The sequence below is a fragment of the Sorex fumeus genome, unplaced genomic scaffold, assembly GCF_029834395.1.
Source record: "Sorex fumeus unplaced genomic scaffold, SorFum_2.1 ptg000008l, whole genome shotgun sequence".
NCBI lineage: Eukaryota > Metazoa > Chordata > Mammalia > Eulipotyphla > Soricidae > Sorex > Sorex fumeus.
The window spans coordinates 41,970,062-42,114,240 of NW_026606065.1; the positions used below are offsets into that span (position 1 = coordinate 41,970,062).

General features: G+C 35.9%; 1 pseudogene; it reads left to right on the top strand.

The window, feature by feature from the left end:
• The first annotated feature begins 15,610 nt into the window (after nucleotides 1-15,610).
• On the top strand, nucleotides 15,611-109,837 carry LOC130019351 (SREBP regulating gene protein-like; annotated as a pseudogene).
• Nucleotides 109,838-144,179: the final 34,342 nt, after the last annotated feature.

A 144,179-nucleotide genomic window follows, 5' to 3' on the forward strand; every position in this document is an offset into this window, starting at 1 on the left:
ACTCAGGTTTTTCCAGGTTCTGGCTATTGTAAACTGTGTTGAAATAAACATACAAGTGCAGATGTCATTTTTACTGTATTTTTTTACATCTCTGGGATATATTCCCAGGAGTGGCATTACTGGGTCATATGGAAGCTCAATTTCTAGTTTTTGGAGGAATGACCATTTTGTTTTCCAAATAGACTGGATCAATTGGCATTCCCACAAACAGTGAATGAGAGTCCCTTTCTTCCCACATCCGCACCAGCACTGGTTGTTCCTGTTCTTATTAAAAATGTGTGCCAGTTTTGGTGGTGTAAGATGATACCTCACTGTTGCTTTGAGGTAAAATCTTAGGATTTATTTTTTTTTTTTGACTTTTGGCTTTTGGCTTTTTGGGTCACATCCGGCAATGCATAGAGATTACTTCTGGCTCATGCACTCAGGAATTACTCCTGGCGGTGCTCAGGGGACCATATGGGATGCTGGGAACTGAACCCTGGTAGGCCTCATACAAGGCAAACATCCTACCCTCTGTGCTATCACTCAGCCCCAAAAATCTTAGTTTAAGAGGGTAACATTTTCCCTATTCTCAGGCTTTTGGGGTTTTAATAAGTTTAATTACTTACAGAGCTAGAATTAGCAGACTAGAGCATCATAACTACCCACGCTGTTGGTAAGGCTAATATATTCAAACATGGCAATCACAGATTGTAAGAGAATAATAAAAAAAAATGGCCTGAGTGTGAATGTTCTCCATTTCCACACATGACTCACTCTGTGCTTTATTCAATTATGGACTTCAAGATTCAGAGCTGGCTTAGGGAATTTTTTCATATGGAGCTACTCAGAGAGAGTTATTTTCTTCCCTTTATGAAAAAAGCATGAACCCACCAGTTATATTCCCTTATAAAACCAGTCAAATGTAAGTCACAGAGTGAGAAACAAACATGATGAAACAGAAGTATACATTTTAGTGAACATTTGTTTACTATCACATTTCTGTGGATTTCTTTTAAATGAAATTAGGCTCATTTACTCTATGTTAAAGAAAGAGTCTGTGAAGAACACAATTACTTTTCATGTCTTGATGAAGGCTGTAAACATAACAGCATGTGCTTCACCAGTGAAGGAAATGACTCCAAGTGAATCCCAGACCACCTGCTGAATAGACAACTTCTAATGAATAAAACTGATTTCTGAGCTTGGGTCTTCAGGGTTATCCATGTAAATTGGAAGTATAATGTCTACTTCCTTCTCAAAAGCAATTTGACAATGCTCACTTACATTGAATTACTACCAATGCTTTGAATAAAATAGTCAAGTTTTCTACTAGGAAGAAAAAAATACTTTTTTTTTAATTTTTGTTTGCAAGTACAACTTGGAAAAATTCACACCAGTTGATTAAATAGATTGCTGGATTTAAAGCTGTTTAGAGATAATATTTCTCATCTCCCCGCCCTAGCAAATTCAGTTCTATAGACCAATTCTTAGATTCTGTTATCTTTGGTTATTTTTATCTACTTTTATTTCTTTATAATAAACCTATGAGACAGTACATTTAATATTTGTCAATCTATTTTTAGTCAAGAGTTTTATTCAATATGATACCCTACAGTTCTATCCACATAACAGTAAAATGAAGAATTTCATCTTTTAGCTGAGTAGTATTCCACTGCATCTAAGTACCACAACTTCTTGATACAACCATCTGTTCTTGGGTACTCAAGTCATTTCCACATCTTGTGAATTACTGCAATGAATAGACAAACACAAATATATTAATTGTTTTGATTATTTTGGATAGATGATAAATAGTAAGTTCTACAAAAACATCATTGTTATTTTAGGATCAATTTCTATTTCCCATAGAGGTTTAAGCAGATAATATTTTGACTGTCAGTAAGGTTATATTCTCCCCAAACTCCTAGATGCACTGGTTGTTCCTAATTTTGTTTGGATATATTTTATTCTCAGTGGTGTAAATTGTTATTTTATATTTCATTATTTTTATTTGCATTTCCCTGACAATGACAAGTGATGTAGAGAACTTTTCATAGTCCATTGATACATATGTTTATCTCCTTTAAGGAAGTATGTATTTTCCATATATTCCAAATAATATGTATTCCAGACACAGTAACAACAAAGTCTCCAATGGAGACGTTACTGGGCCCGCTCGAGCAAATCGATGATCAACGGGAGGGCCTTTACCTTTACTTAATATGTATTCCAGATTATTTTAAGTCTTGCTTGTTTATTTTGTTATTGTTAGATTTTGTGAATGCTTCATGAATCTTAAATATAAGGCCTTGGTCAAATTTGAGGCAAACACATGCTTTACTGTAATTTATTTGATAAATGTTCAAAAAAATCACTTTATTCTAAGAATTATATTGCTGTAATAATCTTCTAGGATTACCATGACATACTTGGTAGCATAAATTAATTTTAGTATAGTTATCATAAATATAATTATGAGATCCAGATGTTGGTAGAATTTTTTTCTTGAGACTTTTTACCTTGACATGTAGATCCGTTTTCTTCCTGTTTTCATTTTTATTTTTATTTATTGTATTTTATTTTATTTTATTTTTGCTTTTTTGGTCACACCTGGCAATGCACAGGGATTACTCCTGGCTCTGCACTCAGGAGTTACTCCTGGCGGTGCTCAGGGGACCATATGGCATGCTGGGAATCGAACCCGGGTCGGCCGCGTGCAAGGCAAACCCCCTACCACTGTGCTATCTCTTCAGCCCTTCTTCCTGTTTTTAATGTAGTTTTTCCTGTACATATCTGGGTCCAATTTTGTTTTTGTAGAGGTACACCAGGAATTTTTTGATCAGGGTTACCCTAATGAAACTTGTTTTATTAAATTGCCTTTTAAAAAACTATCTTGAAATACAATTACATTCTTATACACTGGGACCTGGGATATCAATAAATGAATTTCACGGACAAGTTTCAGTTCTGATTATCTAGATAAAACATTACATTTATCAAATCTGCCTACTACATGTGATTAGGTTGTAAGCTTCTGAAAAAACACATTTGTTTAAGGTTTTTGAGAAATGTTCTCAAATGCAAGAAACATATTATTTTAATGTCATAAGGAAACTAAACAACATGGTAGAAGTTACTGAGAGACAGTAATTTTTGTGTAGATTATATAAAATCTCTCTAGATGCTAATCTTCACAGTGATATGTTACTATTAAGTTATATGCAGAATAATATATGGAACATGATAGGTTATTAATTATGTTTCATTTAAATTACTGTCCTTTATGGATTGAGATATGTCTAACTAAAAATGTGTGTTAAAATTTTTAGTGGTAGCACTTTAAAATGTCACTAGATTTTCAGATTATGCATTTTAAAGGTCAACTAAGTTATAAACACTTCTTATAGGCAGTTTTTTTAATATTACTGATTTCTGTATTTAAAATGGCATGTTCATGAATTCGAAATAAAACAAAGGATGCAATAAATCAGTCATAGAAAAGCAAAAGAGAACTCAAAATTAAAAAAAAATCTTGTTGAAACTTTGCTTAAACATTTATTTCTAATTGTAGAAATTGTAGAAATTTAATTCTATTTCGTTGAATTGTAAGAAAATGCACATCTGTTGGTTAAACTATGTTTTTGTGAAGTTGCATAATGGACACCTTAGTAAGTGAAAATACAGTCCTTGTTGCAAATTGTATTCATCTGGGAATCTTTATATTTAGGAAATAGAAGAAAGTTTAAAAATATCATTTTCAATTCTGTATTATAAAAGTGTAGAGAATAACAATTATGTGGATGCATTTGAAATGTATTCATTACTTTGTTCATTTATCTGTTTTTGACAAGTAATTCAATGGCATTTTCTCTAATAAGTTTTAATATAATCATATTCTGAGAGCAATAAAGATTGTATGAAAGATAAATGTGATAATAATTTTATCCTAGTCATATTATATTCAAAATATAGGAGAAACACTTGAGAGAAATGGATGCTGTTAAAGATTAAGATAAATTTCAAGCAAGGATCAGTAGTCATAAAATAAAAGTAATTATATGTAACATGTTTATAATATAAGATTCAGTGATAAATGTGGCAAAAGAAATAACATTTCAGTAAGAGAACAGGGTGAACACCAGGTGAGATAAATTAACTGGGATGAGAAATAGCTAAAAATGTTATTACCAGAGAAGAGAATGTATCTAAAAGGAGTTTCTATTTATATAATTGCAATTTTATTGTGCTGCTTGTAGTTCTTAATTATAATATGTGCCCATGAAGAACATGTTGCAGACTCTTTTGAAATAACACATCCTAAGTGGTAGAATCCTAGGGAGGGTAGCAGAAGGCAAACAGTTGGTGATACCACCACATTCTGACCCCTAAACCCACCAGAAGTGATCCTTGAGTGCAGAAACAGGTATAAACCCTAATCACTGATGGGTGTGTCCCAAGAACCAAAGAAACAGAAAAAAACAGCACTTAAGTTAATCAATTTCAGGTAATAACCTATAGCAGAAAAACTGTAAATGAACGTACAATATGATAAATCTTGAGAAGAACAGGAGAAAAAACTAATGGCTATGTAATGCTCTATCCCACAGTGATTCAATAAAAAAGTTAAAAAAAAGATATACATATTGCTTTAAATTTCATTTTGTACTTAGACATTATTTTGAAAATTAATGTCTTCGCTGCCATAAGTAAAATTTTGAAGTATTTTGTGCTACTTTATTTTAGACTTTCCATGAAATAAATAAACCTACACATATAAAATTTAGTAAGAGCAAAAAGAATCAAGAAAATTTGAATTGTAATATATGAATAGACGTAAAAAATTACAAAAAGTTTTATTCTAAGAAGTGAATATTGTCTTAAAATTAGAAAGTACTATACTATAGGTATTGCATATGTCTTCATTTATAAGTAAAAGATTTCAATTAAAGATATCTGAAAGTAAAAAATAACTGATCAGACATAGAAAAACAATATGAGGCATTGATTCATTATTAAAATGTATAAAGTCTCCTCAAGATATACAAATAACAATATATTCCTTTTTTCTAGTAGAGAGCAATCATATTAGTGAGTGCCATATTCAATACCACATGCTGGGAAGTTTGTCCTGTCCTTTCCAAAATCTCATTTAAAGTTTATGACAAAACTGGTTTCAATGCTATAATTTTGTAAGCTGTAACCTCTTCTGAAGGGAGAACGTTGGGAACGACATATACATCTTTCAGGATTAGGTATGTGGGCGTTGGACATGGCTATTGAAGCAACCTGAGTAGAAATCATGGATAATCTTCTCCATTGCCCCTCTGGAAGATGTGATAGATCCATCAGGAACTCAGAGGGTAGTCATCTTGGTCTTGTAGTTGGCGGAGGACAGGTGGGCATTGCAAATGTTTTCCTGGCTTCTGCAGCATCTGCCAGCACTGCTGCTCTTCTCTCTTTGAGATCTTCCTTGATAGCGTCTCTGCACTGCTTTTCGAGCTAGGATGTCAGCTTGCGGTTCCTGAGGCTTGCACCAAGCCATGTTGGCAAATGAGCTTGAGAGTTTTTGAAGACAGCTGTCTTTTTGTCTTCCTAAATTGACACTCCATTTCGTCGGTAAAGAAGCAAACGGCACACAGCCCAGACAAGGTCAGACCCAAACACCTGGGGAATCTGCCATCAGTACTCATCAATACACTAGCTTGATTCTTCACATGCTTCCTGTCTGAATGCAAGATTCTGTCCAAATGGAAATCCAGCAGGACTGTTCTACTGTGCAAGAAGGGAGACATCAACGACATTGGCAAGCATCGCCCGATCTGCCTGTTGTCCATCGTCTACAAGTCGTTCACTCACGTCATCCTAAATAGGATTGGCAAGCCTGGTTCCGAAAAGGATTCAGCGCGATCGATCATATCCACACGATAACCAAGCTCATTGAGGTATCTCGGGAGCCCAAGATGCTGCTCTAACATTCATTGATTTAAAGAAGGCCTTTACTCCTGTTATGATGGAAGCAGTCATTGAAGCCCTAACCAAACAGGGCATTCAAACTCAATACATCAGGATCCTCCATGAGCTGTATTATGGATTCACTATCAGGATCTCACCATTCTACAAAGAAGTGATCATCCATGGCAAGAGAGGGGTTTGACAGGGTTACATTCTTTCACCAAAACTCTTCAGTGCCACCCTCGAGAACATCATGCGACAACTGAAATGGGAAGGAATGGGAGTGAAGATAAATGGTCGGCAACTACATCACCTCTGCTTCGCTGATGACATCATTCTAATAACACCAGATATTAGACCCAAGCGGCACGAATGTTGGCCAACTTCGACCATGAATGTGGAAAGGTCAGACTGCAGCTGAAACTCACGAAGACAATGCTCTTGAGAAACGGACTCGCTCATGACATTCCATTCGTTCTCAATGGAACAACCATCTCCGAATGCAGCAGTTGTGTGTTCCTAGGTTTAGAACTCAGCATGATGAATGACCTGGCACTTGAGTTGCGCAGGAGGAAGAGAGCAGCGTGGAACACCAAGATCATTGAAGAAATAGCTTAGAGGATGAAGAACCTTCAGTTCTGGGCACATCTCTTCGACTCCACAGTTCTTCCTGTATAACATATGCCTCAGAGATCTGAGCCCTACAAAAACACATGAGAATGCTATTCGGTTCTCCCAAAGAGGAATTGAAAGAGCTATGCTTGGATTATCATGCTTCACTTAAGTGAGAGAAGGAATTGGAGTTCCGGAATTCCGAATTATGTTGACTATGGAAAGTCAGGGACACTGTCTCATTTGTCAAGGCTTCAAAAATCAGATGGGCTGGACACATAATGTGATTTGGAGATGACCACTGGACTAGAGCCATTACCGATTGGATTTCACGCATGACCACCCTCCTATGAGATGCTCAGACTTCAATGTCAAGATCCTGAATGATCGGTCTGAGGCTCTTTGTTTTCCTGGAGCGAGCAGACGTCATTGGGCTACACTAGCACACAACAGGGACAAATGGAGACGTTACTGGCTCCCACTGAGTAAATTGATGAGTAACAGGATGTCAAGTGATCAAGTAATCAAGTAATTTCTTCTGAAGCCTGTATCATTCCTTTACAACTGAATGGTAACTGAATGGTAATTAAGCTGGAGATAATATTCCTGGTGAGGTGTTCATTGTTTTGAGTTTTTGTACTATACTCCTCCATTTTCTTCTGATTCATTCTCATTTCATGAATCTGCTGTAAATATTATGAGCTTTCCTTTGTATGTAAGTTTGTTTCTTTTTTGAATTTGTTGTTTTCAGCATCCTGTCTCTGTCTTTGACTTTTGCCATGTGGAGTGCAGTATGGCTTGGTGAATTCCTAGCTGAGTCCATTTCCCCTGGTACCCTTTGGATCTCAATGCAAGCATTTTTCAACTCTGGGTACTTCTCATTAAAGTATTGTTCTTTCATTGCATTGAAATTCTGTTCTTTAGGGACTCTACTGAGTCTTATTTTGTTCTTCTTGAAAACACCTCCTACTCTGATATGTTATTCATTTCTTTTCATATTGGTTTCCACCTTTTGCTGTCTTCTAGCTGTTCTTTCCTTTTCATCTTGGAGCAACTATATCATTTGCTCAACTGCTATTAATCTGATTGTCAGAGATTCTATTGATATAAATATATATGTATATATATGCATATATGTGTGTGTATTATAATCTCATACCATTCTGTTTATTTCTGTCATTTCTGATTGTAGTTTTTTTTTATTTAACTCTTATACTTTCTTGCAGATACTTCCTATGCTATCATTTATTTGAGTTCACTAAACATTCTCATCATGGTGTCAGCAAAGTCATTGTCTAAGGATTAAATGAGCTTCTTCATGTTGTTTGTGCCTTTTAGGAAGTGTTTAACCTATTGAAGGTGAAGCATTTCTATGCATTTTTCTTTTTGCTTTTTCAGTGTTCCTCTGTGTTTGGGGTGACTCTTAATTATACCTCTTGGGAAATGCTAAAGGATTAAGTTGTGGGTTGTTCTCTTCCTTCATCTATCTTCACCAAAGGAGAAGAAGTATAATCCTGAACAATGTGTAATTTCTGGAGTAGATCTGTGATGTGACCATGGTTGCAGCTGCATGCTTCAGGAACTGTGCTGCTGACCCATTGATATGGCACAGGTTGAGGGTGGAGCCTTCTGGAAGCTCTCTGCAAGGCGCTGGCTCTGCAATCCATTCATATTAGGCACCAGGATGTTTGCCAGAAACCAGCCTCAGCTGATTCATTATTTTTTTCTACAACAGATCATAGTTGATTGTAACAACTTTCAGCAAGCAAATCCTGAGCCAGGTTGACTATTAAAATGGGAAGTGTAGCAACACGTCATGGACATCGCTATGTTAGAAGCACTGTTTTAAGATTATGGTGTTTTTCATCTTGATATTCCAGACGTAGCAATTTCTACTTTTCGTGAGTCTCATAACTCATTGATTAGTCAACTTATGTTACAAGTAAAAAGCGACACTCATTTATTTGTTAAATGCTTTACTCAAATATTTTCCAAAATGACTAGGTATTTTTGAGTTTTAAAGTTTCCCCTTAACCCCTCTATTTTAAAAGTTTGATGAGAAAATTCGAAAACCATTAATTCTGAAAGATAAACATATTGACATTTTGAGTTATTTGCATTATTATTTGAATTTAAAACGACAAAAATAGGTTTGCACATATATGTGCTCACCAGACTTCAATTAGAACGTCTAAATTTCATTAAATGAAATGAAATTATGTAATCAATATTATTAAAAACAACAGCTATTGTTGCTATCTGATTTTTTTTTTCCATTTAGGAAGACTATAATTCTCTTTTTGGGATTGAAAATTTGCAATTAAAAGTCATCAATAGAAATGTGCTTTACTTCTGGGACATTATTAATTTGAGCAAAACAACATCTGTCACACTAAATTAATGTTAATTTTATTTGTACTGAAAATTTTATGTTTACGTGGGATTTTTTTCTAAACAAGAAAAAACATGTCTAAGCGGAATAGTATATTAAACTTAAAACAGATTTTACTAACATGTTTCTAATCACAGACATTGTTGCAATCCGATATAAGTCACTCTACGTTAGAACTATGATAGAATCATACATTTGTTATTATAATATTCCTTATTTACTAATAGTATTGTGAAGTGGCAATATACAATATATAGTACCTCATTGATCCTTCTTTGAAATCACTCTTTTACCATTTCACCTGAGTGTAGACACTGTTTCAAAAACTAGTGAATAATAATCTTTAATCACCTTTAAATTTTTAATATTTTCTTTGGTCTATATAATATTTGGTGCTGAGCGACCCTTACACTTCTCATATATGTTTATATATATGAGAAAATAATTAATTAATACAATAAAATATATATAATATGTTAAAATCCAACAAAATAAACATAAGTTCTTAATATATTTTCATAAATGTGTCCTTCATATATTTTTGTCAGCTACTAAATCTACATTTTTTTAGAAAAATCATTAATCTTTATTTAAACCATTTTTTTTCTGAGTTGTGTTTAACTTAATATTTTGTGAGAAGGATCATCTGCAGTTTGAGTTTTTATACTTTGGGAGGATTGAGTCACCCCTGGAAGTGCTCAGGGCTTACCTCTGGCTCTGAGCTAGAGCATCTCTTTTGGCAGTGCTCAGAGGGATTGACAGGGTCAAGTAAGCTAAAGGCAAGTTGCCAGTCCTATGTGGCCTTTCATAAGAAATATTTTGAATTATTCATATTATCTCCTGTAATGATTCATATTACCTCCTGGATGTTTTATCATCCTGTCCTACTCAAATAAGCAAATTTATTACAAATTATGTGTAATTTTATGCTTAGACATTCAGATTTCTATCCCACTCACTATATAATATGATTGAAGAGCTAATAACACCCTGTAATAAGTTACTAAGTATACATGTTTATGCACCTGTTTTTAAGTATATACACAAGAGTAAAACTGTACATAGTCTGAAAATTTACAGATGAGCTCATTCGGGGTGGTATGTCTGAAGACAGCCTGTAAACCTACAGAGAAAAATAATATCATTGAAAAGTTTTATATAAATATAAACCTTCTAATACTAAGCAAGGGATTCCATTGTTCTGTATAATTGCTACTCTGACAATGTCTTTAATTTTAGCTATTTTCTCAGTGTGTAATTATAGTTTACCCACATACCCTTTTTAATAATAAGTTACACTATGTTTTTCAGAGAGAGAGGAACTGGACCAATAATACAGTAGTAGGAAGCTTGCCTTGCTCATGGCTGACCCGGGTTTGACTCTCAGCATCACATATGCTTCTCCAAACCCTGCCATGAGTGACCCCAAAGCACAGAGTCAGGAATCAGTCCTGAGCACTACTGAGTGTGTCCCCAAAACACTGTCACTGTCCTCCTGTTGTTCATCGATTTTGCTCGAGCGGGCCCAGTAACGTCTCCATTATGAGACTTCTTGTTACTGTGTTTGGCATATTGAATACTCTCGGTAGCTTGCCAGGCTCTCTGAGAGGGGTGGAGGAATCGAACCCTGCTCGGCCGGGCTAGCTGCGCACAAGGCAAACGCCCTACCACTGTGCTATCACTCCAGCCAGTCCCCAAAACAAAAATAAAAAATTATTTTTCACATATATTTTTATTTTTGTACAGTCATGACTGATGAACAAAATTATTGCAAATAGGTCATAGTTTATTTAATTTTATTTTAACATAGTGTAGTGCTAAATAATCTTTGAAAGTTATTATGAACTCTCATCAGAACTTTGTGAATTTACATTTCAAGGAGCAGGTGTCATTGATTTGTGTGTGAGTATGTGTGTTTGTGTGCGTTTGTGTGTGTGTGTGTGTTGGGAAGACATATCTAGTGATGTATAGGACTTCTTACTTTTCACTCAATTATTATTCTTGGCAGTACTCAGGGACATAGCACATACCAGGGCTTGGAACTAGATTAGTCCTATGAAAGGCAAGCAGCTTACCCGATGCACTGGCTTTTCCACATAAGGAAGCTCAAATATTAAATTTTGAGATGTCTTCATACTTTTTCTATAGCCTGAACCAAATGATGTTGCCACCAACAGAAGAAGAGTCTTGTTACACAAAGCCCCCCCTAAACTTACATTTTCTACTTTTTTTATTTTTCATTTTTGGTCATACCTGGCGATGCACAAGGGTTACTCATGGCTCTGCACCAGGAATTACTCCTAGCAATGCTTGGAGGACCATATGGGATGCTGGGATTTGAACCTGGGTTGGCCTCATGCAAGGCAAACACCTTACCCGCTGTGCTATCACTCCAGCTTGACAGTTTCTACTCTTAAGTTTTGTGTATTTTACTGATGTAACATACCTCATTGTTGTTTTGATTTGCATTTTCCTGATGATAAGTTGTAAGTTCAGGTTATACTCAATAATATCCATAATGATTATCTGTATGTCCTTTTTGAAGAAACTTTTAAAGCTCATCTCTGCATTTTTTTTGTATGGGTATTTTGGGTATTTTGTTGTTGTTAAATTTTACAACCACTTTATATTCTAGATTTTAATCATATGTCTGCTGTGTGATGACTGAATAATTTATTCCAGCCCATAGGGCATATTTTTATTCTAATCACTATTTCTTTCACACTGAAGATACTTTTTAATTTGTTGTAATCCAATTGTTTAATTTTGTTTGCAAGTAGCACTAGGGAAAAAGAAGATGGATATTTGCTTCACACAACTTAAACTTATAAAGTTAAAATAATTTAGACTTAATGAAATAAAGGATCAATGGACCAGATTTGAGAGTCCAGATATAGAACATCAGGTATATAGGCAGATAATTTTCAACAACGAAACCCCTCCAACAAATGGTGTTGGGAAAACTAACCAATATGAAACAGTGAAACTTGATCTCAGTTATCAAAAGTTAACTCAGAGTGGACAAAACCCTCAATAGTACTGTTCCTCCCATTATTCATTGATTTGCTCAAGCAGACACCAGTAACGTCTCCGTTGTGAAACTTTTTGTTATTGTTTTTGGCATATCAAATATGTCACGGGTAGCTTGTCAGACTTTGCTGTGCAGGTGAGATACCCTTGGTAGCTTGTCTGGCTCTCTGAGAGGGGCGGAGGATTTGAACCGGGGTCGGCTGCATGCAAGGCAAACACCCTACTCGCTGTGCTATTGCTCCAGCCCCAAACCGTCAATATTAGATATAAATGAACAAAGTTTATTTTTATGCAAATTAGGGAATAACATAGAAGATTTCCTCTCTTGACTACAAGTTAGATAGGACTTATATTATGGACTTATAAATATCTATTAGCTTTGGATTAACCGAAACACATCTTATTTGAGGTATTCTTGAATATTGTTTTATTTTATTCATTATTATATACTGAAAAAATTCTAAAAGTTTTAGGAAAATGCAATTCACATATGATAAGATATATTGGTAAGGTGTATCATTCCAGTGTTTTTGTGCTATACTAATTAATTTATTTAATCATCGGTAAAGTAATGTTAGAAGATTGTCATTAACTCAAAAAAGAAACCTACTAATGATCACTGCTGATTTTCCAATTGCATTTAAATGACTAGGAAACCACTAAGCTAATTTTTTTACTAAAAATTCCCCTTTAACTTTAGATTACCTATTTAAAAAAATATTGCTGATTAGCATATGAGGGAGATTTTCCACTGATTTTAACTTCAATGTTGAACTTTTCTGTTTCACTTAGGGTGACCCAGAGTAGGGAGGATGAGAGCCCACTCACCCCAAGGAACCCAACCCCAGCAGCCGAAAAGCTCCACAATCCAACCACTGCCACAATCAAACTTTTAAGTTTGATCTATACTTTACTTGGAATTGATTTTGTGGTGAGATGATGTTTGTTCTTCTCTCTGATACTTATAACTTAAAAGATGCAACTTGGATTGTTTGATGCCTTCTCATTTTATGGAGAATGATATACACATCTTCATAACAATGAATCCTCCTAAAGATCTTTTTCTAAGAATGTATCCTGTCATTAAATAGTATGTATCTGACATGGCTCTTTTCTGGGAAGGGTGCACAATATGAAGCCTGCCATAGCCATGCCACTAGACTCTGCTCCAAGCTCTTTCACTCGGGGTGCCCCAAAGTGGTGGCGGGTGAGAGCCTTCCCTGTCCCAAGGGACCCAATCCCAGCAGCAAAAACCTCCAGAACCTAACCACCACCTAGCTGAGGGCTGCTCCCCACATGATCAGGCTGAACCTCACACATGAGTGAAGTCCCACAAAACCCAGGTAATGCGGAACTTTGTAACCTTGGTCTCTGGGCTCAATGGGACCAATGGTCGATATTTTCTGCCTGCTTCCCAAAGTCTCTGGCAACCCAGGGGTCACACCCATTAGCCACCTCCTGCCGGCACCAGATAATCACGTCACCGGCCACCATCCAGATCACACAGCTCTTTCTCCCAGAAGGGAGCATAACATGAAGACTACCATAGCCATGCCACCAGACTCCGTGCCAGGCTGTTTCACTTAGAGTGACCCAGAGTAGGAAGGATGAGAGCCCACTCACCCCAAGGAACCCAACCCCAGCAGCCGAAAAGCTCCACAATTCAACCACCGCCACAATCAAGGCCATTCTCCACACACTTGGGCAGAGCCTCATGCATGAGTGAACATATTCTTGGACCACGAGGCCATGAATGACACATCATAAGACACTCCTTACGCATTCTCCCAGAGCACCACACCACATTTGATGGAATTCAGATAGTAGGCAACAAATCATAGAGGGAAATATATATATGCATATATTCACATTTTCATATGTATATATGAAAGCTCACACCACTCAACCTTTAACAACATACTAGTGATATCCTAAAGAATGTCTTAATGACCCCTGTCAAAATAGAGCAATCTTCAGACTTTTTCCTATATAAATACTTTTCATAAGCATTTTCTGTGGTTCTTCATAACAGACAATACAAAATATATTATTTTGGTTGTACTTTGGGACAGGGATTGGAGCTTAAGATGGAAACATCCCAAATTTGGTGGTGGGAAGGTGTAATGGTGGTGGGATTGGTGTTTGAATATTAAATGTAATCAAAAATTGTGAAATACCTTATAAATAAAAACAATAAAAATAAATAAATAATATGTATCCTTTTTCCCACATGCACAGAAGCATGGTAACTTATTGTCTTTAAAGAAGCCTTCCCACTTGAAAGTGTGGATTAATCTTAGGATATTAAGCTAAATAAAATAAGTAAAATATAAAATTACTAAGATACATATTACTTTTATTTGGTATATAAGTAGTCAAAATAATAATCAGAGAGATTAATAGTCTAAAAGACAAAGACTTGATGAAAAAGTAAAATTTCAATTATGCAAAACAAACAACTGTGGGGATATAAACCATAACTTCATGTCGACACATAACTTTAGTACATCACATTTTGGTAAAAGAGTGCTCCTTAAATCTTTTCATTGTACACACACATTACACACACACACACACACACACAGATGCAAATAAAATAGTAACTGGAATCAATTACTTAGTTTGATTGTGATCATTATTTCATAAGATGCAAGTAAATTAAAACTCATAATCATTTTCCTTTTACAGACACATGCACACATATATAGATAGTTTAATTTTTTAAATATAAGTAACTTGTTTGGAAATATACAAAGAGTTCATTTGTATATGATATAAATGGTATTATTTTTACATCCACAGAGGCACCTTATGATATTCACCAAAAGTCTAGTTTCTATTCGGATCGTATAATAAATCTCCTTTATACATTTTCTACATCTTAGCTCTTTCCCTTATGACTTTTACCAAGCTCTACTTTACATCCAAGTGTGTGTGTGGATATATATATATATATACACATATATATATGCACACACACCATATATATACATCCAAAATATATATATACACATCCATATATACAATTATTAAAAAATGATCTTGTTTCTCATACCTCTAACTGTTTGAAATGAGTATTGAAAACAAGAGATTTTCTACCTTAACTATGTGATTTTAACATATAACTAATACAATTTTTTGTGTGGTATAACATTTCTTTCTAAATAATGGTAAATTCATATATGGCATATTGAACTGTCTATAATTGAAAATATGTTAATTCTATATAATTCAAAAATAAGGAATCCTTGAAATTCAAGTGTGTATAACAAAGTGAAAGTATGTAATAATTTTGAAGTGTTCCTCTGCCGGGAGCCAAAATGTCAGTACAGCCTGACCTGCAATTTAAGAACTAATCTCTTCTTGGAAAAATGTTAAAATACATTGTGTAAGTTTCTAAGCTACGCCTGAGATAAGTGCCATGAGTCCACCCTTAGGGCTCACACCTTGATTCACTGAAAGTCTGCATGCTTTGTTAATTCCCCATTTTTCCTACTTCCTCATGTAATCAATTATAAAAAGCTAGCTTGGGAGAAATAAATTTGGAGCTTGATCAGAGTCTTGTCTTGTCTTGTCTTGCTGACCATCCTTCTGTGTCTCTCTTTTTCCCACTCTCACAACCTCTTCCACTAGTCCGGCGGGATGGGGCAGGTGGAGCCCAACTTCAGGCCCTGTGACAAATACCACTGGAAAGTGGTCACGCTCACAGGAAGTGAGGGACTTCAAAAACAGGTAAGCGGCGATTCTTTTCAACCTTGCTATTTTAATTTTTCATTAGAAAAGTGCATTATATAGAATGAGGTTGGAAAAACTTTAGTAAAACTTCATAATTCTTAAAATATGAATAAATTCATAATTCTTAAAAATATGAATAAATATTAGAGCATTGAAAACATATAAAGGTTTGTAATCTTATAGCCAAGAAATCTTTTTACCATAAGCTTAAATTATCTTTTTAATATAAGTAGCACTATAGCACTGTAACACTGCCCTCCCTTCGTTCATGGATTTGCTCCAGCGGGCACCTGTAACATCTCTATTGTGAGACTTGTTACTATTTTTGGCATATCAAATACACTAAGGGAAGCTTGCCAGGCTCTGCTGTGTGGGCGTGATATTCTTGGTAGCTTGGCGGGCTCTCTGAGAGTGATGGAGGAATCGAACTCAGGCTGACCATGTGCAAGGCAAACACCCTACCCCCTGTGCTATATCACGGTCAAGGTCTTCCCGTTGTTCATCGATTTGCTCGAGCGGGCCCAGTAACGTCTCCATTGGAGACTTTGTTGTTACTGTGTTTGGCATATCGAATATGTCACGGGGAGCTTGTCAGGCTCTGCCGTGCGGGCGAGATGCTCTTGGTAGCTTGCCCGGCTCTCTGAGAGGGGTGGAGGAATCGAACTCGGGTCTGCTATGTTGGCCGCTTGTAAGGCAAATGCCTTACGGCTGTGCTTATCACTCCAGCCCCCCTGTGATATATAGTTGTAATAAATAAAATCTACTTGTGTCTTCCATGTGAGATCATGTGAGTTTATTTGAACTATTTGCCACTGTAAGTTAATGTGAAGTAAGTACTAAGTAGTATGTATAACTTTAATAACTCAGTCAGCATTGTTTTAGTTAAGACACAAAATATAATAGAGGCTATAGGTTGGGAAACAAAAAGGCTAAAAGTAAAGCCAGCAGTCCTACATTTTCTGAATGAGTATGTATACTGCATAGTTTTGGCAAGTATTCACTTTTTGCCACATTTTTTTGAAAATCACTCTCCTCTTTTTAATGATACCGGAAGTATACTCCATAAGTTTTTGTGGTGACTTAACACAATAAAGCTAATTAAATTTACACTTTTGACATCTATAAAACTGGATATATCACAACTAATGAAATGGTTGAACTCTGTGGCATGTGCCAATGCAAGTTAACCTTGGCAGACTGGGGAACAGTCTGGTCATCTATTGAACACAAAATCAACTCCCACCCCCCCAACAGGTCCCTGATTCAAGACATCTGAGTCATTGTTTTGTTAACTGGTAAATTAAAAACAGCACATACATTAAGGGCAAGGTCTGGGATATTTACATAGAAATGGACACAATCAGAAAGCATCTTCAAAATATAGACTTCAAATATGGAAATTTCCTACTCTTCCACCTCAAACATGCACATTCATTGTCCTGTTAGCTAAACAGTTTTATCCAGGGGACTAATGAGATCTTGTGTGCTTTTTAAAGTGGCCAATTTCCCACAAACCACATACCTTTGCGAATGCTAGATTTTATGATTATTTATAAATAAAAGAAATATTCTGGATCCAGAGGGCAATCCCTGATTAAAGAGACAGGAGTAGCCTCTAACCACCTTGTTGAGTGCTGCACCAAACCCCAAAACCAAATCAAATCAAAGCAATAAAAATCATGTTTTTATAAAATGTAAAATTCAGGAAAAATCAAGTGGTATAATGTTTCCATCTTTGCAACCACAAGAAATAAATCGCAAGAAATCACCAGACTTCTTATAGACAATAGTAGAGTGCCTAAGGGTAAAAAAACTTGAAAAATTAAGTGTCTGGTGCTTGAGAGTCCTAGGAAGGAAAAAGAAATTGCATGCCATTCTTTAGAGAACCATTTGAAACACGTTTTATGAATATGTACTAGATCAGGCCCCAAAGTATAATTTTCTGCAAAGGTATTAATTTCTCTGTAAGCCTTCATATATGAATAAGTATTCTTGTCAAAAATTAGGATACATAAAACAATACTATTTTTAAGACAACTGCATAATTATAAAAATATGTGAAGTTGACTAAACAAACTTTAGAGTAAAACATAGCTCATGTATAACTTTAATTAAGTTTTACAAAATCAGAAAAAAATAATTGAAAGTAAGGAGATTTTCTGTGAAACTTTCACATTACCATCATTTTCATTTTACCTAGAAGTTGACTATGAAAAATGCTTAAAATGTCATTATTGTGCAGTGATGTACATAATGTAGTTTATGCATATTGGAAAAAATCACTAAATTTTTAATATGTATCTTGAACAATGCAATATACCATGAAAATGTTTTTTTTAGCTAGTTGTCTTTCTTACTGTGAATTCCATAAAAGTATTCTTGCACAGAATGTAGGAGCCAACTACACTGCACTGAACTGTCATCTCATTGTTCATTGATTTGCTTGAGCGGGAACCAGTAACTTCTCCATTCGTCCCTGTCACATGCTAGTGTAACCCAAAGGCATCTGCTCACTCAAGGAACCTGAAGTAAGACTTGTTACTGTATTTGGCATATTGAATACACCATGGGGAGCTTGCCAGGCTCTGCCCTATGCGTGGGATACTCTTGATAGCTTGCCAGGTTCTCTGAGAGGGACAGAGAAATTTAACCGGGGTTGACCACATTCAAGGCAAATGCCCTACCCGCTGTGCTATTGGCACCAAATAATAACGCTAAATCTCAACTCCATTAGTTCCTCAACTGAATGGCATTAAGTTATTATCTGTCCATTTCAATCCATATATTATCATATTAAATCTTAGAAAATTTCTCTCATTTTCCATGTTTCACATATGAAATGGAAACTGCATATGATTCAATGTGATGAATAAATTCAGGTTTAAATATGAATTTCAGAAGGAATTCATAAGAATGAATCATATTGTATAGAACTTTAGGTCCTCAAAATAACTTTTACTCATAATTTGAACTCATTTGATTTCAAATAATCCCAATAAAATTTATGGGGTATATGTAAACATGTCTTATATTATGAAAAAGAAGTGCAAATTAGAATCCAGTGTGGAAACATGGTATGTGACATAAATGTATATTTTGAATATTTTCTAAGATAAATTGTTATGTTAATTCAGATTTGTGCCTGTTAGCTCTGATGATATAAGTAATTTTATAGAAAAAATAAGTAATGAATTTTACAATAAATGTTTGTGTGAGGTTTCATACATTAATTAACAGTGGATTAACATAAATATCTTTGGTATTGGAAAAATTATATGATATTGTCCCATCACATTGCTCTTTTACTAAAATGTACAAAGTAAAAAGTAAACTAAGGAGCCAGAAAGATAATACAGTGGGAAAGAATCTCGCTTTGCATATGCTGACTCAGGTTTGATTCCATATCCAAATAATTCTCTGAAACTTCCAGGACTTACCTCTGAGTACAGATCCAGTAGTAAACCCTGGAAAATTCTGGTATGGCCCCCAAACAAAAATGTAAACTTGGCAACAGTATACTTGCCTTGTATCGGCTGACCCTGGATATAATCCTGAGTCCATATGACTCCCATGTGGTCCACTGGGCATGACCAATAATGGTTCCGAAGCACAAAGACAGAAGTATAAGCTGAGAACTACACTGTGTGAGTATCACTCAATCAATACACACTAACAAAAACAAAAGCATCAAGTACAGTAGCCAAAGAGAGAAGGACAAGTAGCAAATAACTCCATTAATCTGCATTGCATAGAGAAAGAGAACAAGGTAATATATGGTATATAATAAGGATAACTCTTGGATTTTGATTATATAACTGAGTTTCACAGGTAGTAAGGAAAGATAGTGGAAGAGAATGACAAGACTTATCAGAAGTAACATAAGGATATTGGTGGAAGGTGTTGGGCAAACTTGTGGTGTTGTGATATTTTAACTGTGCCTCCAAAACAAACATTGGAGATGGAATGACACTACAGTAGGTAGGATGCTTGCTTTATATGTGGCTGACCAAGATTTGATCCCTGCACCTATATTTGATTCCTGAGATCCTACAGAAGTGATCCTGGAGCACAGATCCAGGAGTAGTTCCTGAGTACTGCCAGAACCAAAACCAAACAATAACAACGACAATAACAAAACCCCCCCAGAATAAGAGAAATTTATTATAAACCTGCTACTTTCACTAGAAAAATAATAAAAAGTAAAGTTATGATTACTTGCTTTAATCATGACAGCAAATAATTTCCCAACAGCAGTATTCAGTCATTGAAAGTGCAAATTAAATCTACAATTAGTAACTCTTGTAAGTTCAGTTAATATTAAAAAGAATTAACTACATCAAGCATTAAGAGTAAATATTCAGAAAAGATATGAACTTTAGGAATGTTTATAACTGTTTTCCTTTGCTATAAATTCAAACAAGCAAAACCTCTATACTGTGCACTTACCTGATAAAATCATTACTCTACTTCTATACAAGTAGACAGACTATAAAGTGAGCTGTAAATCTTAGAAACTTCATAATTTTGTATTGACAACTGTCAATTCTACATTATATCAGACATAAAAAGAAAGTGTATAATAACACTTAAAGGGGTTATACAAAATAGATACATTCTTTGAAATACAGATCTATGGAAATTCTAAATATCTTGTGTATCCATCTCCTTTTCAATCTTCCAGATTTTGAAACATGTTGAAATCTGTAATAACTACTATCCTAAGTTTACTAATAACTGGAGAGTTTACAGAAAAGAGTGGGGTATTTCTACCCAGTCTGGATTAACTATGCATTATGCTTATGAAGGCATACTGAACAAGGCTTCCCCCAAGCAACACTAGGGAGACTTCTATAACAATTCATTGTAATCTAGACTATCATATGCTATTGGTTTAAGAATATTAGTATACTCCACAGGCTTGGGATGAGCCTCATCCATAAATGAATGTGTTGAAAAACTCAGATATGCAGGTATTGTGACTGAAATCTCCATGGTATCGTGGAATCGGGAATGGGTAACCTCAGATCATCTCTCTGTTCTTCTGGGATCCTGGCAGTCACGTCCCAAATCTGCCTCTGGTGCCATATAAGCTTAGTAACTGGTCATAATCCATAGAGTCACAAATAAATCTTGGAAGATATCAACCAGGTGCAGAGATGCTTCCAGAACCCCAAAATCACCATTTAAGTTAAAAATTTAATTCCAACTATATCACCCTATTTAGAATTTTATAATCTCTGGAGTGTGCAACCACATGTGAAGAACCTCATACTGTATCCACTGATGTACTAGGAATAGTACTCCACAATGGATGCGATATAAAGTAGAAGCAACCAACCTTATTTAAAATAATATTAGCACACAAGGATCAACCTGTAATAGCATGTTAATAATCTCTTATATAAAGGCTTAAAGGATCCAGAGGGAGATACAACAATCTTCACACACTGTCTTTTAAGGAAATTTTATTGATCACTTTTAGAAAATTATTTATAACAAGCAATGCAAATTAAATAATTTGGGTCCTGCTATTGGGGCAGGCTTGGGTGGTTGTTGGGAAAATTCAGAATAATTTTGGTGGGAAGGAGATAGTTTAATCAAGGTGGCATTTGTGTTGAAATATCGAATGCTATGTTATTGTGAAAAATGTTATAAAATAAAATTAAATTTAAAATGTATTAGCTGATTTTAGTTCGAAGTTTGCTGCTTTATTCTATTTATTTATATGCTGATTTTTAAAAAATAATAAAAGGAACTAAGTGTGTGGATTAAATTGCAGAGCATATGCAGTGAATATATGGGGTTTGAATTAGTATTATGTATCCTACTAACCCCCCAGAACTACCACGTGTGTTCAAGCATCTCTGAGTCATACACTACTCAGTTCAGCACCTATAACCATGTATATGTCTATAAATTTTTTCATAAAATTATCTGTGGGGCCAGAGAGAGAGCACAGTGGGTAAGGTGCTTGCTTTGCATGCTGTTGACCTGGGTTTGATCCCTGGTATTCCATATGGTACCCTGAAGTCACAACATGAGGAATGGACCCTAGTGACCACCAAGTGCAGACTCTGAACAAAAAAACAAACAAAAATCTCAATTTCCAAACTTATCTAATTCATCTGATTTTTTCTTAAATGAAAAGAAGTGAGCAAAATGGGTCAAATTATTTTTTGAGAAAAGCCTCCCACATCAACTTAGTGTACTTTTAGTAATATCTGATATAACAGAATTGTGTGTTTTAGTAACTGTGATGAAGAAATACTTGAGGAGAGATAATTCACCAGTTTGAGCACTTGCTATACATGCAGGAAGCCTAGGATCCATTCCCAGAATTTTATTGTCCTCTAAGCAATGCCATGGAGTCACCCTTAAGACAGAACTAGGAGAATCCCTCACTACCAAGTATGGTCCCCAAATAAGCAAAAAAGGAAAAAAAAGCATTTGAGTTCGGTGTACATCCACTTGCATTCAATGACCAGAAACAAAGTGAGAGATACTTTGTAAACAAATAGGGGAAATAAGGTCTAAGATCTCTCTATATTAACAGTAGAATTTTTTTATTTGGTCTCATCATCCATATATTTTCTAGTTCTGTCCACTGATGTTAGCTAGATCTATAAATGTTAATATTTGAATTCAGAATCAATTTTAAGTCTTTTCAAACAATACAATCATATTAAGATATACATAAAATGTTTCAATTAATTAGATTTTGTTTCTTAAGTACCATTTGCATATATCTATGTATTATGGTTTTTTATCTATAGAAGTAGTTGACATATAAGTAGGAATAAATAACATCTTTAATAAGTTTGTGAACTTTTAAAATTTTGAATTACAATCATATTCTTTAAAATTGAGCATTTAAAATTACTTGAAAACGAATAAAGGAACAAACGTGATAACCTCTCAGTACCTGGATTACACACCATAATGCCCCAGTGCGGGGGGCGGGGAGAGAGAGAGGGAGAGAGAGAGAGAGAGAGAGAGAGAGAGAGAGAGAGGGAGGAGAGGCGGGGGAGTACCTACCATAGGAATAGGCTGGGGGAAATGTGATGGGAGAGAAACTGAGGACACTGGTGGTGGGAAATGCATACTGGTGGAGAGATGGGTGTTGGATCACTGTATGGCTGAAATCTGACCATGATCAGTTTTGTAATTTTGTATCTCATGGTGATTCAATTAAAAATAAATAAATAAATAATAAAATTATCATTTTATATTTTTATGGTCAACAGTCATCCATACATTTTATTTGCTCCTGATTTTGGGGGGATGCAGTTAATACTCTAGATAGTATTTGGAGGCATCTGAATTCATGCTTAGAACCATGCAATGTTGTCAATAGAACTCAGGCTATCATACGTGAAGCCAAGTGTTCTACCATTGAATCACATACTGAGTCCTAGCTCTTCAGTGTTTAGCATATATACAGATGTTTCCATTGTTAGCATTTTCCTCTGAAGAGCATTCCTTTGATTATTATGCACTGCTTCATTATTAATGTTAATGACTCACTGTATGTTGACAGAGGTAAATTTTGCCTAATTGAAAATTGTAATTTTATCCTAGTGAGTATAACTTGAGCTGTATACTGGTCCCCCCCCCCCCTTACAAAAAACAATAGCAGGCCCAGAATGGTCCATCTCTTGCCTGGGATATAAAGAATCAAAGTATGGGAATAAGAAATAACAAAGACAACATAACTTGATAAATGTTCTACAGATTTGAATAGGGGTATGGGACTGGAGAATGGGTTGAGGGCAAGGGAGACTGAAGAAATGGTAGAGAAAAGTGGACTCTCTAGTGGAGGGTGTGATACAATGCTTTAGTCATGAGGCCTTATCATTAATGGCACTGCAGATTATGGTATTCATAATAAAATAAATGTCAAAAATCAAAATATATCTAATTATAAAGAACTCATAAAAATGCAAACTTCAAGAGTAATTATTTTGTTTTAAAGTTAGATATCTTCTAATTATTATAGTTTTTCTGAATCTGAAAAACACTATATCAAGGAAACTGCTGATTGATGCAGTATAATGTTATTTGAGGCATATCATTACATTCCTCATAAATGTTTCATATGATTTACATCCACAAGACATGCCAGAATTGGCAGGTGTTTCCTCTGTCCTGGTTTCTCCTGCCTCACCAAACTGCTTCTAAACTAGATGTTGTGCTGAAAACTGTCACAATGTAGGCTAAATTTGAAACTCACAGACTGTATTTTGGCATGACTTAGGTGAGATGTTACAAATTGGATGATAACTTTGTCACACACATTATAACTGTAGGTGGAAGTGTCTTAAAATAAAAAAAAAGTTGGAAAAAGCAATCTAGAATGATATACAATTAGAATGCTAGACTAATGCTTTCACATTAATATTTCTATATTATAAAATGTATAACCCATTGACTGGCATAGTTACTTAAAATTGCACATGTGTGTTTTGTTAACAAGTCAACACATTAATTGCAAAATGATTTTTTTTAGTTTTATGTCATATTTAATAAGAAAGTTCCCTATTATCTTAAGATATGGTAATTGGTAGATAAAAATATTTTTACCTGCAGTGACTAAAACTGAAAAAAAATAAGTTAACTAAAGCTTTTTATAATTATTTAGTTCAAAATTTGTGGTAGTAGCTAACATTCTTTAATTTTTTATTATGCATGACTTAAAATTTAATATGCAGCCATATGTTGCTAAGAGAACAATATATGTATATGTGTGAGTATATATACATATATGTTATATGTGTGTATACATATATATATACACACACACATATATTTCCACTAAATAGTCTCATAGCTAACTATTCAAGCTAAGAAGGGGATGAAGGTGAATGGATAGTTAGTGCAAAATGTAAGGCACTTCTCTTGCAAACAGCTGATAGATTCAATCCCAGTTACCGCATGTGGTCTGCTGAGCACCTCCAGTTTGATCCAGGAACATAGAACCAGAAGTAAATCCGAAACAGTACAAGGTGTGGCCCCCAGACAAACACAAAAATTAATAAAGTAAAACTAATTTTTGCTTGGAAAAAGAAAGATTGATGATTTAAAAAAAAAGAAAAATAAATAAACGTATCCTTGAATGATGTTTCACTTGTTGAAACTTTTCTGTAATTATATGATGTATTCAAGATAATTTTCAAATGAAATAAAATGATCCAAAAATTTAATATTAGTAGGAGGTAAAGATGGCTAAATTTTATTGTATTAAACTCAAATCAATTTAAATAAAATGATTCACTATAAAGCATGCTTACGTTATATGTTGAAATTTCTAAGGTGTGTGTATTTTAAATAAAAAATAGCTTTGTATATGGCTCACAAAAGTTTCAAAAAGCATTGTAAAGAGATATCTTTTTGTCATACTTATAGCAATGTCATTTCTTATAAAACAAATAATGAAATAAGTACCCAGTATCTTTATCCAAGGGTAAATGGGCAAGCAAAATGTAGTGTAATCAATACAGGGGGAATGGAAGGGTGGAGTGTCAGGTGAACTATCGAATCATATTAATCTTTAAAATCTCAATATTTGATGGGAGACATTGTTTTGACTTTGATTGTATCAAGACAAGGCCTTATGGATATTTTTATATTAAAAACTTCCTCAATGGACAATGTTTCTAATACTGTAGGTATCACTTGATCACTTGATCCCCCGTTATGCATCGATTTACTGGAGCGGATGCCACTAACATCTCCATTTATCACTATTACGTGCTAGCGTAGCCCAATGGCATCTTTTCGTTCTAGGAACATGCAGAGTCTCAAACCGATCATTCAGGGTCTTGATGAAGAAATCTGACCATCTTGTAGGTGGGCTTCCATGGCATCTTTTTATGTCCCGTGGAATCCAGTCAGTAATGACTCTAGTCCAGCGGTGGTCTATAAACCTCATTATGTGTCCAGCCCATCTGATTTTTGATGCCTTGGCAAATGAGACAACGTCCCTGATTCTTGAGCGTTGACGGAAATCAGAATTCCGGATTCTATCTCTCATTTGAGTGAATCATGATATTCCAAGCATAGCTCTTTCGATTCCACTTTGAGAAATCCGAAAAGCGTTCTCATCCTGTTTTCATAGGGCCCAGGACTCTGAGGCATATGTTAATGCAGGAAAAACAGTGGAATCGAAGAGATGTGCTCATAGCAGGAGGTTCTTTATCCTCTTAGTTATTTCTTCAACGCTCTTGAAGGCATTCCAAGCCGCTCTCTTCCTCCTGCGTAACTCAGGTGCCAGGTCATTCATCATGTTGATTTCTCGACCTAGGTATATATAACTGTTGCATTCGGAGATGGTGGTTCCATTGAGAGTGAATGGAGTGTCAGAACGAGGGTGTTTCTCATAAACATTGTCTTTGCAAGATTCAGCTGTAGTCCGACATTTCCACACTTATGGTCGAAGTAGGTCAGCATTTGTGCCGCTTGACTGATGTTTGGTGTTATTAGAACGATGTCATCAGCAAAGCGGAGGTGGTGCAGTTGCCGACCATCTATCTTCACTCCCATTCTTTCCCATTCCAGTCGTCGCATGATGTTCTCGAGGGTGGCACTGAAGAGTTTTGGTGAAATGGTATCACCCTGCTGAACCCCTCTCTTGACATGGATGATTACTTCCTTGTAGAATGGTGAGATCCTGGTAGTGAATCCGTAATAGAGCTCACGAAGGATCCTGATGTATTGTGTTTGTACGCCCTGATTGGCTAGGGCTTCAATGACCGCTTCCTTCTCAACAGAATCAAAGGCCTTCTTTAAATCAATGAATGTTAGACAGAGAGTCATCTTGAACTCCTGAGAAACCTCAATGAGCTTAGTAATAGTGTGGATATGGTTGATGGTATTGAATCCTTTTCAGAATCCGGCTTGTTCATGTGGTTGTCCTTCATCTAGTGTTCTGCTAATCCTATTCAGGATGACTCGAGTTTCTAGATGACAGTCAGTTGGCAGAGTGGGCGATAGTTGCCAATGTCGTGGATGTCTTCCTTCTTGTTCTCCACTGGGACGGAACCTTGAATTCAGTCAGGTAGCGTGTGAAGAGCTGAGCCAGTGTATTGATGAGTATTGATGGTAAGTTCTTCAGGTGTTCAGATCTGATCTTCTCTGGGCCAGGTGCTCTTTGTTTCTTTACCGACAAGATGGCATGTTGGATTTTGGAAGGGAGAACATTGGGAACGACATATCCATCATGTGGAATGTGGTATGTGGGCAAGTGGACGTGGCTATTAAAGAGATCTGAGTAGAAGTCATGAATAATCTTCTCCATTGCCCTTCTGGAATATGTGATAGATCCATCAGGATGTTGGAGGACAGTCATCTTGGTTTTGTAGTTGGTGAAGGACAGGCGGGCATTACGAATGCTTTTCCCAGCTTCTGCCGCATCTACCAGCACTGCTGCTCTCCGGTCTTTGAGGTCATCCTTAATGGCTTCTCTGCATTATTTTGCCAGCTCAGACATTCGCTTGCGGTTGCCTGAGATATGTGCCAAGCCACGTTGGTGAATAAGTTCAAGAGTGTTTGTAGAAAGGCATTTTTTTGTGGTTATCTCTCTCTTGGCATTCCTCACACAATCATGGAGGTGCTGAATCATTTGATCATATTCCTCATCAATGTTGTCAATGATGGCATCTTCCCATGTTGCCGCAACAGAGCCAAAGAGCTCCCAGTTGGTGGTCGTTCTTGGCGTTCTCTTCTTAAACTTTGCATTCTTTTCTCTGCGTTCTGTGAGGTAGAATTTTGCATGAAGGAGATGGTGGTTCGATCCCGTTTGGAATTTTGGACAACAGCAACATTGGTTAGGCAAAACTGCCAATTGAATATGATGTGGTCTATTTCATTGTGGAACTGTCCACCAGGAGACTCCCATGTCCAACATTTAGATCAGCCTTTTGGAACTGTGAGTTACCATGGAAGGTCTTAGTTGACATGATGACATGATGACAGTCTCTCACCCTGTTCGTTCCATTCTAGGCCATGGGTCCAGATGTGGAGTTCATTGGTTGATCTTCCTGGTCCTACCTTGGCATTAAAATCACCGACAATGATCTTGTAGAAGGTGTAATCTTCTTTATAGAACTTCTCCAGCTCCATGTAGAACTTCTCAATTTCTCTTTCACCATAATTGGATGTTGGTGCATAGACAACAAAGATAGAAACTGCCGGCAGTGAGCCACATCTATTCAAGTGTAATCGTCCGATTTGTGTTGTTAGGCATTCGAATGAATCAATGCTCATGGCTAAGTTCATGTTGACAAGGATACCGACACCACGGATCCCTCTTTTGTCACATGTTCCAAGGAACAGTTCTTCTCCAGTGTCAAAAACGGCGTGATGTGACTGATGCCTTCTTGTCTCGGTCAGACCAATTATGTAGTACTTGATCTGTCGCGCTTGTACCATCAGGTCTTCGATAGATGCATCAGATGCCAGCGTACGTGCATTAAAAGTACAGACAATCATTTTTGTCTTTCTTCGTTTTGGCAGCCTATTTCTGTCTTGGGATTTTATCAGCCTCTCCTTCTATATCCTACTCGACTCTGCCCTATTCAAGGTCAGGGGAATGAGATCCATATACTGTAGGTATAAAACATGTAAATAATTTCAAATCATTCTGATTTGTTCTATACATTTTTTCTTGAAAATTTGAATCTACAGCTGTATACTATCACAACACTGAGTTTGTGAGCAAATATTGCATGCATTCATAAATATTTAAATTCCCTCTAAAATGATAAGATGTTATTTTGATACATCTGCATTTGTGAATTACAATTTTGTGAATTACAATTTTTATGTCTGTTTTACTGTATAATGTAGCTTATAAAGTTTGCTGACATTTATGTATATGCATATTATATATAGACCATATGCAATATATAATAAATAATGTGCTATATAATACATGATTGTGGGTTTAATTACTGTTCTCAGAATTATATTTGTTATGATTTTTTAACTTTCAGGATATGGATTTTTGATATTTTTACTTAAGGGATTTACATAGTATTTAAATATTCAGGATGATGGTAATAAAGATTTCTTTCTTTAATATAACCACTGTCTTTTTATTGTACTTTCTCAGAGGAAACTTAAATTATCTTGTTGATGTTGACTTTGTTACCAATAGTAACTCATTACAGTAAGCATTTAATAATCATAATTTTCCTGTCTAAGTCACACCTTGACATTTTCAAGTTTTGTTTTACAAGATAGTTGTCAAATGAATTCACTAATTCCTATTAATGTCAACCAACACTCTTTGATATTACATAAAAATATCACATCAAGATACAGATGTGGAAGTTAAGTGGAGAAATAGAAATGTGGTTATACTTTCAGTCTTTTGGTACTTTACTTTTGTATGACATATGCTTCCACAATTAATTTATATCAGTATTTATATGACTTCTACTGTTAAGTAAAAACAGCAAAAAAAGTCTGCTTTTATTTAAAATCTCCAAAAATTGTACATGTAATATAAATGCAAAACATTTATTACAATCAACTTTCTTTTTTATATCTAAGATACTTATTTTTGGTTTTTATATTTTATTTATACATTTTTCTGACACTCCTGGTTGTGCTCAAAGCTATCTCTTTGTTCTGTGCTCATCAATCACTACAGCAGTGTCAGAGAAGTGTCCCACCCTCTGTACTAGCTCTCTAGCCCTTTGAATTTTATTTTTTATGTGTTTTTATTCTCTGATTTTCTTATAGGTAGACAGAGTTGATAAATTAGTATATAACTATTTTCTTCTTATAGACTAAATAATGCTCTTTGGTAACATGGCAAATCAAATTCTCATGCTTATTTATTCAAAATCACTGTTCAATTCCTAATTATACAGGTTATAACTCCTCTATTTCTCTTAATGTTCTTCTTTGCCTGAATAAGTAAACAATTATAATTTCATCCTGTAATAAATGTTAAGAAGATTTAAAAAAGTATGACAGTACTTTCCAAACCACTGAGGCTCATAAAATTAACACAGGGAATTTTTGTTTTGTTAACTCATGACAAATCCAGATGATAATGTGTCAAATAATGGTGATACTTAGTTCCCAGGGGTCAAATGTTTAACAAACAAAATATTATAATCACCTCTAAAATATACTGATTTATATTGTTTGTTTTATCTGACTGCCTTAGTCTTTTAAAATTATTAGAGATGGTGTTTATCATCTTTAGTATAAAGAAAATGCAAAACAAAATTTTGATTATATGAATAGGAAACAATAAAATGCAATTATAAAAACTATGATTTTAAATGTGCTATCTTCAAGTTCTGCTTCTAACATTATATTTCAGTCTTTGAAATACACTTAAAATTTGCTTCTAGAAAGTAGAAAAAAAAGGTGAATTTATTTGTGTCCTGATTTATATTACATCTTTTTCACTTAATAGTAAGCACGCAGTTGGTTAATGTTACTACAATTACAAGTTGTAGTTGGCCTATGTACAGCATAAAATGACTTTATGTAGTCTCAGTTATGCATTATTTTGTTTATATATATATTTACTTTTCTTTAAAGGCATTGTTTGCACTCATATCTTTATACCCCTAAAATATTAATCCTATTTATATCGGTTGACTTTTAAAATATTTCTTAATATTTAGAAGGTTTTATAATAAACATGTGAGTGCATCAAGAATTTAATTGTTGTGTTTCATTGTTTTTACTGGTAGTTGTTTTTAGTAAATTCTCATTTTTTGCTACTGTTTACCATATTTTCATGAGTACACCTTTTTAATATTTTTTCTGTATATAATTGGAAGGTAATTTAATTTATCTATAACTTTATAATCTCTGATATATTAATACTTGACTCATTTCTGTACCTCTAATATAATCAGTACTGAACGTTTTTATTAAATAAAAGTTATACTAAGTTTCAAAGTATAGTCATAAAAAATGTATCCAAAACATACATGCATATTTGAAATATATTTTGTGATGATATTGAATTTAGCATAATTCTTAATATTTTTAGATGTGTTCATGTTTTACATGCTTGACTCTGCATACATATCAATTCCTTTAGCTAATGTTCAAATTTGTTTTTTAAATCTAATTTGTATACCCTTAGTAAAAGATAATAGAGATTAAAACTCTTTCAAAGAAAATTTTATTTTTTTCATTAGGACTTGTGAATTAAAGTGTGGGACCCCTTGATAGCCAAGAAGTGCCTCCCCAGGCCTCCCCATCTCGGGATCAAAGAGATGATGGATTCACAGATAGTCAAAATGGCATATTTAATTCCAGAGCTGAATAGACTATATACAAATTCTAAGGGGATTTGAGGTACAGGACTGCATGTAGGTGTGATTGATCATTTACACGGGTAAAGTGTTTTGACAGAAGCAATACTTTGGAGGATTAAACTCAAAAAGATCTTCTGTCTCCCAGGGACATCTATATTGTTTTTCTCCTTCCCTTACTGCTAGTATATATTAAACAATTAAGTTCACTTCTTATTAATACTTGCAGTTCTTTGGAAAAAATCAGTAAGATATATAGATTCTGAAACTTAGTTTTATTATAAACATTGTTTTATACAAAAATATGAAAATGTTAAGAGAAAAGCAAGTATTTCAATACGAATACAAAGTCCAGAGTCACCAGAAAGTTTGACTTTATAAGTAACCAAGCCTAACCTGGGGAATTTAGTCACTAACAATAAAAAGTGAAGTACAAAAGAAAGGTTAAAGATAAACTCTGTGTTCTATAGTCTACTTTCAGCACACATCTTGCAACCTGAATGCATCCTCCAAACAAACACCCTTTACTTGGTGTTCCCTTCTCTATCTGAGCTGCCTTCACCCCCCCCCCCCCCCAACATGGACTGCTGGTCAATACCTCTATTGCAAACCACAACACCCTAAAGGAAAGGAAGAAAGAAAAAAAAGGGAATGCCCTGCCACAGAGGCAGGGCGGGGGGGGGGGGGGGGGGTGGATGGGGTGGGTGAGTAGGAGGGCTACTGGAATCATTGGTGATGGAGAATGGGCACTGATAGAGGGACGGTTACTCAATCATTGTATAACTGAAACCGAAGCACAAAAGCTTCTAAGTCTAAAACTATACTTCCTGGTGTTTCACTAATTAAAAAAAAAGGCAAAAAGATAAACTCCGGGGACTAAAGGTGCTTGTAAGAGCCCTGTAAGCTTATCTGAGATGAGGAAAATGGACAATTCACTGATGAAACCTAAAACATGTAGGGTTAATATTCAACAGGACTTTACTTTCAAAAATTTGGTTTACTGAAATATTTTCTGAAATGACAGAATACAATGCTGCCCCCCACACACATATATACACACACACACATACACTTGTATCAAGAGTGAAGTACTCTATTTTTGAAGTAAAGATAGTTGTTAGAATGGTCATTGAGAATTTCAATATCAAAGAAAGGTTCAGAATTTCAATATAATTCAATGCCAGGGGCTAGAGAAATATTTTCATGAGCTGGTGCACCTGTTTTCCATTTTCCAGAAGGTTTGACTTTATACTCTGTTTAATTCCAAGTACCATCTTGTCACCTGAGCAGCTAGAAGTGATTTCCGAGAACTCTCAGGAGTTACCCCTGAGCACTTCCCACTGTGGCTCAAAATAAAAACAAAATAAGACAGAATTCAAAACTAAGTTCATAAATGAGAATTCCTTAAAAAAAAATTCTGTGCACTTTGCAGAAAAGGGAATAAATGGAGGACTGGAGAATATTGTAATAGGAAAGAAATTGACTCGAACTCTGAAACACGTAAATGACTGCAAGAATTTAAAAATAAGGCTGATTAAAAAATTATATTTTAAACTGCTCTAATGGACATTTCCCTTCATAGATTTTCTTATGTGTAAGTTATGTAGATATTTCTGAGAATTACTAATGGTTTTGCTGAAAAAATGAAATGTATTTCAGTAATACTAAAAACAAATTTGAGTTTCAGACAATCCACAAAAATTAAGAAAAAATTTTCACAATTTATTTTAAGAAAATAATTGTCTCATGTAAAAAAATTGCATGTAAATATTTTACACTAAAATTGGCTATGCAAAATAAATGTATCATGTTTTAAAACCATGGCATTTTGAGAACAAAAATTTTAATACAAAGTTCACTGGCACAATATGAAATACTTAATTAGGTTTATGTAATAAGAATATTAAATATAGCATGTATAAAAATTACTTTATATAATAATTAACCACTCCCAATGAGTACACATATTAATTAAAAGGTGCATACCAATTAAAACATTCATATTTTAATAAAATGTAAACATGTCATTTTCTACCTTAAGACTATGTATTTTTTAATGTATAACTCAAAACAATATACAAAAATTGAACATAATTAACTACAGAAATCCAATAAACACCTTAATAAAATCTGCTCTACATCAGTTGAGGGATAGATTATTTTGCTACATTGTAAAATAAAAATAAATGAAACACAATTACTGCACATATGTTATATTATGTTATAATAGGAATAATCCTGCTATCGAGTTTATATTTTCAGGAGGCAGTAAGGCCTTTTAATCAGAATACATTTCTTAGTAAACAAAATGTCCACAATTGGTTTGAAATAGAAAACTATATAAGAAATAGCTAACCCTCCATATTTATATTGACTTAATTAATTTTTTAAGTAATACAAAATTAGAAGAGAAGATACTAAGTGGAAATATAGCTCTGAGTAATCACAATAATTTTATAATCTTTAATTTATTATAAAGCATATATTGCAATTTGTTTCTTGTGAACTCCTTAATAATATCTGTCTATCAGCTACTTAGAAAAGTTTTTTATGGTAGTAAAATAACCAAATCATAATTTTAATTATTTTAAGCATAATTTAATAAAAAATAAACATTTAGATTTTATACATTTTTATTAGGAGAAATTGTTAAGAAGTCACTTGGAAAGTTTTCTTTTGACTAAACATTACTACCGTCAGTGAACAATCTTCATTTTGCATTTTCTTCATGAAATTAGATTCTGTGTGGATATGTGGTTTGTTGTGTATATTTCACTCTGTTTCTCTGTGTGTGTGTGGCATGCACTATTCTATAAAGTTCTTCAAAGGTATTGTGCTTGAATAGTTTTGTTTGCTCCTTCATTATAACATGGTAGGAGTATTTTTCACTGTCTTTTTCATTTAAAACTGCATTATCTCTCCAGGAATTCTGGAGAGGTGGTGCAGAGGGTTAAAGCACTTGACCTGCAAGATGTCAACTCAGTCCCTGAGTGTCATTCCTGTCCCTGAGCACAACCAGGAGTGACCATGAGCACAAAGCCAAGAGAAGCCTTGAATACTCAGAGTATGGCCAACTAAATAAAACAAAAGAAAGCAAAAGCAGCCTTTCAGGAACCAAAGCTGAATAGCAATTCTCTCTGACTTTATGTAATAATGAAGTGACCTAGCAAAAAATTAGAAAGCAGTAGAAAAATAAAAACAGGATATTTATTTTTGGAGATTCAATTTAGCAAATTCACAGGAGATGTTTGTGCTTTTAGAGAGTCATGGTTCTTCTCAAACTGTATAGATGACTCCACTGTCATAGAAAAATGCCCTTTCCCCTCTGCGCCCCTCCCCCCATCACTATGAGGTCCAGAGGTCAGGATAGCGCCCCTGCAGTGAACCTTGTGAGCTTTTCTATTTTATTTGTTTGTTTGTTTTATGATGGAAATAGAAGGAAGGGGCAACAGATAATCTAGTTAATCTGTTTTAAACTTCACTCACCAAGGAATAGTCAGTACAATAGATAATAGAAACAGCTGGGGTGAAAATTAACAAGATGTGGTAAAGGACTTTAAGACAGATGACTTCCAGCCAGATGGATGCCAGCTTCTCTTTGAGTCCTGTCCCTGTGTCCAGGCAGATCGTGGAAAGCAGCACACAGAATTGGAGAAGTAAGGAAAGCTGCAGGAACAGAGTCACTTGGCTATGGGCTTTGAGTGGTGGCTGCAGAGCAGTGGCAAACACAGTCAGGGGTCACGGAAACAAGGTTCCAGGCATCAGACTTGGAAGCTGTATATTGGATCAAGTACTTCATAGGTTGGGATCTGGTCTTTGTACACTGTGTACTGGAGGCAAGAGGATGGTGAAAGGGCACAGTCTGATCATATTCACTAAAATAGGGACCAGGAGGAACATCTTGCATGGATATAACTGACATCTTGCATGGATATAAGAGAGTCTTGGACATCCGTGAGGCCCTTAGAACCACTTACTTACACGATATCTTAAACACTTGAAGTTTTGTGTGGAAAGCCACTATATATTACTCACGGGCCCACATCTTCCGGTATAGAGTCAGTACTGTGATGACAGCCTCATAGACCCTTCTCTACAATGCCCAATCCAAAACTTTGTAATTTACCTCTTTCAATAAACCCTGACCTAGTATTCTTTTTTCAAATAGAGAATCTCTTTATTTTATTGTGCCGCAGTAATGAAGATTCTAGTATTAGCAAAAAGAAGCCCTGCAGAGCTTTGAGTTTGCTTAGCATTCCTTCCTGCTAATTTCCTACCTTTTCTTAAATCAGAACTTTGGCCATAAGATAGGGACCTGAAAAAATTTAAGATAGAAGTAAAATGAATGGCTCCAATGAGGATGCTATTTAGAATTGTTTAGTGATACTAAACTAACACTCTTTTACATAATCTTCCTCCCTTCTTTCCTTCCTTCCTTCCTTCCTTCCTTCCTTCCTTCCTTCCTTCCTTCCTTCCTTCTTTCTTTCCTTCCTTTTTCTTTCTTTCTTTCTCATAATGAATACTTAGCTACTCCAGTATACCAAGTGTATACCTCTTGTAGAGATGACATCATCAACACCCAGATATTTTGTTCATTCAATAAAGCTTTTGCACAGACCATCCATTAAAACACTCATGCCCCTGCTTCTGCATATGCCTTCAGTCCCAACCACACAAGTCAGTTATCTCTTTCCCTTTCCTTCAACAAGATAATTTTTTCTTGCCTTGGGGTTTTGCCAATAGTGTCTCTGTGTCTCAAACACACTCTCTCCCCTCTGGCCCCCAACCCAGTCATTTGCTTCAGCTCAATTCAAAATCCTTCTTCAAAGGGCAACTTAAATTAGTGTCTCCTTAGAGAATTCTGAAACATCTCACTGAGATTTGGGTTACATTTTAAAAGTTTTTGAAAGCATAAGATATGTCAAGAAACCACTCACAAGGCAATTAGAATGGTTTTTGACATCGAGATGACTGAGACCCTTCACAAAGTTTTCAGTCTAGGAAGCTTCTGCACTCCAATCACGGGAAAGACTAGAAATATGCTTCCTTTTCTTAGATGCTGTGAAAGAGATTTTCTCTTTTGATGGGCAAGTTGTTTCTTTATGGATGCTCATTTTATTTCTCATTCTTTGGTTTCCCCTGATGCAAAGTTTCTTTAGGCGCATCTACTCATCACTATATTTTTGTTGTTCATCTCTATAGGTGCCAAACAATAACATTGGAACCATGATGTCCTCAGGAGTTCAATATCAGTGTTGAGATTTGGGGTACTGGTCATAATTAGCCTTCTTTTTTGACCGTACCCCTCTCGGAGAGCCCGGCACAATGGAGAAGTTACTGGTGCCCACTTGAGCAAATCAGTGAATAACGGAAAGACAGTGCAGAGCAGTGCAGTGCAGATTGCTCACTTAGCTGTGTTATCATTTTCATAAATTTGGTTTGGGTGATCCTGGCAACCTCCCAAAGATTCAGACTCTCACAGGAGCCACACACAAGGCATATTGGGAAAATTATGGCATTTCTGGCGTAGCAGAAAGCAGAGTCCCTCATAATCACCATCCTCTCCCGCCAGTCCTTTTCCTGGTTATTTGTGTTTCTATCCAACCACCTACAGACTGGAAGCTTCCAGAACACGTCCTCAGATAGAAAATGCCTATAGAAAACTCAAATTTTTTATTTGTGCTTTGAACTATAACAAGACATTTGTAGGGTACCATCTTTAGTTTTGATTAATTTGCTATAAAAATCTTCAGTCGTATACTTTTTTGTTGTAAAAGATTCTAAAGTTTTTGTCTTTTTTTTAATGTACAGGTGAGGAGAAACATATAGAAAGGAACTGGGAAAAGATGATTAGCTTCCATGCTTTCTCTCAGAATCCCATTCTACCAAATCATCACAAATAAATTTAACCAGAAGATTCACAGGGTCACTCTTTTGTGTCTTTTATGGACTTCATTTTAGGGATGGGCTGATTGTATGTTGAACACTGAAAATTGCACCTAGCCAATTCTGTCTCTTCCCCAGTGTGCAGGTCTGGAGTCAGACCTGAGCATTCCAAACTCTATTCTACTTTTTATCCATGGCAAATAGCCCACAGGTTTATGTATTTGGCCAAAATTTACTTTATTGAACTATAAGAGTCACCTTTAGAGCTCTCAATACAAATTTTTCAGGCTTTTAAAAACAGGTTGTATAAATGAAGACCAAATATACATGAAAAGAAATTACAAAATCATACCCTTTTACTCATATTATTTTCCTGAATCTCAGTTGAAGCAGAAAGAGATGTACTTGAAATTTGTCATTTTCATAAGGTTTTCTTCAGCAATACTTGTGAACAACAAAAATTAAAGCAATGTGATAAAGGTTATGTAATTAAAATCTCAGTTCACAAAGCAAAATCAGTAGCTTAAACTCATAAATACTGTGCTAATGAGTGCAGAATTCTCTTATGGTTACCAACATAGCTTTGTGATGAGTTTTAAGATAGTCACACAATATGGTTTATGTAACTATAATTTATCCATATGATTTTTTAACTACACTTGAGTGTGCAGTGATGACTATGATATTAGATTTTATATTGAATATATTTAATTTCTATCTACCTCTCAATGAGAAAATTGATGAAGATGAATCTTTGTCTGTTTGGGTACCCAATACTTACATGTACAAAAACAGTAACAAAAGACAAAGGAAAAAAGGAAGTGAACTTATTTTTTATTCTGTTACCTTGGCATTGTATGACTGAAGACACCTTTGTGGTCTAGTTCTTGGAGCATTCTGCTTACATTTCCCTCAGCATATATCATAGATTCTGGTCTGATCTGAAGGTCTTTGATCCACTTTGAAAAGAGTTTTGTGTGAGGTGTGAGACAGATCCAGTTTTAATTTTTTGCAATTTTATCCAGTTTTGCTAGCACCACTTGTTGAAGAGGCTGTTTTACTCCATTTCACCCCTTTCCCCCAGATTTTAGGAGTAGAAGAAAAATAATAAAATTAACAGGAAGGGCAGAAGAGAAAGGTGAGAAGCAATAGGAGCAGAGACCAGGGTATTGAGGTACACTGGTAGTGTTAAGGAATGAAATAGCTAAAACTCTAAAACAGAGGGTCAATGACACTGAAATTATGAGATTCAAACTTTAGCAACCAAATTTAAAAGGTAGACTGGGGCTGGGATCTAGGGGGCATGGTAGAAAAGGAATCTGGGAATGAACGCTAGTGGAGGGGAGTTTACATTGATGGTGGGATTAGTGATGAAAGATTGTGCATCAAAAACACAACTTTGAGAGACACAGCAGTGAATCGTGGAAGACAGCATCTCATCAGAGATCTCTCCACACCCCGTGCAAAGTCTATTCCACCAGAGAACCTAGTATGGAGCAGGTGTTTCCTCTCTGCCCACTCCAGGTGAAGTCCCAGTGGCTAAGAGATTTCAGAAAAAAAAACCAGGTATGTGGGTTCAGAGAATAAGACTCCAGGGCCACATGGTGGCAGGAAAGACAGGCCATCCCTTCCCATTTCCCAGCCTGTATAAACTCACACAAGAAGGGGGGCACGGCACACACAGAGAGGCGGTGGCTCTATCTCTCCTGCCGCCTGCGTTTGGTAGTCTCACCCTTCTCCCACCCTGGAGAGGTCGATGGCGATGGTCAGGCGGAGGAAGGAACGAGGGCCGCCAGGCTGGTAGGTATTAGTCGTAGTTTATTCTGATTCTCTCTTCATCGGTCCTGACTGTCATGCCCACAAACTGCCTCCAGGCACCATCTCAAGGCATCAGTGTTCTTGATCCAGAGACATCCAAATGAATCTTAAAATGGATTAGCTCACTATAGAGATGCTCTCTCTGGACCCCAACCATTTGCAATTTTGGAATCCCAGAAGCGCGCAGCCACTTTTGTGTCCACACAACCTCTCATGATATTCACAATAAGCAATAGGAAATGAATTATCTGCCACTGCCCCTGGCAGGCAGTCTTCAATGGTGGTGGGAAGGTTCAAACTAGTGGTGGTGAGAAGGTGTAATGCTAGTGGGATTGGTGCTGAAATATCGAATGTACAATTACTGTGAACAACATTTGGAAAATAAAATTTTATTTTATTTTATTTTTTTATTTTTTATTTATTTATTTATTTTTGCTTTTTGGGTCACACCCAGCGATGCTCAGGGGTTACTCCTTGCTCATGCACTCAGGAATCGCTCCTGGCAGTGCTCGGGGGACCATATGGGATGCTGGGAATCGAACCTGTGTTGGCCATGTTGGCTGCGTGCAAGGCAAAAACGCCCTACCCGCTGTGCTATCGCTCCAGCCCCTGGAAAACAAAAGTTTAAAAAATTAAATAAAACACCTTTAAATCATTTTGTAATTTTGGGATTTTAACAAAATACAATTTTTAGCGGAGAAAAAAAGAAAGAAACTGATTATGCCAGATATTTTCTATTTCCATTAAGCTCTCCGTACCCATTTTTAACTCACTTCAAATTGATTTCTCACTACAGAACTCAATTATATGAGTCCAATCAATATGTTCCCAAGACTTGAAGTATCACAGAAAAACATGTTAGAACATTTTGCATACGTGGAGGGGTTGGAAGCAGGGAGACATATTTATTTTCCTGGCTTTATTCCAAAATAGTCATTAAATGACCACATTATGCATTGATTAATGAAAAAAAGTAAATTATAAAACTTTCATATATCGTGATGGTTCTTCACAAATTCTTTGATTAAAATCCAATAACATATATTAAGCAAAACAAATTTGAAATCATTGATTTTTGTAATTTTCATGTTTGGTCATTTAAAATCCATGAATAATCAATCAAAATGTTTACACTAAGAAGGAATAGGTTCCATTTTATCATTAATTTATTTTGTGACAAGAGCTGGTAACAGTAATCTACTTCAGTGAAATGTATTATTCATATATTTATCACCTGATAAATATCTAAATAATATATCTAAATAATATTTTACGAATACATTAATTCCTTTTAATAAAATTATTAATAATCATTTAATTTGACTTTTCTTATTTTAATAAATAATCTGTCATACTTTCAAAACAGTAATAACAATATAAAATGAGAAAATAAATTTATGCTATAAAAATAAATAGAATCACATAAGATAGAGTAATCCTGAAAAGACTTTTGCAAACAGTAAAATAAATATTAAGATTTAGTTAATTATGAAAAAAATTATTTGAATTACTGAACAATTCATGAAAGCAGTTGAATTCTACCATTACTATACTCTTCAATTCCATCTCTTAGTGTAGCAGACATTAACATATTATTTTAAATTTGGGACATAACTGGTTCTGGTTAAGACATACTCCTAACTGTGCCCAGGGGTCATCTCCTCATGGTGCTCTGGGGACTATGTGCAGTTCTGGGCATCCAACCGGGGTTGAACATGTATCAACAGATAGTTCAACCACTCCATTATTTCTCTGATATAGTTTGATACTTCCACAAGGTATGACTATACTAACAGTTCTTAGTGGATTTTTATTATTATTTACATGTAAAGCAATGATATATGTTAAAGATTCCTAGTAATGTGTGCTAAGTTCAGTATTTGTATGATATTTTAAGGTAAGAAAGTGTATTTGAAGAATAAAAAAGTAGCACTGTAGTACTGTAGCACTGTTCTCCCATTGCTCATCAATTTGCTCGAGCGGGCACCAGTAACGTCTCCATAGTGAGACTTGTTGTTATTGTTTTTTGCATATCTAATATGTCACAGGGAGCTTGCCAGGCTCTGATATACAGGTGGGATACTCTCAGTAGCTTGCTGGGCTCTCTGAGAGGGGCAGAATTTTCTAACCTAGGTCAGCCACATGCAAGGCAAACGTCCTACCTACTATGCTATCGCTCCAGTCTGGAAAAAATTAATTCTCAAAAAAAAAAAAAAAAGACATCATTCTGCTTGAAGAAAAATGTCAAGTTGCTAAACAAAGTCAGCAGAGATATTCAATGAGGAATAAAATTATGGGTTTTGCGCACCCATATTTTCTTAAAAGAGAAAATTAAAAAATTTTAAATCATGATAAACTTGATCCAAAGTAGTAATAACTCCAAAAATAGCTTTGTCTTTTTGTACATGTAGACATCTAAAGAATTGCATTGTTTATTTTTCCTAAATGTCTTAGCAGTAAAAAACAGAGTGATAATTTGATAATACAGTTAGCAATCTAATATAATAAAAGAGGTTGAGTTCCCACACATTAGGGAAAAATATTTTATTAAACATAGGGCTGGAGCGATAGCACAGCTGTAGGCTATTTGCCTTGCGCACAGCCAGCCGGGCCAAGCCAGGTTTGATTCCTCCACCCCTCTCGGAGAGTCCGACAAGCTATCAAGAGTATCTCGTCTGCACGACAAAGCCTGGCAAGCTACCCATGATATATTCAATATGCCGAACACAGTAACAACAAGTCTCAAAATGGAGACGTTATTGGGCTCACTCAAGCGAATCGATGAACAATGGAAGGACAGTGACAGTGTTTATCAAACATAGATTAAAAATTGGGGATAGAGGATAATTCAGTGGGTACCTATTTTTTAATGTCAGCTTTAATTTTAGTCAAACCTGTACCCTAAATCTAACAGTAACCCCAGTTCTACACCTAACTCTAATCTTTACCTTATCACAAATCTTAATCTTACACTAATTTTATCTAAGTGTAGGCATAAACTACTAGTACACATAAATTTAACAAATACAATATACACAAATTTATATCTTCTTCGGGCATATTAACCCTAATCCCTAACCCCAGCCCTAACCATAATCATAACCATAACCATAAATCTAACCCTGATTATGAATTTAACCCTGACTCTAAACTAACTCTAGGAACCTTATTCTAGCCTAAGCCAAACCAAATAGTAAGCTAAATTTAATAAACTCCCTATACATAGATGATACTTTCAATTTACATATACCTGATCCTTCACACTAACATGTACCCTAACCCTAAACCAAATATGATCCCTATAACACCCTAACCTCATCCTAGGCCTAAACTTAAAAATTAGGCTTAATTTAGCAACTACCCATTATTTATTATTTTCAACTTTATTTGGAACCGTTCACCTACATTCTAACTCTCTCAAAAACCTGGCCCTAACCTTCACATCTAAACCTAACTATGACTCAAACCCTCACCTTATACCAACCTTATCCTTGCCTAGGCTTAAACCTAACAATTAGGCTAATCCTAGCCCTAACATAAACCTAACCCTTAACCATAATTCTAGACTTATCTCTACCCCAAATGAATTCTATATCAACCATATTGTAGCACAGTCTTACATCTAAAAATTTGTTTACATTTTATAACCCTGTATGTAGCTTTCACTTTCAGCTTCAGATATCACCAAACCTATACCACATCTTGAACCAGAACCCCAAACCTAAGTGTGACTCTACGAAAAACCCTAACCCCAGTACTAACACTGATTTGAGACCTAGCTCTAGCCCTAAGCCTAAGCCTATACCAACCTTCCCCTACCAAAGGCCTCACCCAAACAGCCTAAATTTTAATAATTGCTGTATAGAAGCCTTTGCTTTCATCTTTTGACATTAAAAAAAATCTATAAACCTACAAAAAACATATAGTGCAAATACATTTGAGACTTTGATGTTAGTCCCAAATTCATAATATGCATCTAGAAAAGTGTACTTTAAAATTCTTAATGGTTTTGACTTCAGACTGCCAGTATTTCATTCAACTCCACTGGCAGAAAAAATAAAGAAAAAATAAGCAATGGGCCTACATTTTAACTTACAAGTTTCTGAATTGGAAAAGAAAGCACAACTAAAATAAAAAGGACATGCTAATTAATGGAAAACATTCATATAGCATGCATTTGACAAATCACTTAATATCCAAGACACATAAAACATTCAAAATTCAAAAGCAGTAACAACAAAAAGCCCCTCAGAAAACAGATAAGACCTAAAAGACACCCACAGATGGCCAACAAACATTTGAAAATGTGTTTAATATCACTCATTATCACAAAGTTGTAAATGAAAACAATTAGTTATCACCTCACACTTTTGAGAATGGTTTATACTAAAAAGATTGTTATTACCTATGCTAACAGGGATGAAATCAGAAAGAAACCGTCACTTGCTTTTGTTAGCAATAAAAATTGGTTTAACTTCTATTGAAAATAGTATGCAGATTTCTTTAAAAACAGAAAAATATAACTAACATTTTATCTGGGACTTACGAGAAAAGTTGTATGAACACTAGATTCTTTACATTGTTCTATATAGTAGCCAACGTATTTATTTTCTTTTTTTCTTTTTGTGTCACACCCGGCATTGCTTAGGGGTTACTCCTGGCTCTGCACTCAGGAATCACTCCTGTTGGTGCTGAGGGGACCATATGGGATGCTGGGAATCGAACCTGGGTTGGCAACATGCAAGGCTAATACCCTACCAGCTGTGCTATTGCTCCAGCCCCAGTAGCCAACATCTTAATACGATTAACATCCAAGTGAAGAAAAGTAGATTAATAAATAGTTTTATATATAGCAGAGGACTAATGAAGTATTTAAAGAAAAAAGATGAAATCTAATCTTTTGCTATAATATGAACACAACTGCAGTATGTCATGTTTAACACAATATCCAGGAGAAAGACAAACACCATATAATTTAGCTCTTAAAGCTAGAAAAAAAAATATTATGCAGTGAAAACTCCGACAACTGTACTGATTTTATCAAAATGGGGGAAAATGGCAGACAAAGATTATGAAAAAGGACCTAGGGACAGTAGCTAGAGGGATATGCCACGAAGCAGTATTTTACTAACATATTTCTAACACATAATGGCTGATACCAATATGTCAATGATAAAAAAATAAAAATTTGTCAGTGAAATAAATTAAATCTTGAGAACAAAGAAATACAGAGGTCATAGGGTAAGACTTGCATGATGCCAATTCTGTTTTGATTCGTGGAATCACAGTTTCAGACACGTCATTTGTTCCTGCTGAACCCCCACTGGACCCTCATCCTCCAATACCTATAGAGTGACCCATGTAATCTCCAGCCCTGCAGGACCCAAACAGCGCCACCACCCGGACTTCTTATTAAACTGCTGGGTCATTGCCTCAGGATTGCCTAACCTGTTGTCCCAAAAATCAGTGTTAATAGATTAAGTGTGCAGTGAGTGAAGAAATTGAGGAGAGAAGGTGGTAAGGAAAGGAGGAGACATGAAGAAGAGGAGAAAGAGGAGAAAATGCTTGGTTCATGGCTTCTGCTTCTTCTCTGGTGTAGCAAATAAGGCCAGCCCAGCTCATGCATCAACACTTTGAGTAAAACCACATCTTCAATATCAAATTGATATTGAAGGTGTTCTATATTGTTCTTGCAGAGGATGTGACTGCCCTTAACTCCAGGAGACAGACATTTGATTGCAAGTTTATTAGAAATGACAAGAGAAACATCCAGCTGCCAATTGTCAATGATCTAAGCTACTATGCTCTATGGAAGTTTGATGCATATTTGATATCCAGTAAAATCCTTGAGGAGCTTCTGAGGTTAGGGAATTGTAATGATTAGTGGAATATTATTATAAATGTCTGTGGCTTTCTTTAATAGTGACCTGTTAAGAAAAATAAATCAGAAAGCAAGAAACGTTCTTCACATGAAAAATGTAATCAGAAAAGTAACAACTGAGCTGCATATGATCCACCAATCCTGCTTCTGGGTATTTATCCCCAATACACACATCAGCATTATTTGGAAGAGTATATGCATGTCATTATCCATTTAAGCATTTAACACAATAGCTAGAGTATCAAATCAACCTAGATGTCTAAAGACAGATGACTGGATACGAAGGTGTGGTATATACAAAGTGGAATATTATACAGCTTCAAGGCATAATGAAATTATACAGTTTTCTGCAATTTAGATGTAACTGGAGATAATCATGTTAAGTAAAATAGGACAAAAGAAGGGCAAACCCAGAATGATCACAGTGTTCGGTGGTATATATAATAACAGAAAGGAAAAAAAGGTGAGGTCTTATATGGGGCTACATCACCCTTGAACCTGGAATATAGACTAGAGAAGGGTAGGGAGGAAAAAAATCAAGTGGATAAGAAAGAGTCAGGAAGTAATAGGGGAGAGGCAGAGGCCAGGGTCCTGGTATCAGCATGAGATCCAAACTATAACAATCAACTTCACAGTGTCAGTCATTAAATGAGCTGCAGGGCTGGAGCCATAGTACAGCAGGTAGTGCATTTGGGTTGCACATGGCTAACCCTGGTTCAATTACCAGCATCCCATATAGTCCCCCAAGCACTGCCAAGAGTAATTCCTATGTGCATGAGCCAGGAGTGACCCCTGTGCATCGCTGGTTGTGACCCAAAAAGAAAAAAAATAGCGAGTTGTGTTATAGGAGGAAAGCTGAGACACTGGTGGAGAAAAGTTAATACAGGTGGTGGCATTGGGGCTGGAGTAGTAAATGCCTGGAAATCAACTGTGAATAACTTTGTAAATAAGAGTGCCCTAACCAATAAAACTAAATTAAAGGAAATAATATAGTAGGCAGTAGGCAGGGGTCACACCCACCAACTGCCCCTCACCCTTCGCCCCCCCTCGGCGCCATGTAATCCCATCAACGACCAAGACCCAGAGACTTATAAAACCCAGCTCCTGGAAGAGAACGGCACAGAGTCTCCTGCTCCTGTGCCTGGCTGTCCTTGCCGGAGCCACTTGGAGGGGGCTGGTTGAGTTTCCCTCCCCGCCCCAACCAGAGTCCTGGCAGCCGAAGACCTCCAGAACCAGCCACCACCATGCAGAGACCACTCTCCACATGCATGAGGTACCTGCAGAGGAACAAAAGCATGCAGGTCCCGGGGTTGAAATCTCCAAGCCTGCTCGGGTTGGGGCTGAGCATCCTCCACCCAGATCCTCCATCTTCCAGTAGGATGGGGTCACACCCACCAATTGCTCCCCCTTCTCCCCCCACGCTGTTAAATCCCATCAACGGCCAAGACCCAGAGACTATAAAACCCAGCTCCTGGAAGCTGCGAACATTCTTGCTTTGGACAACCTGGCAGGCTACTGAATATAACCTGCCTACACGGCAGAGTCTGGCAAACTCGCTGTGGTGTACCCAACATGCCAAATATCAGTAACAATGATGGTTCTCATTCTCCTAACCCTGAAAGAGCCTTGAATATGGCACTTTTTAAAATCTCAGTGAACAAAATACAAAGACAGTCTACAGAATGGGAAAGGATAATCACCAAATACACATCTGATAATGGGTTAATGTCAAAATACAAAGACAGTCTACAGAATGGGAAAGGATATTCACCAAGTACACATCTGATAATGGGTTAATGTCAAGGATATACAAAGTACTGTTGAACTCCACAAAAAGAAAACATTCAACCCCATCAAAAAATGGGGAGATGAAATGAATAGAAACTTTCACAAAGAAGAAATCCGAATGGCTAAAATGCACATAAGAAAATGCTCCACATCATTAATCATCAGGGAGATACATATCAAAACCACAATGAGATATCACTTCACACCACAGAGACTGGCCCATATCCACAAGAACAAAAGCAACCGGTGCTGGTGCGGATGTGGTGAGGAAGGGACACTCCTTCACTGTTGGTGGGAATGCCGACTGGTTCAGCCCTTTTGGAAAACAGTATGGATGATTCTCAAAAAATTAGAAATTGAGTTCCCATTTGATCCAGCAATACCACTCCTGGGAATATATCCCAGAGAGGCAAAAAAGTATAGTCGAAGTGACATCTGCAATTGTCTGTTTATTGCAGCACTCTTTACAATAGCCAGAATGTGAAAAAAACCTGAGTGCCTGAGAACAGATGACTGGTTAAAGAAACTTTGGTACATTACACAATGGAATACTATGTAGCTGTTAGAAAAGACGAAGTCACGAAATTTACATACAAGTGGCACTACATGGAAAGTAGCATGTTAAGCGAAATGACTCAAAAAGAAAGGGATAGACATAGAAAGATTGCATTCATCTGGGGAACATAAAGTAACAAAATAGGAGACTAACACCCAAGAATGGCCGAGATTAGTACCAGGAATTTTACTCCCTGGCTTGAAGGCCAACCACACATACTAGGGGAAAAAGGAGCTCAGATAAAGAAGGGAACACCAAATAAAGGTGTTGGGAGGATCCTCCCAGGATGGGAGAAGCATGCGGGAAGTAGACTATAGACTAAACATGATTGTCACCCATTGCCTCTTTTGCAAACCACAACACCCAATAAGAGAGAAAGAACAAAAGGGAATGCCCTGCCACAGAGGCAGGGTGGGATGGGTGGGATGGGGGGTGGAAGGGATACTGAGATCTGTGGTGGTGGGAAATGGGCACCGGTGGAGGGATGGGTATTTGATCATTGTATAATTGAAATCCAAGCACAAAAATGTGTAAGTCTGCAACTGTACCTCATGATGTCTCACTATTAAAATTTTTTTAATAAAAAAAAATAAAGATAAAAAAAATCTCAGGGCTAGGGCGAAGGAGACACTACTGGTTCCTGCTCAAGGCAATCAATAAACAACAGGATGATCGTGATCGTGAATATAAAAAAAACTACTTTAGAAAGAAAATTACAAACATATTGTATTTTTTGGTACATTCTTAACTCATTTTTATTACACAAACAGGCAGGTGAAAATTACATTGATCATATATGAAGTATATATATAAGTACATAATATTTTAAGAATGGAAAATCAAGCCTAACTATTTTGTAATCAGATATTTATATTAAATGAATTGCTTAAAATGTATATACAGTTATAAATTTCAGTGTTGATTTTGCAAATGTTACAGAGCCTATAACCAATTAAATGCCCACTTTTAAAAAGATAACAAAAAATAGAAAAGATAATTAGAGAATCAAAAGCATCTTACTTTTAAATAAATAATACCTTTAATAAACATTTGGACATTTAAAATTAAGGCCTTCAGAACAATATTTAACATATTACACAGAATACTTAATACTTAGATGATGTTAGGATCTTCAAACAATAAATCATTATTTGTTTCAAAACCAAAATAATGGTGGATATACAAATCTAAACATTTTTAAATACTTTAATATAATTTTAATATTGCATGAGGTCTTTTTATTGACAGGGTTCATCCTATTTTAAGTCTTTGGATTCTTGAGAATATATTTAGCATCATAACATGCATATTCATATATCTTTTAATAATCGACTAATTTTGGTATAAGTGACTCACTTTCATGCCTTAATCAACCTTATTGGATTGGCTCATGTGATTTGCAACATGTCAGATTTTATTCTAACACTTTCCTCAAATAAAAGAAAGAGCAGATGCGAAGTATGCATTAATAATTCCTTTGGTAGAAGTTATAACAATCATATGGAAACTATATTTTGATATGTTTGTGCTTATTAACTTTGGAAGCAATTTGCACTTGAATTTTTCTGTTGACATTGATAAAGTTACAAACATATATATAAATGAACACATACAATAGCAATTTTAATTGAAAAATGTATATCTTACCAACAGAAGAAACTATAATGTCTCAATTTACATTCAATAAATATCTCATTCTAAAGCTTTGTATATGAACTTTTTAAATATTAAAGGTGTTTATATATGAAATATTGATGTATAAATTGAGAAAGTATATGAAATATTCTGCTATTTTCTAATTTCTATATTATTATGATGAAGAATAATGTCTTGATGAGCATAATACTTATTTTTGCTATGACAATATCTTAACAAATGTATAATATATAATATCCCATTTAGCACTTATAATAAACTTTGCTGATTATGCACTACTGTTACCAGAAAAATCCCTGTCAGCCATCCCCTTTCTCATTTTTACCCATAATGTTTCAAGATCAAATGTATAAATTTTGAAATTTACTTTTGTAATGATTATTCTGATTAGCCACTGAAGTCAGGGAACTTTAGTTCAAACAAAACAAAATTCTGAAGATAACTTATTGTTACTATGAATCTTGCTGTTAAAACTTTTAATACCAAAATATATAGAAACAGCAGTCATAAAATACATAAGAGGCAATTCTAATGCTTTGCTGTATTTTGAATATAAAATATGATTCATATTTTTCATCTGTACATTCAGTACTCTGTACAATTATTTCTCCTTACAACAAAGCTTTACCCTGAAAGTTATTTTTACCTTGAAAGTTATTTTAAATCACATCAGCAGTCTTCTACTTTTTATCTTCTATTTTTTTTTTGGTTTTGTTTTGGGGCCACATCCAGCAACAGGATTTACCCCTGATTCTGCCATCAGGGATCACTCCTGGCAGAGCTCAGAGAACTATTCGGATGATGGGCATTAAACCCTTGTCAGCCATGTGACAAAGCAAGAACCTTATCCATTGAGCTATCTCTCCAGTCCCACCTTAAAAAAAGAAATTCTGGGCCACATCCGTCAGTGTGTGCTGCTTAACACATACCTCTGTGCTTTCTCAGGTATCACTCCTGGTAATGATCTGGGGACTATTCACTTGGGCAGGCATTGATCAAGTTTCAGTCATATGCAAGGTGAACAACTATCAATTTTGCCCTATTTCTACAATCCTCAGAAGTATTTTATTTTTACTTTTTAAGCTCTACTTTCCCGACTTTGCCGTTTAAAAATAAATGTTTTTATGTTGCTTGTTGCCATGCATTGTGTAAGACAAATGCTAGCTGGTTATTTGGGGCTATAGGGCCACTTGGGATTCCAGGGGCCACCTCATGTGCTACTCAGTCATGGATACAAACCTGAGTTTGGTGTTCAGCCAAGTGATGCATTTCTAGGAACCACAGGGGACACTACAGTTGTGTTTGAGATGCCACATTGACCCAGGATCAAAATGGCTCTCATCTATGCATGAGAATCCACTCCTTTGAGCTACCTCCCTAGTATAAAGTCAGCTGTTTATGAGATAAATAGCAAGTAATAGTTAGACATGGGGAATTTCTGTATTTAAAATTGTTACATTTCATAAAAAAACTATAAATGCTGCAAACTTTATTTATTTTTGGGTCACATCCGGCAATGCTCAGGAGTTATTCCTGGCTCTGCACTCAGGAATTACTCCTGTCGGTGCTCAGGGGACCATATGGGATGCTGGGAATCGAACCTGGGTCAACTGCATGCAAAACAAATGTCTTGACAGCTGTACTATCTCTCCAATCCCTGCTGCAAACTTTAATTAAAGGAATCTTTATAATTGTTCAATTAAAAAAAGACAAATAAGGAATGAAAACATTTGTGACATTATGATTCGGGACAAATGGTACAGGGGTTGGCCTTGCACGTGGCCAACTTGGTTTGATCCCTGGCATCACAAAGGTTCTCGAAGCACTTCTAGGAGTGACTTCTGAGCACAGAGTTAGAGTAAGGCCTGGGAAGAGCAGAACATGACCCTCAAAACATAAAAATAGTATCACTGCATCACTGTATCATAGTCATACAATTGTTCATCTATTTGCTCGAGCAGGCCCAGTAACGTCTCCATTTTTTTTTTTTTTGAGACTTGTACTGTGTTTGGCATATTGAAGATGTCGCAGGTAGCTTGCCAGTTTTTGCCACGTGGGTGAGATACTCTCAGTAGCTTGCCAGGCTCTCCGAGAGGGGTGGAGGAATCCAACCTGGCTCGGCCAGGCTGGCTGTGGCAAAGGCAAACGTCCTACTGCTGTGCTATCGCTACAGCCCTACATACACACACACACACACACACACACACACAAATATATACATGTAGATATATATCCCTCTATTTATATTACAGAATAATATAAAATTTTAAGCTATAACTTTTTGTAGATGACCCAATTCTAATCATTGACAAATGATGTTCTTAGTGAATTTTATTGTAGACATTCACTTTTGATTGAACTAAATTTACAAATGTTAATATATTCATTTTGTTAATTTATAAGTATTTAGGATCATTAGAAACAAAAAATGTTTACAATATATACTGATTCCTCAGAGTTGCCACAAAAGTGATTGTTCACTCAATCAGCAGCATCTGTTGTGAATTAAATCTTGAAAATGTGCTATTTGAAAGTGATAAATTGAAGCATAAAAAATGCACAGTTGAATGTCATGTGTTCATATGTATATATATCCATATATGATCATATTTCTATAAACATCACTAAATGTCCTGGGTATTTTACAAATAAAAGTCATCAAAGATGACTTTAGACTAAATATTCTTTATATATTTTAATATACACACAGGGCTGGAACGATAGCATAGCAGGTAGGGCATTTGCCTTGCACACAGTCGACCCAGGTTCAATTTCTACATCCCTCTCAGAGAGCCTGGCAAGCTACTGAGAGTATCCCACCCACACAGCAGAGCCTGGCAAGCTTCCTGTGGCATATTAGATATGCCAAAAAGAGTAACAACAAGTCTCAGAATGGAGACATTACCGGTGCCCACTCGAGCAAATCGATGAACAATAGGAGAACAGTGCTACAGTGCAATATACACACAAATATATACATAGAAATGTCCACATTATTTTGATTATATTTTCTTCACAATTTTTCTATACTTCTATTATAATAGTAAAAATATCCACTGCGTAAAAAAAGTAAGTAAGTTTGTTTCTCCACAAGTCATTATTTATTTATATTCATCATCAATTCTCATAATGTAGGATTCCTATGGCTGCCATACAAATGATAACAGAGGTCATATTTACAAGCCATATATATTTATTGGTTCACAAATCTTCAAATTAGAATTTGAGAGCTCATGGAGGGGGCTCATACAGTCCTCTAGCAGGCTCTAGGAGAGAACTTCATTACCTGCTTCAAGATTCAAGAGTTGCATGGAATCGTTGGTGTCTATTGGTGAAAGTAGATACATTAAAATTCAGTCCAAACAGTACTCAAAAATCATTTGAAAAGATGTAACAAACAGTAAAAAACAATTTAAAGTCAAATAAGAAAGTAAAACAATCTACTATTTTGTTTCATACGACATACTGGTAGGGACCAAACTATCTTCTAATATATGAAATCATTTTATGATATTAATAAATGTACCTAAAATTTCTATCTGAAATTGTTTTTATTGATACAAAATTTTCTGATAAATATAAAAAATGTTTTTCTAAAATTTTGCTGTCTTTCTGATATGAGGTTCTATATATATTTGCCTTTAGGTACTTCAGTGATATGTTTTATAACACATACATACAAAAATATAATGAACATTAATAATAAGCTATTGAGAAACTTTATTTTTATTATTTGGTTTAATAGCTTAATGAGATTTACACTTCATAATTTAAGTGCTGCAGTGCCTGAAGATCTTATTTTAAAAAGCTCAATTTTATGATTATCTAAAGAAAAATATAAATCAACACCATGGCATATTTTTCGTGTCACAGTTTATCCCACATGAAAGCTGTTACCAGTAGTCTAATGGCAAAGTTAAGGAACAGTGAGCACATAAAGTCACAGTTGTTTGTTTTTGTTTAAATAGAGATTTTAGTGGAAAAAAAAAGAGATAATTTTTGACTGAACACTTCGTTGCAAACTAAGCAGTTTCAAAATAAAATTAATCAAATTCATAATTTGAATGGATTATTCAAACTTACTCACTATTGCATCCCTTTCCGCATTAAATTTTGGAAGGTATTATAAAGTAAAATTTTAGATAAGTGGGATAGTTTCACCATCTAGTCTTTTTTTTTTTTTTTTTTTTTGCTTTTGGGTCACACCTGATGATGCACAGGGGTTATTCTTGTCTCATGTACTCAGGAATCACTCCTGCTGATGCTCAGGGGACCATATGGGATGCTGGGAATCAAAACTTGGGTCAGTTGTGTGCAAGGCAAATGCCCTACCCACTGTGCTATTGCTTTAGCCCACACCATCAAGTCTTAACCCTGTCAAGGGAAATGGCAAAACTTTCTGACATCAGCAAGACTAGCAAAATTAAAAAAGGAATATTTTTAAATATTTTCTTTCTGAAGATATCATAACAATTTTTGAAAGCAGATATGCTTTTGTGAAGCATACTTCATTTTAACATATTTTCCTTTTCTCTTATTTAAAAAATGTTAATTATTTTTTGTTAAGTTACTGAATTATGAAATTATTCTTAATTAAATTTAGGACACACACTTCTTTTTATCACTGTCAATATTTCCCTCCTGACCCCCCCCCCCCCAATTGCCTCTGTGGAGAACCCTTTCCTTACCTCCTCTCAGTACCTCTTACTTCCAGAGTGAATTGCTTCTCTCCACCTACATCATTGTGTTCTCTTCCTGGCCCTGTCTCTGTTCTACCAATGGAAAGCTTCCTATTGAGGACACATTCTCATGCCCTTCATTGCTATTGCCTTTGGGATTTTGATATTTCTCTACCATGCTTCTTTTCCTCCAGCAAAGGAGAGAGATTATTCTGAGCCTGCCCCTCTCCAAATAGCTTCCCTCATCCTAGTTATCTCCAGATCCAACATGCATCAGCATATGGCAAGAAAGCCATGTTTTCTCTACATCTTTTCTGTGGAATTGAATTTCATTGTGTGTGTGAGTGTGTGTGTGTGTGTTTATGAGTGTGTGTATGTTTATGAATTTGTGTGTTTATGAGTGTGTGTGTGTGTGTGTGTGTGTGTGTGTGTGGCATAGCTCCTTTATATAGTTATTTGTTCTTGAGCACTTAGGTTTGTTTCGGATTTTGCCTATTTGTGAATAGCACTGTAATGAATACATTGTTATGTTTGGAATAGTGCCACACCCAGCTATGGTCAGGGCTTACTCCTGACTGCACTAAGGGATCATTCTTTGAGGACTCAAAGAATTGAAAAGTATGCCTGGAATTGTACCTGGGTCAGTTGTAAATGTTAGAACTGGCTATAGGTATGGTTATGATTAAAGTCAAAAATAAAAGATATAGGGTGATTATTAATTTGAGATTAATTTGCATGTTTTGGTTTAGGCTTGGATAAGGAATGGAAAAAGTGGTTTAGATTAGGGTTCAGTTTAAGGTACTTGTTAGAGTTAAAGAATAGTTTGGCTTATGTCTAATGTTGGGCTGGAGTGATAGCACAGAGGGTAGAGCTTTTGCCTTGCAAGCGGCCAACGTGGCCCACCCGAGTTTGATTATTCCGCCCCTCTCGGAGAACCGGAAAAGCTACCGAGAGTATCTAGCCTGCACGACAAAGCCAAGCTACCCGTGACGTATTCGATATGCCAAACACTGTAACAATTTTCACAATGGAGACGTTACTGGGCCTGCTTTAGCCAATCGATGAACAATGGGAGGACAGTGATAGTGACAGATGTCTAATGTTTAAAGTTAAAATTATGAGGTATTTTTCGAATGAGGCTAATTGTTAGGTTTAGGTCTAGGTTAAGATAAGGCTTGTACTGAGTTAGATTCAGGGTTAGAAATAGGTTCAAGATAAGAGTTAGGGATTAGGTTTTGCTATGCTCCAAATATAAAATTAATTGGGTCTAGGGTACTTATTATTTATTTTTAATTATTTTTATTTTTTGTTTTTATAAAGTAGTTCACAATATTTGATTATATTTAATATTTAAACACCGATCCCACCACCATAACACCTTCACACCACCATATTTGGAGTATTTCCATCCTGATCCCTAACTCTTGCCCTGAAGCAGAACTGAAATTCATTTTTTACTATTCATTATGAATAAACTCCTGAAAGTGATGCAAAAAAATTTACGTAGAGAAAAGTGTGTGAAGATAGTTGTATTTCACCCAGAGGCCATCAAGCACTTCTATAAGAGATTGCTGACATCTTGTTGAAGATTGAACTTTTATATAAAAATATAAAAATATATTTTAACAGATACAGATATATCGTATATGTAATATATGTATCTATAAATACATATTTATATTATGCATATATAATGTATATGTATAATATATATCTGTATCTGTAAAAATATATTTTCCTCAAAGTTGGTTGCCTTCTACTTTAAGCCCCACCAAATATGGTGTACTACTCTTGGGATATTAGTGGTGTGAAGTATGACATGTTGCATTTCTGCACATGTGGCTGTTGAGTACAGGAGAAAGTTCACCTGTGGATAAGGCTCAGCCAGAGCTTGTGAAGACAGGCCATGAGCCTGTCAACAGTTGAGTTCTGGAGGTTTTTAGCTTCTGGAGCTGAGTCCCTTGGGGCAGGGCAGGGCCTCACCAGACCCCTCAGGAGTGCCCAAATGAAACAGCCTGGTGCATTTCCATCGGCATGGCCAAGACAGAAGAAGGGGGCATTCTTATTAAATTAAGATCATTGATAAGTTTAGGCCTAGAATAGAATAAAGTTTGTGTGAGGTTATTATTTTAATTAGAGTAAGGTTTAGGGTTTGTGTAAAGGTTTGGAAATAGATTTGGTAATGTCCAAGTTGAAAAATAAAGTTAAGTATACAGCACTTGTTAAGTTTAGTCTAATTGAGGGTTTAGACCTGGGATAGGGTCCAGTTAGTACAGGATTATGGTTGTATTAGGGTTAAAGTTTGAATAAGATTCTTGTTCAATATATGGTAACAAATTGTTCTATTTTTAAAGTTGAAAGTGAAATCTATATAGAGTATGATCATAAAATCTAGGCTGTTAAACCTAAGCTAGGCATGATTGCTACAGTGTTTTAGAGTTAAGTTTTGTGTTAAGGTTAGGAGTCTACTCCTTGCTCTGTACTCAGTTACCACCCTGTCATGGTCCAGGGGACCATATGAGGTACTGGTATCGAATCTAGGTCAGCTACATACACGGCAAGCACGCTGCCTACTGTACTGTCTCTCTGCTGCCTGCTATCTGCCCTTTCTTTTAATTAGTTTACTCTAGTGATCCTCTCCATCTATAATTTTTTAAATTCTAATTGCCTCTGCTCCAGGTACTTAAATTGTGACTACCATTATTTCTCTATATAAAAAATGTTGTGTGTGGGGGGGGTGTGTGGGGGGGGGGGATTGTTCTTGTACTATTATTGGCATAAAATTATTTTACTATCTTGTTTTATCATTTCACCTCCTTTACTTTTTGTTGTTTTCTCTTGTCACTGCTATTTCTGCCTTTGTTTCTATATTACTACTTATCTCTTAAGATTTTCTGATATTTTGTTTTTTATTTTCATGTAGAAGTTCCTTCAATATTTCTTGTAACAGGGGTCATATGGTGACAAAAAATTAGCTTTTATTGTCTAAAAGGGCCTTTATTTTCCTATAATATTTGAATGATAACTTTGCCAGGTAAGTTATTTTTGGTTGGAAGATTTTGTCTTTTAGAAATGTGAATGTGACATTGCATTCTCTTCTTGCTGTAAGAATTCTGATAAGAAAACCAATAAAAGCCTGAGAGAGCTACCTACGTGTGTTAATATTTTTCTTTACCCTAGCGATTCAGTAATTTTTATCATTGGCTTTTCATGATTTATAAATATCTTGACGTACTGTTTCATATTAAAATAATAGTTCTTCTTTCTGTTTTATGAATATGGCTTTTTATCATATTTGAAAGTATAAACTATTATTTTAAAATATTAGCCATTATCCCTTATCTCTCTTCACCTACTAATACTCCCATAACTCTAAGGTTTGTACTTCTAACAGATTGTGATTTTTTCTATAGTTATTTTTCTCTCTTTCATAAAGATTTGTCCCTAGTGTGAATTTATCTTTAATTTGTGAAATTCCTTTCTTCATGAAATTGAGTCTACTTAGACTTTCTCTGTTAAATTGAACTATTTCACTGTTTATTTCATAGCAATAAATACTTTTAAATATTTTCAGGTTCATTGTGATGCACTTTTTGCACTTTGCATGTGTTTTTAACATTTCTACTAGCTTCTCTACATTTAGATGCTTAACTTTTTAATGTTTCTTCATGTTGGCTCTTCTCTAGTCTTTGGTTGTTAACTCTTCACATCTGTGTCTTTATGTTTGGCCACTGACACTTCTTTGAGTATTTCATCTTACATTTGCAAAATTTGCCCAGGCATTTTTTTCTCACAAATGATTTAAAACATATTTTTATTGCCCTGATGTTGAAACTTGGTCTTACTAGTTGGAATTCTTCTTTATTTCTTCTGCATCAGTGAAGGAAAAGGTGGAGGTGATGCTTATAGAGATTAAAATTCTGTAATCAATGGATCATATGCCATTGCAGATGGAGAAAAGAGCATTAAAGACAAGCATTATGTACACCCTTACCTTGTATTACTAATCCAACAATTACTCCCACAGTTTCCACCTTTTGGCCATTGGGATACAGCTTGACTGTTTCTAGTCCGTCTCAGAGGAGGCAGCTTGGGGGAAGTTCCAATAGGTGCTAATCTACTGTTTCGGGACTTGGTGTTTTACAGTTTAATTCAAGAACCAAAATGCACATCCTCAAATCTTATTGAGAGATGAACTATAACTAATACATTATTAAGACTTTCCTTAACCTAATGAGGATTGCTCACAATAGATGACTGATACACATGGCACCTGTAGATCTTATCTCCCAATCCATTTTGTATAAATATGATGTATTGTTAGATACTGACATATGGATATTTCTCAAACAAATTTTGCTGCAAATAAATGGATATTTTCTGTGGCATAAGATTGGTTTCTGGTTGTAGTTTTATTTTTAAATAATTTAAGTACTATGATTTATAGTACTGTTTTTTTAAAAAAAAACTTGAAATTTTTATTTTTTTAAATAGTTGTTTTTTTTTTAATTTTTTTAATTTTTATTAGTGAGACACCAAGAGGTACAGTTGTAGACTTACAAATTTTTGTGCATGGGTTTCAATTATACAATGATCAAATATCCATCCCTCCACCAGTGCCCATTTCCCACCCACCATGGATCCCAGTATCCCTCCCACCCCCCCATCTCACCCTGCCTGTGTGGCAGGACATTCCCTTTTGTTCTCTCTCTCCTATTTGGTGTTGTGGTTTGCAAAAGAGGCAATGGGTGGCAATCATGTTTGGTCTACAGTCTACTTTCAGCATGCTTCTCCCATCCTGGGAGGATCTTACCAACACCCTTTATTTGGTGCTCCCTTCTCTATCTGAACTCCCTTTTCCCCTAGCATGTGTGGCTGGCCTCCAAGCCATGGAGTAAAATTCCTGGTACTAATCTCGGCCATTCTTGGGTGTTAGTCTCCTATTTTGTTACTTTATGTAACAAAAAAGTACTTTTTGTACTTTATGCAATCTTTCTATGTCTATCCCTTTCTTTCTGAGTCATTTCGCTTAACATGCTACTTTCCATGTAGTACGACTATAATACTGTTATTGATGGTTTCTCATGCATATAATTCCAAAATCACATCAGTTATACTGCCCTACCTCCCTAAGGGGCATCAATTATCTTCCCTTTCAACTTCTGATTCCCACACCTCCCTGCATCCCTGCATCCCCCACTCCCAGACACACACTGACTCAATTGTGTATATCAGTTTTCTCTTTGTGTTACCTTTGTGAACACATGTATCTTTAGGTGCGTCATATGAGAGATATAATTTGCATCTTTAACTCTTTTTGATGTTACTGGCACCCACTCAAGCAAATTGATGAACAACGGGATGACAGTGATACAGTGAACTCCTTTTGAATGATTGATTTAGTATGTTATTCTCAAGTCCCATCCATGTTGTGACAGTTTGCATGATCTTTTTATTTCTTAGAGCTGCATTGTTTTCTATTCTGTATATATACCACTTTTTGATCCATTCCTCTGTAGTTGAGCATTAGAGTAGATTTCGTATTTTGTCAACGGTTATTATACTAAATGCTGCAATAAACGTTGGTGTGCATATATCTGTTTAGGTGACTGTTTGGGGGGATAGATACCAAGAATTATATCACTAAGTAGAAGGGGATTTCTATTTCAATATTTTGAGAGATCTCCATATTACTTTCCATAGAGACTGAACCATAGAGACTGAACCAGATGACATTCCCAACAGTTAATGAAGGTTCATTTCTCACAACAACCCATTAGACACAGAAAATTTCCAGATTTTTTGATATGTGCCTTTCTCATGGACATGAGATGATAGTTCAGTGATATTTTGATTTGCATTGCCCAAGTTATGAGTGATGATGAGCACATTTTCATATTCCTGTTCACCATCTGTATGTCTTTTTGGGAGGAACATGTCTGTTCCACTACTCATCTACTTTATAAATGGGATCCTTGGATCTTTTGGGGGGGGGGTATTTAGATGTTTTTCTTCTATTTTTGTTTCTCTGTTTTGCTTTGTTTTGCTTTCATTTGTCTTTAGGCCATACCTGGTGATGCTCAGGATTTATTCTTGACTCTGCTTAGGGATAAATCTCGCTGGACTCTAGGGACTAAATGAGGTACTGTGGATCAAACTTGGATCTCCATATGCAAGGCAACTATCCTACCTTCTGCATTATCTATTTGGTTCCTGTTATGTTTTGTGAATGCATTGTTACTTTGAGAACATAGGGTTGTTATTTTAGAAACTTCATGTTTATTTCCCATACATTATATTGTCAGAAAGCAATTATAGTAGGAATTCAACTGTCTAAATGTTTGTTCAAGAGTGTAATGCAAAATGTTTCAAACTAAGCAACTTTTTTACACATGATGAATTATTCTATTTTAGATATTTAGAGGTGACAATTATTATCTCTAAGAGTTGAGGATGTTAGAACATATATGATTAGTTCTATTTGATTTCATGGGGGTTTTTTTGTGTGTGTGCTAATCGAATGTTTTAGTATTTAATTTAGAAATGCTAAGCAAAAATAAAGTCAACTTATCTAAAATATGTGATTATTTTATTGAAAAAAAAATTCAAGAATCATAATGTCATTAAAATCTGATTTGGAATAAAATTGCAACCTTTAGTTCTAAATAAATATTTTCTCTTTCAACGGGGGACAGGTCATTCTTAGAGAGCATATACACAAGCACAGCAGGAAATACCTACAAAGATAGAATATCTTGAAATCAGATTGATGTAAGCTATTCTTGATCACCCACAGGTACCCCAATTATCTAGAATTACTATCTCAATTAAGTCCCTGTCTTTGCACAAGAGTGCTATAAGGTTTGGATTGATAAGCTGGGAAAGTCTCAATTAAAAGGCCTCCCTAATAAAGCAGGCCTTAAGAAGAACAGTCTGATTAATCTAAAATATCTTTTCTCTGTCCTATTTAAATTGAGTCTGATTAATTATTTCTCATATTTCACTTAAGTGGTTATGCAACAACTTTTTGTTTGAAATATTTTATAACACTAAAGAAAACTGTGTAGGCATAAAGTGTTAGTATTGTAAAATCACTCTTCTTATCACTTAGCCTAAAGCTATGTAAGTTAGATGACATGATGACATTCCTTGATATTTTTTTGTTTATACATTTAGACTTTCCTTAAGATTCTTAAACTTACACTCAAATTTTAAACTTATTCGAAATCATCAGTAGCTAATTTATTTCATACAACATCTGTAAAATTAAAACAATCATTTTTATCACGGCCATAGAGCAGTCTTATTATATGTAACAATTTAATCAAAACTGATTTGATAAATTAGATAGAACTGAGACTTTCAAACTGAATTGTACAGTGCTCTAATTAATCAGAGAGTATTAATCAGAGAGTTGTATTTTCTCCTAATGAAGGAATGTATGAAAGCCTATATTATCTCCAGAGTTTTCATTTTTGTTGTTTTTATTGGGGGTCACACTCAGTGGTGCTCAAGGGTTATTTCTGGTTCCATAATCAGAAATTACTACTGCCTGTACATGGGGAGCATATGGGATACTGAGGATTGAACCTGGGTCAGCTACATGCAAGGCAAGAAAGTATCTGCACTACATCCGTAGTCCGGGTTATTACTATTTATATTAACAGAAACATATATTCAATATGTGACATTTTTGGTTACAAGTGGGGGGCTAATATCTAGAATGAATACATTAATGTTTTGTAAACTTTTGTGTATAACATGTTTGCATAAAAATGCTTTTTATTATATGCTATTTCTATATCTTGTTCAGTTCCTATGATATATGAAACAGTGATTGACTGCTTAAACGTAGACCTGAAGAGTGGTCTGTTAGAGGGAAAATACATGAATCAACAGAAATTTCCTATACATTAGAAAGTAAATCTTAAAGTATAAATCAATATATGGTTTTTGCCTTAATTTTCACAGATATGGGCCTACTAATCAAACAACTTAAAAGAAAGTGACTTTTTTCCCCCCATTATGACACCAACTTGTAAAAATGTTGCTTCCCATCATACATACCCACGTCAGAAGTTTGTTTCCATGCTACCCTGAGGGTTTTTCCACTAGTGGGAAAAGTTAAGGATTTGCTGATATAGAAGTTAAGTTGTGAAGCTAAACTGGCAAGTTTATTTTCCTTACACTAGTGGATATGCCAATGTGCTGATTTAAAAATTGACTCTGGTCTCTATGCAAAGCTAGAATAGATATTAAATTATGGACAAGGTGAGAGTATATATGAAGCTGATGGATTTCATGAGGTGTGTCTTTGTGCTTTTAGGTTAAATTCTAATTATGAATAATAAAAACCATAGTCAGCTCCTGAGAACAGCATAGTTTTAAAGGCTCTGTGCCCACAGGCAAGGAAACAATATTATGTAAAGTGCTACCTAAGTAAGAAAACTCTGAATTTATAATAGAGAAATGATTAGCAATTTGTACTTTTAGAATTATAATTCAGCAGATGGCTCTAGCTATGTTGGATAATCCAATTGAACTGTTAAGATGGCCAATCCTTGAAGAATTAGATTTTCATTTATTCTATTGTACAGGATGCAAATGAATCTAATGTCTACAAGAAGTTTGATAACTAAATTCTGTGTCCTCAGGAATAGATTTTTATCACAATGGCCATTTTCTTCTAATGAATTTGGCTTCTCCAGTCTTTTCATCTTGGTCAATAAAATTTTTCCCTAGTGGCCATTTTAATCTAATGTTTTAACTTTATTATTACTCTCTCCAGAGTAAGAAAAAGCCTCTGTTCTGCCATGTGGAAATTAGCTAATTTCATTAGTCATGTTGTCCCTACCCAACCAGAACCAATGAACTGTTGGCTTCTAGAATGAGAAGACACATTGTATTGTGTGTAAACAATTTTACTCAAGTGCTTGCTCAAAAAATCGGAGACTTAGATAGCCTAGAAATATTGTGCAGTTAGCATACCTTCAGTAAATAATAACAAAAAAATGTTGGTGGGAAAGAAAAGAAACTGAAGTTTGTTTCTTTCCTTCACACTCTTGCTCTGATATTGTTCAGACACCTTTTTGTTCCATAATTATTCTATAGTAAAATGTATGATGATTTAAGAAACTGACTTTTATTGAGTATTCGCCAATATTGTAACATCACTGCATTTATTTTACATTAAAGTTTATTCTTTTTTTGATCCATAAGCATCATTATAGTTGATGAACTAGTGTAAATAGGATCTATAGAATACATAATAAAAAGAACACGTACTTTAGAGATAAAGGTAGCTTATAAGAATGAAGTATTTAGTTCCAAAAATTAGGTGCCCTTACTATTATTGTTATTATTAAGAATAATATATGAAATCTTATTAGTCATCACTCTTTTATTCATAACAATTTTCAAAACTATCATAAAATTAATATTCTCCTTATATTGTAGGATAAAATTTAAAGGACCAATATTAAATTCTATAAAATATCAATTTGACTTTTATAATCAAAAAAGCATCTTGCTGTGATAAAATTTTCTTCTTATTTATTACAATGGAATTGATTATTACTAAAAAAGTGACTTGTTAACTTTGAACTTCAGGTGAACATTTATTGCTCGAGCGGGCCCAGTAACGTCTCCATTGGAGACTTTGTTGTTACTGTGTCTGGCATATCAAATACTCTCGGTAGCTTGCCGGGCTCTCTGAGAGGGGCAGAGGAATCGAACTCAGGTCAGCCATGTTGGCTGCGTGCAAGGCAGACGCCCTACCCACTGTGCTATTGCTCCTATTAATTGAATTTGCTCATGTTCTTAACCATAACAAATATTCTCATAACAAAATATATTTTAGAGAAAGCTCTTTACTCTTAATTTTTCAAAGAGCATTCTGCTTTATGTTTATTCCATATGGATCACTCAATGGAATGTATGTGAAATGTTTCTAATAATATTAGGCAACTATAGATTTTTATGGAAATAATCATAAAGAAAAACCTTTTGTTTTAAAATATATGTATTCTAGGGCTGGAGTGATAGCATAGCGGGCAGGGTGTCTGCCTTGCACATGGCTGATCCAGGTTCGATTCCCAGCATCCTATATGGTACCCTGAACACTGCCAGGAGTAATTCCTGAGTGCAGAGCTAGGAGTAATCCCTGTGCATCGCTGGGTGTGACCCAAAAAAAAGCAAAAAAAAAATTTAAATTAAATATATGTATTCTATAAGTCACAGGAAATCATGACTTAGATGATGCTCGATCTCCATACATATTAAAATCATTAAATGAGATTAATCATAAATCCTGTTTTTCTTAGGTTTATTGTTAGTTAACATGTATATTGGAAATAAAATGTTTGCATGCCACAGACCATCATTAGATGGTGTTTTTAACCTGGAGTGGTTAAAAACCAGGTGAGTAACCTGGTTAGTCCAGGTTAGTAACAAAAATTACTAACAAGATGTATCCCTTACCTTAAACCTAGTGAAAAAAATCAAAACAAACATTAAGAAATTAGCCAATATATACATGACATTATTATAATACAAAAATCCAAAATCATCTATAAATAGCTATCTTATTTTTAATTGCAAGATTATTTTATACAAAATGTAAAGTATTCTGAATGAAAAATTGTGTGATTTAAAGTTATTGACAAAGGTAGAAGATCATGACTGTTTGTATGTAAATACTAGTTATAGTTCCCTATGTTTCAGATATTAGTTAGATTTTCATGACCGTAAGTGTATTTTTTATTTTTTTTTTTTGGTTTTTGATCGTTGGGCCATACCTGGCTATGCTCATTTTTCATTCCTTTCTCTGTTTTCAGGGAGCACTCCTGGCAGTGCTTAGAACACTGCAGGTTGTGTCATGGAACAAATACTTTACACGCTCAGCATATTACATAATACCTGTATAGTGGTCATATATTGTTATTGTCTTATATATGAGATGTTAATAAAATGAGTATATTGTTCTTTATTTTTATAAAGGTAATTGGATGAGAGGTTAATGCAATTAAGGTAATTCATGGCTTAGAAAATGTTCTCAATTGTTCTCAGATATCATATTAGAAGTTTTAAAACATTTACCTTATTAGTCAAAATTTTAGACATGTATTTATTTTTTGCTTGTTTTTCAGTCTATTAATGATACTGTTTGCTTTTAGCTACTAAGAATATCATTTAGAGTATCAGGTAAGTAGAAATGCAGGAAAGTGTAACCTCTTCTTCAAAAATTAAGAAAACTTACATAAATATGGTCTCCTTTATGCCATATATTTGTTATTTCAGGATTTTATTTAGTCTATTTAAAGTTAATCTTCTTTAAAAGCAATTATCACTTTCATTTCTTTCTTTTTTCCTAGGATGAAATGAGGAATGTATAAAAGAACAATGATACAATATTTGATGCTATTATTAGTAATTTCAGGGAAAATGTCCACACAGCTTGAACTTTGAGTGTTGTCCAGTGAATGTCATTATTGGTTTGACCTCTGCCTCATAATATTCTACTGCGTACTGAAATTTTTAATATATTTCTTCATAATTTCATGTTAAAATGATCTGTAAACAATACACACCAGCATTTCCCCTTACTACACTTATTCGCACATCTACCTACACTGCTTTCTGAACCTCTAATCAACAAGAACAAGCTGCAGAAAATGGCGACCATAATATTGGTCTTTTCCTCTCCTCCTCTCCTCCACTCTCCCCTCCCCTCTCCTCCCCTCCCCTCCCCTCCCTTTCCATCTCCTCTCCTCTCCTCTCCTCTCCTCTCCTCTCCTCTCCTCTCCTCTCCTCTCCTCTCCTCTCCTCTCCTCTCCTCTCTTCTCTTCTTCTCTCCCCTGCCCACCTCTCCCCTCCCCTCCTCTCAACTCCCCACCCCATCACTCCCTTCCCCTCCCCTTCCCTCTGTTCTCTCCTCTCCTCTTCCTTGCTTTATCTTGTCTTTCTTTTACTCTCTTTTTATTTCTCCTTTCCTTTCTCCTCCCCTCCTCTCCCCCCCTCTTCTCATCTCTTCCCCTTCTGTTCTCTCATTTCAGTTCTCTCCTCTCTCCTTCTCTACTCTCCTTTCTTTTCCCCGTAAATATTTTTTATCTTCTACAGTGATATTCTAAGATTAATTAAAGGCAAAATGAAAAGTTATTATGCTGGTGAAGTTATATGTAAGAACGAGACTATTGGTTTTATTCTTAAGTCTATTTAGAAATTTTTTATTATTTAAATTTTAATTATTTTAGCTTTTAATACATAAAGAATTAGGACCGAACTTACATGTCCACATATTTAAAAATGTGCCTAGAATCCAAAAATGTACTAACACAAGTAATGTTTGAAATATGCCTTACTGGAGGCCAGAGCGAAAGCATAGCAGGTAGGGCATTTGCCTTGCACGAAGCCAACCTGGGTTCGATCCCGGGCATCCCATGTGGTCCCCCAAACACCGCCAAGAGTAATTCCTGAGTGCAGAGCCAGAAATAACCCCTGAGAATGGCTGAGTGTGACACAAAAAGAAATAAAAATGAAATATGCCTATCCTTACAACAACCTTTACACACTTCCCTCTTGTTGTTGGGGGAAGATGCTCGATGGTGGGGTGGGTGCTTGAATATTATCTGTAATAAACTATTATGAACTGCTTTATGAAAATAAAATGTATAAAAATCGCAAAAAATATGCCTATCCTGCAAAATTCAATGTTTTCATATTAACAAGAATGCAGTACATTAAGTCAGATTATGATAAACTTGGTATTTTCTCAATTTCATCTATAACTTCTTCAGATGTATTTAATTTTATAACGCTTCTATTTCTTGGCAGTGTATGCAAAGGCAAATATAATCTCATTAGAGTCCTCAAAGTTTAAGAAGGTAAAATGTAATTTGACATTTTCCATCGTCAACAGGACTCAAAGAAATGGATACAGTCCAACAAGAGATTTATACCCCTCCCCTGAATTTTCAGTGAACACTGAGAACACATGACAGAAGCCATTGCACTATCTAAGAGTACTGATACCTGGGGGAAAAATTAAAGACATGTATACTAACAATTTAGGTGCTTTAAATTGCCTTTAGTAACTGTAGCACATTTCATATGGTATTCCTTAAAGCAAAGTAATACATAAATATATCAAAGATAAAATCTCATCTTTGTAGTTAGTCAAAACAAAATAGCAACTCGTGTTGGCAAGAAGTTAGACAGTTTCCAAGAAGAAATGTTAATATATTCAAATATATTCAGGTTTTCTTAATAGCAGTATATTTGTCTATTTCACTACAGAGATGAATTCAAATAACAAAATTCCCTATCTTACTTAAAGTTTGATTCAATTTGTCATTGTATAAATCTATCTTGTTTAAATTTTATAGCCTATTCTTAATACAAGGTACAAATAAAATATATATGATATAAAGCTACAAATATAACATGTATATATGATATAATATATATCTTCAACTACTTAGATTTTCCAAAGTACTCAATTTGCAAAGAGCAAAAAATAAATGTGTCATCAGTCTTGAGTTTTTCTTCTATTCTCTTTTTATATACTTCAAATATGAAGTATTTTACACTTTTGAAAACTAAAATATATTTATATTTAGGATAAAATCCATTATGTAATTTTACAATATTAAATAGGAATTTAAATTCAGAAAATTCAAATATTTATAACTACTTCTAATAGCTTATAGTAGAAGCAAATTTTAATTTTAAAAAATGTTGCTTGTTTACAATACATACCTGTACTCTTCTACCACTAACACTGTTCTTTATATTAATTTGGCATTTAGTTTTATTCTAAATTCAAATATCTCATAGTAATTTGATCTTTCTCATTTAGCTTAAATATACAAAGGAATAAATAATAAATTAATTTAAATAATATTTATCGCTTTCCATAAAGCACACATGTTGATTATTCTCACACTAGTGTAGATTTTATTGAGATTTTTATGTAGGTTTATTGAGATGTTTATTATATGCTATTCAGTTTGGCATTTAGAATTACATATGATCATATTACAATAAATACATGAAAAATTCTTAGTTTGACACTTAGCTCTATATAGAAAGCTGTAGATGTGCATATATAATATAAACATATATAAATAATTGATGCTAAATTATAGCCAAATAGGAATACGTTCGTACAATGTGTGATATCTTGTTAACATAAACATACTTAAATAAGTCACTTGAGATAAATATATACACATGCATATTTAAGTATTATTGTATTCTTTGATAAATATACATATTTTAAATGGTTAAATATCGACATTCTGCAATTGAATAGCTTTTCTGGAAGAAGATGTTTGCATTCATTAAGAGCATTTCTTCAACTTAAACTACCAAATTACTTGTCACAAATCATGTTTTTTTTTTCTCCTGTACCTCTGAGTGGATTTTGAAGAGCAAAACAAAAATTTTTACATTATCAAATTGTCATATGTTTTCAGTGTAGCACTGTAGCACTGTTCTCCCATTGCTCATCAATTTGCTGGAGCAGGCCCAGTAACATCTCCATTTTGATACTTGTTGTTACTGTGTTAGGCATATTGAAAACATCACAGGTAGCTTGCTAGGTTTTTCCCTGCAGGTGAGATACTGTCAGTGTAATATTAATAATTTTCAATAAATATGATTTCCAAGATTATTTTTGAATTACATCAATAATTGCAATAAATAATTTAAACATATATAGTGATTGACAAATAATACTCATCAATATGCCATAACTTTATGCCATAACATTAGCAATTTATCTTTGTACTAACTTAATAAATTAAAATTTCAATCTACTTCATTAGTTTTTTTAACTACCACAGTATAAAATATGTTCATCTATACCATTCTAACTATTGAGTAGAACAGCTTGATATTATCAAATTTTAGAGTAAAATTAAATCTGTATTTCTGTATTTTTATTCTCTATATCTAAACCTATGTGAAGTGATATTATTATTGATCCAAGCTGTCTTTTAGTTCTACCATGATCATCTTCGTTTTTCTTTTGATTGTCTGTTTTGGAGAAGGATTGTCATCCAGCTTTGGGAGTAGCAGTGGATGACAGCAGGTAACTGACAGTCTCTGTACTTGCAGGATCTTAGATTTTCTGTGCCAGCCTTTGAATGGAAATCCAGGTACAAGTCAGTGACTAAACTTAGTAAATTTACTGAGGCTAGTTACCTTTAGAGATGTCTAATCTTGACATCTGTAGTATGAAATATTTTTTTAGTGCTTTTTTATTCTATTAATTTAATTTTTATTAGTGAAACACCATGGGGTACAGTTGTAGACTTACAAACTTTCATGCTTGGGTTTCAGTTATACAATGATCGAGTACCCATTCCTCCACCAGTGCCCATTCTCCACCATCAATAATCCCAGTAACCCGGCCACCCCCTAATGCCCTCACCTCCCCCCTCGCCCTACCTCTGTGGCAGGGCATTCCTTTGTGCTCTCTCTTTCCTTTAGGGTGTTGTGACTTGCAATAGAGGTATTGAGTGACACCCAGGATGGGAGATGCGTGCTGAATGTAGACTATAGACCAAATATGATGGAAATATATATATTTTTAAATTCCTTATCATGGTAGCTAATTTATCAGTTCTGCATAGTCTTCAATTCTACCTGCACATCTGTTTCTGTTGTCTATTTCTCTTAATGGATTTTAGATCTGCTCAATTTACAATAATCTTTCTGAATGTAGAAGTTTCTTTGAGACAGATTGAACTGAAGTCATCTACTTTTTTTAAATTTGCTTTTAGGTCACTTCTGGCAGTGCTCAGGTACTGGCCCTGTGTTCAGGAATTGCTCCTGGCAGGGATTGGGAGTCCATGTGTCCTGGGGATTAAAGCCTTCTTGGACACCTGGAATGCAAGTTTCTATCTGGGGTGATCTCTTTCAGCCCTAACAATTTTTTATGTGTTTTGTTATAATTATAGTCCTAATTTGTCTGTACTCCTCCAATGTAAGGTTTTACAAGTTTGCTTTTAATTTGGAGATATGTGTGACAAAATCTGGAGCGATAGCACAGCGGTAGTGCGTTTGCCTTGCACTCAGCCAACATGGCACACATGAGTTGGATTCCTCAGCCCCTCTCGGAGAGCTCGGCAAGCTACCGAGAGTATCTCGCCCGCACGGCAGAGCCTGGCAAGCTACCCGTGACGTTTTTCGATATGCCAAACACAGCAACAACAAGTCTCATGATGGAGACGTTACTGGGCCCGCTCCAGCAAATCGATGAACAATGGGAGAACCATAGACCGTGGACTGCAGATATGTTTGATCCCTAGCATGACAAAGGGTCCCCCATGCTTTCCAAAAGTGATCCCTGAGTGCAGAGTCAAGAGTAAGTACTGAGCATCAACAGGTGTGAATCCCAAGCAAACAAAATTTTAAGTAATATGAAAATATTTTATTTATGAATAACTAAAGAGTAGCTTAAATCATATCATGCAATGCAATTATAGCTTTGTAAGATTCTATCTGTGCTACATGTATATAATGAAATACATTTATTTTTAAAATAAGAGAATTTTTGAATTTGAAAGATAAAAATATTTAAAAATAATTTAACCTTTTGTGCCTGAGAAATATTACAATGCTTTAGGCATTTGCCTTGCTTAAGGCTTCATTCTAGATCCATACATAGTCCCCTGAGCATCTCCAGGGATGATCCCTGAGCAAAGACTCAAGAGTGAGCTCTGAGCACTACCAGGTGCTCCCCACAAAAACAAAAAAAAAATCAATCTCAAAACAAAACTGTGCTTCTTATTATTTTCTTGAATTTTTTCTTCTGTGTTATAGTATTCAATGGGACTGGAGCAATAGCACAGCAGGTAGGGCATTTGCCTTGCACTTGGCCAACCAAGCCGATCCGAGTACGACTCCTCCGCCCCTCTTGGAGATCCTGGCAAGCTACCAAGAGTACTTCGCTCACACAGCAAAGCCTGGCAGTCTACCCATGACGTATTCAATATGTCAAATAGTAACAACAACTCTCACAATGGAGACGTTATTGGGCTCGGTCGAGCAAATTGATGAACAACGAGAGGACAGTGCTACAGAGGACAGTGCTACAGTGTGTCATATTATTCAATAGCATTACTGTTGATTGTGCCTACTATGTCTATTATGACTATTATGCTATTTTTCATATCATTAGTTATGCTTATAATGCTATTGTGCAATAGCAACCAAAGTCTGTAAATATCCCCCAGACATTATACCTATTTTTGATCCCCATACAAATCTTGACATTTAAGTTACCAATTCTGTTGCCAATATTTCAGGGTTGATTTACATTGGGGATTATCCATTAAGTCTTTCCCTTGTTTATGAATACTCTACATATGAGTGAGATCATCCAGTATTTGTCTTCCTGTTTCTTACTTCACTTGGCTTGAAGCCTAACAGCTCCATCCAAATTGAAGTCAAATGTAAGACTTTCTTTCTAATTTGTGCTTGTGGTTAAATTGAAATGGTTGCCAAGAGAATGAAATAATTTCTGCGTTTTGATCTACCTCCAATTTATTTAATGAGCACGTTTTATTTAAAAAATTTATTTTGCTAGAGCAAGTTGATTTGTAATTTACTGCATTTTTTATAGGACTTTGACTGAAAATGTAAAGTACAACATATGAATTTGATTTATTTACATATTAAGGAAATATTACACTGATTACAGATATTGGTTTATATTTTTATATTGCTAACAAAGTACCTGATTATTTATTGTGATCATATAACACATAATTTATCAATTTCAATGACATTATTGAACTACTCAAAAAGAGATTAACGCAGATATGATTTTCTTGTTTTAAGTCTGAGTTTAGGTAATATGGTAAAAGTTGCTTAGGTATCTAAGAATATTTGTTACGCTATTGTAGGCATTCATAATTAATGTTCAGTTATGTCATTAAGAAGAAGAAAATTGTATTTTAACTGGTAGCAGTTAATCATTCCAGAAATTAATTGCTATGTATATAGATATCTCTCTAAATATATATTGAATTTACATATATGTGTGGGTTAGAGCGTTAGCACAGCAGGTAAGGCATTTGCCTTGCATGCAGGTGACCCAGGTTCAATTCCTCCATTCCTCTTGGTGTGCCAGGCAAGCTACCAAGAGTATCTCTTCCGCAAGTTCCCTGAGACGTATTCGATATGCCAAAAACAGTAACAACAAGTCTCACAGTTTGTTGTGAGACATTACTGGTGCCCACTCGAGCAAATCGATGAACAACGGGGAAACAATGCTACAGTGCTATATACATCTGTGTGTAGGTTTAAAAAATCCGGAGTTCCAAGATCCGTCGACGATCAAGAATCAGGGACGCTGTCTCATTTGCCAAGGTGTCGAAAATCAGATGGGCTGGTCACTAAATGAGATTTAAAGATGACCGCTGGACTAGAGCTGTTACTGACTGGATTCCACAGGATGTCAAAAGACCTCATGGCCGCCCACCTACCAGATGGTCAGACTTCTTAGTCAAGATCATGAATGATCAGTTTGAGGCTCTTCATGTTCCCAGAGCGAACAGATGCCATTGGGCTACACTAGCACGCGACAGGGACAAATGGAGACGTTACTGGTGCCCGCTCTAACAAATCGAAGACTAACAGGAAGTTAAGTGATAAGTGAAGTAGGTTTATTTGGGTTACTGAGACACAATAGAAATCTGTTCTACAAAAGTCTGGAAGCTGTAAGTGGACCGGTTTCATACTTCTGGTTGCCTAACTTCCTTCCCTTCTTCCATCCTTCCTCCCTTCTTCCCTTCTTTTTCAGCATTTATTTTTTTCCATTTTCTTTCATATTTCCTCCGTTGTTAAAGTATAAGAAATAATTCAAGTATCACTTTCTTTTAAGTTCAACTTCTTTTATATTTGTTAGGTAGAACTTTTACTAAGATAAATGCAGATAGCTTTTTCATATTATTTTTGTCAGCTATTTATAATTTTGTTGTTGTATTTAACATTAAATTTATAACATTTTATAGGAATCATTTTTAAATAATTACAGACACTGCACACTAAATTTGACAGTCTTTCTTCCAATCCCTATTGCTGTTCAAAATGTTGCTTTACTTTATATTTTAAACATTAAAATTAAAGCCTAGATAGAATTCAGGGGAAATCACAAGCTGAAGGAGGACTTGGTGAGTTCCTGCTCAGCATGATCAGTTACCTGCTGATCCTCTGAACTTGCCATCAGGAGGCATCTACTTCTTTACCCTTGATCAGTTCAGCCTGGGAATTTACCCCTGCCTCCCTTTCTATCAGGGGAACCTTAAAATATAACAGTTTTTAACTCTTTCTACTCCAGAAAGAGATAAGATAGAGAATGGATGAAAGCAGAAAAATAAAATACGACCAGAGGTCTATTCAATCTGGATATCCCAATAATTGACTGGCTCTTTCCCCCCCAAAAATCCTTATAACATCATAATAAGGTATAAACTTCTTATTATCTGCTTGGGATTTTAAATTTCTTATATTTTCCTTCAGACAAATAAAAAACATCTTTTCTTCTTTGTATAGAATTTTTTTTTAACTGCCATTCTTACATGAGTGGATAATATGTTGCACAAATGTTACCCTCTCCCCAATTATATATAGGTGTTGGGGTTGAGTTTAATTAAAGAATGTATAAGTGAAATTGGTTAATACTTAGGATCCATAAAATTATTGCTATTTTTTCCTTTTCAAAAAAAAATTATACACTTTGAGGAGAGATGAACTAATAAAATAAAGTTGAATAGAGAGGTGCCTGGCTGAAAAATCTAGTTTCCAGAGAACAGCCACAGAGATTGTGTAGAATGGTTAGAAATTGTTTTGTTCTACATTGTACTTTATTATCTCTGACATAGCATTAATGCTATTTCATTAAAGCTAATTATATATTTTATATTATCTATATTAAAATATAGAAAATCTATTAGAACTATACTAGAAAGTCTATTATAACTGTTTATTTGCTACTTTATCTCAATAGTCTGACACTTTATGGTTGATTAGAATAAATGTTGAATGAATAATTTTCATAAATGTTTCATGTTGCTTTTAATCACATTATAGCTATGGAATATTGCATATGTTGAATCTGAAAAAAAATACAAACACAATGTTTTCTCTGCAATGAAAGAGTTTAGTATTGTATAAACACAAAAGGACAGCAGTGGTTATATCTCTCCCGCCGCCCACATTCGTTAGTCTCACCACGGGGAGGTCAATGGCGATGGGCAGGAGGAGGAAGGAAACGAGAGCCAGACTGGTCGGTGTCAGTTGCAGTTTATTCCAATCCTCTCTCCATTCACTCCCGTCTCTCTCCTCTTCTTCCCCCCAACCCACTCTTACAGTCTAATTATATCCTCCAGCGTGAGGGGTTGGGGTAATAATTACACATAGGTGTGGTCACAATCAATAGGGGTAAAGTTTGGGGAAAGCCATTTCTAGGACAGATTCTCATTAGGCAGTTTGACCCACACTAAAACAGTGTGACCCACACTAAAACAGTATCCTAGTGCCCCTGGTTATGTGTCTCCACTCCTTGTCCAACAAACATATAAGCATACATAATATTAATCATTTTTATGGACACAGTGAGAAATACATTAAGCTTATAGAATTCCCCTCCTAGGGCCATCTCAATCTCAAACTACAGTGCTCAAGCCAGATAGTCTTATCTATACCTAGGAGAGTTCTAGTCCCGTCATTACTTTTGGATCATTTGTCAATGATCAAGCTCTTAACTTATAGTTAAGAATCGTGGCACTTTGGCCTGGTCCATTTTGATGCTAGGATAGCTCACAACTTGCCCTGGGTCCATTCAGTCCCTTGTCAGGACCCTACTTTCTGGGTTTTAGGGAACTAAGGGCAACTAAGTCTTAAATTGAGAAAGCAGATGCCCGGGGAATGAATAATATTCAAAGCCAATTAAATCCCAAGTTACAAAAGCATAATATTACTTTCTTGTTTCTATACAAAAGGACATTACCTTAAACTATTCAAAAGACACAAGGAGAGGAGAAGGCAATATTAACTTACAATACAAGTTCAGTGTCCTAGAAGGATCTGACCTTACAAATTAACAGATTCTCTTTAGTGGGGAAAGCTGATTAACTGGTTGGGGAAGAGAGAATAGAAAAGAGGTAACAGATAAACAAAGCAATGGGAGTGACTCGGGGGCATTGCGATGGGTGTGACTCAATGAACCTAAGCTCCTTGTGGCAAGGGGAAAAGGACAAACCAATGTTAGGCTTAAAATATTTGAAACTATATTCCAATATCTCCCCCTTTTCTGTTTACAAAACGCCAAAGATCATAATAGTTCTGATGGGTTATGGACTCAGTATTGGCTAGTCTTTTTTGAAAGAGGCAGGTTCCTATAACCAATAGAATGAACATGATTAATAATGCCGTATCAGTACTACCGTAGTGTGAGTAATGGTTTGCTACCGTGACCTCGGGTCAAGGCCCTGTAATGCATCCACAATAGCCTGGGCTAAGTTTTCATACTGAACTCCTGGGGGTTTATCTTTAAACACTCAAACAGTCTCATTCTGAAGAGTGAGAGTATCTAAAGACATACTCCCCTTCAGGTCTTGCAAATGGTATCTAATTGTGTCCCAAGTATGAGCAGACCCATTAAATCTATAGGGGGTGACAGAAAGAAGAGCTATTCCAGTCACAAAACAGTCTCTTTAGTTGCTCTAAGATATCAACCCACCCCTGGACCCAAAGTAGTGCTTGCTGTAAAGTGTTCAGTTGTTGCTCTACATCATGACTGATGGTAGCCTGCATTTTCCAGAGGTGGTGAGAGTCATTATGCCATGTTTTGATGAAATCATGCGTCTGCATTGAGGTCTGAAGAGCTGTTCCTGAAACAGCAGTGGTTGATCACAGCAATGTGTCCCAGGATAGCTACAATCAGGAGTCCAAGGAATCATCGGGAACACAGGAGCAGTCATGTCACAACTTAGTCAGGATTCCTTCAGCGTGGTAGCGTTGCCTTTCTCTTGTCAGGTTCACTGGTAGCCATATATGTGATCTGGCCTTTAATAAAAGTTTACTGTGGGAAGAATCTTGGACTGAGTGGAAAGAATTGAGACAAGTAAATAATGCACAATCACAAAAAGAAAACTTTTTTTTGACAGAATCAAAAGAAAGAGTGTCTCGAGCAAACATATAAGGATGCTTGACACATGCTTGCATGTAGAAAGGAGTTATAACTGATATAATAAGTAAAATTGAGCTATTTAGAGCCACGCATATATCTATCCCAATAGTTGCCAGGTCTTAGGGCTGCAGCCACCTTCCATAGGTCAGTATGTTCTGGAAAGAGTGTTCCATTATGCATATCTAGAGGCAGGGGGAGGTTGTATACCCCATCGTGACATTCCAGCAGTTTGTGGGTCTGGATATGAAAGTTTGGAAGAGAGCTAAAATGAGAAGTGGTGTGCCACTTGGCTGCAGGGAGAAAATGACATTTAGCATAATCTGAATCATCAGCACCATCAGGGACCAACTTGCCTTTAGGTCCCCAGTCTCTCAACTCACAATCATCACGATGAGATAGTATGCCTAGGGGGGACCGGCATTCTGTCCACTCCCTGGGCGAATATTTCCAATCTTTTGTAGAGATAGATTGACAAAGTGGTGTGGAAGGTTGACCTAGAGCGGATTAGTTAGTAGGTGTCACATCAGTGGAAAGGAAACATGTAAAAGAAAAATCCCTTTGCCAGTGATCAGAGGTAGTATGCATGGGGGGCTTGGTATGAATCCAAGTCTGAGGGTGAAGAGAAAGACATGGAGGCACTCCAATGCAAATAGGATCTAGTGAGTGTCCTAGAGAAAAGTTAAAAGGTGTTCCTTCTTCATTCGGTAACTGAGGCATCTGTGAATCCCAAGGAGAGGGTTGTTAGTCCAAACACGGGGTCTTATCATGGTCTAATCCATAACCTATAAAAAGTAGGGGGTGAGGAATGTAAATCCAACAGACAGATTTAGCTTCACTTTCCACCAGGACTGCAGAACAAGACTGCCATTATAACAAAAAATAGGTTTTTAAGGGTAAAGAGGGTGTAGAGGGTTCTGAGGACAGCTTCTTTTCAAATCTGATCCTTGGTGTGACCCCATAATATATTATAAGGGCTAGGGCCTTTGTCTGTTTTTTTTTTTTTTCTGCTGACCTGTAGGGATCACATTTCCTTCGGCAGATCTTGTCATTGGAAGTTCCTCTGGTTTCTCCGATTTTCAGCCAGGCCAGGTTTGGCGATGGCTTGGAGTTGGGCTTTTGACGGTTGTGGAGTCTCTGATGGTCTGAGGGCCACATCAGGTGGGTGAATTCGACTCCAGATGAGATGCAACAGAGACCCATAGTTTCTTAGTTGGATTATCGTCTGTTGAAACAAAAGCATAGCCTTTTCCTCGAATGAGAAGTTTCCCTGCTACCCATTCTTTGTCAATTTTAATCCGAATAGGAGAATTAATTGTTTCCTGAGCTTGTGCATCTTCTTGGAAATGCCTTTCAGCAGCTGTATGTGGCTCTTCTTGAGGTAAATTTAAAAAATTTAGAGTAAACAATGTCAACGACAAGGAGTCAAATGGTGGCATATCTCCCCCCCTTTTTTTTTTAATAATCACGTTTTGAGGGTACTATGAGAGTGCTCAACAATCCTTGTACCTGTGGGTTATAAGGAATTCCAGTAATGTGTTTAAATTGCCATTCATCATAGAAGTTTTAAAAGCTTTACTACTATATGCTGGGTCATTGTCAGTTTTGATAGCAGAGAGAACACCCATGACAGAAAAGCATTGTAGCAGAAAAGAGCAAACCACTTTGGTTCTCTCAGAAGATGTGGGAAATGGCCCATAGGAAGCAAGAACAAGTATCTATAGCTACATGGAGAAAAGTTTTCTTAGGAAAGCACATGACATGGGTAATATCCATTTGCCATAATTAATTGGTTTGCAGGCCTCGGGGATTAGCTCCAGCCACATGGGGGTGCAGTGTAAAGGGGCACAGATAGAGCAAGCACAGACAATATGCCTGGATTCTTGCATAGGGATAAGATGGTGAATATGAAGGTGGAGGGAGTTCATGTGTAAGGCCTGGTGCTCTTCTGCAGCAGAGGTAAAAATTGGCGCCATCAAGAGATCAGCAGCTTCATTTCCCCAAGTCATAGGTCCTGGAAGACCAGAATGAAATCTGATATGAGTAATAAAAATGGGTTCAGAGCACTTTCGTAAAAGAGCCTGTAGCTGCTGAAGCAGTTGTTGAACTATAGGATTTGGGGCATTTAGAGGCGCTGTCACAATGCCTGGGAAGAGGCCAACAACATAAGCTGAGTCTGAGCGATATTTGCCGGCCCTGGCACATGGGAGAGTAGGTAAACCAAAGTGGCAAATTCCACCTGCTGGGCAGAGGTATAGTTAGTGTTCACTCTTGTAGTTAGGGAGGGTCCAGAAATTCCACCTTTCCCTGAGGCAGAGTCATCAATGTAGTATACCAGAGCATTAAGAATGGGGGAGGTGCAAATGATTGAGGGAAAGACAAATGGAGTTCATTCGGAAAAAAATCCCAAGTTTTTCCTGCTGGATAATGGGAGGAAAGTTCTCCAGAAAAATCAGCTAAAGCTCTTTGCAAAACATCACTGAGGGGCAGAACTGAGGCGCTCTCCTTCCCTGAGACAGGGAGGACAATGATATGAGGGTCAAATCCAAGCATAGCAAGGGCTGTCAGTCTTCCTTTAATTACAAGTTTAGCCATTAACTGGAGATAAGGCACCAGAGTATAAAATTCCTTATTATGCAGATAGAGTCATTCAGTCCCAGTCCGCCTGAAAGAAAGCTTGAGAGCACAACAGTGGGCCACTGGGGGGTATCAAAAAGCAGAAGTCATAATTTCTCTCTGGAGCAAACCTAAAAAGATGGGATTTCTGGAGCTGATCTAGGAAAAATTCTAACTCTCTCTTGGCCTCAGGGGTAAACTGCCTCCAACTGTTGAAGGCAGGGTTAACTTCAAGGGTCAGAAATAGATTACAGAGGTCTGAGTTGGGAATGCTGAGGGAGAGGTGGACCCAGTTAATGTTCCCCAGCAGTTTTTGAAAGTCATTGAGAGTTTTAAGCTTATCATGTCAACACAGTATGGTAACAGGAACACACACACAGATAGATAGATAGATAGATAGATAGATAGATAGATAGATAATAGATAGATAGATAGATAGATAGATACATATAGCACCATAGCACTGTCCTCCCATTGTTCATCCATTTGCTTGAGTGGGCCCAGTAACGTCTCCCTCGTGAGACTTGTTGTTACTGTGTTTGGCATATTGTATACGTCATGGGTAGCTTGCCAGGCTTTGCCATGCGGGCGAGATACTCTCGGTAGCGTGCCGGGCTCTCCGAGAGGGGCAGAGGACTTGAACCCGACTCGGTCAGGCCGGCCACGCACAAGGCAAACAACCTACCATTGTGCTATCACTCCAGCCCAGCATATATATATATATATATATATATATATATATATATATATATATATATGTATATATATACACATATATATATTTAGACAGTAAATGAAGGATATATATTTTTTTTAATAACAGGAATTGAGTTCATTGTGTAAATGCAGTCTAGTTAGTCAAATGCCTTAATGAGTATACAAAAGTTTCCACAACAATGGCTATATGTATAGCTAGCTCAGTTTTAATGACTGTCTGTCACTTGGGCAATTTGTTGTTTATAGCTCTGTCTCTTGGTCTTCTAAAACTACTTTGTTTTGAGACACTCCTTCACACTTTGCTGCACAGACACATAAGTATGGGCTTCACTGATATTGACAACTCTATCTTAGTGATTCAAATAGTGCTTCAAACACATCCTTGAAGTATTTCTTATAACCATCTGTTGTGCTACAGTATTTTTTTAATAGTTCTTCACATAAAAGTTTGGAATCTTATATTACTCACATGAATAGCTTTTCAGGACAAGATGAATAAAAATAATTTATGTTCAGGATTTTTTTCTTTTTCCATTTTTTATAATTTTATTTATTGAATTACCGTGAGAGCAGTTACAAAGCTTTTGGGTCTAAGTTTCAGTCATACAATGAAACACCCATACTTTCACCAGTGCCCATTCTCCACCACCAAAAATCCCAGTATACCCCCATCCCACACCCTCCCCCTGCCTGTGGGGCAGATGATTTCTACATTACTCTCTCTCTACTTGATCACATTCACTATTTCGATACCAGACCCACCATTATTTAAGATTTTACCCCAACACTCAGATCTGCTGAAAAGGCAACAATAGACAATTAGTGTTCTATTGCTGGTTATGAATAACATATGATGTCGTGTGGCTGCAGTAGGGCCATGTGGTTTTGAAGTTCTGAAATTTTAACACTTAAATCTGGAGGGATTTCTGCCAAAAGCCACTGGGTTTAGAGATCTGCTCCTGAGTCTCTGGGATCATGGCCGTTGAGCAGCTTGATGAGGAGCCAAAGAGGCCATTTGTGGGCGATGACTTGGGGTCTCATTGGGGTGGGGAAGACAGGCCCGGCTCCACCTCCCCCCCCATCCCGTGAGACCCAATAAGTTTCGTCACTGCAGGCCCAAACCTGACTGTCCAATGGCCTCTGGAGGATGACAGCCACCAAGTCACCAAGAGGGAGCAGGCAGAGGGACAGCACCCATTCCCCCCTGGGGTGGCCCGGTGACAGTAACCTACTGCGGGGTCCGGACACATTTCTGACAAAAGCTGCTGGGTTTCCAGATCTGTTTCTGAGTCTCTGGGATCAAGGCCGTTGAGCAGCTTGATGAGGAGCCAGAGAGGCCATTTGTGGGCGATGACTTGGGGTCTCGTTAGCATGGGGAGGACAGGCCCGGCTCCACCTCCCCCACCCCATCCCGTGAGACCCAACAAGTTTCATCACTGCAGACCCAAGCCTGACTGACCAATGACCTCTGGAGGATGACAGCCACCAAGTCACCAAGAGGGAGCAGGCAGAGGGACAGCACCCATTCCCCCCTGGGGTGGCCCGGCAACAGTAACATACTGTGGAGTCTGGATGCATTTCTGCCAAATGCCACTGGGTTTTGAGATTTGTTTCTGAGTCTCTGGGATCATGGCCATTAAGCAGCTTCATCAGGAGCCAGAGAGGCCATTCGTGGGTGATGACTTGGGGTCTCGTTGGGGTGGGGAGGACAAGCCCGGCTCCACCCTCATCCCGTGAGGCCCTGTGTGTCTCGTCACTGAGGGCCCAAATGTGACTATCCAGTGGCCTCAGACAGATGGCGGCCACAGGGCCGCCAGGGGGAGTAGGCCAAGGCACGAAACCTATTCCCACCTGGGTTGGCCCAGCACCGGTAGCCTACTGCAGAGACCAGACGCATTTCTACCTAAAGCCACTGGGTTCTGAGATTCATTTCTGAGTCTCTGGGATCATGTCCATTAAGCAGTTCAGTCAGGAACCAAAGAGGCCTTACCTCCAATTATATAGCTGAGCCAGAGGTGGTTTGTGGGTGTGTTTCCCACATACCTAACTTTTGGCCGTTTACTTTCTTGGTAAACTTTGCCCCAAGTTTTTGGGGTCTGGCCAAAGGCATAGCAGCAATTTTGGGGTATCTGGAAGTCTGAAGGCGCCATGAGGCTGCTGATGTGCTCACCTCACAGGTACAGATTGACCTGCTGGCGGCACCATACCCCCGTATGTTCAGGATTTTTAAGTATCTAATATATGCTTTGAAACTTTATATTTCAGAAAAATGTTGCTTCTTAATAATTTTTTTTATTATTAGAGTTTATTAATTCCTGATTATAGCATTATTAAAGGACAGAAAGTGTTTTTTGGTGAATCACTAACATAATTATTATCATCATTTATATGTAAGTTTTATTTTTAATTGACAACTGAAGACTTTTTAGATTACATTGCTTACTCAATGTAATTTAGTATAAAAGAATATTTCTGAGACTAGAACTCATTTTTTACATTAATTTTTACTAAGACAAGTTACTTATCCATAGATATAAAAGCAGATATACACATCATTACTGAACTAATAGTAAATTCATTAATACAATATCAATTTTGAATAAATTGGCTGGAGCAATAGCACAGCGGGTAGGGCGTTCGCCTTACAAGCGGCCAACATGGCCGACCCGAGTTCGATTCCTCCGCCCCTCTCGGAGAGCCCGGCAAGCTACCGAGAGTATTCGATATGCCAGACACAGTAACAACAAAGTCTCCAATGGAGACGTTACTGGGCCCGCTCGAGCAAATCGACGATCAACGGGAGGGCCATCTTATTAAAAATAAGGGTTTTTCATGATTTGTTCTCAATAATAATTTAGAATTGTTTTTATTTTAGAAATAAACACATTGATGAATGAATAATGAATTTACTGAAGTTAAGATTGTGGCATGTGAAAACAATACATATTATGTTAAGACTCTCCCAATATAACAAAATGTATATAGCAATGTTTTCAATATACCTAAATGTCCTCTCATAATCTTCAGAATTTGGGCTTATAATGGTTATTCTATTGTATATGACTATTTATTTACAGATAAGGAAATTATCCAGGTAGGCTTCTATACATTATATGAGACCATAGACTCAGGGATCCTTATCTTGCTGGTGGTAAAATGAATAGTCAGATAACATAGAAGTGTATAAATAATGTACATACTATCATTGCCTGAAGGTAGAATGGATCTTTTGGCTTGCTGTCTTTGCAAGCAGATTATAGCAAAAAAAGATAATGAACACCTCTGAATAAATGAGATCTAATTTCATCACAGTCTCTGATAGAGCTTTTTCCCCTAAAAACAATGTGGGTAATGTTTATAAAAATGTAATTAAAATTAAGCAATAACTCTACTCACTTCATCCAATGGCTTCTTCTTACTAAGAATGCAATTTCAAACTTCCTACACTCGGCTCAACACCATCCTTTTCTGATTTCTTCTTATCTCTATGACTATCACAGGGATATTTCTTGCTAGATACTATAGGCACTTGGTTTTTCTTCAATGCCTTTTTTTTGCCTTATATTTTTTTTCACAGTTTCTTGGCATTTTTCCATTCCTTTCTCTACAATGCTGCACTACCCTCATGCAATACAAGTCTCTGAATACTCAGAACTAAAGAGGAAAATTCATGACCATATAGTCATGAATTTTATACATCATTTATATATGTCATTTATAACCTAAGGTTGTTTATCCTTTATTGATTATAAATTAGAAAATAAAGTTAATAATGATTTAATAAACAGTTCTTAATAGTTTATTAACTTCTATGACTGATGTCCCATATAGTATAAACATAAGTAGAGCACTTTATTTTTTTTTTTTAGGGTTTTTTTTTTATTTTTTCCCTTTATTTTTTTTTATTTATTTATTTTTTTTACAGTTGTAGATTTACAATTTTTTGTGCTTGGGTTTCGATTATACAATGATCAGATACTCATCTCTCCACCAGTGCCCATTTTCCACCACCATGGATAATATCCCCCCACCCCCATCCCCCTATCCCCCCCTGTCTCTGTGGCAGGGCAATCCCCTGTGTTCTCTCTCTCCTTTTGGGTGTTGTGGTCTGCAAAAGAGGCACTGAGTGGCAAACATGTTCAGTCCATAGTCTACTTTCGACATGCATCTCCCCTCCTGGGAGGATCCTCCAAACATCCTTTATTTGGTGCTCCCTTCTCTATCTGAGCTGCCCTTTCCTCTAGGATGCCCGGCTGGCCAAGTAGAGCACTTTAACCCAGGTAAACTTTGTTTTATTATCACTCACCATTGTTTACCTTTCATTGTAGTTGTTTCTGATCACAAATTTAATATTATTATGTTAGATGCATAGGTGCAATAATTCAATTTTTTCTCTTATGAGTGATTTAGCTTACTGTAATTTCCCGGGACTATTTCCTCTTTTTTATGTGAGTGGAAAAACTTACCTTTCCATGGTTGAATAGTACTGCACTGTATATATGTACCACATTTATACTTGCTTTCATATTTTAGCTACTGTAAATGATGTTGCAATAAATGAGGACATACATCATTTTTTTGTCCGAGTTTTTCCATATGTTTTAGGTACTCAAAATGTGTGACTCTTGATCTTAGGACAACTCTATCTTGCATTTTTTAAAAAAATTATTTAGTCTTATTCATAATGTTTTCCAAAATAGTTGCACCAGTGTACCTTCTCTATACCCTAAATTACTTTTTCTCTAGATGTTGACATAACAAGTAGTTGTATCAGATATATAGTCTTATTTTTTTTGTCACAGATATCTCCTGATAAATGGCATGCAATGCTTTGCAGTTTTTGCTGCTTATTTTTTGTATTTATTATTTAAAATTACAATTTAGGTGAGATCAGACGATAGCACAGCGGGTAGGGCGTTCGCCTTACAAGCGGCCAACATGGCCGACCCGAGTTCGATTCCTCCGCCCCTCTCGGAGAGCCCGGCAAGCTACCGAGAGTATTCGCTATGCCAGACACAGTAACAACAAAGTCTCCAATGGAGACGTTACTGGGCCCGCTCGAGCAAATCGACGATCAACGGGAGGGCCTTTACCTTTACCTTTACCTTACAATTTAGGTAATGTGGCTGCATTTGTTTTAAAGCACAAATTATTAATGCAAAACATTTCTGCTCACTATCACACAGGTCCCTGATCCTCCACAAAGGTCCTTATGTTTCTTCTGGTCTAATCTTAATTCTCTCCATCTCCTTTCCCCCACTATTAATATTTTCTCATTTTCCTTATAGAGCTTAATGTCAGTTTAATTGAATCATTGTTGAAATACCGTTCATGTACATTGGATATTTCTGACTGAAAAATATTAATTAAAATCACCATATAAATGAAATAATTTTATATAATTTAAATATTAATATAGTGTGCTCCACAATCAAAAGTCAAAGAATGACCAAAGGGTAAAATGAAAAATGTAAGTATGTTGTCTACAAGAGAAGCAAGTAAACTCTAAAGATAAATACAAAGTGAGAGCAAGGGAATGGAAACTGATACTCTAGCCTTATGCTGGATAAAAGGTAAGAAATAGTGTTTTCAAATGATTAAAAATAGATTTCCAGTCAACATGACAAAAGGAAAAGATAATTATTATGCCATAATAAAGTTATTCCTAAAACAGGACATAAAAATTATTTCTATATATCATCCAACATAGTTGAAACATAGTTAAAACAAATGTTACAAAGTAATGGGAGACATTTACAGGAACACAAAAATAGTAGACCATTTTGGAAATATATCATCCAGATAGAAAATCACTAAGAAAACAAATGTCTTTAATTATACACTGCTTAAGATGAACTTAGTATATACTCAGAGAATATTTTATTCTAAGACATGAGAATGTGCATTATTTTCTAGTGTTCGTGGAAAGACTTCAAATTGGACACTGTTACATACAGCTATGACGTTTGAAATAGTATTAAGCTTCTTTTGGGTTCACAATGGAATGAAACTAAAAATCAATGGAAAGAAGGGCAGAAAACTATGCAACTGTTGATAATAAAAAACAGATATTGAAAACTTAAATGGGCTAGAGCAATAGCACAGCGGGTAGGGTGTTTGCCTTGCACGCAGACAACATGGCTGACCCGAGTTCGATTCCTCCGCCCCTCTCGGAGAGCCCGGCAAGCTACTGAGAGTATCTCACCCGACGCCAAAGCCTGGCAAGCTACCCGTGACTTATTCGATATGCCAAACACAGTAAAAAGTCTCACAATGGAGACATTACTGGGCCCGCTCGAGGAAATCAATGAACAACGGAGGACCGTGACCGTGAAAACTTAAATGTTATAACAGATACTGAAAAATTTTGTTTTCTTTAGGTAAAAGAAAACAATCACTGTATCACTGTATCACTGTTGTCCCACTTGTTCATCTATTTGCTCGAGTGGGTGCCAATAACATCTCTATCCATTCCCAGCCCTGAGATTTTAACATCTTTGCCTTACTCATTTTTCCCAACACTGCCATATTGGAGGCTCTTTTAGGGTCAGGGGAATGAGACCCATTATCGTTACTGTTCCTGGCATATCAAATACACAACAGGTAGCTTGCTAGGCTCTGCCATGCGGGCAGTGTACTGAGTAGCTTGCTGGCTCTCCGAGAGGGACAGAGGCTTTTGATTTATTGCCTGCTGTCTAAACCCCATCAAATATGTTGTAGTAATTATGGGAAATGGTTAGGGCGATAAGTGAAACCCTGAACACTTGTAAATGAAGAACAATGAAAAATACAGATTCCATATTCTGAGCTATCACAATATGGAATCTAATAAAAAAAAGTGTTAAGATGAAAATTTAATCAGTACTACATAAGAAACGAAACCAAAAATAAAAGAAAGGAAGAAAATGAGTTTGAGCATAAAAGTTCCAGCTGTCAAAAATGGGGAGAAGAGATGAACAGACACTTTTGTAAAACCACATATGGAGGTTCAATAAGTATATAGAAATTGTTCAACTTCACTTGGTATCAGAAAAAAAAAAACAGACAAAGAAATCCCTTCTCTATGCCCAACATTTGTTATCTGCTCTCATTAGCAACTCTCAAGATAGACTCATGCAGATTTCTAGTGAAAGGAGAATTCATTTTTATTTTTTATCTTTTTTTAAAAATATATATTTTTTAGGCTTCAGGACCACAAGCAGCAATGTTCAGGGCCTGCTTAACCTTACATCTATTCTCGGGATCACTCCTGGAACAGGTCTACTGACTATAAGGGGTTATGGGGATCGAACCTGGACCAACCAAGTGTAAGGCAAATGCCCACCCTTTGTATTGCTCTGGCCCCGTTAGTTCTTAACCTTTTAAGAAATGGCAATTTTTCCATCAGCAGGATCTCAGCTGCAGAGCAGGATTTGAAGTCTTGGTCTTATGGTTGCAGATGCTTCTGAGTGATGTGGCTTATCAGAGAAGAAGGAAGTTGGCAGAGGCTCAGCCAGCATGCTATCTCTGCTCAGATACCTGGAAATTATGCCTAGCCACAGTAACCTGATTTGGAAAGCAGCATGGGTCCTTTGCTCCCAAGAAGTAACTTGATTTTGGTATATCACCTGCATTTTTGAAATTCCAGGAGCATTACTACTTGATTAGAATTTTCTGAGTTATGCTCCCTCTCTTCTGCATATTCTATGTAGAATAGAACCACAGCAGGGGAGATTTCTCTCTCTTTTTCTCTCTCCGATAGTTTGAGGAGGAGAAGCTTTATCAACAACAATGTTAAAATTGTGGGAGTTTCAGAATAGTCACAACATCCAGCCTTTGGTAGGAAAGAGGCTGCCTTGTCTCCAGGGAACTGGTAAAGTATTAGAGGTTTTAGTTTCTCAGAGTTTAACCTTCCCCTTCCCTGATTTGGCTGCAGGTATTTCCAAGTCAGCACTAACCTTCTTAGTCTAAAAAGTTGTTGAGTTCTTTTTTCTACATTCAGTCAATACCTCAAATTTTTCACTACCCAACTTTTCAAATGCAGGTACTTAAATTGACCAGAGCACTCTAATACTAAAGAGATGCAACTAATATTAGATAGATAGTCGGTTCCCCACTAGACAATTTCCCTTATATGCTTTGTTCTTCCATGTTCTGTAAGAGAGAGGTTAGTAATTTTTTTTTCTGGAATAGGTCACTTTTGCATTTTTAAATTATGTCTACCCATCTAGCTCAAGTTTTTATTATACAATACAATTTCAAGAGCAATACCAGACTTGGACACTTATCAGCAATATTAGATAAACATAAACTTTATTTCTTTAGTTACAATAGTCCTGAATTTGTATAGCACGGATTTTTTTTAGCTAAAAAAACATATTTGCAGAATAATTAGGAATTTGAGTGGAAAAGGCTGGTTGGAATCATGTATAAAATTGATTAGATAAATAGTAGCCAGAATATCTAAATATTTCTATGGAACAGCAGAGTAGATTCTTAATACAGAAATTCAATACACAGCAGGTAGCATTATATGTTTTGAATTCACAAAAGGCAGTGGGAGACAAAATCTCCATAAGACAAACTCCAGCTTTACTAATAATGTCCTACAGTGTATTGACAAATAAATCTGTAATATATATGTTTATAAAATAGGGAAATTACATTGTTTGCAAAATGTACATTCCTTGACAGCTGAGAATCTCTCAAAAAAATAAAAGAGTTGAGTTTACTTTTTGTCTTTGTTATGTATTATGAAACACAGAAATTTATTGAAAAGACAGACACATAAATATGTTAGTAAAGAGAACGTTTATTTGAAATCAGACTCATGTAATTCCTAAATATTAATTATAGATCTAATTTCCACCTTTCAATAGGCATTTGTAGATATAAATTATTTTTTCAATAAAAATTATTAAACTTTTAAAGATAATTCCACAGATAAAATTGGGAAAGAACAAAGTTCATACAATATACTATTTGTATATGTCACTGTCACTGTCCTCCCATTGTTCATCAATTTGCTTGAACGGGCCCAGTAACATCTCCATTGTGACACTTGTTACTGTGTTTGGCATATCGAATACGTCACAGGTAGCTTGCCAGGCTTTGCTGTGCGGGCGAGATACTCTCGGTAGCTTGCCGGGCTCTCTGAGAGGGGCAGAGGAATTGAACCTGGGTCGGCCAGGTCAGCTGCGTGCAATACATACACCCTACCCACTGTGCTATTGCTCCAACCCATACTATTTGTATTTATTTGTTTATTTTGTATAATTTGTAAAAAATGATAACTTTTGTTATATATTCTATGCTAAAAGTACTAAAATAAAAATTAAAGCATTCCTCCACAACTTCAATTATTTCACTCTACCAAGGATATGTAATCACCATGTGACCTGGAATCGCACTGCTCTTCCTCACTGCCTATATTTGGTGGTCTCGGGTCGATTCCCCACCCAGGACAGCCACTGCCATGGGCAGATGATGGAGTAAATGAGGGTTGGACTGATTCGTGATCAGTTGCCATTTATTCCACTCTCCCCATGCAGCTGTTCCAATCTCACTAAGCCCCTCATTCCTATCTCCCTTGCTCATCTCTCTCCACTCCTGCTCATCTTCTTGATCTCTCTTCTAGTCTCTCACCAACTCCCCAGCATTGGAGGTAAGAACCACACACCTAGGTCAGGTAGCACAATCAACATAGCAAGGCCCTTCCTGATTGCCTGCAGCCAAGAAATCAGGCTCAAGGGCAGAAATACCACCTAGGGGTTTTTCCTCCTTTCCTTAGTCCAATAATTTAATTAACATCTTAATATCTTAATTCTATTTCTTAATATTAGTTATTTTGTATGGACACAGTAAGAGATATATTAAGCTTGTAGGGTGGCTCTCCTGCTCACAATAGATCTCAGACTACAGTGCTCAGGCCAGATTAATCTTTCCTATCCCTAGCAGAGTCCTAATCTAGTTGTTACTTTTTGGATCATGGCAGGATTTGTCCACTACCATGCTCTTAACTTATAGTTAAGTTATGTCGCTTTGGCCTGGCCCATTTCAATGCCAGAATAGCTCACATCTTGCCCTGGGTCCATCTAGTCCTACGTCGGGACCCTGCTTTGGGGATGCTAGGAAGTATGGGGCAACTGAGGCTTAAGTTGAGAGAACAGATGATTAGGAGTGGATATCATTCAGAGTCAATTAACTCCCAAGACTTGTGTCTATACAAAAAGGAATTTGCTCTGAATTAAATATGCAAAGGACTTAAGGAGAAGAGAAAAGCAATATTTACAGGTTTACAGAGTCTGATTAGGAGATAAAGGTGATTGACCAGGTGGGGAAGCAGAGCACAAAAAAAGAGTTTACAAATATACACAGATGAATGGGAGCACTATGATGGAAGTAATCCAATCAACCTAAGCTCTCTGTGGCATGGCAGAAAGGAGAAACCAATGTTATCATACAAAAGGTATTCTAATCCTGCCTTTTTGTATCAAAATCTAAAATTAATGATATTGCTTTAATTATGCAGTATAGGATATTGAATCCAAGACCCATACTTCACCTCTGAACTACATATCAATTACCCCACCACATCCCCATTGATAATACTTTCTTTAAAGCCATCTATAAGGTATTGGATACCTAAATGTTGATTAAAATGGAACCTAGTAGATAGATAAAGGTGTGCTAGTCATTAGTAACCAAATCTTTATCAAGTTCACATGCGGTTATAATGTTCTTTTTTCTCTGTTTTTATTGAGATTTTATCTCTATTGCTCTAAATAATAAGACTTCTTAAATAAATATTTCCAATATACTAAAACACTCAAAGTTTCTTTACACTGTTCTTAAAGCATTGTAGCACTGTAGCACTGTCTTCCCATTGTTCATCAATTCGCTTGAGCGGGCCAAATAACGTTTCCATTGTGAGACTCCTTGTTACTGTGTTTGGCATATCGAAAACATCACGGGTAGCTTGCCAGGCTTTGCAGTGTGGGCAAGATACTCTTGGTTTCTTGCTGGACTCTCCAAGAGGGGTGGAGGAATCGAACCGGGGTTGGCCAGGTCAGCTGTGTGCAAAGCAAACGCCCTACCTGCTGTGCTATAGCTCCATCCCACTGTTCTTAAAATATTTTTAAAATAATTGTATTTAGTAAGAATGTCCTAACTTCACGCCAGGCTGCCTTCACCAGGATACATCAGAGGTGGCCAGTTGAGTTTCCCTCCCAGCCCCAAGCAGAATCCCGGCAGCTGAAAACTTCCAGAACCCCAAAACCGCCATGCTCAAGGCCACCCTCCACATGCTCAGGAGACCCTCACCCAAGTGGGAATCTGCAGAAAATCCCAGGTGTGTGGGCCCCGTGACTGAGATCTCCAAGCCCATGCGGCCATGCAACCTGTTATACGTACCAAAAGTAGCACACATTTGTTTGGTTTTAACATACTTGCTTGTATTCTCTTATGTATAGGCTTAAATGGCTCCAGAATGAAATATAACAACCTTCACACACTTTCCTCTTATTGTGGTGGGAAAGTGTTCAGTGATGGGATTGGTGTTTGAATATTATATGCAATGAACTACTGTGACATACTTTATAAAAATAAAATATAAAAATGTAAAAAAGTTGTATTTAAGTCACAATGCACACTGCATTTCATTTATAATTCTAAGATTTGCATAATTTAAATCAATCAATATCTGTGTACACTCTGTTAGGATGACCATTGGAATTCTAAACAAAGTCCTTACCATAAAATTGACCACTTTTAACCAAATTACACACTGCTCTCCCCTTTCTATTCTGGTGAGCATTATTTGGGTTCTAATCTAAAATTTTACTTTTGTTTATTTAGTAAATAATTAAGGTTTATTTTCCCTTATAATTCACATAGGAGTAAAATCAGTGTTCAGCTTTTCCCACCTTATTTATTTATTTATTTATTTTAATATAGTACCCTCTATGTCCATCCATGTGATTAAAAGGTTTTGGGTTTTATCTTTTTATACCTAAGAAATAGTTCATTGTTTTCACATATCACATTTTTGTGCATACATGTGTCAATGAATACTTTATATTTTTAAATGTAAGAGAATATTGATTTACATGATTGCAAATGTTTCAGATCTAAAGTCTACAACTCTTCAAAATACTTGCTTAGCTGACCATTGTTATCCCCCAAATACCACTATCTTTCCTCATTCCTTGACCACTCTCTATTTTCTTCTTCAAGAATCCTCATTTATTTTCCCTATGTTTATGAGTTTTCTTTTATTTGGTATTATTTTTTTCTTTTGCTTTGCTAATCCTAGATTTGCTCTCAGGGATCACTCTAGACAGTGCTCAAGAGATTATGTGGGGTATCTAGGATTGAATCCTGGTTGGCTTTGTGCAAGGAAATTTCCTTGCTACTGTGCTATCTTTCTGGCCCCAGTATATACATTTCTCTTTTCATTTTACTTTAGTGTAACCTCCTTCAGTCAAATTCTGTGCTTAAAAAAGGCAAATATTAATCTTTTGTAAGTTGAATTATATTCCACTGTGTGTCTATGCTTTGATATATTAGGTACATGAGTTACTTCCATAGTTCAGTATTGTAAATAGCACTTCAATGAACAATAGAGGCTTTGTCTTTTTGAAATAGTGACAATGGACTTTTAAGATACATATTTAGGTGTTAATTTTATGAATCATACAACAGATACATATTTTACTATATATATTTTTCTGGGAGTCACACAGTGATGATCAGGGTTAACTCCCAGCTCTGTGAAGAGGAATAGTTACTGGTGGGCTCTTGAAATCATTGGGATACCAGTGATCAAAGCTCAGTTTACTGTATGCAAGGCAAGCAGAGAAAGACTGTATTATTTTACTGGTTTTTATTTTTAATATTTTTAGAGGTTTTCATTTATTTTCATTAAGACTAAATAATTTACATCTCCAGTTATATTGAGTGGGGGTTACAGTTTTTTTCATATAATTGTCGGAGAGAACAGTGATTATTTCTCTGCTTTCTAATATATGTTACCCTCACAGGTGTGAGGTGATATTTTTTTGTACTTTTTGATTTTCATTCTATTTGTAATGAATTATAAAAAAGTAATCCTACAGACCATTCATCAAAACAGTTAAATAATTGAGAATAAAATTGACATTAAAATTGTTACATTAAGTATTATTAGTAACGGTTAAAATAAATAATACACAAGAGCTGTCAAAATATTCCATGCTTTTATGTTCATGAAATAGAAGAGCTAACATTATTACGTAACCATATTCTCAAAGCAGTTGACAGATTAAATGTAATCCAGATTAAAAATCCCAAGGATATTCTTTAAGAACTAGAGAAAACATGACTGAAATTCATATAAAAACACAAAAGCCTTTGAATATCTACAGAAATACCGAGGACAAATTAATTGAAGAATCACACTCCCTAATATCAAGCCGGCAAGCTACCGAGAGTATTCGATATGCCAGACACAGTAACAACAAAGTCTCCAATGGAGACGTTACTGGGCCCGCTCGAGCAAATATCAAGCCACCACACAAATATTTATTACAAAATAGAAAAAAATTCAATTAAAGATAGGTAAGCCGCAATGAAATAGAATTGAGAAATGAGAAAAAATTCTCATAGGTACTAATTCAATGGAAAAGGTTACAAGAGCATAAAAATAAAAAAAGAAAATGTAATAAATTAGGTAGGGAAAACCAGATAGCCACATGCAAAAGAATGAGGTTGGATCATTTTTTTCAAATTATGCATAAAAGTTAACTCAAAATATACCAGGTCTTCATGTTAGAGGTGAAGCCCTTAAAATCAGTCAAAATCATTCCATGACATTGCATTCTGTGTTAGGGAATGAAGTAAAAATGCTCAAAAAACAAAAAACTGAAAACTAAAAAGGTGGGACAGCACTAACTGTAATTATCCTCCATATATAATGAATGGAAAAGCAAGAATAATATAGCTTTAATAACATACTAATTTCAAAGAGAACGGACTGTGCGTTAATCTACGCCATCATGCCTGCCCGGAGGGGAAAGGGTGTTGCTCCCTTCCGCCCTCTCCTCTCTGGAAAGAAAGATGGCGGCCGCATGGGAGCCTTGTGGAGAGCAGGTATGAGCCAGGGGTGTGGGGGCGACGAAAACCTCATGGGAAGGGGGGCGTACCGGGCCGTTCCTCACGCCCTACTGAGGTCACCAGTTGCCCCCCCACAAGCAGCTCTCTGGCAAGGCCACGACTCCAGAGCACAGAAACCAATCTCTTAATTATCTGACTTTTAGTAGAAATACTTCCAGGGTTAATAAGTAAAATAGTAGAAATCCAAAACCTCAATTAATTCTTGAACCCAGCTGTAGAAAGCAAATCATTTCACAGCGCTTTTTCAGCATGTCTGATTGGGGTGGCGGGGGGCGGGGTAAACTTTAAATAATAATGGTGCATCTTTTATCGAAACAATGAATCTAGTCAAAGTAGATAGAGTGTTAACTAGAACTCATCTGCCTCACAGGTATTGGGAGGGGTGGGAGGTGGGGTTTTATTGGGGTTCTTCGTGGTAAAAAATAAGTACTGGTAAAGGGAAATGTGTTTGATATTTGCATGACTGAGACATAAACCTGAAAGTTTTGTAACTTTTCCCACAGTGATTCAATAAATAAATAAATAAATTTTTTAAAAAAAGATACTAATTTCTTCTGTGAAGAGACCAAGTACAAGATCTTCCAACTCACCATTAAATAATTAAATACTTTATATCCACAAATTATATACTCTATCAAATATTATCTAAATAAAAGGAAAATTATGTTGTTAAAAGTCTGGCTATTATTTTTCCTTGATAGAGATTGAGAAGGGCCGTTTGAAGTGGCAGCAACATTCTATGGAATAAATTGTGTGGTGCATTCAGGTCAAATAATTCCAGCATAATGTACTCTTATGACATCTCTTCTTTTATATTAATTACACAAATTTAAAAGAATAAACATAGGTTTCTAAATTTGCTTTTTTTAAATGTAGGAGTACTGCTATTTACTCAGCCACTGATTAGCTGATTGAATTGGGCATGAACTTCCACCTTACTTTTTTTTTCATTTTTTATAATTTCATTTATTGAATCACCATGAGAGCAGTTACAAAGCTTTTGGGTCTATGTCTCGGTCATATAATGAAACACCAGCACCTTCAGCACTGCCCATTTTCCACCCCCAACAATCCCAGTTTACCCCCATTCCACTCCCTCCCCCTACCTGTGGTCAGATGATTTTCACATTACTTTCTCTCTACTTTGATCACATTCAATATTTTGACACCAGACTGACCATTATTATTTGTGATTTTACCCCAAAAATCAGATCTGCTGAAAAGGAAACAGTAGACAATTCGTTTTCTACTGCTGGTTATGGGCTGGAGCAATAACACAGTGGGTAGGACATTTGCCTCGCAAGTGGCCAATATGGCTGACCCAAGTTCAATTCCTTCGCCCTTCTCCAGGAGCCCAGCAAGCTACCGAGAGTATCCCACCTGCATGGCAAAGCCTGGCAAGGTACCCATGATGTATTCGATATGCCAAACACAGTAACAATTGTCATAATGAAGATGTTACTGGGCACGCTTGAACAAATCGATGAACAACGGGAGGACAGTGACAGTGACAGTGACTGCTGTTTATGAATAACATATGATGTCGTGTGACTGCAGTAGTGGGTGCGCAATTTTGAAATTTCAAAATTTTAACACTAAAATCTGGAGGGATTTCTGCCAAAACCTGCTGGGTTCCAAGATTTGTTCCTAAGTCTCTGGGTTCATGGCTGTTAAGCAGCTTAATCAGGAGCCAGAAAGGCTCATGGGTGGCGACTCGGGGTCTCATTAGGACAGGGAGGAAAAGGCTGACTTCACCCCATCCCGTGAGACCCCGAGTGTCTTGTCACTGAGGGCCCAAATCTGACTGTGCAGTGGCCTCTGGAGGATGGTGGGCACCAAGCTGCCTAAGGAGAGCAGTAAGAGGAACAACACCCTTTCCCCCCTGGGGTGGCCCGGCAAAAGTAACCTACTGAGCAGTCCGGACACATTTCTGCCAAAAGGCACTGTGTTCTGAGATTTGTTTCTGAGTCTCTTGGATCATGGCTGTTAAGCAGCATGATCAGGAGCTGGAGATGCTGTTTGTGGTGATGACTTGGGGTCTTGTTGGGGTGAGGAGGAAAGGACTGGCTCCACTCCTATCCTGTGAAACCCAACATGTCTTGTCTCCACGGGCCCAAACCTGGCTGTCCAATGGCATCTGGAGGATGGCGGCCAATGAGTTGCCAAGGGGGAGCAGGCAGAGGAACAATACCCTTCCCTCCTCCCTTGGGTAACCTACTGTAGGGTCCAGACACAGTACTGCAGAAAGCCACTAGGTTTCAAGATTTGTTTGAGTCTTTGGGATCATGGCCGTTAAGCAGCTTGATCAGTAGTCATAGAGGCATTCGTGGGTGGCGACTTGGAGTATCATTGTGGTGGGGAGGAAAGGGCTGGCTCCAGCTCCATCCCGTGAAGCCCCGCGTGTTTTGTCACTGCGGGCCCAGAGTATCCAGTGGCCTCTGGAGGATGGCAGCAACTGGGTCACCAGGGGAATTAGGCCAAGGCACAAAACCTATTCCCACCTGGATTGGCCCAGTGCCGGTGACCCACTGCAGGAACCGGGCGCATTTCTGCCAAAAGCCACTAGGTTTCAAGATTTGTTTCTGAGTCTCCAGGATCATGGCCATTAAGCAGTTTGATCAGGAGCCAGAAAGGCCATTCATGGGTGATGTCTCGGGGTGGGTGGGGAGGAAAGGGCCGGCTCCACCCCCATCCTGTGAGGCCTCGTCTTGTCACTGTGGGCACAGACTTGACTTTCCAATGGCCTCTGGCAGATGGCAGTCACCAAGTTTCCAAGGGAGAGCAGGCGGAGGGACAGCACCCATTCCCCCTGGGGTGGCCCAGAAACAGTAGCCAACTGTGGGCCCACACATATGTCTGCCAAAAGCTGCTGGGGTTCAAGATTTGTTTCTAGTCTCTGGGATCATGGCTGTTAAGCAGCTTGATTAGAAGCCAGAAAGGCCATTCATGAGTGGTGACTCGGAGTCTCTTTGGGGTGGGGAGGAAAGGGCCAGCTCCACCATATCTCATGAGACCCCACATATCTCGTCACTGAGGGTCCAAACTTTACTATCCAGTGACCTCTGGAGGATCGCAGCCACCGGGCCGCCATGAGGAACAGGCCAAGACACGAGACCTGTTCCCACCTAGGGTGACCCAGAGCCTGTAATCTACTACAGGGACCTAACAAATTTCTGCCAAAAGCCACTGGGTTTCGAGATTTGTTTCTGAGTCTCTGGGATCATGGCCATTAAGCAATTCGATCAGGAACCAGAGAGGCCATGCTTCCAATTATATAGTTTAATGGGAGGTGGTTTGTGTGTGTGTCTCCCACATACCTAACTTTTGGTCATTTACTTTCTTGGTAAACTTTTCCCCAAGATTTTGGGGTCTAGCCAAAGTCACAGCAGCAATTTTGGGGTATCTGGAAGTCTGATGGCACCATCAGGCTGCTGATGCACGCAACTCACAGGTACAGATTGACCTGCTCACGGCACCATAACCCCATTAAATTTGCTTTTGGATTTTTTTTTTTTTAGTGATAGAATATTTTGAATTTTTCTTTCATTTGCCTTGCACGCAGCCAACATGGCCAACCCGAGTTCGATTCCTCCGCCCCTCTCGGAGAGCCCCGCAAGCTACCGAGAGTATCTCGCCCGCACGGCAGAGCCTGGCAAGCTCCCCGTGATGTATTCGATATGCCAAACACAGTAACAACAAAGTCTCCAATGGAGACGTTACTGGGCCCGCTCGAGCAAATCGATGATCAACGGGAGGGCCTTTTTAAATTTTAAAAGATGCTATTTATAGTAATATTTTATGGGATTTTCTGAATAATATTTAATGATTACTTATCACTGAACTATTGGACAAGGAAGTGGCATTTATTTTCAAGTACATGTATGTCACAATCTGTCTAGATGACGATGAAATATAAATATCTTAATTTAACAACTCATTATTATAAGCTTTAAACCAGCCAAGTGTATAGTAGTAATATAAACAGCATCTATAGATTTACCATTGTTTTTGAAATTTTGAATGATTGGTAAATATTTCATTTTATAGACAACTTCGATTCAAAATAGGGAAACGCACAATTGAGAACTTTCTGTTTGATGAAGCAACTGCTTTATCATGCAGAACATTCTGAGAATCAGAATTATAAATCACTGAAAGAAAATTTGGCTTTAAGTCACTGAAACCTACTAGAAAATGGACTCTTCAGTTAAGATAATGAGAGCCATTGCACACTATAGGCATTTTATAAAAATACACTTGAAACCACTCTTTCCTGACATTTACTATGTTAATCAGACTTAGAGCTAAAATACATTTCTGGCATCTGAATCTACTTTACCCTGACTGAGAGAAATAGCTTTCCAAAGCATCAACTTTATGGGTATTTGCCAGAAACCACTTTTCTCCTTACCCCAAAAAGATTGGAGGTGGGGGGTTGTAGTAAATAAATGAAACTAGCATTCATTATAGTAGACGTGAAATGTTTTTCCCTAAGTGGCTGAGGAAATATACAAATGCTCCTAACTGATTGCTTAATCACAACACAATAATAATGACTTGAGGAGAGGAGCAGTAGGGGAAGTCTGTCATTTTTTTAATTTAATATATTTTTTTAAACTTGTAAGAGGAAAGAATAATCAACCTAACTTCTTTTCTCCTTTTTCTTCTTATTTTTTTGGGGGGGTAGGAAAAAAGGGGGCACTGGAAACTGGTCAAAAATAGTTTTACTTTCAACAAGCCAAGTCTTGTTTGGAAATAGAAGACTCACAGCCTCACATTCTTTAGTTCATTTCTTTGTGAACTGATCACCTCATCTTACATGCAAAACTAAGCAAAGAGATAATGAGGAGCACTGGGCAAGAGTTTCTTCTTTATCAGTTTGCTGCTTCTCAATTCTTTGGACTAGCATCAGTCCCCACTGTCTGCTTTCTATCAATTTCTATGATAGATGGAGTACAGTGTCAACCTTACTGAAATTAACCTTTGTTCTTTTTCATGGAAATTATAGCATGAGGGGAAGCTCTTTTCTAAGACAAATATTCGCCTTATGCTAATTCTTTCCGTCCTCCTAGGCAGAAAACAATAATTTCCAATGAAAAAGGATTCTGTAGATCTAGAATAATTCATCATGGGGATGGAGTGATAGCACAGTTGGTAGGGCGTTTGCCTGGCATGCGGCCTATCTGGTTTGGATTCCCAGCATCCCATATGGTTCCCTGAGCACCGCCAGGAGTAATCCCTGAGTGCAGAGCCAGGAGCAACCCCTGTGCATCCCCGGGTCTAACCCAAAAAGTAAAAAAAAATGAATAATCCATCAGTATTGTTTTAATTTTCACATTTGAAATATTAAGATTTTGATGAAAGTTTGCCTTGAATAAGAACTTTGGGAAGTAGGTAGAATTACACAGGAATTTCACAAAACACCAAAGTATCCAGGAGTAGTAGCTAGATTTTATTTCTTTATTCTTTTGTATAATTTGTTCCAAGATTATATTTTTGCTTCAAAACTTATCAAGTGTTATAAGTCAAGCAGTGTTTCCCAAATATCTTTATGTCAGAAGCTTGTGTTATGTTGTGGGAAAAAACAAGGATTTTTTTTATATGTAATTGTATAAATAATCTTAAAATGTGGTGGTGATCCTGGGCTATCCAGTTGGCTTTAATGTAACCAGAAAGAACCTTGTAAGAGGGATAGTAAGGTTAGGTTCAGAGAGACAAATGGATGGAACAGAAGTTCTCTATAGAAGTTAACAGTAGGTGCTGGAGTAGTAGCACAGTGCATAAGGCATGAGACCCACACGGCCGACCTGAGTTCGATTCCTCCACCTTTTTCGGAGAGCCCAGCAAGCTACTGAGTGTATCCCATCCACACAGCAAAGCCTGGAAAGCTACCCATGATGTACTCAATATCCAAACACAGTAACAACAAGTCTCATAATGGAGACGTTACCGGTCCCACTCAAACAAATCGGTGAACAATGGGAGGAGAGTGCTATAGTGCTACAGTGCTACCTTTAAAGATGGCGGCTAGCAGGAGTGGTGAAATCATGAGTCAAAGAAGTGAGAATTTAAAATACAAAACAGGCAAGAGAACAAATTCATATGTAGTTAAAGTCTCAATAAGGATATAGCTCCATGTGTGTCTTGACTTTAGCTCAGCATACATGATATGTTTGACATCTGGCTTCCAAAAGTAACAGCCAGTGAATGTTCTTGTCACCACATTTGTAATTTTTAGTATTCGATATGCCAAACACAGTAACAACAAGTCTCATGATGGAGACGTTACTGGGCCCACTCGAGCAAATCAATGAACAACGGGAGGACCATGACCCCGTGAACTACAGCAGCTGTAAGTAACTACTAACATATAGTAAGCAACAGATACCTACTAAATAAAAATGCAGAAGTTGATAAATTTCATCTATCATACTTTACATCATGCGACGACTGGAATGGGAAGGAATGGGATTGAAGATAGATGGTCGGCAACTACACCACCTCCGCTTTGCTGATGACATTGTTTTAATAACACCAAACATCAGCCAAGCGGCACAAATGCTGGCCGACTTTGACCGTGAGTGTGGAAAGGTAGGACTACAGCTGAATCTTACAAAGACAATGTTTATGAGAAACAGCCTCGTTCCTGATGCCCCATTTGCTCTCAATGGAACGACCATCTCCGAATGCAACAGCTATGTGTACCTAGGTTGAGAAGTCAACATGACAAATGACCTGGCACCCAAGCTGCGCAGGAGAAAGAGAGCAGCTTGGAACACCTTCAAGAACATCAAAGCAATAGCTAAGAGGACGAAGAACCTCCGGCTCCGGGCACATCTCTTTGATTCCACTGTTCTTCCTGCATTAACATATGCCTCAGAGACCTGGGCCCAACGCAAACAGGATGAGAACGCTATTCAGGTCTCCCAAAGAAGAATACAAAGAGCTATGCTTGGAATATCACGTTTCACTCAAATGAGAGAAAGAATCCGAAGTTCTGACATCTATCGACGATCAAGAATCAGGGATGCTGTCTCATTTGCCAAGGTGTCGAAAATCAGATGGGCTGGTCATGTAATGAGATTTAAAGACAACCGCTGGACTAGAGCTGTTACTGACTGGATTCCACAGGATGTCAAAAGACCGTGTGGCCGCCCACCTACCTTATGGTCAGACTTCTTCGTGAAGATCATGAATGATTGGTTTGAGGCCCTTCATGTTCCCGGAGTGAACAGAGGCCATTGGGCTACACTAGCACGCAACAGGGACAAATGGAGACGTTACTGGCGCCCGCTCGAGCAAATCAATGACTAACGGGAAGTTAAGTGATTAAGTGATTAAGTAATCATACTTTACATCTATTACTTAAGAATTTCTGCTTTCAAATCCAGTGTTTGCTTTAGAATTCTAATTGTTTTTTGTTCCAGGTTTTAGACTTGTGTTTTTGGTTTTGTCTGTTCATTTCATCTCTTCGGGTATGCTAGACCTTACTGATAGCTCTAGGACATCTATTGAACACTCAACAATCCTATCTAAAGTTATGAACAATTCTGTTTTTCTTTAGATCCAGTTTATGTTAACAGTATGATCATTATATTTGGTTGCCTTTCAGTATATGCTCTGTGACATTTTCTGATACTTGAAGTAAAACTATTGTGCACCTGAAATTCACTTGATACGTGTCACTCCTGCTGGAAATAGTAACTCTATTGACAACCTTAAAAGAGCATATAAGAAACTGCGAAAAAAAAATCTAGAGATCGGCAAAAAATTTAAGATTTTTATCATTTTATTATAGAATATTTTTGGATTTGGGACAAACTCCCACAAGCTTCCACAACAAATATTATTGAATATCTTAGTCTGGGCTTTTCTTGCCCTTATGTGTCCTTTTTGCCCACGCATCATAAGCTATCACTTTTTTTTTTGAGGAAAAACAGTTTTTATTTGGAATATTTTTGAGGGGAAGGAGGAAGAGAAAGTGAGAGAGAGTGGGGAGTAAGAGAGACAGACAGAGTAAAGCGCTCTAGAGAGAATGCGGGATTCTCCGAGGGTGTAGAGAACCCCTACACACATCCCAGCATTAGATAGGAAAGCATGATAGTACACATCTCAAGATGCGGATAACACATGTGCTCAGCCACCACATGTGCTCAGCCACGCCAGCACAAGCAGCACAAGGGTTCAGGTAGCATATGTGCTATAAGCGATCACTTTTTTTTTCCATTGCATAGATAACACATTTTATTTATCTTTTCACCAATTACAGTTTTAATATTTCTTGGTTCTTATTTATTTTGCATTGTGTGTATGTGTGTGTTTCTGTACATTTTATTTTATTTTATTTTATTTTTTGATAAATAATAAACATTTTTTTTTCTTAAGTGAGTCCTGCTTGCAGGAATCTAAAGCACCAGGATCATGACAACAGTCTTGAGAACAGCAGTCAATCAAATGTTTCTTAGATGATTTACATTTGAAAAACAACTGATTAATGAGAAGGTTTTGAGATACATTTTAAGAATTGTGTTGATTTTGTTTAGTACTTTTAATTATCTTCCATGATTATGATGTTTTCCTACTGCGTAAATATATATATACATATATATATTTAACAGTATTGAGAAGTATCATTAGCATACTGTTATAATTTCTTCAATGTGTCCATAGTAAAAAAGATTTCTAAAAATGGGTTATTCAATGGTTATCTTGATTTTCTGAGATTCATTATACAGGCATTGCATTCATTTTCATTTCGATGTTTTATAAAAAAATAAATGTTTGGTGAAACTTACCTTGGGGATCAGTCTCAACATCATTTTAATGGGGAAAATATATAAAATGTAAAATAATATATATGTGCACACACACTATATATATATGTGTGTACACACATACATACGCACAGAGCATAGTATCAATTTAGATCTCAGATATAAATCATGCTTTTTTTATATTTTGAACAAGGAACTTTAAATAGGCACTAATACTAATAGTTTAAAACATTGCTTAAAAATCTTTGGTTTTGGTTTTGCACCACACCGGTCAGTCAGTGCTTATGCTGACACTAGCCTCCTTAATCCTACCGTTGTCAGGGGACCATATAAGTTTCCAGATTGAACCCTGATATGCTACTCTGTAAGGAAAAAGGAAAACACCTTAATATCTATTCTATCTTCACCACAGCACCCCAAAGGAGAGAGAGAACAAAAGGGAATGCCCTGCCACAGAGGCAGGGTGGGATGAGGGTATGGGGGATGGGAGAGATACTGAGATCAGTGGTGGTGGAGAATGGGCATTGGTGGAGGGATGGGTACTCGATCATTGTACAACTGAAACCCAAGCACAAAAATTTGTAAGTCTACAACTGTACCTCATGGTGTTTCACTAATAAAATAAATGATAGCACAGCGGGTAGGGCGTTCACCTTACAAGCGGCCAACATGGCCGACCCGAGTTCGATTCCTCCGCCCCTCTCGGAGAGCCCGGCAAGCTACCGAGAGTATTCGATATGCCAGACACAGTAACAATAAATAAATAAAAAGGAAAAAAATAATAAATAAATAAACAAATTAAAAAAATATCTATTCTATCGTTGTCTGACTTTAAAACACAAGTTAATGAAGCATGTTTGACAATTACTGGCAATATTTCAGTGATGTCTTTAAAAATCATGCTATAAAATTAGTATGTAAATAAACATTTATATATATGAAATACAAAACTCATGTTCATATTTTATATTTTCTGTATGAATAACAATAAGCTCACTTATGCTTACCATATATATCCACACATATTATACCTTATAACAAATAATAGCTTAAATCATTATTCTGGGATAGTTCAAGTCACAAATAGCTATAAGTAAATTTCTGGATTTCATTTTAATCTTATTTTTTAAATATTGTACACACCCAATAATGCACGGGGCTTACTCTTGGATCTACACAAAAATTACTTACAGTAGAGCTCAGGGTTCCAGGAACAGGCACATGCAAGGCAAATGCTCTACACACTATACTACCACACTGGCCCATGGATCTTTATTTATAGAATTTAAATTTAAACATAAAAATAATAAATCCATACTTAAATACATTCAAGTCTGTTATTATTTGAAAATGTAATACATAAGTTTATGTTTTATATATTGTATTTGAAAACTATCTTTAAATGCAATTTCTGAAAGTTTTAATACTATTTAACTTAGAACAAAATATTTGCCATTTTGCTGTGGCAAAATATGAAATTTATATTTTAAAACATTTTATATAACAAATATTTATTTCTAGGTAAATGTTGAAACAAGTCTTATCACTGAATTCTGATTATGTTATCCTGGTTCACCAGGAGATAATTTATTATTATTATTTAAATGAATATTGTTTTAATATACATGAGACCATTATTTTTTCTAATGAAAATTTATATTCTATTACATCTTTTTATCTGTCCATTTATAATTTTATATTCACTTGATATATACATTTATATATGTATGTTTAATAACTTAAGTTTTGCTCAGTTTACCTACTCTTTATAATATTTTTTAGAATTTTGTATCTTTGATTGATGACATGCATTCCAATTCTTGTTCATCCTTCTGCCCTCCCTCCCTTTGTGTTTTTGTCCCTTCCTCTCTTCTTCCTTCCTTCCTGCCTGCCTGTATGCCTTTTTGTCCTAGTAAAATTTAGTAAAATGAAAATATTTGAATTACATTGGGGCCCTTTATTACCAATACAAACATATTAAGTTTGGAAGGGTACCACCAACACAGACCCTAAAACAGCACCAAAGAATAGGGTTCTGGTCTCCTGCCAGCAATTCAGTGGCATAACCATAGCTTGGAAGTGCTTCAGGAAACTTATAAATATGAATGAGAGTGAATGACATTCAGCTGAAACTGATGAACATGCAAAGAGCATTCATGATGTATACCATGAAAGACTGATATGCGTCATTAGAGTGTGTTCTTAGTAGGTCAATAAAATCAAGAAGACTGAGGACAAAGAGAGTTTTACTATGCAGGTATTGTGCACTGAGAGACCTGGGGTCTTTATGAATGCAAAAGAGCTTTTAAAGTTTCAAAGTTTATTCCATAATTTTATCTAATTATACATATATGCTTTGTTTTCATATAAATTATTACCTAGAATTGAAAAGAAAAACAATGATTATTATAAAGAAAATCAATAATTAGTGATAAACTATTTAATAATAACAAATTGACATATTTCCTTTTCACATGGCAATGCTAATAATGACTGACAGTAAATACAGTCATCTATTAATGACCAAAAAACTCAGTTCTTTTTAAAATGAGACCCTTAAATAATAAAACCTATTCATTCCTTTCCACATTGCTGAATTCCTTATTAATTTTTGGAATCACTCTGACATACAATATAAAAACAGCTATACTGTCAACTTTGTACAGAATGTCTATAGAACACATTGGTATATAAATTCCTACCAGGTTTCAATTTCATCAAGTCCTTCTAGTTTATTTCAGCTGCCCAAGTTATTGCTCTATCTTAAGCCATGTCCTTCTGACTAAATGTTTCTTCTGGACTCCTGATTTTCTAATTTCATCCACAACCATCATACCTCTCATGCCACACATTACTACTCTAGCCATTATTTCCCATGCATGTCCTTTAAGTTGTCAGCATTATTAAACTTTCACTAAATTTTGTGTTCATGTATTTCTATTTTCAATGATATCCCACTTAAATTGTAAACTATATTATTCAGTTTGCTCATTTACTTAGGTCTTAAATATATTTGTCACTATCTACCACAATTATTGATATAAACGCTCTCACATTTGGTTGAAAAATGGATGATATTCAGTGATTATAAGCATTTTATGTTTTCTTCCACTACCTTAATGGTGAGAAACCTTAAGGGAGCCAGCAAGGGGGTGTTTGTTAGTGTGTTCACTTTACTGGATTAGTGATCGTTTTCTTTCTCTCTCTCAGAAACACTTTTACTATATCCTTGGTTATGTCACAGATTTGTATTTTTCATTATTAGTGTTCCAAGATTTTGACTTCTTAGAATTTGAACAATTTATCTTTTGCTTTTTTTGCCTTTGAAAATTACTATGTCAGTTGCTATATCTTTTAAAGAAATCCAGAGCATTTTAATTACATCTAAATTAAATTCGAATTAAATTAAACTTCCACTAAGGTGTATAATTGTAAGACTCATTTCTAGAGGGGCCTTGTTAGGAAAAAAATGTGTCCTCATCCTTAGAAAAGACAGGCTGAACAAGTAGGATTAGTTTTTATTGTATATTTTATACCTGATGGACAAATATGATTTTTTTCCCCCTCACCTTGAGTTCCTTAAGTAGACTTCCTCAGGCTCTCAGATCTTCTCTACAATTAATGCTAGTTTGGGGATTAAGTACATTTCCATATTGGCTAAAATATTTTAATGCTGCCACTGTAATTTAATTCTAAGCTAGTGAAAAAATTCATATCGGGCTTGAGAGATTTGACAATGAGGAAGACATTTGCATTGCATACTGCTCACCCGGGTTTCATCCTCCATGCCCATATGTTCCCCAGAGCCCTGCTAGAAGTAAGTCTGAACACCGACAGGTGTGGCCCAAAAATAAAACAAAAAGATGAATGTGAATTCAAATAGCCACAAAACTTTTAGAATTGCTACTTTTCAGGAGGGCTGGAGAGATAGCACAGCAGGTAGGGAGTTTGACTTGCATGTCGTCGAACCAGGTTTGATTCCTCCGCCCCTCTCTGAGAGCCCAGCAAGCCACCAAGAGTATCCCGCCCGCATGGCAGAGTCTGGCAAGCTCCACGTGGCATATTTGATATGCCAAAAACAGTAACAAGAAGTCTCACAATGGAGAGACTGGTGCCCATTTGAGCAAATCGATGAACAACGGGAGGACAGTGCTACAGTGCTACGTTAGTGGTATCAACACTATTACTCATATATTAATGAACTAACTGCCTGTTTTTTTTCAATAATTTGTTTTCCCATTTTTCCTTATTCCTTTAGAGTTATACAATTTCTAAAACTGCATGCTAGTACAAAAGCAATACGAATACTTCATATCAGCTTGTTACTTGAATCTGCTTCTAATATCCTTGTGAGATAAAATTGCTTTGCTCTAATTTAGTCTCAGTGCCACTGTTAATTCTTTTAACTTACTAATTGCATTTCTATTGTGATGGAAAACAGAAGCATTTACCATAATAGAATCTGTAGTTGCTTGCTCTTTCACCATCAACCTTCACTTTAGAAGAAAACACATAAATTGAATGTGAATTAAAGTGATTGGCATTACATTTTGGCAAAGGCAGTTAGTTGGAAGTCAATATGCTTTTCTTTTCACTTTTATAGCAATTTTAAGAGCCACATAATCTAGATGACAGTAGTTAGAAAGTCATGTAGGCCCCATAAACCCAGGTTTCTGAGTAAGTCTCTGGAACAGAAAGTTGGTTAAAGCTGAAAGGGGAAAACTATCATACTTATCTACTAAGATTCTGAAATGTGATTGCCCTCTCTTCAGGTGTTAATTACTTCTACCATACATGAGAGCTTCAAACTATCATATAATGCTTCTTTTTCTTATGTTTATTTTCTCTCCTCTAACAGCACCTTTCTCCACTTTTATGCCATTTTAAAATGTTTCTGGTTATAGCATCTCCAAAGTGGGATAAAAAAATAAAAAAGACATCAGTGACTCCAATTTCCTCTAAAGTTGCCAGCCTATTTATCAATGTTTAATCAATTTAAAATATCTTAGAGGCCTGTCTGTGTTAAACATCATTCTCCTGTAGCTTATATTTAGTTTGTAATTCCTATCATGACCATGATTCTATTTAAACTATTCTATCAATAGTTTAAATAGACCTCTGTCAAAGTTGTGAAGTTTTTCTCAATAAAGACCATTGTACATCTTAAGTTCTAAATTATATGTAAGTACCATTAGTCAAAGAAAAATTTTTGAAAATAATATTCGTGTCACTCTCAGCACCCCATTCCCACCTTTTCTTTTTTGAATTGAGATTATCTGGTTTATAACACTATAAGCAACTCTTCATCCCTTAACAATTGAATGCCCAGAATCTAGGGCCTCTCTTAATGTACAAGTGAGTTCAGTTTACTCTTGAAAGAAGAAGCTTCTGTTAATCCTTGTCAGCTGCTGTGAGTATTCCCATTTTTGACTGCCCCATTGTAAATGTTTGACCTCCTGAGAACCCCTAGGCTACTTCTGATAAACTTGGAGTTAACAATTGTACAGTCATACAACTTGAAGTTCTGTTCCAGAGTATAGGCTCACCTGGAGGCTAAAAAAAAGTGTAAACCTAAGACAAATGGCCAGACAAGGGTCTTTTGTATCCTTGCATTTTCTGTAACATTCTTATCATTGATAAGAAAAGGTCCTACACCAAAAACCCTTATCTTTAACTTAGGTACATTCTCTGTAACACAAACAGCCAGTTTTCCTATAAAATCTCACAAAACGACCAAGGTTAGTTAACTTAGTCCTATCAGGAGTTCCACCACACTTAAGGAATTTTCTTTTACTTTCTCTTCTATTTTCCAATAAATACTTCCACTTTCAAGCTTTGAGTCTGAGCACCTTTATTATTCAAAATTTTCATTCTTGAAAATGAAGTCTATATATAAATGTATAAGTATCATTACTTATTTATACATAAGAATCAAAGAAATGTTTTTGAACACAATATTCCTGTCATTTACTATTAGTGCCCCCTCCCCACTTTTGTTTTTTGAATTGATATTATTTGGTTTATAACACATTAGCAACTCATCATTCTTTAACAATTGGGTACCCAGAAATTAGGATTTAACTCTCTTAATGTACAAATGAGTTCAGTTTACTTTTTCTTTCTTTTTTCTTATTTATTTATTTATTGAAACACTGTGGGAAAAGTTACAAAGCTTTCAGGTTTAAGTCTCGGTCATGCAATGATCAAACACCTTTCCCTTCACCAGCACATATTTTTCACCACCAAGAACCCCAATATACCCCCCCTTTCAACCCTCCCAATACCTGTGAGGAAGACGGATTCTACTTAACTATCTACTTAGATTACATTATTTTTTTCGACAAAAGCTGTACCATTATTGTTTAGGGTTTACACCCAACAGACTGCTGAAAAGCCATTGTGAAATAATTTGTTTTCTACAGCTGGTTATGAGAACTGTATGATGATGTGCAGCTGCTATTGTGGCCGTGCAATTTTGGATTTCTGATATTTTACTTATTAAGTCTAGAGGGATTTCTGCCAAGAGCCAGATAATTACGAGATTGACTTCTGTGGCTCTGGAGCCATGGCCGTGCTGGAGAGCTGCTCGTGGGGGACAACTGGTGACCTCAGTAGGGCATGAAGGAGTTCAGTTTACTTTTGAAAGAATTGAGAAGGTGGGAACTGTGAATGAACAGAGGTCTACCTTTACCATCTCAGCAGAACAGGCCACATCATCTGCTTCATTTGTTTAGTTCCATCCAACACCCCCCTCACACACACACACAATCCATATACTGAGAAAATTGGCGTCGTAGTAATGCTCAATACCTTTTTTTTCACTGTTGATGGTCAGTTGACTATCATTTGTTTGTCTTTTTTGTCAAGCTCTAAGGAGTAAGTGTATCTTTATCTTAAACTCTCATTTATTAATTCAAAATCCCAACTGTTTTCTCTTAAAAAAAATCCTACCGTGCACTTCTTCATTCCTCCAACTAAGTTAAGCACTACATAAACATGTGTCGCTGTTCCCAAGAGTCATCTGCCCACCCTTGGTAACTGGAGGGTCTCCTGGTGCAATAGAGGTAAATCACCACTCCCCCTGCGACCAACGGTGATGGACGAAAGAAGGAGCAGGAGCCACCAGACTGGTTGATAATCATTGGCCCTTTATTCAAGTCTCACGGCATTAATTAAAGGAAATCATGAAGGGTTGGGGGTAGTAATCACACTTAGTTGTTGTTGAACATTATGATAAACAATAAACAGCTATAAAGCCATTCATTCAGGAGCAGTTCTTTTAGGAGATCTACTCAAGGATGAACTCTCATCTAAGGGCGCAGCATGCTAGATTCCTACAATGGAGTTCCAAAGAAGGATGTATTGATTTCTCCTTTTCTTAGCTAGCAATTAATTTAAACAGTCATATTAAATTTACTTCTTAATAATACTTCTAGGCTGAGGGTGGGGGGCTGCAGCTGGGGCCCGGCACACAGCATGCGGAGGCGGCCAGCATAGTGGCCATGCTGCCTGGGCCGCTTTACGCTGGCACAGTGAACCTGGCGACCATGGTGTGGCACTGGCTCCTGCGGAAGCGGTGGGTGCTCGCTCTGATCTTCCGCCTCTCGCTCATCTACTTCCTCACCAGCACCTTCAAGCAGGAGGAAAGGGCCATGTACAACCGGAGGCCATGTGCTGCAGATCCACAAGTAGGAGCAGCCCATCGTGTGGAAGATGCAGTTCAACCTGGGCGATAATAGCAGCTGTGCCAGCGTTCTGTGCCGCAACTCCATCCAGAGCAAACTCCTCATCACCGAGGAGATGGGGTACTTCTGCAAGAGGCGGAACATGCTGGCCAACGGCTGCTCTGATGCCCGTGCACCGCCCACCAGGCAGCACAGCTGCGACGGCTGCTCACCCAGTGACTGCTGCAATGCCTAGGAGCTTTGCGTGTCCTAATGCCTGCAGCCCAGCAAGCAAGCAACTCCTCCTGGAGTGCTTCATCAACCCAGCGGCCGTGGCCTTCCAGAACCTCTTCATGGCCATCGAGCTGTGCTTGGCGAGGTGCCCGGACCTCATCCCAGAGCGTGCAGCACGAGAGCACTTACCGGGACCCTGTGGCCAAGCACTGCTACAGCGGAGAGCCCACCCCAGCTGTTCCCCGTGTGAGGGGCCCCCGCCCACCAGCCCATTTGGAAAGGATAATGCGAGTCTGGTGGGGGCGGGTGGGGGGCTGCTAGCAGGTTGGGGTGCCCCATCCCCCCAGAAGCGGGTCACTCACGCTTCCTTCGCCCAGGAACCTTCTCTGTCACTTTATTTATTGGATTCCTCTGACTGGTGGGGGAAGAAAGCGTTTCCTATGGAAAAAACCGCCTTGGTGCATGAACATATTCTGGAAGATTGACTAGGCCAAGTTACGATCCTCTCCCACACACACATTAAATGTTGGGTCCCCAGGGAGGTCTGCTCAACCAGTTTCTACACTCCCCCCCCCCCAGATATTTTTACCTGGCATACAAATATGTACTGACAATAAATCACTTACATTAAAAATAATAATGATAATACTTCTAGTCATTTTGTATGCACACAGTAAGAGATATATACAAGCTTAGTTGCTCTTCCAAGGGATATTTCAATATCTATCTCAGACTACAGTCCTCATGTCAGGTTAGGAGCAGGGTCCTTATTCAATTACTTATTTTTGGGTCATGGCAAAGTTTGTTCCATGACCGTTTGTTCCATGCTCTTAACTTATTTTACTTCTTCTGACATTTAGCCTAACCCTTTTCGATGCCAGGGTAGCTTACAGATTGCCCTAAACCCATCCAAGTTCTTTGTCAGGATCCCTCTTATGAGGTGTTAGGAACAAAGGGCAACTGAGGCTTAAGTCAAGTAAATGTGATGGATGCCCAGGAGTAAATATTATTTTTTAGACAATTGACTCCCATGTTACAAAAGCATAGTTTGTGTCTATACAAAATGACATTGCACTAAAATAAACTATACAAAGGACATAGAGGAAAAAGAAAAGCAACATTCCAATAATATATACAAAATCCAGAGCCCTCAGAAGAATTTGACTTACAAGCTACAGGGTTTGATTTAGGGATATAAGGGATTAACAGATAAAGAAAGAGAGCATCTTGGAGAGGTTAAAAGTAAACACAGAGGACCGAAAGTGCTAGATGGAATTGGGTGTGCCCAGAAGCACTGTAGTGGGAGTAACTCAGTAAACCTAAATTCCTGGTGGGAGGAGCAAGGATAATCCAAAATTAACCTAAAATGCTTAGAATTATAATCCAATAAACATGAGTGCACACATGTATATTTTTTCCTGGGATTGCTTATGACTACTGCTATCCATCCAAATAACTAAGGTGTACCCATCCTATAGAATTAAATTGCCATCACCCCATTTCTAATTCCATCTGTACTTTTTGTTCTTCTGAGTTCAACATTCTGAAATCACCCTGTCCTTTTTCATTCTCAGAACATTCAAAGTTTATAATTATTTCAAGATATTAATTTAAGTCATTTCAAATTATTTCACTTTATTTCACTTTATTTATTGGATTCCTCTGACTGGTGGGGGAAGAAAGCGTTTCCTATGGAAAAAACCGCCTTGGTGCATGAACATATTCTGGAAGATTGGTATACAAATATGTGTTCACATGTTTATCTCTTTGCTTTCTCCAAATGGAATGCAAGAACAGGAAATCATTTTGTTTCGCACTCTATTATGAACCCAAAGAAGATGGTATTGTATCCTTTAATAAAAAAAGATAGGAAAGGGAGTAAGGATAATAGAGAATGAAGTTAACAATTAGTCTTTTATTTTCCTAAACAATATTATCAAGTTTTATTAGTTTATTTAGAAGTAGTATCTGAGATATTCATGTTCACAGAACTGTATTAAAATGGAATGATAAGTACTGATAATTGTAGGGAAAAACTTGAAGAAAAATGCAGAAAAGAACTTAATATATTACTGAATAATCACTGTAGCACTGCATTGTCCTCCCGTTGTTCATTGATTTGCTCAAGGAGGCACCAGTGATGTCTCAGAACAGAATAATAAAGTTTTAAAAATAGTCAAAAATTAATTTTGATCTTTTTAAAATTTAAGATAAATTAAAATGTGCTTAAAATCTACAAATGACCACAACTACTAAGAATTTTAAATTTTAGTTAAATGGAAACATATTTAGTGTGTATAAGAATAGTATTATACATGAAGAAGTCTTATGGGTCTGTGTGTTTTTTGTGTGTGTGTGTGTGACAGTAGAATGTTCTATAACTCCTCTAGATTTTTCATAGTTTCAACCAAAACCAAATTAACATCAGATAGATTATTAGGAGAAAAATTTCTAGTTTGGTAACTTTCAAGAATAGTTTATATGACTGTGAGTTCTAAAGTGCCCGATGACCTTATACTTACACTTTGTGATAAGGTATGTGAGCTATCAAGGACAGAAGAGGAGAATTATTTTCATTTTTTTCTTTCTTTCCTTTTTAATCTGACAAGATGATGAATAATCTTGCCTCTGGGTGTATGCTTTGACTTAACACAGGTTTATTGTAGTTTATAAAGGTTGTTTCTAAAGATATCTCTAAATCTCTGTAAACTTTATTCTTTGCTTAATGATAAAAGTTTCTTTGGAGGTCTCTGGGGTGTCATTTAACCTAACTGCTGCATACTAAGTTGGCATGTTTTTCAAAAAGCAAACAAACAATAAAATATTTGACATCTGAGGGAAAGCTCATCTGAAGTTTTGCAGGGCAACTGTTCTCACAACTCCATCTCTGATACCTGAATCATTTATTTGTTGGTTTAACATCTAAAACTGGGTGAGAAAAGACTTGTCAGACAACTCTTTGACATTTGGGAACTACTCTGAAATTGCATACTATTTTGTCAATATTTCGATATGCATAAGAAGAGCAACCAGTATGTTTGGAAATAACAAATTTACTTCAAAAGTTCATTCAATTTCAGAAGACGTTTAAAACATTCAGGAAAAAATTTCAAAAATTCTCATTTATGAGAAGAATGATAACTTAAAGCACATGGCTTGCATGTGGGTGACCTGAAGTTCTCTTTGGCACACATGGTCCCCTAAGTCCCAAACTAAGCAACCTACTGGCATGGTGCTTGGAGTAGCCCCTAGTCTGAGTTCCACCAGTGGTGTCCCCAATCAAACAAATAAACAAACAAAAATTCTGGTTTACCTACATTACTCTTAGGACGATTAGAGGAATAAATTTCAGAATGCTAGTACTTAAAAAGGAAGTACTAGACATCCCATAATAGTCTCTTGCTTTGTTAAATTCTCTTTAGAAAATTAACCCAAAACAACTGAGAAAATCAAATAGAATGAGATTAAGCATTAGTGTGAAAACATTTAAGCCAATAAACCAAGAAACATGTGGGCAATAAATAGTTGAGTTGACCTGAGCCTGACATTATGTGTGGTATTTTGTTAATCCTTGAGCCACTGCTGATTTGAGTAGAAATGGAGAATGGCAGAAATTTAAAAAATTCATCTAACAGTGGTAGGGCGTTTGCCTTGAATGTGGCCGGCCTGGCCGAGCTGGGTTCAATTCCTCTGCTTCTCTCGGAGAGCCCGGCAAGCTACCAAGAGTATCTTGCCTGCATGGCAAAGCCTGGCAAGCTACCCGTGACGTATTCAATATGCCAAACACAGTAACAATAAGTCTCACAAGGAAGACATTACTGGACCCTCTCAAGCAAATCTATGAACAACGGGAGGATAGTGTTACAGTGCAGTGCTACATCTTCAGTCATTAGAGTGTAGAATAATAGAATAAAGGTAATTTTTCCTTAGGTCTTTTTCTGATGAAATGAAAACGTTGAAGTACTCTTCTTGGAAATTCTACTTGTTCAAAGTAAAGTAGAAAAGCAAAAGCCTTCACAAACGGGAATACCACTTTTATTTAATTTTATTTATTATTTTTAGTAGTGAAACACCGTGAGGTACAGTTGTAGACTTATAAACTTCTGTGCTTGGGTTTCAGTTATACAATGATTGAGTACCCATCCCTCCACCACTGCCCATTCTCCTCCCCAATAATCCTAGCAGCCCTTCCCCCACACTCTTCTCCCCCTCCCCCCCCCACCTCCTCGGTGGCAGGGCAGGGAATACCACTTTTAGATAAGCTCAGTCTCCAGTTAGAGTATCAATGTGTACTCTTACTCTTATTGAAAATCAGATGGGCTGGACACATAATGCGATTTGGATAGGACCGCTGAACTAGAGCCGTTATCAACTGGATTTCACAGGACATCAAAAGATCATGTGGCCGCCCACCTATGAGATGGTCAGACTTCTTCATCAAGACCCTGAACGATCGGTTTGAGGCTCTTTGTGTTCCTGGAGAGCAAACACTATTGGACTACATTAGCATGTGATAGGGATGAATGGAGACATTCCTGGTGCCTGCTGAGCAAAGAGATGAGTAATAGGATGTCAAGTGATCAAGTGACTTTTACCTATGTGAGCAGTCAAAAAGAAAAAAGAAAGAAAGAAGGCCTCATAAGAACTCTAAATTTCTGTAAAACTTTGCAAGCAAAATAAGATTTTAGATGTGGAGAAATTTGCATTGCCATCTGAGAAAACCAAGATAAAAAAATAACAAAAAGAAAATCAGGATTTTTATGATAAACAAGAAGCAAAGTTGAGTCTAAAGCAGAGCAACATCTATTTAAGACAAAGCCACCCAAAAATGGTTTACTGTCTTGTACTTAAGATAATCTGAACAAAATTAAGTGAATTTTCTTTAAAAAGTAAAAATGATAGTGATTGCACACTTCTTTTGTGCATGTACTTTCTTTCTTGCTCTCTTTTTGTGTGTGTCTCTTTCTGTTTCTCTCACATACACATAAACAGATCCCCCAAATATCTATTGTTATTATATATTACATATATAAAAATACACATGCTTTTCTATGTAATAATACTGCACTGTAGTACTGTCCTGCATTGTTCATCGATTTTCTTGAGCGGGCACCAGTAATGTCTCCATTGTAAGACTTGTTCTGTTTTTTGGCATATCGAATACGTCATGGTTAGCTTGCCATGCTTTTTCATGTGGGTGCTATACTCTCAGTAGCTTGCCAGGCTCTCCAAGAGGGGCGGAGGAATTGAACCTTCATTTTCTATTTCTGTTTTGGTAGGAGGAGGGAAGATTGAAAGGGAACTGACCTCATTCAAGGCAAACAAGTTACCCCCTGTATTTAAATTTTCTCCTCAGGCCAAACATGAATTCTCTTAATTTCAAAGTCCTGTTCCATGAGTTTTATTTCTTTATCAATTATTTGACTATTTAATAAAACAAAACAGTCAACCTTAATTTGCATGTAAACTCTTCAACTTAAATATAAAGTAAGAAATTAGTTAGTTCCCTCTAGGGCAATGGAGACTGGATTTGAGGAGATACATTAAATGATTGATTACCTTTTCAGATAACCTTTGGTAATGGTTTCAAAAGTCTGAATTTGTTGGCTTCTTCTAATAGTTGCCACTTGCAATTGATTAGGTCAGCTGAGGTCCTGAGAACTTTTCTGATACTACTACTACTTAAAGAATTAAGATTAGGGTGATTGAGATTGTATGGGGGTTGGGAAAGGACCACAGTCGATCTAAGATATCACAGGATTCCTTGAGCATCTCTAGATATAACCTCAGAGGCCTCTGAGAATTTCAGAATGTCTCTGGGGGTCCCCAGCACTGTATGGCTTAAGCATCATTGTATACTCACGTCCTCCACTGAGCACCAACATAATTGGCCAAGAGTCATTTGGAATATCCTCTATCTGATCACGGTTTGGAATACCCTTCCTCCACAAACACACGCAAAAACTGCAGACTTTTTTTTTTTTATGTAGGAGTACTGCTATTTATTCAGCCACTGATTAGCTGATTGAATTGTGCATGAACTCCACCTTACTTTTTTTTCATGTTTTATAATTTTATTTATTGAATCACCATGAGAGCAGTTACAAAGCTTTCAGGTCTAAGTCTCAGTCATACAATGAAACACCTGTACCTTCACCAGTGCCCATTCTCCACCACCAAAAACCCCAGTATCCCCACATCCCCCACTCTCTCCCTACCTGTGGGGCAGATGAAAAAAAAATGCAGACTTTTAAAAGTCTCTGTGTCTTCATTGCAGTGAAAACTATAAAGAGAAAACAAACAGTGAAGCAAAAGAAAGTTTTATTAAAGTGCAGGATATGCCCTAGGAAGAGCATAGACTTCCTCCAAGGACGGAGGGGCTCCTTGGAATACTCTCTTAAGCTTTTATATGTGTGTCGGATTTGTCAAGGAATGGGTTTGACAGCTGCAAATATAGTACAGCAAACACTTACCTTGCACTGGGTCAATCAGGGTTTGATCATCAGTACTGTACAAGGTCCCTGAGTTTTCTAGGAGTGATCCTTGAGCACAAGGTAAGGCGTAAGGCCTGAGGATGCGAGTGTGGGCCCCTAGCAAAATAAAACCTGTGGAAAGAACTTGGAGTACGTTCTGGTGATCTCTTCATTCTCCCACTGTTATCATGGCATCATTCCTGTGTAAAAATTATCTTTTGATGGCGTCCTCATATTCTGAAACTTATTATAATGTTTCTTATTATAAGTTTCAATATGAAACATATCATGATTATGAATTTAGGATGACTAATTTTAAGATTATATCTTTTGGGTTTTTTTTTTTTTGGTCCAAGGCCAGAGGTACTTTTTCTCTTGACTCTTCTTTACTCTTGACTCTGTGCTCAAGAATTACCCCTGGTGTAGATCAGAGCACCATAACATGTGGGGAATGCAACCCACTTTGACTACAGGCAGTGCAAACACCATACCTGCTATCCTATTCAGATGGCCCTTCAAATTATATTCTGTCTCTTTAAATATTTCTTTTACTCAAGGCTCCCTCAAAATCTTGAAGAAGTCATCCTGGACTGACATAACACTATCTCGTAGTTACTGCTTCTTTTTGATGGTTCAAAACAGTGTGCTTAAAGGGGCGTCATCAAGGTTGGGCTTAATCAGTGAATAGGATATCACTATTGAAGAAATTATGTTCCAGCCTCTTGCAGAGTTTTTCTTTTAGATAAAGTGAGAATTTTAGATAAAGTTACCTCTTATAAAGGGAAGTCTGGTCTTCTTCTCTCCTGATGGCTCAGGTATTTAACAGGGTACACGTTTCTGTTTGTATCTTTTTACTTTATATTACAACAATCTGATGCCAGTTGTGTACATTTATCCAACTTCAAGAAAATACAAATAAATTGTGGGGGATTTTTGCTTGAGCTCTAGCAGAATAATGAACAATGTTTTATTTTGAACTATTTCAAAGACAAAAATGATCAGATGTGGAAAAAAAGCACACAAAGTATCAAATCTTTTGTTGTTATTTTTGTATTTAGCCAAGCCCAATTGGTGTTCAGCACTGATTACTAGTTCTGAGCTCATAACAGCTCCTCCAGGCTCCAGGGACAAAACCTGGGTTTGTGGCATGCAAGAAAATGTCCTAACATTTTAAGATTTTTCTGTCACATCAAAGTGATTTCTGAACTCTTGATTTCTGTGGATCTTGTTTTGACAGGTGAGAAAAACATTACTTAATCTTTTTTTCTGCTTTTCAATGAAAACACACCTTATAACCCTTACTTAGTCACACATGACTGCATATAACTATGATTCAGCAATAGCTATTCAAGTTTTGCCTTATTATCAGTAATTGTGAATGCCTAGTACAAATAATTTACTTGGCATGTTTGGGGTTTTATTTTCATTTATTAATATTTTCATTGCTTATCAGAGATAAAGGTAATACCACCCAAAGCAATGTATGCAAACAATAATTACTTGCTATATCTTGTTACTAGAAACTTCGCCAGAATATTTTTCAAGAAGAATGATTCACTACCTCTGAAACTAGAATAAGCCGAAACAACATTTGCTTTCTCATAGCATCTGTTTTCAATAATATGTCATTTTATTGACCTTATACATTAACCTGTATTGTACACTTGAATTTCATAAACAATTCCATTTCACATTCTATCTTGACATAGTCACCAAATTCTAATTTACTGTATACATATGCTTAGTTTATGTATTTTTATTCATATCATCTTGAAATTTGTATGTGTATACAATTTTAAAAATTGTCCTGTAAAAAATATGTGATTTCACTTTAATTTCCCATACAGCTGCAGTTCACAAATCACATAAACACTCATAAGGAAGTATTCAAAATTAAAATTAGATTTAGCAGCTCCATCCAAAATTTCATATCCTGTACTGGCAGACACTTTTATTTCTTAATGCTGTAAAGAGAAATCATAGGACAAATGCATAATGAGTTCTAAAAATTAAAATCAGTGAAACAGATAAAATTCCATTAATGATTTATTACATGATTTTTCATGGTTTGTTACCTGTAATACATGATTAAATTACATCATTAAGATTGCCTGAACATTACTACTATCTTCAGAATGTCTAACTTTAAGAAATATCATTCTATTTGCAGTAAATGTTTTTTATGTTATTAATTTTTGCCAACCCACTAAATATTTCATAAATAACATTTAGTAGACAGTTGTAATTAAATATTCTACTTGGAATTAAATATTTTTTTATCCTTTATTCTTCCTGACACCACACCAAAGTGAAGATTACAAGACAGTTTTAATATGGGGAGCAGTAGTGCATGTATAAAACAACAGTATTAATTCTGTTGTGATAAATACAAATAATATCAAAAAATAAAGAAAAGAAGATCTGATAATCCATGATGACTAAATGGTAGACTTGTGAATTTAAAAAAAAGTGTGGAAATGAAAGTGAGATTCAACTATAGCAATGTGTGTTACTATTTCAAAATGAACAGAGAATGAAGAATCAGCCAAAAGAATGGCCATCCAGTTCCTGCCTAGAAAAAAAGAAAATCAGGGTCTTGAGTCTCTCTCTCAAACTCTAAAAAGACCCAACATTTGATCCATTGATTCCCAAGGTGCACTGGGAGAGAGTAAAAATTAAACAATAAAAACATTTCAAAGGCAGACATCCCCCCCACCTCCCCACCCTCTGAGTATTTTATGGAGTCAAAGAGAAGAAAGACTGCTTTAGGAAATCTGATGCTAGCCAAAAAAATAATAGCAATAATAATAATAATAATGAAAAATCTTTAAGTGATGCATCCTCTCTTCTTAATGCCTGAGTAGCATTCCATTGTTCAGATATCTACTATATTTTCTTTAACAACCCATGTGTCACTGGCACTTGGGCTGTTTCCAAATCTTGTGTATTGTACAGAGTACTGCAAGGAGCAATGGTGTGCATATATCATTTTTAATACATAACTATATAAAAGCAAAATAAAAGTAGCAGATAAAACTAAATGAATATGATGCCTTCAACACATACCATAGAACTAAGGCTTCCAGAAGAGGAAGTAGATAAGAAGGAGAGAGAGATCTGATAGATTTTGATGGAAGGTTATTTTTATTTTGGTGGAAAGTACAGTTTTAAAATCATATCTTTAGAACTCATATGAAATTGAACCCCAAAGTTTTAAACTGTTAGATAAACCAAAATTACCTCAAACGTTTTAAAAGGAAAAATGATATGGCCTTAGATATTATTGTGCTCAGTTGCCAAGCATTATCTTCCGTACTAACCATCACTACTGCTATCACAATCCCCAGGTGCAAGTGATATTCAAATTGAATTTTAAATTATTCTTTCCCCACGGCTGATTAAGTTGCTGAGCACCACCCATAGAGACTTTAGAAGAGAAATGGATAGAAGCTCCAAATTACAATATTGAATTTACCAACACTTGGAAGCATGAAATACTTGGGCTACAGTTACCAATTGTACTTTATTCCATCCCTAATCTACTGATTGACTGACATTATAGAAGTAAACTAGGCTAAACCATATATATTTTATCATTTTGATTACCAAGCAGACTAAGCTATACTAAAATACTTTTGTTTTATATTTCTGAGTGATTATATTATTGTACTTACATGAACTGTTTCACACATATTAAGCAAACAATATACCCAAGAAAATTATTCATTACAAGAGCTTTTTAGGTGAAGAAAGTGATCATACAAAATAAACAATTTGTGTAAAAATATTTGACTTTATGAAGGTTCTTTACAAGTTATCACTGATAATTTCAAATAAATTTGGTGCTCTAATTTTCTTCTGAAAAAAATTTCAAAAATTATGCTTTTTTGACAATTTGTTATTCTTTCAAATAAACTACAAAATAAAGACTTCCAAAGCTAAACTTTTATATGTATTACCTACATTTTGCTATTTTTATATTGTCACAAAGTTAAAGAATGAATTCAATTATTTACTTTATTGGCACTCAAGTTAAGAAAACTGAAGAAATTATTTTTATTTTTGTTTGGGTTTTGGTCCATACTCAAAGATAGGACTTACTCTTATCTCTGTGCTCAAGAATAACTAGTTGAAATATTCAAGAGACCATGTCTGGTTTTAGGATTAAATTGGAGTTAGTGGTGCTCTCTGGGCCATGAAGTCATTCATGACACCTTTTTATACATTGTATCCAATCCATAGCACATTTCAAACTTACATAGAATATGCATTGTCCTTATTATTCAAAAACATTTTCGTTTTTGCACTCCAATTGCAATTTTGGATCACTACAATAGCTCCCAAAATGATTATCATTGCCTATCCTCAAAAAAAGGCAATTTTACAGAGCAGCTAGATTGGTACTTTAAATTTCTTTGTGAAGAAAGTAAATCAACTTCCTTCTCACAACCTCCAATGACTTCATTACTCTCTTCTTACATTTATTCAAAAATTGTACGACGCATCCTGCTTTAGAATACTGCATACTTGATGTACCTATGCTCTTGCTCTGTCTACAGATGCAGATATGTTTATGGAACAAAAGCAAGTTCCATTTTTTCTAATATTCCATGACAATAAATACAAAAACAATATATAGAACTTGTGTGTTTGTCTATAATGTTTCACACTATAAGATCTGTTTATATACATATGCGTATGTACTGATATGGATATATAGTTCCTTTTATTTTCTTTTTTCATCACACCCAGTGTTGCTCAGAGGTTACTCCTGACTTTGCACTCAGGAATTTCTCCTGGCAGTGCCCAAGGGACCATGTAGGATGCTGGGAATAGAATTCGGGTCAGCTGCAGCAAGGCAAATACCCTACCCACTGTATTATCACTCCAGCCCCTACAGTTATTTACTTTATTAAAAATATAAAATAAATTAATCTTTGATCTATGTAAAGTATCACTGTATAACTGTATCACTGTCATCCCACTTTTCATTGATTTACTTCAGTGGGCGCCAGCAACACCTCCGTTTGTCCTAGAACTGAGATTTTAGCAGCCCATCCTTACTCATCTTTTCCAACACTGCCATATTGGAGGCCTCTTTCAGGGTCAGGGGAATGAGGCCTGTTATTGTTACTGTTTTTGGCATATCAAATACCTCATGGGTAGTTTCCCAGGCTCTGGTATATATTTTTATATATTTATAAAATATGTAAAGCATATATGCATATATCCACAGATTTTATCAAGTTTATATGGTCTGAAATATGATACAAGCACACAATTTATCAATAAGATTGCATATTTTTCAATGTTTTGGATACACTAAAACTCTTTCCATAACAGGGAACATAAGAAAAACATTTTCTCATATATTCTGTGATTAAGAAATTCTTTAAAATATAGTTAAGTTGAGTTTCAATAAACTATTCATGCATGGGGCCAGAGCAATATCATAGTGTATATGGTGTTTGCCTCATCTGTGCCAATAGAGATTTGATCCCCAGCACCCTGTATGGTTCCCCAAACTCACCAAGGAGTAATACATGAACACAGAGTTAGGAGAATACCCTGAGCACTGCAGGGTGTGCTCCCCAAAAAACATCCCTAAAATTATACTTACCAAAGCACTTATTGATATTTCATTATAAAATATGTAATTAAAAAAAAAACTTGAGTGCTTTAAATTTTAGAAAAGCATCTACAAATTTTGGTGTAGCTCTTGAATTTATTTGCTCAAATATAAAGTGCAGTGATAGTGAATTTAACTACAAGATTTTTAAGTATATCAGTCAAATTATTTGTCACAATTATAACATAGGCTGCTTATAATACAATTTAGGAGCTGGAGCGATACACAGTGGTAGGATGTTTGCCTTGCACAGAGCCGGCCCGGCCAAGCCGGGTTCGATTCCTACGCCCCTCTTGGAGAGCCCGGCAAGCTAGCGAGCGTATTCGCCTGCATGGGAAAGCCTGACAAGCTACCTGTGACGTATGCAATATGCCAAATACAGTAACAACAAGTCTCACAATGGAGACATTACTGGTGCCTGCTCGAGCACATCTATGAACAATGGGAGGACAGTGCTTACAGTGCTTACTAGAAATTATCAAAGAATTCATCATCTGGATAAGGTAATATATTATATACATAAAATATTGCTCATAAAAAGGGACATAATAGTAATACAAAAATCTTTGATAACTAAATATTTGGGTGAAATATTTGGTATCCAGTAATCATTTATTGACAGTACTTGATATCCAAAGAACTTACCTAATTCTGTTAGCAGTGATAAAGAAATCCACATAACTTATATTTGAAATTAAAATTTTTAAGGTTAAACCCTTAAAGTAATAGTTACATGAAAGAAGTCTAATAAAGAACTGTAGCCACATTTTAAATTTTGTTGTTGGTTGGAAAAAAGACAAAATTGCCAGAAGACAAAATCATGCTTGCTTTATAAATAATGCAAAAACCTGAGATGATATTGAATTTTTATATTTTTTAGACATAAGACTGTGTTTGCCATCACTCATAGAAATGAACATGTAAAGTAGCTGAATTTAATTTTTTGCAAGTTAACCCTTATGTAATTTAATCTAGATATCAATAGTTTCTTATTTTTTCCATATTTATAGACCCAATTTTATTTCTATAACTACTCACAGAAGTCCAAGATAGCAGTCATTTTTTGACACTGTGGTAAAGGTACAATAAACCTGACCTTATGATTGGCAGGAGACTGCCTGTGTAGCTGAATATAGTTTACTGGAGCGAAACAGGTACATGCAAGGTTGCCAAAGTGAACATTCTCAAGACACACTGAACCTAATAGTGTCACATCCTCACATGAAGAAAGATCAGTTCAGAGATTTGACTTTCCACAGGATCTGGAAGTTTTTCCTTTAACCGAGGTCATTTAATATATGAACTTTCAAGTTAGCTCATTCTTACTGTAGTGATAGGATGGTAATTTTCTCCTTATTAACTAAATGCTTTGTCACAGAAAAATGTGCCTTAACAATAATTCTGTAAATAAATGTCTAAATTTAATGAATTTAATTCCTTTTTCATGACCAATTCACTAAGGATACTTGGCAAGCTTAAAAGTTGCTTTCTAAATATTATTTTCTTTTCCTAAAATTGTTTGAATTGCATTCTAAGATGATATAACTATAAAATAAAGTCATTATCTTTTCCTAGAATTGTTTGAATTGCATTCTAAGATGATATAACTATAAAAATAAAGTAATTTTTCCCAAGAATTTTTTAATATTTTCATGAGAAAAGTGAAAAACAAAAGTGTAGATTGAACAGGATTTAATCATCTAGTAAATATTTTTTCAATAAACTGGGCTTTTTATAAAGTTCATTATTTTGTCCTGTCAAATAGATGAGATGTGACCTTAACCAAATAATTTTATATACTCACTGTCAGTGTCACTCTCCTCTGTTCATCGATTTGCTCAAGCGGGCCCAGTAATGTCTCCATTGTGAGACCTGTTGTTACTGTTTTTGGTATATCGAATACATCACAGGTAGCTAGCCAGGCTTTGCTGTGCGGGCGAGATACTCTCTATAGCTTGCCATGCTCTCCGAGAGGGATGGAGAAATTGAACCCGAGGCGCCCGGGTCATCCACGTGCAAGGCAAAAAAAAAAAAAAAAGCCTTACCCGCTGTGCTATTGCTCTTATACACTCATTTTTTATATTTAGATTATTTTTATTTTGGGGGTCATGGCAGGCTCTTCTCAGGTTGAATTCTGGTTCTGTATTTAGGATCATTCCTGATGTGCTCATGGAACAACATATAGTGCTGGGATCCAATCTGTGTAGATTTCATGTAAGGCAACTGTTCTACCTACTCCACTATCTCTCTAGTTTGCATATTTTTTTTTTAAATTTCGGGTATCCAGATAAATGAAAACAATGTAAGTATAAGCTTCCATAAGACTGTCAACCCTTTAATAGTATCACTGAATTTAATAGCTATAACCATTATACTAGAACAACATGATCTGGATATGGATAAACTTGTAAAATATGTCATAAAAAGAACTATTATTGTAATTACCTTGTAACATTACTTATCTCTAGTATAAATCCAATTAAATTTGTTGAACATTATTCAGCACTGATTATTTTATAGTGAACATTATTTTAATAGATAAGAACAAGTAAACTATTTTAATAAAAGAAAGAAATATATCCAGACTTTAAATAATGCAACAGATCCTTTTCTGGGTCATTAAAAAGCTAACCTTAAATATTTCCTATTTATTCAAAATATAAAAGTACTTCATGTCTTAAACAAGCAAAAATAAAGGGCTGGAGTGATAGTAGCAAGGTTAGGACATCTGCCTTGCATACAGCTAACCAGGTTCAATACCTGGTACCCTATAGGGTGGCTCAAGCACTACCAGGAGTGATCCCTGTGTACAAGCCAGAAGTAACTCCTAAGCACCACCAGATGTGGCCCAAATTAAAAAGAAAAAAAAAAAAGAAAAGAAAAGTAAAAGTAGAAATCATTCAAATGTGGTAATTTTTTCATTATCTAGAGTGTTATATGACACTCTAGACAATATAAGAGAAGTTAAGTACATGAAAGAGGAGTTAAAGCACTTGGTATTTATTTTTCTTTTTTGATGAAATTTGTGTATTATTCCCTATAAAACACAAAATCAGTGACGAGAACATGTAGTATGGTGGTGATATTCATGAGACTACTACATGAATCATAGATAATTCCATAACATTGTTATTTTTATTTCCTTCTCTGATAACATTGACTATTCAGTAGAAGTAGATAAAGAATATACAGAGGAGTAAAACCCTAGATTGAGAGAAAATATTGAACATTTATAAAAGGTAGACAGTATGTCATGGATCTAGAATTCTTGTTTTCATATCCATCACTATCAAATGAAACAGTGTCCAGATTTTCATTTATGTGTCTACAATAGCTGTTCTTCAAATGTCAGACATTTCTCCACTATAGTTTTGAGGCGTTACGTTTGCATGTATAATTTTAAATAAATCTAATTCCAAGCATACATATTTTTATGCACTAATTATCTTGGTAAGCATATCTTCCTAGAACTCTAGTATAAATTACCATAACTCAATTATTGTATCTTAAGTGACATTTTGTTGTGCTCTAGTTTGCATTTTCAATATTCATAACAAGTATTAGCATTATTTTATGTTTTATTTCTATTAGTGATTTATATATAAACTGTCTACATACATTTTACCTTGTATAGATACATTTATTATGAATTATTATCTAATAATTAGTAATAATTCACATATATGCATATCTACTGCCTATCTATTAATTTATCATTTGGCCACTATATCTTCACATTGCTATTCTGTAACTAGCCCTTTATTCTCCCATGTTCAATTTATCAGAGTAGTCTATGTTTTTCTGAAAATATATGTAGCTGATATTTAATTCATTTATAGAAAAATGCTTTGGAAATTGCCATACTTAGGCAAAGAAATTTAATGAACAAAACTGAGATAGAAAGGCATATATTCTTTTAATTGCACTTTGAAAAAACATGTTGACTTAGATGATTATTAAAACACACACAGAATCACAATATCACTAGGCACATTTAAGATGAATTTCAAAGACATCTTAAAAATCAGATTCTGTTTTCAGTGGCATAATTTCATTAGAAAACTAAGCATGGTACATTGACAAAATTTAAATCAAACTATGGGAATTAATCTGGACCTAATAATACCAAAAGGACTTAATAGTATTACTTTCCTTGACAATAATTAAGAACTCTTTAAAAAATTTAAAATTTTACTATAAAATAAAATCTGTTCCAACTTTTGCCTATTTAGATTCAGAATTATATTAAAAATTTACTAAACACTTTAATGTCACTGTTTAAGATTTGGTATAAATGAATTAACATTTGTTGATAATTTTATTTTCAAAATAATAATCACTTTGTTAGAAAAACAAAGTCGTTGAATGTAAATGTTGTGATTACTTCTGCAGAGAAAATGCATTTTGTGAGTTTGAAAAAATTTTGGAAATGGCAAGATTTAAGAAACTATGAAGGAAAAACTAATTTTGAAGATTGTGTTTTAAATTATAAGATAATTATAATGTGGTTAATGTAAGAATAGAAAGAAAATGATATATTTATATTAGTTCAGGATAATTAAAATGTTTTTCTGCTTTCTGCTCTAACATTTAGATTTGTTCAAAACTATTCATTTTGATTAGTACATAAAGATGATGAAATTAAGTAATAAAATTTTAATTTTAATTTTAAAATTATATTTATCAATAAGTTTAAAATGTTCACTATCCCTGTACAATTGTATTTTCCCAGCTCAACATTGTGTTAATCTACAAAATCAAATAATTTAGGTCTTGATTCAGTATATATATATATATATATACATATATATGGCTTTCTCCCAAAAAAGCACTCAGTAATTTTTTTTCCTGCATCACTAAGCGAATTCTTATACATTTATAAAAAGTCTCTAAAGGTTGTCCTGAGAATTAGAGTCTGTCTATGTTAATTATGTCTTTGAATAAGTAATGCATAATGTAAGATGAATATAGAAAAATAAAAAGGGAGCGATAAATAAAGGAGTATTGTGAGCAAAAGGGGACTTCATTAAACTACTAGAAGTAATTTGCCACTTATCATGAATTGCTTGATGAACAGTTCCAAAATTAATAGTGATCAAAATGTTATTGAAAGGCCTTTTTAAGTGTTCTTTACAATGAATAGACAATAATAGATTGAAATTACCCAAAAGACTTCCAACAATAAAGCATAAAGGAGAGATTTAATTTGGATTTTTATGAAACAGAACTAGGTGAATGATACTAATCATCATTAAAAACTAATTTAGAAAAATATTTTCTGTGGAGTCAGAATTTTAATATGATTAGTGCTATATATTTTCTCAGTAAATAGGAATATATTAATAATATTCAGATTAAATTATTGACAGATATATTAATGTGGACAATAGCTTAATACTTACTAAGCAGACAACCTATTGAGGAAAATTAAGATCTTGTCTGTAATATTTCAAAAAAATATATTTTAAACTACAAACAGTATAACTCAACAGCAAAGACATAGACTTGATAAGTTTTATTATAAATCATAAATGTAAATTCAGTGATAAAATAGTAAAATATGGAAATTAAATTATGATATCTATGCATATATATATATATGTATGAAATGCAGGGTTAGTAAGATTTTCCCCAAATATTGAGTAACATCTCACCATTAAGAATGATAGATTGCACCATCTCCCTAGACTAATTTAATACTTGATTGCCAATTTATGCATTTATATTTTCCTAGATTTTTTTATTCCAGGAGCAAATTACTTTTTATGTGTGTGGAAAGCGGTGGGGGGAGGGTATAAAACAGTACCCAAGAGACACAGTAAGGATGAGGGTCTTTTGGTCAATCCTGAGAGTAGTTCATCGTGAGAGTCAGACAATGTAATATTGCATGACCTTTGGTGCCGAAGATTACCTGAATCAATTTGCAGTGCGTGGAGGTCACCAAGTGGTGCTTGGGAAGCAGGTGTTAGAGGGAATCAAACTGAGGTTGATCACATGCAAAGAATTTCTAGTGTACATTCTTTCTAGCCTGAAAATCAATGGAATTTTTTTAAGTTAATACTTTTTTTAAAAGAAAGAATGCCATAGATACCTCAAAGAACTGATAGGCACATGTCATTCATTCTAATCATACATGATCTCACAATCACCACCACTATTAACTCTAAATAATAGAGCTAGTAGGAGCCCTTGTGGAACATTGAGTGTGAACCCTAGTCCCAAACCAAAATACAACAGAAGAAAGTCACTGTGTATGATACGGTTGTTCATTCTTTTTATTGGCATAAAATCTACTAATCAGATATACTCTACAAGATTAAAGTGACCTACTGAGAAGCAATTTCATATTTTATTTTACAAACCTTGGAAAAAGAATGCAAAAAATTATTTAGGATAATTTGCATTTTTGAAGCCAAAATATAGAATGTACGGAAAAAGTTTAGGATTTCAGTATTTCAGAAGGACATAGGACTTTTTTTTTTGTTCTTCAGAAAAGTCATGCCATTACTTTATTACATTTAATGCTATGTTAACAGTATATATCATCAGTAAACCTAAAAAAATCCAATATACATACATATATATTATGAATATATATTATATTTCCAATTGCTTTTGGTTTCCTAGATGCATTGCTTAAAAAATGTATACTTAAAAGCTGACAACTTTAAGAGCTGAACAGATAGTACAATGAGCAGAGCACATGCCTTGCAGAGGCCCAAACAGATTCAATCCTCAGAAACACATATAATTCCCTCTGCCCTCCTGGAGTGATTGCTGAGCACAAAACCAGGAGATATCCCTGAGCTCCACTAGGTATGGTCCCAAAACAAAAACAAATGGATAAATCAGACAATGATGGTTTTAGTAAATGTCAAAATAAGTGTACACCAACAGGAAAATATTTAAATGCCCCTGTCACTGTCACTGTCCTCCCATTGTTCATCGATTTGCTCGAGCAGGCCCAGTAATGTCTTCATTGTGAGACTTGTTGTTACTGTGTTTGGCATATTGAATATATCACAGGTAGCTTGGTAGGCTTTGCCATGCAGGTGGGATACTCTCGGTAGCTTGCCGGGCTTTCAGAGAGGGGCGCAGGAATTGAACCCGACTTGGCCGGGCCTGCTGTGCGCAAGGCAGACATCCTACCACTGTGCTATCACTCCAGCACCTAAATTATAAGCAGCCTATGTCATAATTGTGACAAATAATTTGACTGATATACTTAAAAACCTTGTAGTTAAATTCACTATCACTGCACTTTATATTTGAGCAAATAAATTCAAGAGCTACACTAAAATTTGCAGATGCTTTTTCAAAAAAAAATTTAAAGCACTCAAGTTTTTTAAAAATAATGTATTTTATAATGAAATATATATAGGTGCTTTATTACGTATAAATTTAGGAATTTTTTGGGGGAGCACACCCTGCAGTGCTCAGGGTATTCTCCTACCTCTGTGTTCAAGTATTACTCCTCGGTGAGTATGGAGAACCATACAGGGTGCTGGGGATCAAATCTCTGTTGGCACAGAGGAGGCAAACACCATATGCTTACTGGGCTCTCCAAGAGAAATGGAGGAATTGAACCCGGGTCCGCCACTTGCAAGGCAAATGTCCTACCCGCTTGCTATCACTCCAACCTGTATGCAATCATAGTCTGAGTAAAGTAGCAAATGACCAATTTAAACTTAAATATACTTTACAGTATATTTTACTAAAAGTAATATTTATTAATACTAATAAACTGTTTTAAATTATTTCTGTCAAGTCCTCTATAATTATACATGATCGATCTAAGACTTTAGTGATATTTCATATATTTAATTTAGCATAATTATAGGGCTGCAAACCCATCTTCTCCCTTGAATATGTATCTCATTTGTTTGTTCCTCTCTCTTTGCTTAATCATTTCCTTTGAGTTTCCAAGAAAAAACATGGGAGCACATGGGACTTGAGCTTTCAGTAGCCAAGAGCTTCCTCCCCAGGCCCATGGATAGATGAAGGACCCGGGGTAACAGAGAAACAGGATCTGGGTCCCAGACTAGTTGGTAGACATTTTATTTCTCTCTCCTCCCCAGCGTAGTCTAATCTCTCTCCTTATGGAACAATCATAATTATAGGTTTGGTTGTAGTCTCAGTCATCAGAATTCCATCATCCTTGCCTCTTTGTAGACCTCAAAGTCCTCTACTTCATTGTATCTTCTTCCTCATCTTGTTGTAGTCTCATAGTCCTGTGTTTACAGTCATCCTCATCATCTAGTCCTCGTAAACCCTCTAGTCCTCAAAGACCTCAAAATCTCTAAGTGCCAAAAGTCCCAGTTCTCATCCTCTTTCTAGACCCCTCTTCCCCTTACAGCATAGTTATACAGAACTCATGAAGTGGGGAGGAGGGGGCACCACATAGGTGGAGTTGAACATTGTCATAACACTAAATAGAGGTAAAGCCACTACTTCAGGGGAAGTTCTAGATTAACTTAAAGACAAAATCTTGTCTGAGGGTTCAGCACTCCAGGTTATTATGAATCCACTCATGGGCAGGATTCCATCCAGGGTATATTGCCTTATCCGTTCCTAAGTTAGTAATCTATTTGAACAAAGTAAATTTACTTCTTATAATACTTTTATTCATTTTTTATGAGAACAGTAAGAGACATATTAAGCTTAAAGTTTGGCTCTTCCTGGGAACATCTTACTAGATATTCCAGACCATAGTCCTCAGGCCAGGTTAGTGTTTCTTAATTTAAGCATTCGGGTACTTCTTTTTGGGTCATGACAGAGTTTGTCCCATGACCGTGCTCTTAATTTACTATACTTATGGTGCTTAGCTTGTCCCCTTTCCACGCCAGGGTTGCCTACAGCTTGCCCTGGGTCCATTCAGTTCCTTCTTCGGGGACCCTGTTTTTGGAGTGCTAGGAACTAAGGTCAATTGAGGATTAAGTCAAGTAAATATGTGTGTCCAGGAGTAAATATTATTTGGAGTCAATTAACTCCCATGTTACAAAGCATAACATGAATCATCTTCCTGTGTCTATACAAAAAGGACATTGCTAAATAAACCATGCAAATTACATAAAGGAAAGAGATAAATAATATAGGATTATTAGTGCTTGATGGAACTGGGTGTACTTTAGGGACACTGTTGCGGGAGTAACTAAATAAACCTTAAACTCCCTGTGGGAGGAGCAAGGACAACCCAATGTTACTTAACTACTTCCTTCTCTGGAGAATGCTGTGTTTTTTCTTGAACATGTAATTTTCTCTTCTCTCACATATTTTTCTATCATCTCTCTCACATTTTTCTAAATAAGTTTTAATAAAAGTGGTCTTATTTCAACAAAAATTCATATAATTATACTTCTTAAATTATTAGGTTAGACCCTTGATTAATTTGAAAAAAATGTATATGATAGAAGTGGAAGATAAAATTAGCTTTGATATCTTTTTTCTATTATATTTCATGTTTATTTTTCATGTGCCCATACAATTATTCCAGCATAATTTGTTGAAATAAATATACTTTTAAAATTTGGTGCTTTGCTATAAAATCAATAGTCCTTTGATACATAGCAAATGATCTTGTCCAGATATCAAAATAGGAGAAACTACCCTCTTCAGTCTCACAAGTAACAGTTATCCATGAATAAAAATAATCTCAGAAAGACTCATAAATAAAATAAAAACTCAAGGACACAGCAAGAAACAGAATAACTATGTAGAAAGGATTTTTAGGTATGCCACTTTAGTTACAACGTCTGGAAATACCTAGAAACAAGTATGAAAGAGATTATATAGTATCAGACACATTAAATATCATCAAACAGATTCTTTATGAAGGATTCCAACAGATTTTGCAGCAGGAAACCTCAATCAATCTCAAGACAGTCATTGAGACCTTGCAGATATAAAAAAAAAATCAGAAAACCTTATAATATTGTTTGATGTAATCTTCAGTATGCTTAGCTTCATCATTTACACAAGCAGCACCCATTAACTTCTTAGACACACTGAATAAAAAGATGCTGCTGAGCTTTTCTGAGTCCCAACTGGAGTTATTATTTGGGCTTTGGGGCAAAATTCCCTTCCAACCCAGTCATGTTCATGTCCCAGACAGACTCCTTTGTTCTGGCTGCTCCACATAGTTTTCTAATGTCAATCCTGTCTGGAACAATTTATCTGTGGGTATTTGTACATTTGGGAAAAAAAGTACTATCTCTGTTACCAGGGAGCGCATGGCCTCTATTTACAGCTAAGAGGTCTTCATCCATGACATCTTCATTGATAAAAAGAAAACAAGATATCTCAAGCAGTCTTTGCCACTGATGACACAGATGTCTCGGATTGTCACTTCAGGCATCTACAACGTGATAGTTGATAGAACCTAAAATCTTTATCCATGACCTTGGTTGATAGAGCTTGACAGAGACCACTTGCAGCCTTTCTCAGAGATAAAATTCTAACACCAAACACTGGTGGACACCCTTGAACCTCCCTTTTTGTTTTTCAACCAAAAGCAGTCTATAAAGCACATGTTGAAAAAAATTTATGAGGTCATTGCTTCATCCAATATGTACATCAGTAATGAGATTAAATGAATCAAGAAACACTCAAGAAAACATAAGATGACCAGATGAACATTATAATTTTCTAGTAACCAAATTCTAGGTCACATCTACAGATTTGTGGACAACTGATTCAAGTCATTGTTCAAAGCATCTCAGAAAGCATAAGAAAATTTATATAGACAGATGAATAATACCATTAAAATAATACATGACAAAGTATTTTCTTAGAGATAAACAATTATGGAAAGATGACATTTTAAAAATAGAGTACTCTGAAAATAAGTTGACTGATCAAGCACAAAAATACATCTATGAACTTGATTACTAATTATTTGAAATTATGTAATTACAAGAGAAAAATTGTAAATAGTCTAGGTAAATTAGGGGACATTATTTATAAAAGGATTCACATTATAGTAGCCTATCTATAGTAGGTTACTAGAGGAATAAAGATATATGAGCTTAAAAAAAATAGGGCCAGAGAGAAAGCACAACAGATAAGGTATTTTCCTTGCACATGGCTCACCCCTAGTCTATCCCTAAAACTATATAAGGTTCCTTGAGCACTTCCAGAGGTGATTCTTGAACAGAGTCAGATGAACATTTAAATGTCTTTCTCCAAAAAAACATATTTAAAAACTAATATATCACAATCTGGTCAAATATATGACTATCCATACATGTGAATCTCACTGGTTTTATGACAGATTCAAGTCAAAGAAGACTTCACCGAATCATATTAAGACAAAAAATCTTATAGACAAAATACATTTTTAAAGAGCCGAGAAAAAAATATATTGATCAAATTCAAGAACACCTCTAAAAAGATATCAGCATTTTTATAGCAGCAATCATCAAGTATAAAAAGTACTGGTATTATATGTTGATACTATATGTGCATTGTATACCTATATATTTCATGTGTGTATATACTATACAATAATAAACATATAAAATTAAAAAGTTTGAAATAAAATCCTACTTACACCCACATACAAGGAATATTTTTCTCCTTCAAATGTAAACTCAAAAGCAGATGAGTCAATATATATCCCCTCTAGAATCCTTATTTAACTTCTAAGAACATACATCTTAACATTAATGTCTAACACAATGCAGATGTTTTATTTTTAACAATGAAAAACTATTCTCTTGTCCATAAGTAAAAACAAGTGTTTCATGTAAAGGACATAAAAATTTACCATAGTCCTAATAGGTCTGGCAAATGAAGAACAAATATTTCTGGGAAAATAAAATCAAGCTTTTAAAAAATTTTTTGTTGCAATAATTCCTAGTTGGTAGGAAGGTATAGCTATGAAAAAACTACTAAGAAGTTCAGGAAAATTGTGTCTCCTCACAATTTTTTCACTGAAGACTTTCACTAGTTTGCAGGAATTTTTTTTTATTACTCATTTTAGGACAGTATTTATCTTGCATCCATATTGAGCTTTACTCTGTACTTGAAGTAAGGTTATTTTGGCAATAATAGACAACTTAATATGCAAATACACCACTATAAACCATTATATAATATAATAATAATTACAAAATAAAGTGTATTATGCTGATAATATTTCAAAAATGATATAAGATATACTTCATTTTATAAAATACTTTATAGGAAACACTTTGTTTCTTTGATCACAGAGTAAAGTTTTCTAATGTGTATTTGATTTGATTTATTTTGTTTATTCTGTTTATACTATACCTGACATTTCTCAGACATTACCCCTGGCTCTGTGTTCAAGGATTATTACTGGGAAGCTTAATAAACCATAGAGGGTGCTAGGGATTGAACCCTGTTCACCTGCTTATAAGATATGTGCCTTACCCGCTGACCTTTCTTTATAGTTTCAAGATAGTAGCACTGTACCACTGTCCTCCCATTGTTCATAGATTTGCTCAAGCAGGCACCAGTAACGTCTCCATTGTGAGATTTGATGTTACTGTTTCTGGCATATCGGATATGTCACAGGGAGCTTGCCAGGCTCTGCCATGTGTGCAGGATACTCTCGGTAGCTTGCCAGGCTCTATGAGAGCAACAGAGGAATCGAACCCAGGTCAGCCGCGTGCAAGGCAAATGGTTAAATTGGATAAAAATACTTTGTTTCTAATGAAATATTTTGTGAGTTCAAAAGATAGCACAGGTCACATTCTTTGAAGTTCCCGAACTTTATTCTCTGCACTGTATCATCCCTAAATACAACTGAGGAAAATCTTGGTAACCCATAAAGTTCACTGAAAGTGGGCCTTGTTAAAAAATTAATTTATGTTATATTGTTTATGGAGCATATTGTTCACTTCAATAATTCTTTTTAATAGTTATTTCAATAGTTTTCTTACAATATGCTATTTTTGGTATTATATCAGTTTTTAAGCATGAGCTAGAAAGTATTCTTTTGCTTTACTTTATTGGGTATAGAAAATTTTGCAGGGCTATTTTTATTATGACTGGTAGAAATTGTTCCCCATATTTCCCCAAAAAACTATTCTAATATTAAGAAATTTGATGAAATTATAGTAAATACAATGATAATATAAATATATTTGAAACATAATGATATGTGTGGTCTAAAATATTTGTATGTAATGTCTTATTTACATTGAGTTAAACAAGCATACATATATATCTCATATTTCTATAATTCATAGTCTATTTAAAAGTATAACGACTGACCCTAAAACAAATTTAATAAGTATATCATTTATTATTCAAACCACACATTGGTCAGTGCTGCTGTCATTCATAAAAATGAAATGCACACAAGCGTATGCAGTAGGATAATATTACAATGATTTCTTTGCATTAGGCAGTCAGAAAAATAATTCATGTATATTAGGATAGTGATGATTGTAACAAAAAAAGGTCAAACTATAATACAATGCATGATAACAGAAGGATATTCTGGGGAAGAAAAATTAACGAATCTGTAAATTAATAAAATAAAATTTTAATCTAAAAGCCGTACTTTGATTAATTTTCTGTGAATAAATTACTGAGTATTGCTAATCTTATTTTCATTGCAAATATGCAAATATATCAAACAGTATTTTCTCAAAATGACTGGCAATCAAAAACAACCTTGTCTTGGATTATATGAATTTGGAGCTTTTATAAAACTCATTACAAAAAACTAAAGCATAAAACCATGACCAACTAGAGGCCAGAGAGATGGTATAGCAGCAAGATAGAGCACTTACCTTGCAAGTTGCCAAAAGGATTGAATCCTGAGCATTACACATACATACTGTGAGCCCCACTAGAGTGATTCAGAGCCTAAAGAAAGCTCTAATCCACACCAGGTATGTTACCAAGAACTATATATACATATATATATATATATATACACATAGATATATAGATACAATTTCTGAGTGCAGAGTCAGGAGAAACCCCTGACTATTAATACAAAATGTAATGAATATATATTAATTATAACATATAATATAGTATGTGTATATTTGTGTATCTATCTATAGAAATATATAATATACTGAATATGCATATATAATTCAATGTACTGAATAACTAAATTATTTCCACAATCTTAATATTCTAAAAAGAGTACTTATAACCATTCCAACTACTTTTTTAGGTTTGTTTTGCTTTAGGGCCATACCAGAGAAGGTCAGGATTACTCCTGACTCTGTGTTTTGGGATCACTCCTGATGAGCTCAGGGCACCTATTGAATGGTGAGATCGAGATCTAACCTGGGTCGAAAATGTGGAAGGCAAGTTCACTACTAGCTGCACTATCCCTCTGGTGCTTATTTCAATTACCCTTTGCTATTGTTGTCGTTTGAGGGCCACATATGGCGATGGTAAAGGGTTTCTGACTTTACACTCAGAAATTACTCCTGGTGGTGCTCATGGGATCACATTGGATACTAGGGATCAATTCTTGGTAGACCATGTAAAGATAATACCCTGCCCATTGTACTACTGTTCCACCTCACCTTTCCCAGCTACCTTTTAACAATGACAAATTTCAATTTAAACTTTTCACATACAGGCACATATTTTTATTTGATCTCTAATTTCTTAGGGTTAAAAAACTTTTTTGCCATGTCATTCACAACAATTGCATACACCACAGAGAGTGAACTCTAAATGAAATGGCATGACCTATTAGCCCTATCAAAATTCTGATACCTCAGACAGATGTTAGTGGCAGTCACAATTTAACTAGGTCACTTTCTGAGAAGAAAATAAAATAAAAACAAAAAAAATCTATTTAATGTCAAGTGAAGTGTTGAGTTTGATTGCCAGAAAACACAGATTCAGAGTTGCTCAGTGAAATAAAACTGTTCTAATATGATCCTGAGAGTTCAGTCTAGTTTATATGAAAAGTAAAGTCTTTTGTGCAGGAGCATTTGTCTTTTCCCAGAGGGTATTAAACTTAATCTTGTCCTGGAAATTTTGGTATATACCGCCATTGAATTCTAACATCCCCAAGTTCTCAGAAACAGGGAAGTTGCTATTCCCAGATAGCTCTAAATAATTGATATCCCTTTATCAGGTTATTGTGATCAGGAACTTTTTTTTGATCCATTAAACAAGTTTTTGCTATTAATGGAAAATAACATGGTACTTCTGTAAGTCACTGGATTAGAAAATAGACTCATATAACTGATTTACCTGGAAATGGATTCAATATGTGGGGTGGTAGACTATAGGGAACTGGTCCTTTAATACCTTTGCAAATTTTATTTTTTCAATTAAGTAGTTTCATAAATCACTTTATATTGAAATATAAGTTAAGCACAAACCACAGTTCACAACAAATAGAGACTGCCATAGCATACCATATGGGGTGTTGGGAATAAAACCAGTCACGTTCAAGGCAAGTGCCCTACCCCAGGCACCATCATTCCTTCCTTGGAGGAAATATTCAAGAGCAATGTCTAATGAAAAAAAAAGTCAGTTCAGAAATAGTATGATGAAAAATTATAAAGTCCAAGGAAATAAAATGATAAAAGGGTCCTTTATAATGAACTCAATGCTTCCTTACTTCAAATATAAATTGTGACATGAGTTTAGAACACTGAATAAAACATCTTGCTGATTTCAAAGTAAAGGAAAAAAAACAAAAATTCAGAAAAATTCTAGGGAGAAAGCTCAACTACCTGAAGCTCATACCTTGCTTACAGTGCTTTCAGTTTGGTATAGTACCACATAGACCTCTGAGTAACAGTAGGTTTAATCCGTACGACCCTCAACTAATGCCAGAATGGCCCCCTCTTAGGTACAAAGCATCCAGCAGCACAGTCAGTTCAAGTAATGCAATTGTTATTAGACTGGGTGGGTAGGGCGTTCGCCTTACAAGCGGCCAACATGGCCGCTAAAGCATTGCTTTGGAGGTCCAGAGATGTACTTTGAAGAAACAAAGCAGAAGCAATTGATTTACAGTTGCTGACTATTTTACAAAATGCTTATGGAAACATAAAACAGAATTTTAAGAAAGAGAATAAAGAGAAAATGATAATATCTAGATTCTGTATATGAAAACACAATGAATTATTTTTATTAATAGTTTCTCTAGTTCAATGATCTTAAGTCAACAAAGTCATGAATTGATCAGTTGAATTTTGAAGAATAATTTAATGTTGTGTTGCATAGAGTAGACTTGCTTGAACTTCAAAGACACAGAGTAAAAGATTGCTAAGCACTTATACAAGTAGTCTCAAAAACTTAGAGATTGACACACTTTTATCAGATAAAGATTACATGCTGAAATAGTGATGTGTTACAAGGATAGAAATTATATAATGATTAAAGGATCTATACATGAAGATGACTTATTGGCATATAAGCATCGAATGCATCAGAAGTCAAGTATATAAAGAAACCACTAACAAGATCAAAGACATTGACTTTAACACAATACAATGGTGAAGCTTAACATGCTATTTTCACAATTGATCAGATCAACCAGTGATAAAGTCAATAAGGAAATGATAGCCTTAAACGATGAATTAAGTGAACTTAGTTTATTAAATAATTCTACATACACACACCGGAAACTAAATTTTTATTCTTCCTAACTGCATTTAAAACATTTTTAAAGCTCGATCATATGTTCTGAATCACAGTACATATTAGTACTCCATAAAGAATCGAAGATGTTTTCAGAACACAATGCTGTACATATAATAGAAATCACCCATAAAAAGAAACATGGAACTCAAACATTTGTACTCTAAACTATAGCGCTTGAATAACCATTTGATTAGTAACAAAAGTAATTTAAAAAAAAAGTAAAGGCCCTCCCGTTGATCGTCGATTTGCTCGAGCGGGCCCAGTAACGTCTCCATTGGAGACTTTGTTGTTACTGTGTCTGGCATATCCGATACTCTCGGTAGCTTGCCGGGCTCTCCGAGAGGGGTGGAGGAATCGAACTCGGGTCGGCCATGTTGGCCGCTTGTAAGGCGAACACCCTACCCACTGTGCTATCGCTCCAACTGGATGAAAGCTCAATTCAATATAAATTTTTATCAAGAAACAAGAACCTCAAATAAACAGTGCGGTTGCAAGTTATAAGCAATTAGAAATACAGGGCATGAAACTCAAAGTCAATAAAATGAAGGTAATGAAAATTACAGCAGAAATAAAAGTAAAGTAAACATTGGAGACTTTGTTGTTACTGTGTTTGGCATATCGAATACGTCACGGGGAGCTTGCCAGGCTCTGCCGTGCAGGCGAGATAAACACAAAAAACTTAAAGATAATATAAAAGGGCATTGAAATCAAAGTTGATTCTTGAAAATATGAGAAAGATGACACCATCTTAACTTGGAATGCAAAGATAGTGAGCAAATCCTAATAAATAAGATTATAATGACAGGAAAGTGGCATGAAGACTCAGTTGACTATAGTTGAGTATTATCTACACTTTGATGGTTTGTGGTGTAGTAAAAATATTATCTCTAGAGGATATAAACATATACAGTCTTGTAAATCAATGTTATCTTGCCCCCTCCCCATAAAAAGAACAAGACAGCAAATCATATAGAATAATGTAACAGAAGTAGAAAGCCCAGCTACCTATCATGAGGTTGAGAGAAGAGAAACTCTTCTATTCATAGAATTTAACGTTACACATAGAAATTTTTCTACATGTTTTCTCTTTTGGGGGCCATACTGGTGATGTACAGAGCTTACTCTTGGCTCTGTACTCAGGAATTACGTCAGTATGTTCGAGGAACCATATGTGATGAGGAACAGACCCTGGTTGACTGTGTGCAAGGTAAGTGCCCTACCCACTGTACTATCATTCTGCCTCAACTTCTTTAAATTTTAAATAAATTTAACTAAATTTAATTAAATTTTAATTTATAGTAATTATCCTTACTAGGTGCTTTAATAATACCACACCAAAAAGACACCTACAAATAGATGAGAATGAAATGTTTACCAACTGAAAATGCTTATTTAGTTGAAGAAAATGGGCACTGTCTTACAAAAATCTCTGTTAAGTTCATAAACTAGGATTTCTATGTCTTTCAATTGAACTCTTATAGTTTGATCTTCAAACATTGTGGAAAAACGTTTCTTTATTTCAGCAGTAAAACTTTAAACATGGCTTTTCTTCTTTCAATATTGTCACCACCTATAGAGTAAAAGAATAAACTTTTATAGAAAATACCAATGCAGCTGAATAACAAGTACATTAATCCCTAACTAAAAATAATAAAATTGTAGAAAATAAATAATTCTGTAAGAGCAGTTTAAACTAAAAACAGTAACCATAGGGGAACATAAACTGAGACTCCACAAAAGTAAAGTAAAATAGTCATAAAAGAATAAATAAAATAAAATAAAGTCATAAAGCATAAGTCTGTTGCAGAGATAAGATGGCTTTTCAATGTAGTCACAGTAACTTTCAGCCTAGACTTATAATCAAAGACAATTACAAAGATGCCAGTAGGAATTTCAGTTTTCCAAATAATCATTGAGTACAATATATGCAGTTCACTTGGGTTTTGCAAAGTTATCCTGCCCAAGATGTTAATTGTATACTGTAAACATCTCTTTGTGTTTGATCAAATATGAGCATTCTATAAGCAAGGTAGTGATATTTTTAGTAGTAGTAGAAACTGAAAAAAGGACAAAAACAGACACTATTCTAAAAAAGAGCATAATTGAAAAAGTAAAAGAAAATATTGAAGTTTAAAAGGAATGGGAAAATGTGTGCTTAAATTGAAACATTTTAATGTAGAGGTTCATAAAATATCTTTGAATCAAGCTTTATTTACATAAAGGCTAGCTTAAACTTAATTTAAGAATAATAATTTAAAAAAAATATTTGGGGGCTTGAGAGAAAGTACAGGATTTAAGTAGTTTATCTTGCATAAGCCAATGTGATGATATTTCCAGCACTGTGATAAGTCAATCATTACCAGGAGTGACTCCTCAACACAAATCCAAAATTAACCCCAGAGCTGCATGAATGTATGAAGGAAGGAAGGAAGGAAGGAAGGAAGGAAGGAAGGAAGGAAGGAAGGAAGGAAGGGAGGGAGGGAGGGAGGGAGGGAGGGAGGGAGGAAGGAAGGAATTAAGGAAGGAAGGAAGGAAGGAAGGAAGGAAGGAAGGAAGGAAGGAAGGAAGGAAGGGAGGGAGGAGGGAACGGAGGGAGGAAGGAAGGAAGGAAGGAAGGAAGGAAGGAAGGAAGGAAGGAAGGAAGGAAGGAAGGAAGGAAGGAAGGCAGGCAGGCACGCAGGCAGGCAGGCAGAGGGAGGGAGGAGGGAGGAAAGGAAAATATTTGACTATACTACCATGCACATAATATATATTGTAAAAAATTATGTGATAATTTAATGTAACTAACAGTGAACTTAATTAACACATTAAATCATTTAAAAATTAAAAAAATAAGATGATCTTGGAAAGCAGTAGAGGTAGCACAGTGAATTAATATACTTTACTTGCCATTCGAGGACACAGGTATAATTCCTGCACTCCATATTTCTTCCTGAGTACTTCCAGAGTTATCTCTAAATACAGAAACAAAAGTAAGTACTGAGCACCAAAAGATGTTGACATAAAACGGGGAATGGGGGCACACTTGGTTGGTGCTCAAGTCTTACTCCTTGATCTGAGTTTGGGCATCAATCCTGATGAAGCTCAGGAGGTCATATATGGTTTCACGTATTGTACCCAGGGCAATAATGTGCAAGGGAAGCACCTTATCTGTTGAACTGTCACCACCCCTCCAACCCCCAGTCCCCCCAATTTTTAAACTCTTTTTTCTTTCACGGATTCACCGTGAGTGAGATAGACTCTTACAATGTTTTACATGATTAGGTTTCAGTAATACAGTGTTCCAATACCATCCCTCCACCGGTGATCATTTCCCACACCAGTGTCTTCAGTTCTTGCTTCTTCTCATTCTTTTTCTCCTCTCCTCTTCCTTCTTGTTCTTCTCCTTCTTCTTCTCCTTCTTCTCCTCCTCCTTCTTCGCTCTTCTCCTCCTCTTCCTCCTCTTCTTCCTCCTCCTCCTTCTCCTCCTCCTCCTCCTTCTTCTCTATCTCTCTCTCCTCTCTCTCCCACTAACCTTCCTGCCCTCCTCTATGTCTCTATATATCTCCTTTTTGGGCATTGTGGTTTTCAATACAAATACTGAGGGATTCTTTTATGTATCCCTTTACACCTTAAATGCTCAGTTTTTGTCCAGGGTGATCATTTCCAACTGTTATTGTCATACATATCTATTCTCTATCTTTCCTAACCTCCACCTCACACATACTTATGGTAGATTCCAACAATTGAACAGTTCTTCTACATTCTAACCCCTGTTTTCCCTGGTCTTGGACATTAGTCTCCTAATACATATGTATGTATGTATATATTTATATATATATATACATCACAAATAAATGCAGTTATATTCTATATTTGTCCCTTTCCTTCTGACTCAATTTCACTCAGCATGATACTCTCCATATCCATCTAAAGGAAAATTTTACTACTTAATTTTTCCTAACAACTGTGTATTACTCCATTGTGTAGATGTGCAATAGTTTCTTTATCCATTCCTCTGTACTCTAGTTGTTACCAGATTCTGGCTATTGTGAATAGTGCTTCAATGAACAGAGGAGTGCAGATGGTGTTTCTCCTATATGTTTTTGGGCCCGCCCACAGGCTATTCGCAGAAATAGTATTGCTGGGTCAAATGGAAGCTCAATTTCTAGTTTTTTTGGGAATATCTATATTTTTTTTCCAAAAAGGCTGTATCAGTCAGCATTCCCACCAGCAGTGAATGAAACTTATTTTCTCCCCACATCCATGGCAGCAATGGTTTCTTCTTGTTCTTTTGGATGTGTGCCAAATGATATCTCATTGGTATTTTGATTTGTATCTTCCTGATGATTAGTGATGTAGAGCATTTTTATGTGCCTTTTGGCCATTTGAATCTCTACTTTGAGAAAGCTTCTGTTCATTTCTTATCTTCATTTTTTAAGGGGGTTGGATGTCTTTCTTCTACAGTTCTACCAGTGCCTTGTATATCTTCGATATTAATCCATTGTCAGAAGTGTTTTGTGAAAAAACTTTTCCCATTCTGAAGACTGTTTTTGTGTCTTGTCAATGTTTTTTGTGGTTCAGAAGGTTCTTAGTTTAATCTAGCCCTATTTGTTTCTCTTTGTTTTCACTTTCTTGATCAATGATGTTTCATCTTTGAAGGTATCTTTAGCTTGAATGTTGTGGAGTGTTTTACCTACATTTTCTTTCATGTACCTTATGGATTTTGGTGTGATGTGAAACTCTTTATTCCATTTTGATATGACTTTTGGGCATGGTGCGGAGAGAGAGCTGAGTTCAGCTTTTGCACATAGCTGTCCAGTTTTCCCAGCACAACATGTTGAAAACATTTTCCTTGCTCCAATTCATATTTATTTCTTGTTTATCAAAGATTAATTGATTATATATTTGAGGGTGTGTGTCAGGATATTCAACTCTATTCTACTGATCTGTAGTTCTGTCATCATTCTAGTACCATGATATTTTAATTATTACCACTTTGTTTAAAGTTTGGGAAGGTGATGCCTCCTATCTTCATTTTTCCAAGGATTGCTTTAGCTATTTCTGGGGTTTTATTGTTAGGACTGTTTGACCAATTTCTCTGAAAAAATGTCATGAGTATCCTTCTAGATAGGGACTGCATTGACTCCATATAATGCTTTGGGGATATTGCATTTTGACAATGATTAGTGGATGTGTCTCCATTTCCTTATGCCCTCTTTCATTCCTTGAAGTAACAGTTTGCAACTTTCTTTGTACAGGTCCTTTACCTCCTTAGTTAAGCTGATTCTGAGGTACTTGATTTTCTAATGCATGATTGTGAGTGGGAAAATATATTTTTTATGTCACTTTCTTCTCTCTTATTATTTGCACATAGGAAAGCCATGGACTTTGGGGTATTGGTTTTGTAAACTGTGATTTTACTATACTAATATATTGTTTCTAAGAGTTTTCTGGTGGAGGCTTTAAGTTTCTCTAAGTACAGTATCTTGTCATCTGAAAATAGTGGAAGCTTTACTTCTTCTTTTCCTATCTGGATGTCCTTAATATCTCTTTCTTACCTAACTGCTGTGTCAAGTACTTATGTATTATATCAAATAGAAGTGGAGATAGTGGGCAAATTTGTCTTGTCTCTGATCTTAGAGAGAAGGCTTTTACTTTTTTCCCATTGAGAACAATGCTTGCTGTGGACTTGTGATAGAAGGCCTTGACTATCCTGAGGAAAGTTCCTTCAACACCCATTTTGTTGAGAATTTTCATCACAAAGGAGTGGATTTTGTCAAATGTCTTCTCTGCATCTATACATATCATCATATATATGGCTTTTATCTTTCTTGTATTGATATGATGGATTATGTAGATTGACTTGCAAATATTAAACCATCCTGTCATACTAGGGATTAATCCCA